Source organism: Cervus canadensis, chromosome 27, assembly GCF_019320065.1.
Source record: "Cervus canadensis isolate Bull #8, Minnesota chromosome 27, ASM1932006v1, whole genome shotgun sequence".
Taxonomy (NCBI): Eukaryota; Metazoa; Chordata; class Mammalia; order Artiodactyla; family Cervidae; genus Cervus; species Cervus canadensis.
Window position 1 is genome coordinate 6,229,245 of NC_057412.1, and position 144,179 is coordinate 6,373,423.

The 144,179-nt window shown below is 41.3% G+C and overlaps 2 protein-coding genes across 7 annotated transcripts; one reads left to right on the forward strand and one right to left on the reverse strand.

The window, feature by feature from the left end:
• Nucleotides 1–2,173: 2,173 nt before the first annotated feature.
• On the reverse strand, nucleotides 2,174–25,866 carry N6AMT1 (N-6 adenine-specific DNA methyltransferase 1). 6 transcript variants are annotated; one of them, XM_043449000.1, is made up of 7 exons: nucleotides 25,711–25,866; nucleotides 23,072–23,158; nucleotides 22,014–22,104; nucleotides 18,297–18,380; nucleotides 14,509–14,650; nucleotides 13,313–13,425; nucleotides 2,174–2,801 (listed from the first exon to the last, which is right to left on the reverse strand). In XM_043449000.1, exons 1-6 carry the CDS (start codon nucleotides 25,842–25,844, stop codon nucleotides 13,319–13,321), a joined length of 645 nt encoding a protein of 214 aa, XP_043304935.1. In that variant the 5' UTR covers nucleotides 25,845–25,866; the 3' UTR covers nucleotides 2,174–2,801; nucleotides 13,313–13,318. The 6 variants fall into 6 exon arrangements, with proteins under 6 accessions (XP_043304935.1, XP_043304934.1, XP_043304933.1 ...); XM_043448999.1 differs by lacking the exon at nucleotides 2,174–2,801 and adding an exon at nucleotides 3,266–3,411; XM_043448998.1 differs by lacking the exon at nucleotides 2,174–2,801 and adding an exon at nucleotides 5,621–6,185.
• On the forward strand, nucleotides 25,537–51,889 carry LOC122428646. Its single transcript, XM_043448677.1, has 6 exons — nucleotides 25,537–25,889; nucleotides 27,425–27,469; nucleotides 32,678–32,761; nucleotides 35,589–35,795; nucleotides 47,993–48,043; nucleotides 51,506–51,889. The coding sequence occupies exons 1-6, from the start codon at nucleotides 25,537–25,539 to the stop codon at nucleotides 51,576–51,578; spliced, it is 813 nt and encodes a 270-aa protein (XP_043304612.1). The 3' UTR covers nucleotides 51,579–51,889.
• Nucleotides 51,890–144,179: the final 92,290 nt, after the last annotated feature.

Consider the following 144,179-nt stretch of genomic DNA (forward strand, 5'->3'; position numbering starts at 1 on the left):
TGCTGGTTTAGTTGCTAAGTCATGTCTGACTCTTGCGACCGCATGGATTGTAGCTTGCCAGCCTCCTTTGTCCTTGGGATTTCCCCAGCAAGAATGCTGGAGTGAGTTGCCCTTTTGTTCTCCAGGGGATCTTGCCAACCCAGGGGTTGAAGCTGGGTCTCCTGCATTGCAGGCGGATTTTGTATCTATAACTACATCTAATATTTGGCCAGGGCAGTTGGCCTGATAAAATGTTAGTCTACTATAGCCAAAGTCAGAAGTCCCCACAATCTGCTGCCTGACCAAAGCTCCCACCAGAGGAAAGCAGTTACCTAGATTATTCCTAGAATATCAGTTCTATTCATTTTCTCCTCTCTTCTTTTAGAAACTTTATAACCTTCAAAGCAATCCTGTATACACATGTAACATTTTGGTATCTCTGCTTGAGCACTTTTCAGGGCCCTTGATCACTCTGCCATGTCTCAGTCTTTGTAGAGCTTTTATATGCTTTCACCATCTCGCGCTTGGATGGAGAAAGGCTGTGTGGCAGAAGCACTGGTGAAGCCAGCCATAGATCATACTTTCCCTTTTTATTTGATCTCAAACTAGAATCTGATCTGTCTTGGTTCAGGAACTTTCACTGTGTGTTTTAGATTGAATTTAACCTAGTCTTTTCATCTGGATCGTTTGTAGACTGCGTCAATTATAGTTCACATAAGTGACTCACACTAAGAGACTATATAACATTCAGATTTTTTCTGGGTAAGAACATACACAGATATACCAAGTCAGTGCTTGAGTTCAACCTTGTTTGTTTCTTTTTTTCTCCTAAAGGCTCACCAGTGTGAAGGCTTTCTGAATGATCAGTGCCTTTCACTGTCCACACCCTCCAACTCTCTTTCAGATAAATTCATCAGTATAACTTTGGACAATATGCAGAAGTGGCTGCATTTTAATTCATAAGCAGAGACCCTCATTGATACTATATTTACTCCTAAATGTGAGACAGTAACTACCCTTATTTTACCTAAATCAGAGTTTAGCAAATAGAACACACAAGACTTTTCAGAGATGCTTGTTGTGCATGGAGAAATTTAAGTGAATCTGTTATTTTCTCAACTCCCATGTACTCTCCAAAGATCAATCTTTCTATTAATATACTTGTCTCAGGCTGGTTCTCTTTCCTACCGTCTCTTGCACATTTGTCCTTTTGTTTACAGAATTAAGGCATGATTCTGACTCTGGTAGCTCTAATTTTACAGTGGCCATGGTGGGGAAAACAAAACAGAAACCCTGGGAATCTAGAGAGGTAATTTGAAATATGTTGAGAAAGATGTTTGTAATGGCTAACAAATACTTGTTTGCAACTCAGTGGTTTTCAGTTGCTTAAAAGCTTAGCAGAGGGACTTCCCTAGTCATCCAGTGGTTAAGACTCCACACTTCCACTGCAGGGGGCATGGGTTCAATCCCTGGTCAGGGAACTAAGATCTCACGTGCCACATGGCCAAAAAAAGGAAAGTCCTAATAGAGCTCTCAGTCAATAAATCATTAGAAATTATTTCATGTTTAGCATATTACTCAGAAAAATTTAGTGAATGTACTGACATCAAGTAATAAAGATTGAGTTACTATAAAACTCCATTATCTACATATTTACGTGAAAAGTTTTTTCAGTGATTTCATCTATAAACAGGAAAAGTAGGAGTAGAATTTATGTCAACTGCTGTCTTAGTTATATATAAATATAGAAATAGTAATGTATATAGTTATAAGTAATATATATTTATGAAACTATGAACTAAAAAAACTACAAACTACTCTCAACTCTCTAACAGATGAATTTTCAGTATGATTTAAAATATTTTATTCTTAATTACCAATAATATTTTTAATGTTTCTATCTTTAACATTTTTGTTCTAATTTTTATTTAGTAACAATCTAGAAAAATATTTTTAATACAGCTTATTCACAGGAAATTAAAATTTTTTAAAATTTATATTCATATTTTTATTACACAGCAGTATTATAGGGCTTCCCTGGTGGTTCAGTGGTAAAGAATCTGCCTGCAGTGCAAGAGATGCAAGAGACACGGGTTCAATCATTGGTCAGGAAGATCTCCTGGATGAGGAAGATTCCAGAGACAGAGGAGCCTGGTAGGCTGTAGTCCATGGGATCACAAAGAGTTGGACACAACTGATTGACTTGGCGTGCACACACACACGCACACACATACATTGTAGGGGGAATAAAATAAGTTATTTTCAGCACCCCACATATACTGTAATTTTGTAAGGGAAATGGAGTAAAAATACAGATCCAGTGAATGATGTTAAATGTCTGACAGTTGAACTTTCTTGTATTTTATTGATAATGGTGGGAATCAAATTGCTATAGTATTTAGGTTCTATTAGATATGTTCAAAAGAATGATGTAGCAATTTCTGTTTATAAAAATGTGTTTATAGTATGCCCCTGGAAATTATCTTATTTACATTTGTTTAAACTTGATTTTATTCAAATATGTGAAGTGGTACACACTTACCTAAAATTTGTTTGGGAAATTCTTTTCTGACAAATGATAAGTGAAAGGTTGGCAGCAAGTTACCAAAGAAGTTTGTCAGACCCACATGGAGAACTTTTTGTTGAAAGTTTTAGAGAGTTAAAAATGTTTCTTAACTTTAGATTTGGTGTTAGAGCATCTGTTACAAATAGCAGGTCACTTTATCTTCCAGGTGAGCCAGTCAAGTCATGGTGCTAGGAATGTTGGAAGAAACTGCTGTATTGCTTGGGCCTGGTCTTCCAGAGGCCCTGTTGCTCGGATCCTAGTGATGGCCAGAAAAGAGAGAATTTAAGCAGAACCATTTGTAGTCAAAGCCTGTGTATGCTGTGCTAAGTCACTCAGTTGTGTCCTTTGCGACCCCATGGACTGTAGCCCGCCAGGCTCCTCTGTCCATGGGATTCTCCAGGCAAGAGTTACTAGAGTGGGTTGCCATGCCCTCCTCCAGGGAATCTTCCCAACCCAGGGATCGAATCCCATCTCCTGTGGTTCCTGCATTGCAGCCGAATTCTTTAGGGCTGAGCCACCAGGGAAGCCCGAATTCTTCCTTAATAAGAACTGACAGCTCTGACAAAGTGAAAAGATTATATTTTCTTTAAAACATTAATTTACTTTAAATGACAGTAAGAAATCTATCACCTGTTCGTACAGAACTGGCTTATTTTTTATGACAAACATTTATATTTTCCAAAATAAAATGTTTCCGGGGGGAAAGCAACATTGTTTATAATTTTGTAGATTTCTTTAATGTCTGACTTGATGGAAGACAGCTGGATTCTCATGTCTTGTTTCTGCTTTCAATTACCTGCCATCTGTTGATTGAAGTATGTTTTTTAAAAAACTTGGCCCACACAGGTATGTAGAGGTTACATTTTCTGTCAACAAAAGAATATACATTTTGACATGTGTTACTAGAAATGAGTTTTCAGTTGTCACAAGATTACAATTAAGTAGTTAGATTTTTTTTTTGGATAGCACTTCTCTTAGTTTAAAACCCTTACATGGCTACATAACTCAAGTTTTATCATAATCTGCTTGACAATAGTTCTGAGAAAAGTTCTACAGAATCTCCCATCTTGTTTTCTTAAGGCCTGAATGGATGGTGAGTTTAAGCAAATGCTTTTTCTACATCTAATTAAATGGCAAGGTTTTCTTTTTCCCTTCCCATTATTCTTGTGGTGATTACCTAAATAGATTTTCTAATGTTGAACTATCCTGGCATGCTTGGTATAAACCCTACTTGGTCATGATCAATACTATTATTAATAACATGTTTGTGGACTTCAAAGATATTTTTTCGAAGTTTGAATCTTTGTTCACAAACCACCCTATGATGATCTTCCTTGTAGTGTATATTCACAAGTGAGATTAACCTAAAATTTTCTTATATTGTTTCCGTTTGGTTTTGGTATCACTGATAGACTAGTATATCAATGATTTTAAGTTAGGATTCTTGAACGTTTGGTAAAACTCACTTGTAGAATCACCTGTGTGTTTGTCAGTTCAGTTGTGTCTGACTCTTTGTGACCCTATGGACTGTATAGCCCACCAGGCTCCTCTGCCCATGGGAATTCTCCAGGCAAGAATACTGGAGAAGGTAGCCATTCTCTTCTCCAGGGAATTTTCTTGACCCAGGGATCAGACTCAGGAATCCTGCATTGCAGGCAGCTTCTTTACCATCTGAGCCATGAGGAAAGCCTGATTTTATTTTGTAAAATAGAATGGACAGATACTACACTCACTCAATTTCTTTAACAGTCATAGACTCTTTAAGATGTTCTTTTTTTTGTTCGCAAGTTAGTTTTATTTTCTTAAGAACTTATTCATTTTATCTGTTTTCAAATGGACTGGTATAAAGTTGTGATACTTATGAATTTTAGTATCTATACACTATTTGTAAGTATGATCTTTTCATCCCTAATATTTATTTGCACCTTATTTCTCATTCTTCTTGCTCAACCTAACTAAAGATTTATCTAATTCATCTTTTCAGGTTTTATTTTGTTTAACGATTCAGATTTCTTTTGTTTCATTACTTTTTTCTATTATTTCTTTATACTTGTAATGGTTAATTTATTTTTATAACGTAAGTTTTTCTTTGACTTTCTATATTTTTTTATTTTCTAGTAGATATGTTTGAGAGAGGTGGTTCTCTCTATTAGTTGAACCATTTCCCACAAGTACTGATAGGTGGTACTTTTTCATTTCATAGTTTTAAATATGACTGATAATTTGACTTTGTTTAAAAAATATAGGAAGCATTTTGGCCTTCACTTTTATTTTATAGTGAAAATAAAATAAATTTTTTCATAGACTTCATTGTGGTTATTATTTCTACTTTGTTGAGGTTACTGTTTTTCTCTTTGCATACTCTGATCCTCAGAAGTGAATCACTAAGTCCAGATTACACCCAAGAGGTTGAAAAGTAGGCTCCATGTTTTGAAGGGAGGAGTGTCGAAGGATTTGTGGACGTATTTTAAAATCTGCACAGTGGAGATAGTGCACAGACAGATTTGGGTGGAGCACAGTTTTGTGCTAGAAAAAATGTTCTTTCTAACTTAAGAAAGCTATGAAGCAGAAGTGAATTTGAATTTAATTATTTCAAGGTGATTGCTCAAAGACAATGACTTTACTATAAGCTACTGCAAAAAGTGCATTTACATATCACTCTGTGAAGCGTGACTTCATTTTAAATCAAGTGATTTTCTCAAATAATTTCATTATTTTCTATTCCAATTTTAACTTCACACATGAAAAGCAAAACTATCATAATTGATGTGTTTCTTTAGCAGAGTGTTTGTTAAGCTGCTTCAGTTGTGTCTGACTCTTTGTGACCCTATGGACTATAGCTCGCCAGGTTCCTCTGTCCATGGGATTTTCTAGACGAGAATACTGGAGTGGGTTGCCATTTCCTTCTCCAGGGGATCTTCCCAACCCAGGGATCGAACCCACGGCTTTCACTTTGGCAGGCGGGTTCTTTACCACTAGTGCCACGTGGGAAGCCCATTAGCAGAACTTTGTAGTTAAATGTCAGTTTTTATATCCATGTCATTAGACACATCAAAAGAAATCAGTTAAATCAGTGCCAAAATTTATTAAAAATTCTTAAAATTCAATTCATGACGGTGAATGAACCTCTTGAATATTTATTCCATGGAAGATACAACCAACATCTGATGACAATGTGCATGTTACAAATTAAGACGCTCATCATTGAGTAGAACTGTTTCATGGTTTTATTGATTGTTACTATGTGGCAAATCATCCCAAGCCTTCCATTTTAAAAAACGTTTATTTCCTGACACACTTTCTTTATGGGTCAGGAATTTGAGGCTGGTCTAACTGGGTGGTTCTATTTTGGGTCTGTCATGAAATTGAGGTTGTGTTGTTGGTTGTGGCTGTAGTTATCATCTGAAGGCTTGATTGAAGGAGAATGTTCTTCCAAACGATTCACTCACATGGCCATGGGCCAGAGACTGTGGCCCCTCACCACCTGGGTGTCTTCAAGGGGTTGAGTTCTCCAGCAAACATAGCATCTGCCTTCCTCCAGAGTGAGTGATCCGAGACAGTAAGGTCCTCCAGAGGATCTTCCCGACCCAGGGATTGAACCTAGGTCTCCCGCATTGCAGGCAGATTCTATCTGAGCCACCTGGGAAGCCCAAGGGTCAGATAGTAAGTATTTTATGTTTTATGGGCAGCTATTCAACTCTGCCAGTGTATCACAGAATCAAATGAATGAAGAGCTGTGGTCCAATAATACTTTATTTACCAAAACACGTAGTGGGCCAGATGTGGCCTGTGGGCTGTGCTTTGCCAGCCCTTGAACGAGATCAACACAACATGAATAGCACTCCAGAGCTGTAACAGAAGCCTCTGGTGGTACCACCAAACTTCAGGTGTCTCACTAATATATTCGGAATTCTGGCAATGATAAACGGTTACATTTTCCTAGTTGTCACCGATTTGAAACCAGCTGGTTAGCATAGCCCAAGTTGTGGTGACTTGAATAGGATTGGGCCTGGAGGACCAAACCTTTCACCAGAATCTGCACCATCATCCTGATGGGGCGGTCAGGCAGGGAAACCACCTCTCAGAAGACCCAGGCTCTGAGACTCTTATCACACGAGCTGTTAGTCACTGCGGTGTCCCCGCAGAAGGCCCTGTGGACACATAGTCACTGCTCCTCGTCCCTTATCTCCCCTACTTGATTGAAGACTTGTGTTGGAAGACAATTCTTCGTGGGTCTCTTGGGTTTCTTCATATCTTAAAATCAAGGCACTAACTTCCCTCTGTTCTGGATTACCTCTTAAAGAATACTTGTATAGTGACCATCCTGTGGTCACTATACAAAGAGGGAGAGTGTCTCTCAAAGCAGAGAGAAGGCATTTTTCAACTAAAGAATAGGTACTCTTATCCTCCAGTCTGATAAACATAGCATGTCTCCATAGCAACGGGAAGGCATGCTGGATGCCCGTGGTGAAGAATTGAGGTTTCCCGGGTCCAGGCTTTCTCTCCTATAATGCAACCCACTGTGTATGTAGGTACCCGTCTGGGCCTCCATGGTGCTCAGGGGCCCGGGGAAGCCGATGCAAATATGTTGATGATGCCATGCTGAGTAATGAAGTTCTTTGTCTCTGATCCAGAAAGCCTGCCTTCCTCTGCCAACAGTGAAACTGTGTCAGATTAACCTGTTAGCTTTCAAGTAGGGTAAACGTTCCAATCCCACGCTTCTGGGCAGTGCTGGGTCCTGCAGTATCCCTGCGGAACCTCCATTAGTCTGGCTTACTGGAGCCAGTGGGTCTTCATGCGATAGTCCACACCCCAAACGTCGTAAGGGCCCATCTGCAGGAGTGTTTCTGTAGGACCCACCACCAACGACTATTGGATGGAAACCAGTCTCTCTGGTGACCTGTACTTCACACTCCTTTCCCACTCTTCACTTAAATCGTGAGGTCCTTCTTGCCAGTTCTGTTGCCTATGCCGATGAGTTAAGCCAATGTACTTGGAGTTTAAAGAATCTGTGAGAATGACAGTGAGACTCAGCCTCAATTGTTTTCACTTTGCTGCCTTAAGCAAAAATCAAATTCAGGGCCTAAAGATGAAGTTAAAGGTATTACTAAGAGCTCAAAAGACCAAAAGGTGGTGTCTTAGAGCATTAATTGAGGCTTTTTGTTTTATAATTTGCTGTTTCCTCTCCTGTTTCTACTATTTTGGTACTTACCCTTGAACTTTGACCATAACGTATCAGTCTCCCACGGCTGCTGGAACAAATCACCACAGTCTTAGTGGCTTAGAACAGCAGGAACTTATTCGCTTGCAGTTCTGTTGGCCACAAGTCTCAAATGGGGTTTTCTGGACCAAAATCAAGGTGACAGCAGGGCTTCAAGCTCTTCAAAGGCTCTAGGGGAGAATCATTTCCTTTCCTTTTCTAGATTCCAGGGCTCGTCCCTGGCACTCCTTGGCTGACAGTCCCTTGCTCCATCTTCAAAGACAGCAGCGTCGTCATAATACCTTCCCCTTTTTTGTAGTAAAATCTCCCTCTGCCTCTTATAATACACTTGTGATTACACTCAGAGTTAACCTGGAAAATCCAGGATCATCTTCCCATCTCAGAATTCTTAGTTGCTTCTGCCAAGTCCCTTTTGCCATATAAAGTAATATTTACAGAGTTCTAGGGATTAGAACATGGATATCTTTGAGGGCTATTATTCAACTTACCACACAGACATATTAAGTACAATAACCTCAGATATGCAGATGACATCACACTTATGGCAGAAAGCGAAGAAGAACTAAAGAGCCTCTTGATGAAAGTGAAAGTGGAAAAGTTGGCTTAAAACTCAACATTCAGAAAACTAAGATCATGGCATCTGGTCCCATCACTTCATGGCAAATAGATGGGGAAACAATGGAAACAGTGACAGACTTTATTTTTTTGGGCTCCAAAATCACTGCAGATGGTGACTGCAGCCATGAAATTAAAAGATGCTTGCTCCTTGAAAGAAAAGTTATGACCTAACTAGACAGCATATTAAAAAGCAGAGATATTACTTTGCCAACAAAGGTCCATCTAGTCAAAGCTATGGTTTTTCCAGTAGTCATGTATGGATGTGAGAGTTGGACTATAAAGAAAGCTGAGTGCACAAAAATTGATGCTTTTGAACTGTGGTGTTGGAGAAGACTCTTGAGAGTCCCTTGGACAGCAAGGAGATCCAACAAGTCCATCCTAAAGGAAATCAGTCTTGAATATTCATTGGAAGGACTGAAGCTGAAACTCCAATACTTTGGCCACCTGATGTGAAGAACTGACTCAGTAGAAAAGACCCTGCTGCTGGGAAAGATTGAAGGCGGGAGGAGAAGGGGACGACAGAGGACGAGATGGCAGGATGGCATCACCGACTCAATGGACATGAGTTTGAGTAAACTCTGGGAGTTGGTGATGGACAGGGAGGCCTGGCCTGCTGCAGTCCATGGGATCGCAAAGAGTCGGACACGACTGAGCAACTGAACTGAACTTACCTTCTGAACGTTGCAAAGAATTCAGAACACTTTCATTCTAATCAAAGTGCTCTAATTTACAAGCAACTGTTCAGTATTTATTTCAACTTTCAAGCCACTTAAACCACACTATAGTAACTAGTAGTTTTTTCCTTTTTCCTGAAATACATGTTTAGGAGTTCCTTTACTGTAGATCGCATTTTAGTAAACTCCTTCATTTTTACCTGTAAACATTACTTTTTAAAACCTCACTTGTCAAGAGTTTTGCTGGGAACACAGTAGGTGGACCATTACTCTCCACATTTTGAAGATCTTACTCCATTGGCTTCTGGCTTACATGTTCATGTTCGAGAACTCTGTTGTTGTTCTAATTAGAGTTCCTTTATGGCAGCGGTTTTGGCAAACATATTAAAGAAACATAATAAATATTTTGTGGTCTGTGGGCCATATGGCTTCTACAATCTCTGTTGCAGTTACTCAACACTGCACTGAAGGCCAAAGCAATCACAGGCAATGCAGAAATGAACGGGTGAGGATGTACCCTATAATTTCATTTACAGTTTGCCAACCTCTGCTGATTGCCTCTTAAGATCTCTTTGCCTTTGATATTTTGCATATCATTATTATATATCTATTAATAGGTGTGGATTTCCTTTTATCTGCTTTTTTCATCTTCTAAAATATCAGTTCTGGAAAAACATTAGCCATTACCTTTCCAGATAGTCGTGTCTCTTACATTCTTTTTGGAATTGTTTTGTTAGACCTTTTCATTTTATCCTCCAAAATTATTCTTTTTTCCTTCATACTTTCTCTTTTGTCCCTCTGAGCTGCATTTTGTGAATTTCATTAATTCTCTTGTTCAGCTACTTTTTTACACTCTCCATAGTGGTTCTGATTTCAGGAATTCTATTCCTCATTTTTAAAAGCTGCCATAAATTTGTTCATTCCAAACAGATCTGTTTGTGTGGTTTTCTTTTTGATTATGTTAATTCTTTAAACATTTCAAACATTCTATATTACAATTCCAGTATCTGTGTTCCTTGGGTGACCAATTCTATTTTTTGTTTTTCCACTTTAACTGTTTGCAGAATGTGGGCAATTCTGTCTTTAGCTATTAGCTTGCTAGGGTTGACATGACAAAACAACACAGGCTGAAGTGCTTTGAGAGCATTTATTTATTTCCTCACTGTTCTGGAAATCCAAGATCAAGGCATCAGCGGGTTGGTTTCTGCTCAGGCCTTTTTTCCTTGGCTTGTAGGTGGCCACCTTCTCATTGAGTCCTTACATGGCCTTTCCTCTGTGTGCAAGCATCCTGGGTATCTTTTCTCCTTTTCTTGGGAGGACACAAGTCAGATTGGATCAGGGCCTATCCTAATGGCCTCATTTTATTTAACTACCTCTCTAAAGGTTACCTCTCTATATAACTACCTCCCTATATATTTCTGAATATAATCACATTGAGGTATAAGGAATAGGGCTTCAACATATAAATTTGGTGGTGGTGGAGCTGGGTGAGTGTTGGGGTGGATGGAAGTAACAGTCAGTAACAGCCATACATGTGAAATCTTTGGTGTCTTTTACATAGTATTTCTATGTTTAGTCACCTATGTTGATAAAAGTCTTCCATATTACTTTAAAAGTGTTTCAAGAGGAAGGGGACATATGTATACCTATGGCTGATTCATGTTGATGTTTTGACAGAAAACAACGAAATTCTGTAAAGCAATTATCCTTCAATTAAAAAATAAATAAATTTTTAAAAGTGTTTCAAACATTATTTGAAAAAAAAAAATTCAAGACTTTATTCCCTAAAACTATGATTGAAAGCCCACAATAAATTTCTAAGGTTACTTATCTTTTTTTTTCCCTCCTGGGATACAATAGGTCATTTATGATAAGATATTATTCAGATGACACTATTTCTGGGAATGGAAATTTACTTACGGTTATCAGATTTAAGTAAATACTAATTATATTTTTGCTGCTGAAAGTAGCATAAGCAGAGGAAATGCCAGCTTTTGGAGTCAGACCTGTGTCTGAAATGTTGCCATACTGTTTTCACCCATTATGGCTGTGTCTCTTTGAGCAAGCTATTTAACCTTTTTGAACATCAGAGGAGGATGATTCTTCTTCTGTGGATTGTCCTAAGGACTAAGGTGTTTCCCAGGTGGCTCAGTGGTAAAGGATCCACCTGCCAACACAGGAGACGTAGGAGACATGGGTTTGACCCCTGGGTCAGGAAGCACATGTGGAGCAGGAAATGGAAACCCACTCCAGTATTCTTCTCTGGAAAATCCCATGGACAGAGGAGCCTGGCTGGCTAGTCACTGGGGTCACAAAGAGTCGGACACGACTGAGCATGCACGCTAAGGATTCAGTGAGAATGCTATTTAAAGTAACAGTTGTAAAGATAGGCTGCCTCAAAGAATGTTGAGAAGTACTGTTTTTTTTTTCTGCTGCACCATGTAGCACATCTGATCTCAGTTCCCTGACTGGACTGAACCCGGACCCCATGCAATGGCAGCACGGAGTCTTAGCCCCTGGAATGCCAGGGAAGTCGCAAGTAGTACAGTTTTAAAAAAAAAAGTTTTACGGTCTGGTAAGCAGAGTATTCCATGGGTTGATGGTGGGGTTTAAGATTATATAATCTTAAACTTCCTCAGGTGATTCTGAATGTAACCAAATTAAAAATAAATTCTGGATTCCTCTCACTTTGGTCTATAGTCTTGCTAATTGACTTTCATAAATACCGTTGACCCTTGAACAACCCAGGGGTTAGGGCACTGATACCCTCTGCACATCAAAGATCCACGTGTAACTTTACAGCCAGCCCCTCCATGGCCTCCACAGATTCAACCAACCACGGAGTGTGAAGCACTGCGGTGTCTTTACTGAAACAGATCGTGCAAGAGTACATGGACCTGAACAGTTCAAACCCATGCTGTTCAAGGGGCAACTGCATATTTTAAATGGGGGTGGGGGGGACGTTACAGAAGAGGTTCCTAAACTTAGTTAAGGTAATTTGACATTTCTTGAAAGATACATGAGGACTCTTTAAAAAAAAAAAAAAAACCTCTTTATCTATTATTTACATGTTGGCTGCACTGGGTCTCTGGCGCAGCTCGTGGGCAGGCACGCCGGCTGCGGCGCGCGGGCTTCTTTTGCTGCAGTGCGCGGGCTTAGCTGCCCCATGACATGTGGGACCTTTAATTTCCTGACCAGAGATCCAACCTGCGTCCCCTGCGCTGGAAGGCAGATTCTGAACCATTGGTCCACCAAGGACCCCTAGGTTCTTGCTGCTGCTGCTGCTAAGTCGCTTCAGTCGTGTCCGACTCTGTGAGACCCCTTAGACGGCAGCCCGCCAGGCTCCGCCGTCCCTGGGATTCTCCAGGCAAGAACACTGGAGTGGGTTGCCCTAGGCTCTTAAATACTTGATTAATCTGAGTGTTGAGTTTATTTACATACAACTCTCCCTGATCTAAGAAAAAAAAATAAGAGCAGTTCGCAATATCTAAGAAGAAAATAGAAATATATGATAGAGGATAAACAGGAGAAATGTGAGCAGGGAGAAGGACGGAGGCAGAAGCCACTCTAAACGACAGAAGAGAATGGAGACAGTAAGCATGGGAAGGTGGACTTGAGAAACTTTTATATAAAAAGCTGCTTCATTACAGAACAGACTATCACTGTACAAACGGCAGCACAGAAGAAGGAAGGTTCCTCTATTCCCACCTGCACCTTCGGAGAATTTCTCATATGCACATAAAACACAAACCTTCCTGGTTATTAGTTTTTTAAAAATATACACATAGGTTAACACTATTTTACAACTTGCTTTTTTTCACTGATCAGTAGCCTATGACGAACCCTTCTGGTTGAGTATATACAGACGTGAGTCATGTTTAATGGCTGGAGATGTTTAGTAACATGAAAATACTGTACTCTATTTTACCAATCCCTTTGCTGATGGACATTTAACTTCATTGTTCTGCCACTACGAGTAACGCTGCAGTGAACATCCTCTTCACATATAATTAAGTATAATTCTTCGTTATATATTCTCTACATATAATACATATGTGAAATTCAATATATATATATATATATTTACTTGCATTTGTGCAAATATTCCTGTAGGCCTGACTGCTGGGTAAAAGGAAATGCCCTACTTGCCTGCCTTTTTCTAGATAACAAATTTCTGACAATTTTACTTGTTAACAAAGAAACAACTTTCAGTTTCAAATATGCCAGAAGCATTCTGCTCTAAGTAGCACACACCGTAGATCAGGGCCTGGTGAACTTCAAGACCGACAGGATTTCCTGGCCTGCTCGCCTGGAAAGGGCAGTGGTCCCTTGTAGACCTTTGGTCTTCATTATTTTCAAAATTTCTTCTAAAATGAAAATTAAAACAAAAGAAAAAATCCAATTAAATCATTTGGTGAAGTGTGCATGATCACTAAACAGTTTAATAAGATGATAAACAGACTACAAATTCTACTCATCTGAGAAAACAGTGTACACCACGTAATTTCTATTAAAGTGAATTTGGACTTCAGACAGATGAGCACACTCTATATTTTCAGGGTGTTGCTGAGAATTCTAGTCAAGAGTGAAGGACTGCATTGCAGTGGTAACCTGCTCTGGACTCAACAGAAACATGAGTTCTACTTGGCATTACAGAAAATGATTCATTTTTTAGTCGCCTGGCTCTAATCTCTGCCCCATATTCCTCCTTCTGGATGAAAAATGCCAACAAGGGTATGGGCAAATCATACGGTGACGCTGAAAAGTGGCAGTAAACGAAGTAGCTTATTTGTTTCATGAGTATTGAAAAAAGTAAAACCTTCCCTTTGTTAATATTTAATACCTCAAAGACAAAACCAGGAAACTGCAGTTGCCAAAAAAAAAAAACCTAACAAAACCACACACACACAACACCCTCCCCAACCAAACCAACAACACTAGAAATTATGATGTGATCTGAGGGTCTGAGAACATACGTATCACATAAAAATCAAACCTGAGATGTACAGAAAAGAAGAAAGATTACAGTCAATTTAGTTACCAACTAATCTTAAAGCCAGGATATAAAAATCAATATCAGGGGATAGCTTTCATGATAAAACTTCAGGTGAACTAAAGAATATACAGCAGAACTGCCAACGACATAAAGACTAGAAAACAAAATTCACAGTGCTGAAGGTGAGGTGTTAGAAGAAATTACAGACTCTGTATTTGAGTATTAATTTAAAAAAATCAGGGGAAACCCCCTCAAAAAGACAATATTCTTTAAAATCGGAAAAATCTACCTCTTAAAAACCTCTCTTCTCTTTCAACATGAATGCTATGTCTGTATTAGCAGTTGTCAACGACTACATTCATTAACATTCTGGCTCCCTTAATTACAGTCTTTGACACAATTAACCTTGATTTCAGCTAAGGTAATGGTTAAAGGATAAAATGGTCTGTATTACCTGGATTGTTTTCTTTAATGGTGACTAAATAGAACAATCCTCTCGGTGAAAGGAGATCTGGAGCCAGTGGTAAGAATCTGTCGATGACTTCACGACCGCTTCTCCCACCAGCCCAAGCCGCCTGTATCCCGCGACTCCCAACCTGCACCCAATGAGAAAGACTGCTCTAAGTTACACACACACAAAAGACAACAGAATCTTTTTGAAAGGCTACGCTGACCAAACAGGTATGTATTTCGTATTTTACGGCTGATGAGGAGGTGGTGGTAAAGTTGAATCTGAGCCCCACCGTTTCCTAGCATGTGTGACCTCGTCTCTAATCTTGATGAATTAGTTTCCTTTCTTATCTGTAATATTAGGAAAGTAACACTTTTATCTGTACAGTTAGGAAAATGATTTAAAAAAAGTCTTTTTGTCCACTAGGAATAAATGAGGAAGTATATTTAAAGTTTGAGAACAGTGCCCTGCATGTAATAATGTGGCTTAATAACAGCTGTTACCATCAACACATTTAAATTATTCTATTTGATACAGAACAATCAGGAAGAAACTAGATGGGAGAACTTGTATTATAAAAGATCTACTTCACAGAAACAAAGTTTCACAATGTCCCACTGCAGCCGGCTCTCTTCTAGATTACTGAGTATCACAGTCCTTTCTTGGGAAGCCATTTATTATATAAAGGTATAAGGAAGCACTTTTTCCTATAACAATCTTATTATAGAAACAAAACCTTGAGAGTTTATATAGCATTAAAAATCTTTAGAGCCTTACCACTGTATATCGTTTCTAAAACTAAAGAATATATTGAAGAAATCACTCAAAAACTACTTAAACTCTAATATAATTATTTTCTTCCTAATCCCTTTAATGGTCTTTGTCCATATTTCAGTTTAAATTATCTATGTACAGTTGCATACTCTAGTTTTATTCATTCGTCAAGGCATAAATAATTTCTTTATAACCATGTTCATGTATAATTAAGAGAAGTATGTTCATACACCTTTAAAAAACTGTACTTTTCCCCTTTTACAGTTTTATTCGTCTGCTCCCCTCCCATCTTCTACAAACACACACACATTTCTCTTTTTTGCCCATGTTCTACAAAGATAGGATTGTATCTACATTCTTACTTATATCTTGCTTTTCTCACTCAACAATACTGTACAGAAATCTCTTCATGTGATCGGGTATAGTTCAATCTCCTTTTTAATGGCTACATAATATTTTACAGTGTAAAAGTATCATTTCTTATTTAGCTATTGCTGGGCATTCAGTATGTCCATTTGCTTAATTTTTTTTGTATTTAATTAAAATTATCCTTATACATATCATAAGCTTCTCCGTGTAATTTCCCACAAAGTTAAGGCCATTGATCAGCTCCTCTGTTTTAATCGGACGTCCCCCTGGAGACTCCTTTCCTGGCACTCCCAGCACCCCCCTTTCTGTGGGGCTCACGTCTCCCTCCTCCTTGCTCCCTCCCTTGCCTCGTGGCGCCCTCTCTCTGAATGTCTCACAGGGTGCAGTGCTCCGTGGAAAGCGTGCATGGCGATGGCCTTGTTTAGCGTGGCCTGGGAGCCCTCGGCGCTGGACCCTGTCTACCTGCCTCCCGGGGATGCTCAGCCAGCTCTGCCTGCTTGCGCTGGAGACGGCCCTTCAGGAGGACGGCCTGGCACCAACCACAGTCTCACAGGCCACAGAAAGGAGTTCCCATCTTCGGGAGGAGGGTCACCTTTGGTGGCCTGCTGACTGCCTGCTCCTGATCCTTGACAGGTCACCGGTTCAAACCACAATATCTAACCTCACGTTTAGGGATGGAATAGAAAGTACAGACACACTTTTTATATGTGCAAACTCCTGGTATTTGTATGTTACATCTCCTGGATCTAATCTCTAAGTTTCCTAACTTTTACCTTCATGATTTTATTCATCTTCATAAACTATTTTCATTTGGTTTCCAGACCACTGATTCAGGTCATGACAGAGACTACAGTCTCTCACTTCGTCTCCTAATGTTTTACACTGTGAAACATGTTTTTAAGCTCCATGAAATCTTTGTTACGCTGCCTTTTAACCCTGCTAACTGCTCTGCTAATGGATGACACTAGCTCTCTCTGTTGGAACGGTGACAAAGCCCAAGACACTGCCCACACTCAGCATCGTGTAATTACACACATAGCTTAGTAGGAGGAGTGTGGCAGGAAGGAAGCCCAATGTGTCAGCCAGTTCCCAGACTCTTCTCTTCATTCACTAGGCCTCCCAGTAGTTTGTGGGCCTGATAAACCATGATTTACTTGTTTCTTTTCTGTTACATATTTAGGCTCATATTATTTGCCATCATGTATAAAGGTGCAATAAACATATTTTTGTAAATTACAACTTTTATTCTGTTGTTAATGATTTTCCTAAATTACATCTCAAAGACTGAGATTACTGGACTAAACCGTTTTTGTTACTCTTGATATTTATTTCCATAGTGCTTTCTGGAGCTGCACGTATTTTATTTAGCTGCATTTCCCTCAACTGCTGCTCACCTTACGACAATGACTTTCCTTCTCAAATGGTTTCATGTCAGGGGAGCAACAGCGTCCCAGTAGGAGCGGCAGCACCAATGCAGACCTCTCCCATCTTGGTGGAGAGGAATGTAGTATTTATCAGCCTTGCTGATAACCAAAGAATAGGTATAATTATTCAAAGGAAAGCAGGCCTTAGTCCAGTATTAAACTTTTGTCTGGTTTAGACATTCTTTCTTTAAATTGGGAAGTGGTTAATATGGTTGGCTTCCTTGGTGGCACAGAGGGTAAAGAATCTACTTGCAGTGCAAGATGCACAGGAGACAGGGGTTTGATCCCTGGATCAGGAAGATCCCCTGGAGAAAATAGCAACCCACTCCAGTATTCTTGCCTGGGAAATTCCATGGAGAGAGGAGTCTGGCGGGGCTACAGTCCGCGGGGTCACAAAGAGTCAGACATGACTGCCTAACACTTCTAATATGGTTTAACTCTTCATTACTGAAAACTTTATAATCATGTATTACAAAGTTGTATCTTTTCCTACCTGAAGTGACAATTGGTTCTCCTCCTCCCCTACTTCCAAATACTTGTGAAAGGAGCAAACCTGAGACTTTCAGAGATAATTCCTATGTGAATTTAAGGCTGATTAAAATATTGTTTTGCAAACTTGTTATTCATGATAAAGGTATACATACAAATACTATTTAAATACCATGGCCTGATGTGGATGGGATTTTAAAGACTAGATACAGATCACAGTTTGAATTTCCATTAATTTCAGACTCCTTTCCTATGTCTACCAACAGTATTCAATAATTGACAATTATGAGTAAAATCAGGATTTCCTGGTAGCTCAGTTGGTAAAGAATCCACTTGCAATGCAGGAGATCCTGGTTCGATTCCTGGGTCGGGAAGATCCACTGGAAAAGGGATAGGCTATCCACTCCAGTATTCTTGGGCTTCCCTTGTGGCTCAGCTGGTAAAGAATCCGCCTGCAATGTGGGAGACCTGGGTTCAATCCCTGGGTTGGGAAGATCCCCTGGAAAAGGGAATGGCAACGCACTCCAGTATTCTGGCCTGGAGAATTCCATGGACTGTATAGTCCATGGGCTCACAAACAGTCAGACAGGACTGAGCGACTTTCACTTTCACACATGAGTAAAATCAGAGCAGTCTGTTATTAGCAGCTGACTGATGTCATATAATGAAGTACATTTGATCTGAGATAGAAAACAGATGAAAATATAAGTAATTCAATTTTGTTGTATGTCTTACCTCTTCAGGTGGAGTCACTACATAAGGAGGATTAAATACAAGAAGATCGACCTTTTCCTTCAATCTTGGTAGCAAGCCTTTGACCTAAAAATGTTCCAGAGAGTCAGAATTTTAAGCTGGACCCAGAAATAAATAAATAAGTAGATGGTTGGATAGATGGATCAATCAGTCAATCTTTAAATATATTCTCCCACATTTTTAGACAAAAGTGTGTTAGAGGCCAAACTTAAGACAGAAATGGAGATAAATATTTTTATATTTTGATTCAGATTAAAAAAATATGCTTCCACCTAAAAATAAGGAAAATAAGCTATTTATCAAAATGAACACTCTGCTCTTCAATAGCTTCAATAGCTACACTCTGCGCTCACTTTTAGAAGATAAAATAAGGAGACAAGCTCTCATATATTCTACATAGATTTGTACACAACTTTAAATTTATAGCTGCTAACTTAAATACTTATTTTCTACAACTAAAGGAAATGTTTTGTAAGATGACAGAAAACATATATTAATGACAAAAATACCAGATGATGGGGCTGTACTTTTCTACTTCTTTAGTAACTTGTAAATGTACTGGCTGAAACAATTATATATCAAAGAAAAAAGAACTAAAAATAGTGGGAAGAGACATTAAAAACATAAGTTGTTTGGCGTCTTTTAAGTCTTTGAACTGATACAACTTTCTATAGAACAAAACGAAAAATGTCTTTTATTCAGGACTGTTAAACTCTTAGTTTAAATACAAATCTAACTAAATTAATTGCCTGATATTCTAGCACAAGGGCTTCCCTGGTGGCTCAGCAGTAAAAGAATCTGCCTGCAATGTAGGAGACATGGGTTCGATCCCAGGGTTGGGAAGATCTGGAGGAGGGCATGGCCACCCATTCCAGTATTCTTGTCTGGAGAATCCCATGGACAGAGGAGCCCAGCAGGCTACAGTCCGCAGGGTCGCAGGGTTGGACATGACTGAATTGACTTAGCACACATCCACACATTTCTAGCACAAAGCATGTGAAAAGAGAGAGGAAGTGCAATCTATGGGTAGCAGTGAAATATGACACATAAATCAAGTGAAAAGACAAAGAGGAGAGAAAATAAAAACTCAGAATCACTGCAGAAAATAAAAACTTAGAATCTAATAAGCCTTGTCATCATCACATACAGTACAGAATGATGACTGATATTCATATTAATGACCTTGAATCACTAAAAGGTAAAATTATGTTCAGTTTAAGAATGTAAGGAAGTGCATAAGACACATTTGAAAAAGACTTCCTTCTAAAACTAAAAAGGAAATACAAATTTTGTAAACTTTGTAAACAAACTCAATTATCCAAAACAATAGTTTTTGATAGTTTTGATAATCTATGTCTAGTGTTCTGAATACAAGCAAATGTAGTTTTGAAAGTGGGCTTCCCTTGTGGCTCAGCTGGTAAAGAATCCGCCTACAAAGCGGGAGACCTGGGTTCGATCCCTGGGTTGGGAAGATCCCCTGGAGAAGAGAAGGGCAACCCACTCCAGTACTCTGGCCTAGAGAATTCCATGGACTAAAGAGTCAGACATGACTGAGCAACTTTCACTTCACTTTATACCTACCTCTTCCTATTTTCTTTGCCACAAGTCAGCACTGAGTATCATGGCCAACTTTCACTATTGACAGAATGGATTCTGACAGCTTTAGAACTGACTTCCACCTCCAAAAAGCTGTGAGACCTCTAGGTTTTGATTCAGACAATCTGGGCATAAACTCTGGATTTATCACTGTATTAGTTTAGCGACTTTCAAAAATGTCCCTTACCTGTTAACAAAAATAGACATTCTGAATTTCTTCTATTTCTAAAGTTTTATTGTTATACCAAAAAAACATATATTTAATACTAATTATGGACATATTAAAAAATTTCAAGAGCAAAATCACCATACCGATTTCATGTAAATCAACTGAGTATCTTTCTTGATAGTCTAATTTTTAATAATGGCACTGATGACTTCTAGTGATACAAAATTTCTTAGATCTTTGGCTTGATTCCTTAAATCATTTGTGAGTTTAAAAAAAAGAAAAACCTCAAAACCTTATCAGTGTAAGAGTAATACAGGCCAAACAGCACAAAAGCATTTTATACGTCTTAGGCCCACCTTGTACATACTATTATGATTTTTGCTTTAAAAAAGTCATTAACATTTATAAGTAAAAAAAGGGTTCAAAATTATCCAAATCTTACTTATATAATCAAAAATATTCTAAAAACTGGAATTGAAAAATGTATGATGCGTAACTTAAAGTAATGGTTCTGGAGTTGTCACCTGTTGTTTTTACCTGCCTTGGACCCATTCTGCCTTTCTTCTGATGACGTCTCCTTGACTTTCGTTGAGGAAACTCTACCTCCGCTCCTCCTCAATCAGAGTGGTACGGGTAGGGTTTATTTCAACCCAGCTGCGGGAGTGGGACTACCACTCAGGCTCAAGTCAATCTCATGCATATCCAATCCCCGTGGATCACAGTAACAGACCAAGAGATGGTTATATGACCAAAGTTGATACAAATGGTACTCAGTCTGGGGTTTCTGCTAAAGAAACTGAAGAAACAAAAGTGTTTCTTTCCCTGCAGCATTGCTGAGAAATAAGATATGGACATGCAAGCATCTTGCTACCATGCAGCCAAAGACTGCAGAGGAACAGAGCTACTAGAAAGAAGTTTAGAGCTAAGAAAAAGATGCCTGTAACATCATTTGAGTTCCTGAAACCAGCTGTGCCTGAAGCCATCCACTCTTTTTTATTAAAGCCAGTTTGATGGATTCTCTTCACTTCTGACTGAAAGATACCTGATCTGCACAAGCCAACAGAAGTTTCCTTTGGATTGTGGATTGTATCAGTTAAGAGCCCCAAATCACTTTTGGGCTCCAAAATTACTGCAGATGGTGATTGCAATCATGAAATTAAAAGACGCTTACTCCTTGGAAGGAAAGTTATGACCAACCTAGACAGCATATTGAAAAGCAAAGACATTACTTTGTCAACAAAAGTCCATCTAGTCAAGGTTATGGTTTTTCCAGTGGTCATGTATGGATGTGAGAGTTGGACTATAAAGAAAGCTGAGAGCTGAAGAATTGATGCTTTTGGACTGTGATGTTGGAGAAGACTCCTGAGAGTCTCTTGGACTGCAAGGAGATCCAACCAGTCCATCCTAAAGGAGGTCAGTCCTGAATATTCATTGGAAGGACTGATGTTGAAGCTGAAACTCCAATACTTTGGCCACCTGATGGGAAGAACTGACTCATCTGAAAAAGACCTGATGCTGGGAAAGACTGAAGGGGGGAGGAGAAGGGGACGACAGTGGATAAGATGGTTGGATGGCATCACCGACTCAATGGACATGGGTTTGAGTAAACTCCAGGAGTTGGTGATGGACAGGGAGGCCTGGCGTGCTGCAGTCCATGGGGTCACAAAGGTCAGACACGACTGAGCAACTGAACTGAGCTGAATTGATCAGTTAAGAATTTACTTTCTGTAGTGGGTTAAAAAAGAGTCGGCACCACTGAATGACTGAACTGCACTGTACTGTACTGGGTTAAAAGTTAAAAGTTAATGAACTAATCACTTTTATTTCATTAAAAGTTAATGAAATAATCACATCTTGACATAAATCATCTTGACCTTAACCTAATTGAAAAGAAAATTAATTATTACACTTCTGGACAAGGAGTAACAGCTTACCAAATCTGTAATTATTGGCTGAATGTGGACTTGGTTACAGCGTGCCGTCTCCAGGGTACATGCTGCTGCCTCAGGGTTGACATCGGTGCACCTATAAACCGAAAAGAAAAAACTATACCCTATGTCTATTGATAAAAATTCAAAGAATGTTTCACTCCTTTTATATAAAGTAGATTTAGAAAAAAGTTGAAATACTTTATAATGGTGAATAAAAAAACAATTCAGATTTGTCATGCTGATGAAAAAATTTGTTATATTGATGTAAAATCCAAGAGTAGAATATAGCTACATGCAAACATATCTGAAGGAATTTATTAAATTATGAATCCAATCTCAAGGGTGAAACAGATCACCAGCCCAGGTTGGATGCATGAGACAAGTGCTCGGGGCTGGTGCACTGGGAAGACCCAGAGGGATGGGATGGGGAGGGAGGCTGGAGGGGGGATCAGGATGGGGAACACATGTAAATCATGGCTGATTCATGTCAATGTATGGCAAAAACCACTACAATATTGTAAAGTAATTAGCCTCCAACTAATAAAAATAAATGGTAAAAAAAAAAAAAATTTGAATCCAATGGAGAAATACTATGCAGCTACCAAAAATGAAATTTAAAGGGAAAATGCTCATCATACAGTATTAAATGAAAAATACAGGAAGTGAAGAAAGAAAAAGAGGAAACAGTTGGGCCACATGTGGTAAAATTTATGGGTGATTTTTATTTTCTTGTTTACATTTTCTATATCCTCAAATCTTCTATAAAGACATTATGTTCCAATTTTCTTCTGATAAATTATTTATCTAAAAATGATTCAAATTTAGAGATGACTTAAAATTATTATGTGGCTTCTACAATTATGCAGTATAATAGGACAATTCTGAACATGCATTTGTCACTTTTAGGGAGGCATAATTTGTAATCAGAGTCCTGAGTACACTTAAAATAGACACTATCAGATACATATTATCCACTTATAAAAATGGTTTCATTCAAGCAGTCATAGTCACAGTGACTCTCTCAGACCAAGGTGTGGATGAATGTGTCTGCTTACACTTACATATACAAAGCCTGAGGCCCGATCACAGAGGCTAGGAATGCAGACACCACTCCAGACCCTGAGCCAACCTCGAGGCATATTTCCACTCTAAAAAAACAAAATAAAATAAATACTAGCACAGCGGTATTAAAATATACATCATGGAAAATAACTCATGCTACTTTTAATGTCTATTTCCCAGAATCATCCCTCACCTGCAAATACATGGAAATATAAAAGAAATTTATAAATAAGCTAATTTCCAATAATCACTTAGTGCTCACTTATTGTTCAAAACTGTTGAAATTCTGGGTGTGTGATTGAAGTTTGCAAAATAATACATAGTTTTTGATTTTCACAAAACATTACATAAACAATGGAATGTTAATTTAGGATTGGAAATATTAATATGGAAGACATCAGCTTTTCCCAGAAGGAGCTCCTAGTTTGGTGTTTCCTAAAAACAAAAAGGTATTATTACAATATTTATTTATAAAAGATGTTTTCTCTCATTTTGAAGTAACTCATGAATCCATCAGCATATCCCAGGGGAAGACAAGAAGCTCCCCCCGCCACCCTCTTCTACTAATAATAGACTGAGAGCAGCGGAGAAATTCCGTATTTGTACATCACTACACTGAATTGGGAAAACACCCAAGTAATCTGACCTTAGAATATTAATAACACTCTTAAGAATGCAATTAAATACATAAATTCTTGATTCTACCATACTTATCCTTCCCTATCATCTTGTATATGGGCGTCCCTGGTGACCCAGTGGTAAAGAATCCACCTGCCAATGCAGGAGATGAGGGTTTGATCCCTGGGTTGGGAAGATCCCCTAGAGAAGAAAATGGCAATCCACTCCAGGATTCTTGCCTGGAAAATCCCATGGACAGAGGAGTCTGGCGGGCTACAGACCAGGGGGTTGCAAAGAGTTGGATATGACTTAGTGACTAAACAACAACAACATAATCTTGTATTTACAGTAAAAGTACAAATTATCCCCATTCCAGAAATAGGTTTGATGGTATTTAAGGGGCACTCTTAGCACCTAACTTCCCAAATGAACTATTAAAAACCAACAGACTCTAGGGGTTTCTAACTTCTGGAACTGCTCTGTACATCTGACAAGACTTTACTGTGCTGTAGGAATGTCTGTTGAATCTTACCAGGAGGCTTCTATTTGAAACTTTAACTATCATGGCCTCATAAATAATTAGAATTCCATGACCAGAAATACCCAAGACTTTAAAATAAAAACAGTTCCTTTTACAGCAAGGCAATTTGTGCTTTAAAATCTTTCTGGGATATCTTGATAATAAAAGACATGTTATAAAACAGTACTGTTAAAAAAAAAACAACACAGTACTGTTCCATTCTGTATTCCAGTAGATCCAAAAGTTTCAATGCTTACAATGAAAAACTAGTTTAATAAGAGTTGGGACAATTTATATACGGAAAAATCTGACCAAGAGAGAGAAACACAATTTGGACCTTCTAAGCCTGACAGCTGTTTGTTTCATCCTGAAAAAAACCCCATTTCAACTTTTGATCTCTAACTAAATCTGTGTGTGCTGTATGCTTAGTTGTGTGGACTCTTTGGGACCCCACGGACTGTAGCCCACCAGGCTGTTCTGTCCATGGCAATTCTCCAGGCAAGAATACTGGAGTGGGTTACCATGCCCTTCTCTAGGGAATCTTCTCAACCCAGGGATGGAATACAGGTCTCCCGCTTTACAGGGGGATTCTTTACCATTTGAACCACCAGGGAAGCCCAAGAATACTGCAGTGGGTAACCAATCCCTTCTCCATGGGGGCTTCCCAACCCAGGAAGCAGGGGGTATCTTGCACTGCAGGTGGATTCTTTACCAGCTGAGCTACCCGGGAAGCCCAAATTAATTAAATCTAACTACCCAAATTGCTTTCATCTAAAAAATGACAAAGTATTCACTTTTTATATTAAATTAAAACCTATATGAGCGCTTCAACAAATCAATTTTAATACTTATTATGAGCTAGGGTATATTCTATAGGCAGCTAGCTGCATGTAACTTTAAATTTTTTATGATTTAATTAAAAACTCAGTGCTATTCACATTTCAAGTGCTCAGTAGCCACACGTGGCCAGGCTTTTGCTGGGTAGCTGAGTATGCTATCCAGGGGGTTTAAACACACTCCCCTACTCCGATATTTTACAACCTCATTTCTTTTTTGTGCCCTTCCATTGCTGGAGGATGCTTTTATGTACTGCGTAGATTCAATAATGCCATGGGGCACTGATATTTACTAAAAACGGTAATATTGAGACGCAGCGTTCTCAGGATGTTTCGTTTTTGAACATGTTATAACACCGCCACTCTTTAGGCTCTTCAGATTAACAGCTGATAGGAAATGTTACATCCTGAAAAGGTGAGGAAACACAGAGCCCCCGAAACCAAAACACCACCTTGGGAAGAAAGCGGATAGCTCCCTGCCGCACTGATTATGTGTATCCACGGGAAAATCCTCAGTTACAGTATTTTGGTGTCAGCTGTCCCCAAGTGGGCCGACACCGCCTCCTCGCGGGGAGGGCGGCGACAGTCCTTGCCTTGGTCCTGCGCCGCCGCCTCTCCAGGACTCCCGAGCCCTCTCCCGCGGGGACCCTCGCCCTCCTCGCACCCCGTGAGCTCGCCCGCCGCCGCTTCGAGTGCGTCCAGCAGCAGAAAAGTGTCCTCCGCGGGCTCGTACACGTCGCTGAAGGCGCCGCGGCCCACATGCCCGTACAGCGGCGTGGGGAAGCTGGGCGCCGCCATCTTTTCCTCTTCCGGCCGGCGCGCGTGCGCCAAAGTTGCGCATGCGTAAGTGCAAGGCCTGGCCGCGGGGGCGGGGCACCAGGGGCGGCGAGGAGCCTCCCATAGGGCTGGTCGGCGGGTGTCTTTCCATTGCTAATTAGACAGTTGTATAATCTGCAACTACTCACGTTTGTTTGCTTCTTTCGAATGTTAAATTGTATTTTATTTTATGGCCTAGCGCTGGGTAGAGGCAGCCTCTGTTGTTTTTGACTAATCTTTCTTTATATTTAGAAGTTCTCTTCTATTCCTAGTTTGCAAGGATTCGAAAAAATCCATAATAGAATGGTTACCAAATTTAACGATATTTTTTCTTTTCCATCAGTTGAACGTTCAGCCTTGAGCCTTTAGATTAAGATTTTTTTTTCCTTATTTCACTTTTTAGTAATATTACAAAAATTGCCTTCTTGATGGTGTATCATGAATGTTCTCTTTTTATAAACCTCACTCGTGCAAAAGGATGCGTTTTTCTGTCGTTTAATACACTGCTGGGACTTCCTTGGATTGGATCCCTGCTCTGGGACAATTCCACATGTGTGACGACTACAACCCACCCTCCCCCCAAGCACCACCACTACTGAGCCCGAGCTCTAGAGCTGTTGATCTGCAATAAGAGAGGCCAGGGGCATGAGAAGCCCCTTGCACCACAGCTAGAAAGTAGCCACTGCTTGCAACTACACAGAAAGCCAAGGCACTGCGATGAAGACCTAGTGCAGTTAGAAGTAAATAAATAAAAGTATTTTAAAAATGCACTGCTGAATTTGGAGTGCTAATGAACTAGTTCTGTTTTGTATCAGGGTTAGGGTTCCGTAGGACATTATTTCTGAAATATATAAAACTTACCCATAGAACCAGTTGGGCTTGGTGCCTTTTTCAGTGGATATTCTCTGGTGTTTGGGGGGATCTTCTATAGATTTTAAACTATTCAGGTATTTGCAGTCTTTTTGAGTCAACTTTTGAAATTTCTTTCTCAATAAAACATTGACATCTAGTGTTTTAAATTTGACAAATAAAAATACGAAGTACTTGGATAATGTTTTTAAAAACCTTGAATATCCGCCACCCAGATTTGACAAATAATAGTATTTTCTTATGTTTCCTTAAAATAGTTTTAAAATATGAGAATTAAAATATTACAAGTGAATTGGGTGTTCTTTCTGTACTCACCTTCGGTTCCATTTTGTAATCCTCAATCCAAAGTAACTTCTTTTCATGAATTCGGTATTCATCTAACCTATGTTTTTAAGCTTTTATTCATGCATTCATAGACAACATCTCGTGTATGTGTTTTCATATTTGTATAACTGGTAACAGGTTGAACATATTTTTCTTCAAATTTCCTTCTCATTCAACATTAAGATTTTAATTTTGATATATAAAGCTAGTTTATTCCTCTTAATTGCCATATAGTTTTCTTATTCTTTGAAAATATAAAACAATTTCTATCCGGAATGGATAAATATCAATTGGTAAACATTTAGGGTTAGTTATGAACATCACTGTAATTAATTTTCTTAAACATAGCTTTTTCTGATCTTTTACAGAAATTTCCTGGGATTCAACCGAGAATGGATCAGCAGGGTTGTAAGGTATACACATACATTTGGTTTTTGTTCAGTAGCTCGGTCGTGTCTGACTCTTTGGGACCTCACCAACAGCAGCCCGCCAGGTTTCCCTGTCCTTCACCATCTCCCAGAGCTTGCTCAAACTCATGTCCGTTGAGTTGGTGATGCCATACAACTATCTCATCCTCTGTTGTCCCCTTCTCCTCCTGCCTTTGATCTTTCCCAGCCTCAGGGTCTTTTCCACCGAGTCAGTTCTTGGCGTAGGTGGCCAAAGTATTGGAGCTTCAGCTTCAGTTTCATACATTAAATATATTTAAACTGTGTACTTTCGATTCAATTTTCAGTGAATCTAAAACTGCTTTAAAAAAAAGCAAACTGTGAAACATTATATATACATATATATATATATATATATATAAAGGGTGTGTGTATGTATTTGGTTAGAAGTGTAATTTTAAATATCTTAATGAAAATGACAGTTAAATGTACAGTTGAAAGATAAGCATGTTAATGAAATTCCTTCTGTTATATTACTATTATCATAATTATTATTGATTTAATAATCCTCAGTATACCTTATAAATTTAGGAATTGGCAACCCACTCCAGTATTCTTGCCTGGAAAATCCCATGGACAAAAGAGCCTGATGGGCTACAGTCCATAGGGTCACAAAGAGTCAGACACGATGAGCACGTGTATGCTTGACAAAGCTGGTTTTTGCCCTGCTGACATTGCTGTTGTTAATATTCTCATGGGATAACAATCTTGGTTAAAAATGTTAAAAAGAATTCAGTACTGCCCAGCCAGTGCAGTAAGCAGTGGGTTACCTGCCAATACAGTTCTGTTTGCGTTAGCCAGTTGAATTGTCAACATGGTTACTCATCTACTGGATGATTTCACAACTCTCTTCTTAAATTTGGTTGCTTTGGACACATTCTATCCTGGAAACAAAATCTAGGCTCCATAATAAATTCAGAAATAGTAGATTCATGTCTTTTTTTCCAGCTGGTTCGGGTAGAGTTTACACATTTACTTCTGCACCATAGGAACGGCTGCTAGCAAAGTTGAAGCATGCATTCAATTCCATTACTTTGGCACAATACAGAGGCACATAAAAGAGGGCGACCATCAGCCTGTCTATGGTTGGAAAATTAATTCTTTTCAGTGCTTTTAAAAAGAATCTCTACAGGTGCTCAGATCTTATGAACTTAGGACCAGCAATGACCTCATCACCTTCAGCTGGTCTAAAAGTTATCTTTGGCAGCTGCGTACTTTATGAAATCGTGTTAATTATGATTGTTTTTCCTAGTTGTAAGTCCTTCTGGATAAGTTTCTATAAAACATTTATTTTTATCACTTACATAACTACATAAAATATTTTCGTTGGTGTCAAACTGTCATGTTAGTGCCAAACAGATTCCATTTCAATTTCTAGAAATTATTGGAAAGTTAATATTCACATTTTAATGGCACCCTTGCTGTAGTCTTAAATCATGTTTTACTGAAATTCACAACAGAAAGCATAATCACACTGTGTTTATACAGAATAAAGCACAGAAATAAACCTTTCCTGTTAATCTCTGCAGTTAATAACTACCCTTTCCTTTTTTTAAAAAAAGACTAATCATGAATAAAATTCAGTATCTTCTTGAACTAAGTTTTCATAAAAATGATCATCGTGGATATTCATCATTTACTTCTCTTTTCTGCACAGTGATATTTTAGTTTAGGAATCATAAACTGCATCTTTTCCCTGGCTTATGAAACTTTATCCTATCCATTTCTATCTCAAGAAAAATAAGAATATTTTAAAAAGTGAGGTTTGGTAAGAAAGTCATATTCCTACCTAGCTTTTGGTTTCTCTGTAGAGATATCAGTTCAAGAAAGCTCAGTCTCTACAGACATTTTCACCAAGTCCCAAGCTTGCGCGGGGCTTCCCAGGTGTCTCTAGTGGTAAAGAACCTACCGGTGAGTGCAGGAGACCTAATGGGCACGGGTTCCATCCCTGGGTCGGGAAGATCCCCTGGAGGAGGGCATGGTTACCCGCTCCAGTATTGTTGCCTGGAGAATCCCACGAACAGCTTAGCACGCAGCAAGCTTGTATCAGTTCAGTTCAGTCGCTCGCTCAGTTGTGTCCGACTCTTTGAGACCCCATGAATCGCAGCACGCCAGGCCTCCCTGTCCATCACCAACTCCTGGAGTCCACCCAAACCCATGTCCATTGAGTCAGTGATGCCATCCAGCCATCTCATCCTCTGTCGTCCCCTTCTCCTCCTGCCCTCAATCTTTCCCAGCATCAAGGTCTTTTCCAATGAGTCAGCTCTTCACATCAGGTGGCCAAGTATTGGAGTTTCAGCTTCAACATCAGTTCTTCCAATGAACACCCAGAACTGATCTGCTTTAGGATGGACTGGTTGGATCTCCTTGCAGTCCAAGGGACTCTCAAGAGTCTTCTCCAACACCACTGTTCAAAAGCATCAATTCTTTGGCGCTCAGCTTTCTTTATAGTCCAACTCTCACATCCATACATGATCACTGGGAAAACCATAGCCTTGATTAGATGGACCTTTGTTGGCAAAGTAATGTCTCTGCTTTTTAATATGCTGTCTAGGTTGGTCATAGCTTTCCTTCCAAGGAGTAAGCATCTTTTAATTTCATGTCTGCAGTCACAATCTGCAGTGATTTTAGAGCCCCCCAAATAAAATCAGCCACTGTTTCCACTGTTTCCCCATCTATTTGCCATGAAGTGATGGGACTAGATGCCATGATCTTAGTTTTCTGAATGTTGAGCTTTAAGCCAACTTTTTCACTCTCCTCTTTCTTCATCAAGAGGCTCTTTAGTTCTTCTTCACTTTCTGCCATAAGGGTGGTGTCATCTGAGTATCTGAGGTTACTGATATTTCTCCCCATAATCTTGATCCCAGCTTGTGCTTCTTCCAGCCCAGCGTTTCTCATGATGTACTCTGCATATAAGTTAAATAAGCAGGGTGACAATATACAGCCTTGACATACTCCTTTTCCTATTTGGAACCAGTCTGTTGTTCCATGTCCAGTTCTAACCGTTGCTTCCTGACCTGCATACAGATTTCTCAAGAAGCAGGTCAGGTGGTCTGGTAATCCCGTCTCCTTTGCTTCCAAAACAAGCCAAAAAAAATCTAGAGACAAGTTCAAGGAATAGCAACTTTCCTCAGAAAGCCATCCATCTGAGAAGATGGTGGACTAGAACCCCAAAACCATCTTACCTGAGTTAGAATTCAGGCTTCTTTTATAAAGTTGCAAACTCCTTGATGATAGAATTCTTTGCTTTTGCCACTGTCCACAGGTAGGTCTGGTCACAATGTTCCTATAAACAAGACAAATGTTATTCTTTGTTCTGCAACATTTTATATGAACGGAAAAGTGTTACACCTTTAAGGTCAGAGCCTTGAGAATGGACTGTTCTGTATAATACAGGATATGGGAGCGTGTGTGCCAAGTTGCTTCATTTGTGACTGACTCCTTGCAACTCTATGGACTGTACCCCACGAGACTCCTCTGTCCACGGACTTCTCCACGCAATACTGGAGTGGGTTGCCTTTCCCTCCTGCAGGGGATTTTCCTGACCCAGGGATCAAACTTGCATATCTGTCTCCTGGATTGGCAGGCAGGTTCTTAACCACTAGCGCCGCCTGGGCGGCACATTTCAGGCTATAACCAACATTTTTTTTTTTTAAAGAAAAGGTGCAGAACCAGCATGACCAAGCACAGGCAACAGAGCACAAAGATTGGAGCTAAAGGAATAGATGTAATATGGAGTCAGGTTTGTTCTTCTCTGTTACATTATTTCAAGATGTAATTGTTTAACTACAAAGCTACACTTTTGGGTAGAAGACATCCTTTGGAGGTAGCGCATTGAAACCATGTTTAGAGATCTAGACATATGAGCTTTCAGACAGTAATCACATTTACTTCATCCCAGTCTGGAAGAAGTCACCGTGTGAGCTGGAGGATGACTAAAAAGCTGACTTTGGTCAGTGTTGCCAGAACATACACTGTTACTCCAAGACTCTTCTTTGCCTGGATCTTGCATATGCCCAACTGTGGACCAAAGTGTGGTGCCCTCACCTCCCCACAGTTCTTATGTAGAAACCATACACCTCGATGTATTTGGAGGTGAGGCCTTTGGGAGGTATTAGGTTCAGAGGAAGTCATGAGAGGGCAGGCCTTCATGATGGGATTAATGTCGTTATAAGAAGACACTGCCTTGCCAGGTGGTTCAGTGGTAAAGAACCCACCTGCCAATGCAGGTGATGTAGGAGACGTGGGTTTGATCCCTGGGTCAGGAAGATTCCCTGGAGAAGATAATGGCAACCCTCTCCAGTATTCTTGCCTGGAAAATCCCACGGACAGAGGAGCCTGATGGGCTATAGTCCATGGGGTCATTAAAGAGTCAGACATGACTTAACAACTAAACACAGCAAGAAGAGACATCAGAGAGTTTGCAGTCTTCCACTCTCTCCCTGTCATGTGAGTACACCCTGAGATGTGTGTGCTTGCCAAGTAGCTTCTATCATGTCCAACTCTTATTGACCCTATGGACCATAGCCCACCACGCTCCTCTGTCCATGGGATTCTCCATCCAAGAACACTGGAGTGGGTCGCCATGCCCTCCTCCAGAAAGGGGAGCATAAGCAAACTGTAAAATCATAGTTTAGAAATAGCCCTATTTTGATTTGTTTTTAGTTATGCATGCTAAGTCACTTCAGTCGTGTCCGACTGTCTGCAACCCTATGGACTGTAGCCCTGCCAGTCTCCTCTGTCCGTGGGATTCTCCAGGCAAGAACACTGGAGTGGGTTGCCATGCCCTCCTCCAGGGATCTTCCCGACCCAGGGACTGAACCACATCTCTTGCCATCTCCTGCATTGGCAGGCGGGTTGTTTATCACTAGTGCCACTTGGAAGCCTCCTGAGAAGCCAGCCATCTGTAAGTCAGGAAGTAAGCTCTCACGGGAATTTAACCATGCTGACACCCTAATCTCAAGCTTTCATTCTCTGGAACTATGAGAAATAAGTGTTGTTTAAGCCGTTCAGTCACTGGTATTTTGTTATGGTAGTCCTAGCTTACCAATATATCCCCTAAGGACTAGATGCGTGGCATCAGAGCACACGCAAAGGGTCTGGTAGGGAATTCAGATGGTGTTCCAGGCAGTTCCGGAGCACATGTTTTACAATTTCAGTCACTGCCTCTTTTAGTGTATTAACAGAATCTCAGAAGATGGTTAAGCTGAAAAGACAGCCTTCAAAAGACTGCATTCCAGCAAGATCAATTAACAGTTTGTAAGTAAAGTCATTTTGCTTGTATAATTGCTAATGAAATTCTTCAAGTAGCTGTTATTCTTAAGAAAGTTGAATTGCTAGCTTAAGTTATGGAGTATAGTCAGCTGGACTCTATGCCTTCCTCATGTTATTCTCATGAGCTATTTGTTGATTTGATTTTGAATGTTTTCTCCGTTGTGGCATAAATTTATGAAAGAACAGGATGCCAGTCAGAAACTTTATTACATTCTTGTGAGAAAATATACTTTTATGGCTCTCTTATGCTAGAAGTGGCACTAATTAATTGAGAGTGTGAGTGAAGGTTTGCCCTGGCAAATTTGGAAAAGCAGCTTAAAAATAGGTAATACAGATGTGGAGAATTTTTCTGTCTAGCCTTGATCCAGGTACCTATTACCTTGACTTTCCTTATGTTACCAGAGCATAAATATAAATTATTTCTTTTTTCCCAGTTTTATTGAGACATAATTGCCACATAACATTGTATAAGTTTAAGACGAATGGCTTAATGATTTGACGTATGTGTGTATTGGGAAATGATCACCACCATCAGTCTAGTTAACATTGATCACTTCACGGTCACACACTTTTTCCTTGTATTGAGAACTTTTAAGATCTACTCTCCTAGCAACTTTCAAATATTCACTATAGTGTGATTGTCTATAGTCATTGTGTTGTACACTACATCCAGAACCTAAATGCCTGGCATTTGTTTTTAATTATTTTATCCCCCCCCCCCACGTTTTTTGGAGCATTTATTAGGTGCCAGGCACTGTTCTAAGCACTTTACCTGTGTGAACTTGTTTTTTTCTAACAGTCTTCTAAGGCAGGTACCACTCTCCCCACTTTACACAGAAGGAAACTGAGGCAGCAAGAGGTTAAGTGTCTTGTCCACAGCCACACACTTAGTAAAGGGCAAATTCAGGATTTGGATTCAGGCCCTTCAGACTCCAAAGCACAAGTGCTCTTTTCCATACGCAGCAGCTGGCAGGCCTGTTCCCCCTGGGGCGTGGGGTAGAACTCTGAACTCCCCATGGGCTGACTGGAATCTCTTCCCAGTTACCCACAGAGGGGCAGAGTCAGCATGGAGCACTGGTGGTCCTGAAGTCTGGCATGGAGATCCCATACCTCTGAATCCACTGGGGTTTCCGGGACAGGGGAGAGAGCTGGCGGGGCAGGAGTTTCCTGTTGGCGCCATCACAAATTGCTGCGAGCTCAGTGGCTTTAAATGACGCAAATTATTATGCTACAGTTCTGCAGATCGGCAGTCTGACATGGGTCTCTAAAATCAAGGTGTCATCAAGGCTTTGTTCCTCCTAGGCATGCTGGGGAAGAATTCACTTCCTCACCTTTCCTGGTTCCTAGAGGCCTCCTGTATTCCTTGGCTGGTGGCCTCTTCATCTGCAAAGACGGCCACAGTGGACCCTGACTTGGTGTTGCTCCGACTCTGCTTCCTTCATCGTTTCTCTTCCTCTGACCCCCTGTGACTTCCTGGGTTGCTTCAGATGCCTGCAGCAGGAAGGGGTCAGAGAGGTGCCTCCTTGTCCTTCTTTGGTGTATAAGATTCCAGCCCCACCACTACCTGGGGGGCAAAGGTGGTCTTGGGTGGCACTCCATGCCAGGCACCGTGCCTGGCGTTGCAGTTTCTGGAGGACAAAGCAGAAATGGCCTTGGCCCCCCACATTACTTCACATTCTTTGTCTGCTGTACAGTGGACATCCCACCTGGTTTTTCTTGGTCTCCCTGAAGGCATCCTGCCCCCAGAGGACCTGTTTAGATCCTCAGAATATGTACATTCTGAAGGCTCTGATGTATTTTACCAGATTGTCCTCCAGAAGTGAAAGTCGCTCAGTAGTGTCCGACTCTTTGCAACCCCATGGACCATACAGTCCATGGAATTCTCCAGGCCAGAATACTGGAGTGGGTAGCCTTTTCCTTCTCCAGAGGATCTTCCCAACCCAGGGATGGAACCCAGGTTTCCCACGTTGCAGGCAGATTCTTTACCAGCTGAGCCACAAGGGAAGCCCTTGTCCCCCAGAAGGAACATATAGTTCATATTCCCATCAGCATGAAGATTGGTACGTCTGACAGACAGAAGGAGGTGACTAGGGCAAAATGCTTGTTGAAAACAAAATCCTCATTTGTCTCCTGAATATTTATTGAGTGTCTGTTATGTGCACAACCCCGTGATAGGTCTGGGGATATACTGGTGACCGAAGACTGCCAAACTTGTTCTCTGTATTCTTCCTTCTCCCGTGATGGCAGGTTTGGGAGAATGTCTAGCTTTGTGGATGAATTAACCAACATCGCACATCATGGTGCTACATAAACATCAGAGAATACTCAGGAGAGGGGGTGTTGCGTCTCGGCCCAGAGAGGGACATCATGGCGTGGGATCTTGTTCACCCACACCTCCTTCTCTATGCTTCCCCCTGCACAGAAGAGGCTAGAAGCCTGGGGACTTGATTTCCCTCGCCAGCGGGGTTCTGCTAGGGGGCCACCCATGGGAGGCACTTGTGGGAGGCAAGGCAGTAGGAGGGAGGCCGAAGCCGTTGTGTTCTAAGCAGACATACGTGCACAGGCTCCTGCAGGGGCAGACGACGCAGAGTCTGCAAAGTCAGCACCAGGGCGTGTGCATCTGAGCCGCTCTGGAAGGCTGTAACTGCTTCCCCTCAGTTCCCTATGGCTGGGCAGTTCAGCTTCTCTCATGTGCCCCTTCATCCTATGAATAGTTTCATAACCCAAATCCCTATTTTAAATCCTCTGAAATATCTAGAGCAGTTTGCTTTCCTGATTGATGGACTAGCCCAATGTTAAAATTACCTTTCAGATTCCATCAGCCATGGGGTGTGACCGAGACCCAGACATCATCTGTCAGTAAGTCTAACAGAGGCAGTTTTTCCAGAAGCAGTGGAAGAGACTGCGGGTTGATTTGTTTTCTTCCAGTGAAACACCAGATGGATTCTGTGACTGGCTTTGGAAGGGCCACTTGTATGGACAACACCTGTCTTCAGACACTGAAATCACACGCAGGAAGGTGAGATACCCACACCATGACGGGCACATGGGAACCGAAACCAAGCTTCAGAAATGCAAACCTCCCTGGACCACTTACCTGATACACACAGAACAGACGTCTGAACACCCGAAACACAGGAAGCAAAATGGCATGTCCTAGTAAAATTGTTAACGTTCTTTTCTTGCTGAGTGTGCATATAGTTGAATCCACACCATGAAATGTTCCGTGATGGTCCAGTGGTTGGGATTCCGTGCTTTCATTGCCTAGGGCCTGGGTCCGGTACCTGGTCAGGAAACTAGACTCCAAAAGCCGTACAGTGCAGCCATAAAAAGAAAGAAAGAGAGAAAATGTTCTTCGGACGTGACTACCTTGTTGTCATTAGAGGAATCTGGGACCCTGCTGTTTTGTGAAAGCCATTCAAAAGTCAAAGTGCTAGTCACTCGGTTGTGTCTGACACTCTGCGATCCCATAGACTGTGGCCCACCAGGCTCCTCTGTCCACAGGATTTCCTAGGCAAGAATACTGGAGTGGGTGGCTGTTAATTTATTTTTTAATTGAAGGGTAATTGCTTTACAGAATTTTGTTGTTTTCCGTCAAACATCAGCATGAATCAGCCATAGGTATACATCTGTCCCCTCCCTCTTGAACTCCCTCCCATCTCCCATCCATCCCACCCCTCTAGGTGGATACAGAGCCCCTGTTTCAGTTCCCCGAGTCATGCAGCAAATTCCTGTTGGCTCTCTATTTCACACATGGTAATGTAAGTTTCCATGTTACTCTCTCCACACATCTCACTCTCTCTTCCCCTCTCCCCCGAGTCCAAAAGTCTGTTCTCTGTGTCTCTTTCTCCACTGCTGCCCTGTAGATAAACTCATTGGTACCATCTTTCTAGATTCCATGTATATGTGTTAATATACGATACATATCTTTCTCTTTCTGACTTACTTCACTCTGTATAATATGTTTTTAATAAGTAGGATTTGGCAGTTTTTAGAGGTAATTTAAAGTGGAAGTTTGCACCTTTCGACCTTTTGTACCTTTTAAATTGGGTGAAGGTGCTCAAAAAGTACAAGCTTCCAGCTTAAATTACTTCTAGACTGCCAAATCCTTATTAAAAACAAATGCTGAGCACATTTCTAACATTTATTGTACTATGTATTTATGCTTTTGAAATATTGCTTGACACAGTCAGGATTCATCTAGGACCTAGCTCGTTTTTCTCACATGTAGATCTATGAGTCGCTTCTGTCATGTCCAACTCTTTGAAATTCTGCAGACTATAACCCACAAGGCTCCTAGGTCTATGGGATTCTCCAGGCAAGAATACTAGGGTGGATTGCTATTTCCTCCTCCAGGGGATCTTCCTGACCCAGGGACTGAACCCGCGTCTCCTGCATCTCTTGCATTCCATGAAGATCCTTTACTGCTGAGCCACCTGGGAAGCCCATGTACACGGATGTCTTAACTAAGTGTGTTGTGACAGAGTTTTACCTGTAGACCTAAGTTGCACATCTTTAATCGTGGTGGACAGCATAATGGTCCCCCAAAGATGTTCACATTCTGTGGTTGGTGGTTCAGTCTCTAAGTCATGTCTGACTCTTGCGACCTCATGGACTGTAGCCCACCAGGCTCCTCTGTCCATGGGATTTTCCAGGCAAGAACACTGGAGTGGGTTGCCATTCCCTTCTCCAGGGGATTGTTCAGACCCACGAATCAAATCCAGGTCTCCTGCATTGAAGGCGGATTCCTGCATTGCGGGCAGAGTCTTTACCAGCTGAGCTACAAGGGAAGCCCATTCTCTTTCTACTTCCCAGATCTGTGAAAATTTACCTTACCTGGCAAAACAGGAGTTTCAGTTCAGTTCACTCATGTCTGACTCCCTGTGACCCGATGGACTGCAGCACGCCAGGCTTCCCTGTCCCTCACCAACTCCTGGAGCCTACTCAAACTCATGTCCATCGCGTCTGTAATGCCATCCAACCATCTCATTCTCTGTCGTCCCCTTCTCCCGCCTTCAATCTTTCCCAGCATCAGGGTCTTTTCCAATGAGTCAATTCTTTGCATCAGATGGACAAAGTATTGGAGATTCAGCTTCAGCATCAGTCCTTCCAATGAATATTCAGGACTGATTTTCTTTAGGATGGACTGGTTGGATCTCCTTGCAGTCCAAGGGACTCTCAAGAGTCTTCTCCAACGCCACAGTTCAAAAGTATAAATTCTTTATATAGGTGATTAAATTAGTGTTCTTCCTACTAGGAGATTATCTTACATTATCCAAGTGCATTCAAAATAATAAAAAAGTTCCTTCTAAGAGGGAGGGGTTAGAGTCAGAGTAGGCATAGGAAGTGTGGTGATTGATGCAGCAGATTGAGAGAAAGATTTGAAGATGCTGGTTTTGAAAATGGAGGACAGGAACTTCCCTGGTGGCCCAGTGGTTAAGACTCCATGCTTCCAATGCAGAAGGGGCAGGTTCAATCCTTGGTTGGGGAACTAAGATTCTACATGCCCAGTGGTGGGGCCAAAAAAAAAAAAAGGAAAACTAAAATGGAGAATGTCAACAAGTCAAGGAACACAGGTGAGCCCTAGAAGCTGGAAATGGAAATGGATTCTCCCGTGGAGACCCCAGAAGGAATGCAGCCCTGCCAACCCATTTTAGACTTCTGATCTCCTGGATTGTAAGAGAGTAGATTTATGTTGTTTTAAGCCACTAAGTTTGTGGTAATTTGTTAAAGTGGCAATAGGGGAATAATACATCAGTCATCACTGAGTTTATTTTCTTAACATGGTACAACTAATACCAATGAAAAGCAATTTAAATTTTGGATACTAGTTTCAAATCTCTAAAGACGCAAGCATGGTGGATGTAAAAGGCGGGCTAATTTGAAGTGCTAACGTGTACTGGCCCCCAGTGGAGAGCTGAGGGGCTGGTAGTGGGCATACAGGGCTTGTGCAGCTCTTTTAACATCCAACATCCTTTAGACCTGCGCCATCCACAAACCTGGGGCTCCTGAGGCCTGAAAATTCAGTATCTGAAATGAGATATGCTGCAAGTGTAAAATATACTGTGAATTGTAAAGGAGACCATAAAATATCTCATTAATAATTTTAAAATATTGATCACATGTTGAAACATTACTGTTCTGGACATACTGGGTAAAACAAAATAGTATTAAATTTCAATTTCTTTTCACTTTTTGAATGTGAAATGAAAACATTTAAATCACACATGTCAGTGGGTCATATTATGTTTGTGTTGGATAGAGCTGCTCTAAACAGATAATGCTATTAATGATGCAATTAACAAAATATAGATTATTTACATGCCAATTAATATATTAGTGAGTAATGAATATGCAAATGCAGTCAAGAAAGTTAATAGTTTTACCTATATACATTTAATGCTTTTTAAAATTAATGTCTCCATTTTTTATAGTCACATCCTCCTAGAGCCTGATCTCCATAATGTCAAGTTCAACTGTGGTTAGTTAGTTCAGTCGCTCAGTCGTGTCCGATTCTTTGCGACCCCATGAATCGCAGCATACCAGGCCTCCCTGTCCATCACCAACTCCCAGAGCTTACTCAAACTTATGCCCATCGAGTCGGTGATGACATCCAGCCATCTCATCCTCTGTCGTCCTCTTCTCCTGCCCCCAGTCCCTCCCAGCATCAGGGTCTTTTCCAATGAGTCAACTCTTCGCATCAGGTAGCCAAAGTATTGGAGTTTCAGCTTCAAGATCAGTTCTTCCAATGAACACCCAGGACTGATCTCCTTTAGGATGGACTGGTTGGATCTGCTTGCAGTCCAGGGGATTCTCAAGAGTCTTCTCCAACACCATAGTTCAAAAGCATCAATTTTTCGGCGCTCAGCTTTCTTCACAGTCCTACTCTCACATCTATACATGACCACTGGAAAAATCATAGACTTGACCAGATGGACCTTTGTTGGCAAAGTAATGTCTCTGCTTTTTAATATGTTATCTAGGTTGGTTATAACTTTCCTTCCAAGGAGTAAGCATCTTTTAATTTCATGGCTGCAGTCACCATCTGCAGTGATTTTGGATCCCCCCCCAAAAAAGTCTGACACTGTTTCCACTGTCTCCCCATCTATTTCCCATGAGGTGATGGGACCAGATGCCATGATCTGAGTGTTAAGCTTGAAGCCAAGTTTTTTACTCTCCTCTTTCACTTTCATCAAGAGGCTTTTTAGCTCTTCTTCACTTTCTGCTATAAGGGTGGTGTCATCTGCATATCTGAGGTTACTAATATTTCTCCTGGCAATCTTGATTTCAGCTTGTGCTTCTTCCAGCCCAGCATTTCTCATGATGTACTCTGCAGATAAGTTAAATAAGCAGGGTGACAATATACAGCCTTGACGTACTCCTTTTCCTATTTGGAACCAGTCTGTTGTTCCATGTCCAGTTCTAACTGTTGTTTCCTGAGTTGCATACAGGTTTCTCAAGAGGCAGGTCAGGTGGTCTGGTATTCCCATCTCTTTCAGAATTTTCCGCAGTTTATTGTGATCCACACAAATGGGAAAGACCAGTGATCTCTTCAAGAAAATTAGAGATACCAAGGGAACATTTCATGCAAAAATGGGCTCAATAAAGGGCAGAAATGGTATGGACCTAACAGAAGCAGAAGATATTAAGAAGAGGTGGCAAGAATATACAGAAGAACTGTACAAAAAAGATCTTCATGACCCAGATAATCACAATGGTGTGATCACTCACTTAGAGCCAGACATCCTGGAATGTGAAGTCAAATGGGCCTTAGAAAGCATCACAATGAACAAAGCTACTGGATGTGATGGAATTTCAGTTGAGCTATTTCAAATCCTGAAAGATGATGCTGTGAAAGTGCTGCAATCAAAATGCCAGCAAATTTGGAAAACTCAGCAGTGGCCACAGGACTGGAAAAGGTCAGTTTTCATTGCAGTCCCAAAGAAAGGCAATGCCAAAGAATGCTCAAACTACCGCACTATTGCACTCGTCTCACATGCTAGTAAAGTAATGCTCAAAATTCTCCAAGTCAGGCTTCAATAGTATGTGAACTGAGAACTTCCAGATGTTCCAGCTGGTTTTAGAAAAGGTAGGGGAACCAGAGATCAACTGTGGTAAAAGTTTGAAAAAAGATCTGGAGGAAAAGCCTAAGGAATTGTGGGGAATACTGGTGGCAGCTTAATGGTGGCATTTTTGCAGGGAGAAAAGTGGTGTTTGCTGCAGTGGGTGAACATGATCTTCACACGTGTTTTATTGCTTTATGTCCAAGAAAGGAAAGGTGGTCTATAACTACTAAGACACTGTTACTATGAAAATCTTAACTTTAAGTAATTTTTAGGGTATGATAAAAAGAGCATATTTTTTTCCTTTGGTATCGGAATACTCACAGTGAAGGCTTAGAATTAAAAAGAAGAGGCAGTGTGCCTGGATGAAATCATTCAATCAAAGCCACTAGGAAAAATCTAAAACTTCTGGACTCACTAACACAAATGTGTCTGAATGAGAACAGAACATGTAATCAGATGAATGACTGAGCTCCCTAGACCTCAGTGAATTTCTATATGGTTTAGGAGTATGGAAATGACAGCTTCAATATTTTGGAGAGATATGCCTTTTTACCTGCAGGCAGTAAGGATAGTTCTGAATCACTTGGATCTTTTTACCTTCTCACAAAGACCTCATGGACATCACATCCTTCTTTTTCTGAGGAAACAGAATTTCTTTTGAAATTCTGTCAATGTTTCATGAAGGCATCTAAGGAGTGTAATTTCCTGGACCAGATTAATGTTTGTAGGATCAAGAAATCTTAGGAAACTAAACAGAATCTGTGAGCAATTATATTTTGGATGGTGATTACCTCAGAGTTCAGTGAAGAAAAAACTGTATTAGGAGAAAATACATATGTGTATATATATAGTATATCAGTAATAAATATTATGTGTATGTGTACATAATTATGCATGTATAACAAATGTCATATATGCACATATTATGTATATATCAAAACATAAATAATATATTATGTAATATACACATATACTATGTGTATATATACATTATATATGCACACACAAATATATTCCCAATACATGCATATATAGTTATACAAATGCAAAAGCAAAGTGATGAATGTTTGATAAAACACAAAGATTTTCCATTCTGGGCATTTCATGACATCTTAGGGATGCCAAATACCATCTAGGACAAGATGTTCATGGTTTGACCCTCATCCTGAGCAAATCTGCATATTAAGGAAATTTATACAAGCATTAAAATTTCAGTAAAAGTGAGTTAATGGTGAAGTCGCTCAGTCGTGTCTGACTCTTTGCGACCCCATAGACTGAGGCCACCAGGCTCCTCTGTCCATGGGATTTTCTAGGCAAGAATACTGGAGTGGGTTACCATTTCCTTCTCCAGGAGATCTTCCCGACCTGGGTTTGAACCAGGGTCTCCCTCATTGTGAGCAGACACTTTACCGTCTGAGCCACCAGGGAAGTCTAAATTATCCTTAGTGGATGAATTTCTCCTTCTATTACCTGGATCATGTTTCCCCACCTCCAGTTCTCCACTTTATTTTGGAGGGGTTACCACAGCCAGCATCTCCTGCTCAGTGTAAGTACTGACCATCTAAAGGGGTATATAATGAAATGGTTCGAAAAGATTTCCCCACTTTCTGATAATGGTCCTGTGTACACTGATCATATGTTCAGGGAGTAGAGAAAGCTTTTAAATTAATTGTTTATCTGTGGCTGTGCTGGGTCTTCGTTGCTGGGCAGGCTTTTCTCTGGTTGTGGTGAGTGGGGGCTACTCACGGGTGTGAGGGCTTCTCTTCTTGCAGAGCATGCTCTCTAGGGTGCAAGGGCTTTAGTAGTTGTGGCACATGGGCTCTGTACTTGCCGCTGTAGACACAGGCTCAGTAGTTGTGGCCATGGGCTTAGTTGCTCTGCGACATGTGGGATCTTCCTGGCCCAGGGATCGAACCCATGTCTTCTGCATTGACAGGCAGATTCTTTACCACTGAGCCACCAGAGAAGCCCATAGGGAAAGTTTCTTAAGGAACACTTGGATTGGATGGAAGACAACTACCAGAAGCTAATATCCAGTTGAAAATCTATAAGCAAAAAGTCCTGTTTCTTTCCCAGTGGGAAGTGGGATGTATATTTCTGGGTTTGCCAAGGGTATAGAAACCATCCCGTTCATTAAAATAGCTTAGCTTCCGTATTTCAAATACAGAATTCTCCTGCTTTCTTAGATAAGATACCAATTAGATATAAATGCACTTATGTAGGGCCTGGCGCAAGCGGTTATATGAAATAGCACTTGTGCCTAAGTCTAAGTGCCCTTGATTAACATTGTCAAGCCATGAGGCTGAGTGAGGACACACCAGGTTTACCTGCCTGGGGGCATTACTGAGATCAGCTGGCTCATGCAGAGTTGTAAAACTTTTTATTACTTTTCTGCATATATTATGCCATGGAACCATGGGGACTTCTGGGACTTCTGCTGCTTGTAAAAAGGTCCAACATTTTTGTTGGCTGAAGTGCAGGGTGAGAATTGCTCATCATCCTTGCAAAGCAACTGGAGACCTCTTACAGGGTTGATTGGTTAACCTGCATGGATGGCAGTTAATGAGCCAATGAAGGACATGTTAACATTAAATTAAAACATGTGAAGAAGGTTCCGATGAGCGTCGGATGAGCTAGATGCAGTAGGGGCATGGAGAGTCAGAATACAAGGAGAGAACCAAGTGTTTTGTTCATTAAGGTGTGCAGAACTCATTGTTCTTGATGGAAATGAAATTTACGAGGCTGAATGCCTTGCAGAGGTTGGAAACCCTTAGACTCAACTTTATTGGCCAAAAAATTTCTCTAAAGAGAAGCTTGCTGAACCTACTATGAGAATATTTATTACTTCCATAAACAATCAGTAGACATACATTTATATATAGTTTCTCTGTAATTGAAAAAAATCCAGCTTCTTATTAGTATAGAAGGTATAGACAGATTGAAACCAAATGCCCAAAATTTTCTCTGAGAGAATATGGAATTGGCTTTAGGAAAAAGTGATCTTTAGGCTGATAGATAAAGCATGGTACTAGATGTTTCTTCCTGGTATGTCCCACTGAATTCTTAAGATTCTCAATGATTATCATGGTGCCCATCTGACTAGCCAAAAGAATGACAGGCAGTATAATGCAGCAATTATAAATTAGGCCTTGAGAGCAGCAGACCAGGTGCCAAATCCGTATTAATTTCAGTCTTATTTGACATAGCAGAATTTAGTAGCATATAATATAACAGAATAGCTTACTCATCTACCCAATAGGCTTTATTTATTTATTCTACTAAATAGAATTTAGTAGTATGTAATAAAATAACTGTGCAGTTTTATTCAGCTCTTTTGGTTGTAAAGACTAGAGCATCATCTATTCCAATAATTTTAAAAGTTTTACTGTAAAGTTTCAAACAATACATATATTGTTTGGAAAATCAGTGTCTCAGAAACTCAAGTAGTGGGGTCATAGTAGAAGAAGTACTTTAGAAAATGGAACAGGAACTGGGAAATGACTTGGAGTCTAGCACAAGTCTGGGATCCTCAAAAACAGGGATCTGTTAATTTTGCTTTGGGTGCCCAACTTTAATATGAAGTGAGTGTGTGTGTGTGTGTGTGTGTGTGTGTGCATGCTCAGTTGCTACATCACGTCCGACTCTTTGCAACCCCATGGACTGTAGCCTGCCCGTCTCGTCTGTCCACTGGGTTCTCCAGGCGAGACGACTGGAGTAGGCTGCCACTTCCTCCTCCAGGGGATCTTCCCATACCAGGGATCCAACTCACGCCTCCTGTGTGTCTCCTGCATTGGCAGGTGATTTCTTTACCACTGAGTCACCTGGGAAACTTCTTTAATATGAAGACACCATATGAAGTCCATATGAAGACACTGTATACATCCAGTATCTTCTCTGGCTGCCAAATGACCTGCTTTTTCTGTATTTCATTATCCAGATTCCTAGAACAGGCATTCTGGTCTGTTTGGGTAAGCATTTATCATGGACAGGCCATATGGTAGTCCAATGACAAGGACGGGCCATAAGACAGATCTTCGTCCTTAAACCAAACTTTAGTGGTAATTAAGGGACTATTCCTTTCGCAGGTTAAATGGATGGATATCTTGCTTTTGCTGGGGCTGTAGGTAAAACTGGCACAATGACTGATATGTCTAATGGTTCCTGGGAGATTGTTATGGTTGGATTTGATCTACATGCTCTCTTATTTTCTGATTACATGTCTCTACCATCACTTGGGAACAAGTAGAAAGAAGGCAAAGACTATTTCAGAGCACACCTTCTGAATATCCAGTTAGTGAAAACCAGAGATTGTTTCTAGGTCAGACTCAACTTTTTAAACTATTCACTTCACAAATGTAAAACCTAGAGTATTTCCTACAGGGAAGTGACAGAGTAGAACTAATATTGGGCAAAAGGGTCAAGTAGACAAAGAGGTTGTGTTGTCAGGGCCTTTCTTCCTCCCTCCCTCCCCTCCCTTTCCTCCTCCATCTGTCTCTCTCTCTCTTTCTTTCTTGGCAGGGAAAGTGCAGAGTCCTAACCACTGGACTGCCAGGAAATTTCCAGGGCCATTCTTTCTTCTCTAACCCAGAGCCATTTTACACGCTAGTAAATTAAAGACAGGTGTAGTTTGGTAAGAAGAGGGTATGACTTAGAAGATACCCATAAATCACATCTTTGACCTGAATCCTTTGCCTTGGGTAAATAAACAAGCTTCTCTAAGCCTTAAATTCCTTATCATAAAGCACAACTATCACAGAAGGTTGTCTTTACTACTGCGTGAAAGAATTAGGTACATGATGTTTATTTAATAAATAATTTAAGAAATCAGAGGTAGAAGGGGCACGTAAGAGCTCTTACTTTATAGACATGGGAACTGCAGTCCAGTTTTCCATGTTAAGTTTAACCAGATACTTAATGTGCAATCAAAGTTAGAACCCAGGGCACCTGATTTCCCAGGCCCTCTAAGCTTCTCCAAAATTCTCAAAACTTGCTGTTTACCACTGGGTTTCTTTCTTTTTTTCCCCCTGCTGTGCCATCCAGCATGTGGGATCTTAGTTCCCCAATCAGGGATTGAACCCACGCCCCTGCATTGGAAGTATGGAGCCTTAACCACTGACCGACCAGGGAGAAGGAAATGGCAACCCACTCCAGTGTTCTTGCCTGGAGAATCCCAGGGACGGGGGAGCCTGGTGGGCTGCCGTCTATGGAGTCACACAGAGTCGGACACGACTGAAGTGCCTTAGCAGCAGCAGGGAAGTCCCAAAACTTGCTCTTTTCTCTGTGTAGGTGTGCAACATCATAGTTTTCAATTTCTTTCATTGAACAAAGCATATTCTTGTAATTAGAGTAGAAATTCCCAAAGTTCTTTTTTTTAAAGAAAAGAAAATATCTGATTCTTATTTACTATGTAGAGTGAAGGAATCAAGATTGCCAGGAGAAATATTAATAACCTCAGATATGCAGATGACACCACCCTTTTGGCAGAAAGGGAAGAGGAACTATAGAGCCTCTTGAAAGTGAAAGAGGAGAGTGAAAAAGCTGGCTTAAAACTCAACATTCAAAAAACTAAGATCATGGCATCCAGTCCCATCACTTCATAGCTAATAGATGGGGAGACAATGGAAACAGTGACAGACCTAATTTTCTTGGGCTCCAAAATCACTGCAGATGGTGACTACAGCCATGAAATTAAAAGATGCTTGCTCTTGGAAAAAAAACTATGACAAACTTAGACAGCATATTAAAAACAGAGACCTTACTTTGCCGACAAAGGCCTGTCTAGTCAAAGATATGATTTTTCCAGTAGTCATGTATGGATGTGAGAGTTGGACCATAAAGAGAGTTGAGCTCCAGAGAACTGATACTTTTGAACTGTGGTATTGGAGAAGACTCTCGAGAGTCCCTTGGAGTGCAAGGAGATCCAACCAGTCCATCCTAAAGGAAATCAGTCCTGAATATTCATTGGAAGGACTAATGCTGAAGCTGAAGCTCCAATAGTTTGGTCACCTGATATGAAGACTCATTAGAACAGACCCTGATGCTGGGAAAGATTGAAGGCAGGAGGAGATGAGGATGACAGAGGATGAGATGATTGGATGGCATCATCGACTCAGTGAACATGGGTTTGAGCAAGCTCCGGGAGTTGGTGATGGACAGGGGGGCTTGGTGTGCTGCAGGCCATGGGCGCTGCAGTCCATGGGGTTGCAAAGAGTTGGGCACAACTGAGTGACTGAACTGAGCTGAACTTATGTAGAGTGAATCAAAATTAAATAAATTACTGTCTTGGATGGACATGTGTTTTATTAGTAACACCAGTCTTAGAGAAGGAAAACTCCTTGGCTAAGCATGCCTGGTGTTCAGTGGCCTCTGCAGTCACTCTGGCCATGTGATTTCCTCCTGTGGCTCTGAGGGTGAGAGCTGAGCCAAGCCTGCTAATTGAAGGTGATCCAGAGTGAACAACCACAAAACCCAAGGTGATTTGGACTCACCTGGCTGAAGTGTGCCCCATGCCATGCTTCCCTCTGTCTCATGAGCAAAACGTGGCATGATGCAGTGGAAACGTCATATAATCCTTTATATTTTCAATTACCAAGGAGTCCTTTTAAGAAATGTTAAGTGACTAGATTTCAGATTTTCTTAGAATAGAATTGATGTGTCTACATAGTTGATATTTTATTTGCCCAAGAGTGCAAGATTTTTGAGGTATGTCTGTTTCTCTTCCACTTACAATTTCCTCCCAAACACCTATCGGCTGTCTTGTGCAAAGCACCATGGGAGATACAAAATGGCGTTAGATACTCTCCTTCCTAAAGGAGCCCATTTCCCTGTTGAGGTGAGAGTAGAAACTCCATGGGACCTTGTCTGTCTTATTCGCTGTTCAGGTTCAGTGCCTAGACCAGCATCTGGCGCAGTGTAGACAATCCGGAAGTGTTTGTGGAATGCATAAATGAATATAGCTATATCAAAAGTTAATCAGAGTGAACACTTATGTAGCTAATGTTTACTTCCACTAGCTTTCTAAGTATTTCTTACAATTGCTGCTTCATATGATTTTCACAACTCTATGAGGTAGGAACTATTAATATACTCATTTTGTTTTATCTTTTTTTTGGCTGCGCTGTCTTCGTTGTTACGCGGCGGCTTTCTCCAGTTGCGTGAGTGGGGGCTCCTCTCTGGCGGCGATGGAGCGCTTCTCCTTCCGGTGACTTCTCTTGCTGTGGAGCGTGGGCTCTGGGGGCGCGGGCTGAGTATTCGTGGTGTGTGGATTTAGTTGCCTCCCGGCAAGTGGAATCTTCCTGGACCAGGGATCAAACCCATGAACCCTCCATTGACAGGTGGATTCTTAACCACTAAGCCAGGAAGGAAGTCCAATATACCCGTTTTTAAGATGGGGAAACTGAATCTTGGAGAGATTAACTAACTGTCCCAAAGTTGCCCACTAGTGACCCTGAGATTTATACCAAAATCATCCACCTCCGAAGTCTGTGTTCTTAGCCATCATGCTCTGTTGTCCCTGCATGTTATGCTTCCTTGGGGCTAAAGACTCTTCTGTGATCTTTTTTAGAACCAATATCAAGGAGTGTTGTGAGGAGGGGAGAGGGATAAATCAGGAGCTAGGGATTAACACACACACACTACGATATATAAGATAGAATACCAACAAGGATCTACTGTATGGCCCAGGGAATTCTACTCAGTATTCTGTGATAACCTATATGAGAATAGAATCGGAAAAAGAATGAATATATATATATATATATAACTGAATCATTTGCTGTACATTTGAAATTAACACAACATTGTAAATCAACTATACTCCAATAAAATTTAAAAAAAAACAAAGGGTATTTATAATGGAATCCTGTATGCGGTATTAACAGCAAGCAAGTTGAAAAGTTTTGTAGAATATGAAACAGACATGGGACCAAAGCTTAAGGGATAAGAAGGATTAAACAGACCGGAAGTAGTGCTCATCTCTTTTGATTTGTGGGAGATGACCTTGAAAATTATTATTGTGATATGATTATGTCATAGTCATAAAATATTATAATATTATTTTAAAATTTTAACCAATTTCATCATCTTAACTACTTTGCATGGGTGAGAGTCCAGTCTTGTTCATCTTCCTATGCAACCTTAGTGCTCGGATGGGCACCTTCACACTGATTTGAAAGGAACTGAATTATCACTAGATGGTAAGTTTGGTGGACTGGGAAAGTCTAACTACACTAAAATAGCCTTGCCAAATCTGATTTCTGATAAGCTTATATCTTTCAAACTTTTATCCAACCCTTTCTTCTTCTTTTTTAAAAAATGAATCTTCAGGGAAGAAAAAGACAAAACACTATATTCATATGAAATCAGTTTTGACATCTTCAGAGATTTCTCTAGGTTCTGGACCAAGCCTGACTGTTGTTCTCTTCTACCTACATTCCTCCTACACTTGAGGGATTTCAAAAAATGTGCTTAATAATTGGAACTTGTTTTAATTTTCTCTAACTTATTTATTTTCTCTTGAGGTTAAGAACATTTTTATAAATTTGCAAATACCAAAAGTATTTTGCATGCACGAAATAGGTTTAAGAAAACCATCAGATCAGATTCAGAATATCTCCCCAAGGAAAGGAAGTGCACGAAATAGTCAAATAATTAACTGAAAAACAAAGCAAGGCAACTAAAATATCTCCCTGAACTAGTTCCTAAGGTATGCTTTTTTTTTTTTTTTTTCCATTATGAAACACAGCCTAGTCTGCACTGCTTGTTTTTTGAAGTGAAATTTTGATGGGAAAATTAATTACTGACTCCACTGTGTATTTCACACTGACATTGGCATTCTTTTTCTTGCCAAACATTTTGCTACGAGCTTAGGCATTTATCCTCAATATGTTTTCCAGCCTCTTCAGGTGTTCATTTTTCTTGTCCCCAGTAAGTGCTAAGTCACTCAGTTGTGTTTGACTCTTGCGACCCCATGGACTGTAGCCTGCCAGGATCCTCCATCCATGGGATTTTCCAGGCAAGAATACTGGAGTGGGTTGCCATTAAATTTTCAAGTCACATTTCCTGAGAGGTAGAACAGGTCACTATAGCTATGCAGAGGTTGATAATAAAAGCAAATTTTCTTTTGTTCATCCATCATGAATAAAATAAACTCCTGGTTTGAATTTTACTCCATTAAGCAGGGTCTCCTTAATCTGAAGATCTGATGTAAATAAGCAAATCAGTTTCGGAAATGCTTGGAATCTAAAGAGTGGCAAACTATGTATGATCTAGTTGACGGGCTGATAAAAAGATTGAAATTGCTAAACTGACAAAATGACCAAAGTTGATAAATTGACAGACGTGTCTTGAGCACTGACTATCTGCAAAGCCAACTTCAAATTGAGATTTGCTATTCATTAACCAGGGCTTCCCTGGTGGCTCAGTGGTAAAAAATCCTCCTGTCAATGTAGGAGACTCAGGTTCGATCCCTGGTTGGGGAAGATGCCCTGAAGGAGGAAATAGCAACCCAATCCAGTATTATTGCCTGGGAAAGCCCATGGACAGAGGAGCTTGGAGGGCGACAGTCCATGGAGTCAAAAGAGTCGGACATGACCTAGCAACTAAAGCAGCAGCAACAGCAACATTCATTAAGCAGAGGTGAGGATGTAGGGGTTTGATGTACAGACCTACGTGATGATGTGCTTCCTGACTCCCTGCCAGCAAGTCTCGAGCAAGAATGAGCGCTTCCCAGCTTATTTTTCTAACTTACTCCAACTGGGCAAGAATTGGACTTCCACACCCAAACAAGTCAGTCTTTATAACTCACACTTTCTGGTGCACCCTACTCCATAGTGGTGCCACCCTATAATGTTACGTCTGGCTTACTTTGGAGTTCACACAAGCTTTTCTTTGTCTGGATCTCATCTTACAAAGAAATACTCCTCATGTCTGCAAGAGCTAATTATTTGCATTAGTCAAACAGAAAAATTATTGATAGGTTTATCATGAGTTTGTTCATTCTGTCAGGGTTCAGGAAACTAGGACTTCCCTTGTGGCTCAGCTGGTAAAGAATCTGTTGAAATGCAGGAGACCAAGGTTCGATCCCTGGATCAGGAAGATCCCCCGGAAAAGGGAATTGCTACCCACTCCAGTATTCTTGCCTGGAGACTTCCACAGACAGAGGAGCCTGGTGGGCTACAGTCCATGGGGTCACAAAGAGTCAGACATGACTGAAGGACTAACACTTTCAGGAGACTATAAAGAGATATGAGTAATGGGAGCAGAAACAGGAGTAAAAATAGCAATACACTAGTATGAATGGTAAAAGCCTTAGTTAATGTTTACTCTTAGCCTTTGTGCTAAGTTCTTTATGTACAATAATAACTTCCTTTTACAGAAGAAGAAATCAAAACTCGGAGAGACAATATAACCTCCCCCAAAGCACAGAGTCCCAGTGGTGGAGCTGGAAAATGCGTTTTCTTTCTTTCTTTTTTTTTTTTACTGTATGATATCACTTACACGTGCAATCTAAAAATACAACAAACTAGTGACTATGATGAAAAAGAAGCCAACTCAAAGATACAGAGAACATACTAGTGTTAACCAATGGGAAGACAGTGGGGAGGGGCAGTGTAGGGGATTAAGAAGTACAAAATATTTGATATTGTTATGGTCTTCTTGACAGACTGGAACCTGGGGACAGGAGTCGACGAAAAGAAGGTGAAGAAAAGAAGGACGCGGGGGACCCAAGTCTCTAGTGGAACAAGGGTGCTTTATTCATGGCGGCGTGTGCTTATATATTGTTATACAAGGAAGCTTTAGGCAGAAAAATAAAGTTGAGCAAAAACACCGAAACCAAATGCATAACAACAGTAACTAAGGGAATAACAATCGTCATGGGGCCAGAAGACAATCCATGTATTGGAAATAGGAACATGACTAAGTAGTTTTACAGAAAAGTAAAAGGTTACTGAAAGGAATCCACGTATGCGTTCTGTCTCATGACCTCAGTCCTGCTCGTTCCTGTTTTCCAGGAACTGATAAGGAGCAGAGGGCCCTTGAGAAACAGAAAACAACATATAGGATTCCTTAAAATTAAACGTTCCCTGACAGATATCACCTAAATTACAAGGTATATTGTACAACACAGTGAATATAGCCAATATTTTAAGACTATAAATTTTAAGACCTTTAAAACTATGAATCACTATATTGTGCATGCTTGCTTAGCCACGTCAGTCATGTCTGACTATCTGTGACCCCATGGACCATGGCCTGCCAGGCTCCTCTGTCCATGGGATTCTCCAGGCAAGAATACTGGAGTGGGTTGCCATTTCCTTCGACTACACCTATAACATATAACGTTGTACATCAACTATATGTGAATAAAACAAAAAATAAAATTAAAAAAATAAAATTGCCACAAATATCACAAAATCCAGACTATATATATATATCTTTTTACTGGGAAATGCATTTTTATTTAAATTTTATTAGAACCCACCATCTGGGTGTGTTTATAAGAGTGGAAATTTGTGACTATAATTTCAATTTCCCACTTTCCATTGGATAGATTGAGTTTTCTCCTCTGTGCTTAAAGCTATACATTCTCTTTTTGTTCTTTTACTGGTTGGTCCTTGCTTAAGCTTATTGTTATATTTATTTATTTTTCCTTTTATGAACACACCACGTGACTTGCAGGATATTCCTCACCAGAGGTTGAACCCAGTTCATGGCAGTCCATGGCAGTTAAAGTCTGGAATCCTAACCACTGGGCAACCAGGGAACTCCCTGTCATATTTATTTATTTTCTATTGAGTCCTAAAACTTTTCAATGTCCGTATTTCCCCTGAATCAGTAATGCCCTCAGGTCACTTTGCTCTCTTTCCCCCATCAATACCCAAATCTTATGCTGATATTTTCTAGAATAATTCTGGGTTACTAAGGGCACATATTATCTTCTTCTTTGCTTTAATCCTAGCCTTTTTTTTTTTTTTTTTATGACTACACTGCACCACTTGTGGGATCTAGCTCCTTGCATGCATGCATCATCTGTCACTTAAGTCGTGTCTGGCTCTTTGTGACTCCTTGGACAGTAGCCTACCAGGCTCCTCTGTCCATGAGATTTTCCTGACAAGAAATATGGAGTGGGTTGTCATATGCCATCCTGCAGGGGATCTTCCTGACACACACATTGAACCTGTGTCTTCTATGTCTCCCGCATTGCAGGCAGATTCTTTATTGCTGATCCACCAGAGAAGCCCTGCTTAATTCCTTGCCCTGGGATCAAACTTGGGCCCTGGCAAGGAAGAGTCCTAACCACTGGACCACCAGGGAATTCCTGGTCATAAACTTTTTAATGTGAAGTCAAGTGGGCCTAGGAAACATCACTACAAAAAAAGCTAGTGGAGGTGATAGAATCCCAGTTGAGCTATTTCAAATCCTAAAAGATGATGCTGTGAAAGTGCTGCACTCAATATGCCAGCAAACGTGGAAAACTCAGCAGTGCACACAGGACTGGAAAAGGTCAGTTTTCGTTCCAATCCCAAAGAAAGGCAATGCTAAAGAATGTTCAAGCTATTGCACAACTGCACGCATCTCACACGCTATCAAAGTAATGCTCAAAATTCTCCAAGCCAGGCTTCAACTTATATGTGAACTGTGAACTTCCAGATGTTCAAGCTGGATTTAGAAAATGCAGAGAACCAGAGATCAAATTGCCAACATCCATTGGATCACTGAAAAAGCAAAAGAATTCCAGAAAAACATCTACTTCTGCTTTACTGACTACACCAAAGCCTTTGACTGTGTGGATCACAACAAACTGGAAAATTCTTCAAGAGATGGGGATACCAGACTACTTGACCTGCCTCCTGAGAAATCTGTATGCAGGTCAAGAAGCAACAGTTAGAACTGGACATAGAAAAACAGACTGGTTCCAAATAGGGAAAGGAGTACGTCAAGGCTGTATATTGTCACCCAGCTTATTTAACTTACATGCAGAGTACATCATGAGAAATAATTGACTGGAGGAAACACAAGCTGGAATCAAGATTGCCTGGAGAACTATCAGTAACCTCAGACATGCAGATGATACCACCCTTATGGCAGAAAGTGAAGAAGAGCTAAGGAGCCTCTTGATGAAAGAAAAAGAGGAGAGTGAAAAAGTTGGCTTAAAGCTCAACATTCAGAAAACTAAGATCATGGCATCTGGTCTCATCACTTCATGGCAAATAGATGGGGAAACAGTGGAAACAGTGACACATTTTACTTTTCTGGGCTCCAAAATAACTACAGATGGTGACTGCAGCCATGAAATTAAGACTCTTGCTCCTTGGAAGAAAACCTATGACCAGCCTGGACAGCATATTAAAAAGCAGAGACATTACTTTGCCAACAAAGGTTCATCTAGTCAAGGCTATGTTTTTTCCAGTGGTCATGTATGGATGTGAGAGTTGGACTATAAAGAAAGCTGAGGGTCAAAGAATTGATGCTTTTGAACTGTGGTGTTGGAGAAGATTCTTGAGAGTCCCTTGGACTGCAAGGAGATCCAACCAGTCCATCCTGAAGGAAATCAGTCCTGAATATTTATTGGAAGAACTGATATTGAAGCTGAAACTCCAATACTTTGGCTGCCTGATGTGAAGAACTGACTCACTTGAAAAGACCCTGATGCTGGGATAGATTGAAGGCAGGAGGAGAAGGGGACAACAGAGAATGAGATGGTTGGATGGCATTACCGACTCGATGGACATGGGTTTGAGCAAGCTCTGGGAGATGGTGATGGACAGGGAAGCCTGGCATGCCGCAGTCTGTGGGGTTGCAAAGAGTTGGACACGACTGAGCGACTGAACTGAACTGAACTGAAAAGAAAGGAATAATGAATAAAAGAGATAAAAGAAAGGGAAATAAAGAAGGCAGTGTGGTGAGGTGAAGAGGCTGAAAAGTAGTATTTTGTGGAAAGTAGCATCTGCAAGCTGCTGCTTGGTTGTGTCCATGTGACCTTATGGGCTGCAGCCTGCCAGGCTCCTCTCTCCATGGGATTCTCTACACAAGAGTATTAGAGTGGGTTGCCTTGCCCTCCTCCAGGGGACTTTCCTGACCCAGGGATCAAACCCAGGTCTCTTGCCTTGCAGGCAATTTCCTTACCTCTGAGCCACCAGGGAAGCCCAGAAAGGAGAATGTGAAGACCCTATATCAGGGATGCAGATTACTTCATTAAAAACAGCATTGTCATATTAAGTTCTTTTATGGCACATTCCAGGTTGTTGGATTATGAGAGGCACAAATGGTTTTAACTCTTAAGGGCATAGGTTGGATGAGAATCCATCTCTTCCTGGCTCTGTGACCTTAACTTCCATCAATGAAAAATTAAGCGATCAATCTAAAAAGAATCAGAATATTTTATTTGAATGAAGTTTGAAGATGATAACATGGAAGATCATCTCAGAATGCTCTGAGACCTGTTCCACCTGTTAGAAGTCAAGACACAGTTTATATAGGTTGTTTTTGATACAGAGGGCTGTACATTAAGTGACCTATTATTGACAGTTTCCATAATCCAGATTTAAGTGCCATCATGGTGGGTCATATGACCCTTTACAAGATCAAGAGGAATGTTAGCATTTAAAAAATTTTCTTGTTGGTGCTGGGCTTCCCAGTTGGTGCTACTGGTAAAGCACCTGCCTGCCAGTGCAGGAGATGTAAGAGGCACAGGTTCGATCCCTGGATCAGGAAGATGCCCCAGAGGAGGGCAACGCAACCCACTCCAGTATTCATGCCTAGAGAATTTCACGGACAGAGGAGCCTAGTGGGCTATAGCCTACAGCGTTGCAAAGAGTTGGACGAGACTGAAGCGACTTAGCATGCACGCAGGCATTTGTTGATGCTAGGAGAACATTGCTGTTTATGGTTGAGCTGCCATTCCTGCTGCTGAGAGAGGCTTGATCCATGCATAATGCAAGCACACAGGCACAGTGGAGGGGGAAGGGAGGCCAAGGGGCAGAGAAGAATTTTTATCTTTAAGTTTTTCTTGTCTTGCCATAGATAGGAATTTTATTTCACACTTCTTTGCCATTTCCTCAGCTGTGAAATGAGTGTCATGATAGTGCATGTGTGAAGTTGCCTCAATCGTGTCCAACTCTTTGTGACCCTGTGGACTGTAGCCCAGTGGGCTCCTCTGTCCATGGGATTCTCCAGACAGAACACTGGAGTGGGTTGCCATGCCCTCCTCTGGGGTATCTTCCCAACCCAGGGATCGAACCCACACCTCCTGCATTGGCAGGTGGGTTCTTTACCACTAGTGCCACCTGGGAAGTCCTAATTGTAGCCACCTAATATGGGGTTTCTGGGGATTAATAAAGCATTCATCCTAAAATTCTGGAAAATCTTAAGTACTCAGTAAGTGTTACCTACTTTCAATATTATTATTATCATTATAAAGATTATTATCGGCATCTTTTAAGTTGGTAATAGAGAATTCTAAGCCTCATATTTTTATTTAGTCCAAAATAGAAATTATAACTCAAACTAGCAGCTTTGTGTCAATTAGTTTAATGAAGAACTAGTTGTGTAATATTTAAATTATATCTATCTGTATCTAGTTTCTTTTTATAATAAAATTGAATTTTCTTTTTCAAGTCTGTTTGCTAAGATTAAGGAAAATGTAATAGAAAGAAGTTTCCTTTAACTGTTTTAATGACCAATGATTTCTAACTTTGAGAACTTCTGACTTTAAATATGGCTGTAAAATGTAACCTTATCATCATAGTTTGTTATGTGAAATTGTATTGGTTTATTATATGTTTTGCTAAAGTAAGTCTTATTTATTAGAATATATTTGTTATAGGGATTACATTAATACCAAACCTTGTACATGCCAGCATGATAACCTTTAGCATGGGTGGTGGTGGTGGTTTCGTCACTAAGTTGTGTCCAGCTCTTGTGATCCTATGGACTGCAGCCTGCCAGGCTCCTCTGTCCATGGGATTCTCCAGGCAAGAATACTGGACCAGGTTGCTGTTTCCTTCTCCAACCCTTAGCTTGCTATCCATTTTTCACTTGAGTCTGTGACTTCACTAGAATATCAGTGACCTTTGTCTCTACAGGCATAGCTGTGATAAACTTAATTATTTTAACAGACTTAATTGACAAAGTACATACAAGATGTTGTCTGTCCCTAGAAACACAGCTTTCTAGAAATAACATTATATCTTTAGGAAATGTTTTCTAGGGAAGAAAAATCTGTAAAAATTCTTCATGCTGTCGGAGTTTATACTATTATTCTGGAGTGGGAAGTTGTTATCCCTATTTTGCCAAAGAGGAGAAAGGGTTACAAGAGTACAAGTAGCTCCATGAAGGTCAGCACCTACTCTCTGGTTTGGCCAAAAGCACAATCTGAATCATCTATTACAAACTCTCTTTCCATTCTGTGCCATTACTATACCAATTGAAATACATGACATGAAAAAGACTAATAAGTCCTAAGTTAAATATAAACATTTTAAATGGTCTCTGGATATGAGAGCTGCTTAGAAACTATGAAAAATTATTTTGCCCTATTGGATGGAATGCTAATAAGTTATTTTGGCTGGATTGTGAAAATTCATTAAAGTCTCTCTGTGAACAGCCATAAAAGTGTTGAAAACCTGTTGAAAGTTGCCTATCTGCTTATGTTACGTACTAGTTTCAGATACGGGCTTTGACATTGCAACAGAATTAAACACCAACTCATTTTAAGACATCAATTCCTTGAAGCTGAACTATTACTCCCCAAGGACTTCCCTGGGCATTTAAAGTAGTTCTTTAACAAAATTAATAGTTGTGAGTAGGTATGTGTGTGTGCAGTGCTAAATCACTTCAGTTGTGTCCAACTCTGTGCAACCCTATCGACTGTAGCCCTCCAGGCTCCTCTGTCCATGGGATTCTCAAGGCAAGAACACTGGAGTGGTTGCCATGCCCTTGTTCAGGGGATCTTCCTGACCCAGGGATAGAACCTGTGTCTCTTATGACTCCTGCATTAGCAGGCAGGTTCTTTACCACTGTCTCTACCTGGGAAGTCCATGAATAGGTATAATAACTCCAATAAGTTATATGAAATAGATGGAGCTGCCAATGTTCAACAGATAAACATGATAAGTGAATGGTTTATACATAAAAAAAATAAATGAATAGCAAATAGTATATTCAGACTTTCATCTGTTGGAAACAATCACTTTGGTGTTTTAGGATCATGCCAATTATCGAAATAATTAAGAGAATATGGAAATATCTAGAGATTAAAATATTGAATCACCAGTAAGTGTCTTAATGTCTATTCTTTATGTGACATTTTCATATATTCTGTGGCAGATAAAAACAAGTGTAAGACAAAGCTACTATTTCTAAATTGGGAAGGAGTACGTCAAGGCGGTATATTGTCACCTTGCTTATTTAACTTATATGAAGAGTATGTCATGTGAAATGCCAGACTGGATGAAGCACAAGCTGGAATCAAGATTGCCAGGAGAAATATCAATAACCTCAGATATGCAGATGACACTACCCTTATGGAAGAAAGTGTAGAGGAACTAAAGTGCCTCTTGATGAAAGTGAAAGAGGAAAGTGAAAAAGCTGGCTTTAAACTTTCTTTTTTTTTTTTTAAGGTGTTTTCTCTTCCCTTTTTTTAAAATTTATTTGTATTAGTTGGAGGCTAATTACTTTACAATATTGTAGTGGGTTTTGTCATACATTGACATGAATCAGCCATGGAGTTACATGTATTCCCCATCCCGATCCCCCTCCCACCTCCCCCTCTACCCGATTCCTCTGCGTCTTCCCAGTGCACCAGGCCCGAGCACTTGTCTCATGCATCCCACCTGGGCTGGTGATCTGTTTCGCTATAGATAATATACATGTTTCGATGCTGTTCTCTCGAAACATCCCACCCTCGCCTTCTCCCACAGAGTCCAAAAGTCTGTTCTGTACATCTGTGTCTCTTTTTCTGTTTTGCATATAGGGTTATCATTACCATCTTTCTAAATTCCATATATATGTGTTAGTATGCTGTAATGTTCTTTATCTTTCTGGCTTACTTCACTCTGTATAATGGGCTCCAGTTTCATCCATCTCATTAGAACTGATTCAAATGAATTCTTTTTACTGGCTGAGTAATATTCCATGGTGTATATGTACCACTTTAAACTTTCAAAAAACTAAAATAAAAACATCCAGTCCCATCACTTCTTAGCAAATAATGGGGAAACAATGGAAGAAGTAGGAGACTTTATTTTTTTGGGCTCCAAATCAGGGCAGATGGTGACTGCAGCCATGAAATTAAGAAATGCTTGCTCCTTGGAAGAAAAGCTGTGACCAACCTAGATAGCATATTAAAAAGCAGGAACATCACTTTGCTAACAAAGGACTGTCTAGTCAAAGCTATGGTTTTTCTAGTAGTCATGTATGGATGTGAGAGCTGGACCATAAAGAAAGCTGAGCACCAGAGAATTGATGCTTTTGAGCTGTGGTGTTGGACAATACTCTTGAGAGTCCCTTGGACTGGAAGGAGATCCAACAAGTTCATCCTAAAAGAAATCAGTCCTGAATATTCATTGGAAGGACTAATGCTGAAGCTGAAGCTCCAATAGTTTGGCCACCTGTTGTGAAGAGCTGACTCATTAGAAAAGACCCTGATGTTGGGAAAGATTGATGGTGGGAGGAGAAGGGGATGACAGGGGATGTGATGGATCGATGGCAGCACCAACTTGACAGACATGAGTTTGAGCAAGCTCCAGGAGTTGGTAATGGACAGGGAAGCCTGGCATGCTGCAGTCCATGGGGTCACAAAGAGTCAGACATGATTGAGCAACTGAACTGAACTGAACTGTTTCTAAAGATGTCACAATTTGATTTGAAAGAAATATTTGACACAGAAATAACAGAACTTTAGAGCTTGAATCAAATACAGCAAGTTCTATAACGAAAGACATCTCAGAGATCACCTACCTCGTCTTCATGGTTAAGAGACTAATGTAGTGAGACCTTATAACGACTTGGCTCCTTCTAATTGTAACTGACATGACTGGCTCACCCATTTTATATTTTTTATTTTCTCCCTTCATGCTGAATGCTGTGGTGTCAGTTGACCATATGAATTGAATTACAAGTTCAGTTAATAACTCACTGACTTATGATTGTGTGGTAGTTTGAGCATTCTTTGGCATTGCCTTTCTTTGGGATTGGAATGAAAACTGACCTTTTCCAGTCCTGTGGCCACTGCTGAGTTTTCCAAATTTGCTGGCATATTGAATGCAGCACTTTCACAGCATCATCTTTCAGGATTTGAAATAGTTCAACTGGAATTCCATCACCTCCACTAGCTTTGTTCATAGTGATGCTTCCCAAGGCCCACTTGACTTCACATTCCAAGATGTCTGGTCTCGGTGAGTGATCACTCCATCGTGATTATCTGGGTTGTGAAGATCTTTTTTGTACAGTTCTTCTGTGTATTCTTGCCACCTCTTCTTAATATCTTCTGCTTCTGTCAGGTCCTTACCATTTCTGTCCTTTATTGAGTCCATCTCTGCATGAAATTTTCCCTTGGTATCTCTAATTTTCTTGAAGAGATCTCTAGTCTTTCCCATTCTATGGTTTTCCTCTATTTCTTTGCCTTGATCACTGAGGAAGGCTTTCTTATCTCTCCTGGCTATTCTTTGGAACTCTGCATTCAAATGGGTATATCCTTCCTTTTCTCCTTTGCTTTTCAGTTCCCTTCTTTTCACAGCTATTTGTAAGGTGTCCTCAGACAACCATTTTGCTTTTTTGCATTTCTTTTTCATGGGGATGGTCTTGATTCCTGTCTCCTGTACAATGTCACGAACCTCCATCCATAGTTCATCAGGCAGTCTGTCTATCAGATCTAGTCCCTTAAATCTATTTCTCACTTCCACTGTATAGTAATAAGGGATTTCATTTAGGTCATACCTGAATGGTCTAGTCGTTTTCTTCACTTTCTTCAATTTCAGTATGAATTTGACAATAAGAAGTTTATGATCTGAGCCACAGTCAGCTCCCGGTCTTGTTTTTGCTGACAGTATAGAGCTTCTCTACTTTTGGCTGCAAAGAATATAATCAATCTGATTTTGGCATCGACCATCTGGTGATGTCCATGTGTAGAGTCTTCTGTTGTGTTATTGGAAGAGGGTGTTTGCTATGACCAGTGCCTTCTCTTGGCAGAACTCTATTAGTCGTTGCCTTGCTTCATTCTGTACTCCAAGGCCAAATTTGCCTGTTATTCCAGGTATCTCTTGACTTCCTACTTTTGCATTCCAGTCCCCTATGATGAAAAGGACATCTTTTTTGGGTGTTAGTTCTAGAAGGTCTTGTAGGTCTTCATAGAACTGTTCAACTTCAGCTCTTCAGCATTACTGGTCAGAGCATAGACTTGGATTACCATGATATTGAATGGTTTGCCTTGGAAATAAACAGAGATCATATTGTTGTTGTTTTTTTTTTTTACCTTGTTGTTTTTGAGATTGCACCCAAGTACTGCATTTTGGACTCTTTTGTTGACTATGATGGCTACTCCATTTCTTCTAAGGGATTCCTGCCCAAGTAGTAGATATAATGGTCATCTATTAAATTCAAGATTGCTTGGAGAAATATCAATAACCTCAGATAAGCAGATGACGCCACCCTTATGGCAGAAAGTGAAGAAGAACTAAAGAGCCTCTTGATGAAACTGAAAGAGGAGAGTGAAAAAGTTGGTTTAAAGCTCAACATTCAGAAAACTAGGATCATGGCATCTGGTCCCATCACTTCATGGCAAATAGATGGGGAAACAGTGGAAACAGTGACTGACTTTATTTTTCTGGGCTCCAAAATCACTGCAGATGGTGATTGCAGCCATAGAATTAAAAGATGCTTAGTCCTTGGAAGGAAAGTTATGACCAACCTAAACAGTATATTAAAAAGCAGAGACATTACTTTGTCAACAAAGGTCCATCTAGTCAAGGCTATGGTTTTCCCAGTGGTCATGTATGGATTTGAGTTGGACTATAGAGAAAGCTGAGCACCGAAGAATTGATGGTTTTGAACTGTGGTGTTGGAGAAGACTCTTGAGAGTCCCTTGAACTGTAAGGAGATCCAACCAGTCCATCCTAAAGGAGATCAATCCTGGGTGTTCATTGGAAGGACTGATGTTGAAGCTGAAACTCCAATCCTTTGGCCACCTGATGCAAAGAGCTGACTCATTTGAAAAGACCCTGATGCTGGGATAGATTGAAGGGAGGAGGATAAGGGGACTGTCAGGAAGCATTTAACAAGAGGCTTCCTGTGTGCTGTTTTGGATCTGTCAGGAACCCTATGGCCCTTATTGATTCCTGAATATTCAGGAATTAAGAGGAGAGGCACGCCTTTCTAGGGGCTGAGGAATCCAGGCATTTCTCATTACAGTGGTAAGTACCCTCTTCTTTTTTAAGAGCCAAATGGTAAAAGGTGATTGTTTGCATCTCTCTTTTTGATAGGGATCATCTTTTGTAAGTCTGGAATTTTAATCTTTATCTTTGCTGAGAATAACCACTTTGTAAGACAAAATATATGCCCACGCCATGTTGATTAAAACACCTTTGCTCCATCAGAGCTTTGGTCTCCATGTCTTTCTTTCTTTCTTTTTTTTCTTTCTTTCTATTCTTTCTGTCTCTCTATTTCTGGCTAATTCCTTGGAGCGCAGAGGCCCCCCTAAGCTCACTTTCTTGCCCGGGCTTCTAAGACCCTCTTGAGAAGGCTCACTGCGCCTTCACCCACTCGAGAGGGTGCCTGGTGCCTACATGCAGCAGCGCAAGCCCTAAGAACAGGACTCTATTGGCTTTCCGCATAAACCAGGGGATATCAGCCTCTTTCTCTCTCTACTCTCTGGACCACCAGGTTCCCGTCCATTAAAGGACCAACAAGCACTATCAGCCTCTTTCTCTCTCTTACTTTCTTATCGTTGACTCCGGACCACCAGGTTCTGGTCCATTAAAGGACCAACAGGGACGATAGAGGATGAGATGGTTGGATGGCATCACCGACTCAATGGACATGGGTTTGGGTGAACTCTGGGAGTTGGTGATGGATAGGGAGGCCTGGTGTGCTGCAGTTCATGGGGTTGCAAAGAGTCGGACACAACTGAGCGACTGAACTGAACTGAATTATGGTTAAGAATTGAGTTTTTAATCCATATACTGAGATTCAGACTCACGAGGTGAAAGTATCAGGAGGTAGGGCCTTTGGAAGGTAATTAACTCATTAAGGTAGGGTCCTCATGAGGAGATGAGGTCCCTTATAAAAGGTCATTTGACCTGAGGGTCATGGGTTTCTTGAGATACAGTGGCCATCTGAATGTGCCAGAGGCATATTCTTCTACAGAAAGAGTGTTCAGCTTTGTTCAATTTCTCACCAATGTCTGTTATCCTCCAGAAGTTAAGAACCAATTATTTCCCTAAAACCTGGTAACAGAATAAAGTGGAATGTCAGTAGGCCTTGTTTCAAAAGATAAAGCTCAAACAGTTCATTTATTAATACATTAAAAACAAACATTGAACAAAAGATTAGATAGCAATAGAGCTTTGGGGGACATGGTGACATGAATCTGGTTCCTTTTCTTTCTACAGGGGGACCCTATGGAGGGTGACAGCCTGAGGTTTCTCCACTCAGGTCTAGGGGACCTGAGGATGCTTCTTATTCCAATACTGATGAGAGTCCAACTGTTCAGAATTCTCCATATGGTGACTGGGGTCCCAGTGAGCTGCTAAAAATAAAGAACAACAAATCCAAGGGCCTCAAGAGTGAGAGGGAAAAAAAAATATCAGACAGAAAACCTAGAGCACAAATTCAGTGGTAAAGAATTGTTAGAAGAGCAGAAGAATGATTGAGTTAAAAAAAAAAAAAACAACTGTGCTTAAGAGCAGTGGATAAAATGCTTCTTTGACAATATTATTTCTGAAATAAACAGCTTAGTAGATGAACTGAAGATAAGGATGATTGTTGTAGATGTTTGAATTGGTCTGCTGATGATCAGCTGAAAGGACTATCTCAAAATGTGAAATGTGAAACCCAAACGACTCCATTTTAACATAGCACCACCATTTTGAGTAAAACCCCTTCCCCAGAAGAGAAAACAAAACTTTATGACAAAAAAACTCAACGAGCCAATCAGGGGAGGACAGGAAGTCCCTCACCCCCTTACTCTAACCCACCAATCAGTAGCTAACAAGACATCCTTAGTTAAAGAATTAACCAATCCCCTTAAGCTTCCCGTTTCCCCCACTATAGGTATAAAAATAGATCGCCGCCATCACTCGGGGCTCTCTCCGCATGGCCATTAGGTTGTGTGGAGGGAGTTCCTGCTCGAGCTTGTAATGAAGTTCCTCACTGCTTTTGCATCGATCCGCGGCTCCTGTGGTGTTTGGTGGGATTCCGCGATCTGGGTACAACAAAAACACAGCTGGAAACCCTGATTGAAAATGCAGACAATTTGAATATATAATTTGAGGATCACTATTGTGGGAACAATCAGCATTTCTAAAGAAAAAAAAAAACCAGAAGAGAAACATAACTGCACGAATACTAGTAAAACATTTATCTGAAGTAATTAAAGTCCTAAGATTGTAAGTTTTAAGGGCTGCCCAGATTATAGGCTTTCCTGATAAGAAAAGGCCCAAATACTGACAGAGACACATATATTGATCAAGTCCTCAAACTATAATAATGAAGAGAACGTTATAAAGCTCTAGGCAAGAGGAACAAACAACCAAAGCAAATACCCAAGAAACATTGGACAAGGACATGTGTTTATTTTTCAAAGTGATTCACTGAAAGCTGATAGTGGAGTAGCAACAATCAAAAAAGAGCTGCAACCCAAAGTATTCTCAAGTAAGAGATCAAGGGCCTGTTAGTGTGAAAGATGCTGAGCATGAGGTATCAACTATGTACCTCTTTATAAAAAGTTGTGGTTGTTGTTCAGTTGCTCAGTCACAGACTGCAGCACACCAGGCTTGCCTGTCCTTCACCATCAGTACTTGCAAAAATCATCAGTACTCTAACGGAACAACAAATGAACCACAACAGAAATCTGAAGATGGAGAAAATAAATCCGCAAGGTAAGAGTGGTGAGCAGAAGTAAATGTCTTTCTCCTCCTTCCCTCCCTTTCTTCCTTCTTGTTTACCCCTAAAGTTCAGTTCATTGACTCTGAACTGAAGTTATATATAAACTTCAGTCCTTTTTGTGAAAAGGACATTTAGCCTCTGAGTAAAGTTTCAAGTAGAGAATTTAGTATTGTTAACTATGGACACAATGATGTACAGAAGATTTCTAGGATTTATTAATCTTGCATAACTTTGTATTCTTTGACCAATACCTTTTTGTCCCCCTGCCCCCTCACCGAGCACCCGGTAACTACCCTCTGCACTCAGCTTTTGTGAGTTAGACTGTTTGAAATTCCACATATTAGCAGGATCATGTGATATTTGTTCTTCCCTGTCTGGCTTATTTCACCTCGCATAACATCCTCCAGGTTCATCACAGTGTTGCATATAACAGGATTTCCTTCGTTTTTTAGGTGAAAAAACATTCCATTGGATGTATATACCTGTCTTTATCTATTCCTCTATTGACGGACATGCAAGTTTTTTCCATGTCTTGGCATTTGTGAATAATGCTGCAGTAAACATGTAACTACAGATATATCTGGTTTTGGTTCCTTTGGATATATGCCCAGACATGAAATTACTGGAGTAAATCTATTCTAGTTTTAACTTTTCGAGGAACTGCCATAATATTTTTCCACAGTGGCTACATTGATTTAAATTCCCACAAACAGCATATAAAAATTTCCTTTTCTCTATATCCTCACCAATAATTGTTATCATTTGCTTTATTGATAATAGCCATCCTAACAGGTGTGAGGTGGTATCTCACAGTGGCTTGATTTTTATTTTTTTGATGATCAGTGACGTCGAGAACATTTTCATATACCCAGTGGCCATTTGTATGTCTTCTTTGGGGAAATGTCTATTCAGGTCCTTTGCTTATATTTAAATTGGATTTTTTGGGAAGGTTTTGCTTTTTGCTATTTTGTGCTTTGAGTTCCTTATGTTATACATTTTGGATATTAACCTTTATCTATATGGTTTGCAAATATTTCCTTCTATCTATAGGTTGCCTTTTCCCTTTGTGGATTATTTCTTAAGGGCTTCCCAGGTGGCACCGGTGATAAAGATATTGTCTGCCAATAGAGGAGATGTAAGAGAAGTGAGATCAGTCCATGGTTTGAGAAGATCCCCTGGAGGAGGTCATGGCAACCCACTCCATTATCCTCGCCTGGAGAATACCATGGACAGAGGAGCGTGGCGGGCTACTGTCCACGGGCTGGCAAAGAGTCCGACATGACTGAAGCAAGTTAGCATAGACTGCCTTTTCACTTTGTGGATTATTTCCTTTACTGTGTAGAAGGTTTTTCGTTTGACATTTCTAATATGTACTACACTAACTCAGAAGACCTAAGAACTGATGATTGTGGAGAGTAGTGGGAAGTAGAAGCACTCCAAGGTTCTCACTGGAGGCAGAGGGTGAGAAGGCAAGGAGTAATGGTGATGAAGATATTCTATGGGCCTCATCTTTCATCTTATCCACGTTGAGAAAGAAGTAGGATAAGATAGAACATCTTGGTGGAAGAAAAGAATAGTAAGGAACATAGTTGACAGAGAGTGTAGACTGGGATCGAAACAACACGTAGCTACAAGCTATTTACAAGAAAATAGGCAGTGTTAATGGCTGAAATTAAAGACTGAACAAAGAGATATGAGACAAATTCAAATAAAAAGGAGTGTCTGGTGGAACTTTGCAGCTGTTTTGTGGTCTAGTCACAGCAAGATAAGAGCAAGGATAGAAGGTCTTAATAGTGTGATTACAGGCTGAGTTGGGTCAGGGTGACCCACAAAACAAGAGTCTATTACTGTCTAAAAGTCAAAACAAACCACAATACCGGAGGCAACCTGGACTCTTTTTAATGAGCCTCTGACCACTCAAGACCACTATTCTAGAATTTTTATAGCTTTGCTATATGAATGAAAGGGAAAGTTACTCAGTTGTGTCCGACTCTTTGTGACCCCATGGACTATACAGTCCATGGAATTCTCCAGGCCAGAATACTGGAGCGGGTAGCCTTTCTCTTCTCCAGGGGATCTTCTCAAACCTGGGATTGAACCGGGGTCTCCTACGTTGCAGGCGGATTCTTTACCAACTGAGCTATCAGGGAAGCCTTTGTGACATGAATGCTGGCTAGTTAAACAGTATAAAGACTTATGTGGATGGCAGTTCACAGAATCCTTTTGACAAAAGGACTACATTCTTTGGCCATTTTTTACAAGACTCAGAACATCTATGTTTCTGACACAAGTACAATTTATTTTATGCAACAAATGGCATTATTAATGAGAGATAAGGTCAAATTTAAAGTTAAATGCACTGAAGAAGTACATTATGTAATAATAAAAGGACAGTCTATGAAGAGTATATTACATTTATAAATCTGTTTGCACCAAATAACAGCTAACTATACAAAGCAAAATATTTTTTGAATAAAGGAAAAATGTGAAAAAATAGCATTTTTGTGGGAGACAAAATATTTATCATCCACAATTGGACAACTCTAGTTAAAGACAAAAGAAAAGTGAAGTCGCTCAGTCGTGTCCGACTCTTTGCGACCCCATGGGCTATAGCCTGCCAGGATCTTCAGTCCATGGGATTTTCCAGGCAAGAATACTGGAGTGGGTTGCCATTTCCTTCTCCAGGGGATCTTCCCGACCCAGGGATCAAACCTGGGTCTCCAGCATTGTAGGCAGACGCTTTACCATCTGAGCTACCAGGGAAGCCCTCCCAAAACAAAAGAAGGACATACAAAAAAGAACAGTGCCATCAATAAGCTTTATTTAATAGATGTGTATTAAACCATACATCCTTCTAAGGGAGAATAAATATTTTTCACATATTTACAGAACATTTACAAAATAGATCTTATTCCTATATTGGATTTGGTCTCTGAAAACTTCAATCATTTTATTATTATTATTATTATTTTAACTCAAAGTTTTTTAGTTAAAAATATTTTTTGGGTTGTGAAACAAGTGAAGTGTTTATTAAGAGAAAAAAAGAGTACACGTGAATAAACACATGCTGGTGAACTCCGAGTCATACACCCAGAGAGAGTCGCGCACTCGTGGGGCATTTCTTCCAGGTTTCCTCTGCCCAGTCACCTTGCTTTACCTGGTTCTGAGTCCATCTTTGGTTTATCTCAGGGTTGCCTAGAGCTGGACACGACTGAGCCGCTAACACACATGATTCTCTCACATATGTGCATCTCCTAGTCAAGATGGAGTCTAGCGAAGAGGATTATGGGTAGGTTGGCATCACTTACTGCGGGGTGGTGCTCCCTCCCTTTTGACCTCAGAGGAGCCTTTCTGTGCGTGTGCAGTCTGGATGGTCTCTTTGACCTCAAGAGTGAGGACTGTGGGGTCTTATTATCTCTAATCTGCTCAGGGCTCAGGGTCTTCTCCTTCCTGCTACTGTCTTTGTCTCAGAGTATCTGTCCACAGGGGACAGACTCCAGCTGCTCAGCCTGGGGTCCCTCCATCTCCTGCCTCAAATCCCCCTGGAGAGATGGAGACCCCAAGAAATCTTCATTGGGAAGATGAAGGGTGAAGGTCTGTCTTTTATAGCTGTTTCAGGCTGTCATGGAGCTTATAGACCCTACCTAGCTGGGGTCATGGAGATTTTAATGTGTCCCATTAAGGGGTCTCAGGGTGACTTCTCTTGTTATTTCAGTAGGATCTGCTGTGGGGAGTGCTCAGAATTTTTTAAACTTCAACAGTTTTATTTATTTATTTTTTGGCTACACCTCGAAGCATTTGGGATCTTAGTTCCCTGAACAGGAATTGAACCTGCACCTCCTGCAGTGGCAGCATGGAGTCTTACCCACGGGGTCACCAGGAAAGTCCCTAAACTTCAACAATTTTAAAGTAGAAATGTTGTAGTTCAAAATTCCTGATCAAATTCAACAAAATTGAGAAACATAAGAAAAAAATTGGCCTGAAATGTCAGCTTCTTTGGAAATTGAAAAGCATACTAGATAATCTTTGGCTCAAGTATAATATTAAAAATGAAATTACCAACTATGTTGAAAAAGTGTTAAGGAGAACACTTCATATCTAAACCTTTGGAAGCTATCAAAATCTGTACTAGGCAAGATTTTTAGCTTTTAATGCCATCGTTATTAAAGGAGAAGCCCAAATAGATGAAATAATAAACCATTTAAGTAATTAGAAAGAGAAAACCAAAATAAAGCAAGAGATGTATTATAAGAAATGAAATCTGAAATTAATGAACAAATAAAAATCAGAAAAAAGAATAAACAAATCCAAAAGAAAAAAATTTAAAATACCCATAGAATAAATGAGCCCCTTATAACCCTGCTCTAAGGGTTAGAAAAGGAGTAAATATTAAGGACAAGAAAAAAAAATAAATACAGATAGAAAATAAAATAACTATGATATAAAAATGTAAGTAACACTAGTAGAGTAATAAATTGGAAATACCTGGAAAAAAATAGAGGATTTCCTAACAATATAGAAGTTAACAAAGCTGACCTAAGATTAGATTAAATTTTAGAGGTAATAAGAAAGACGCCATGGTCAGGTGTTTTCAGATTCATCATGCTCATGCGTGGGTGCTCAGCGGTGTCTCACTCTGCGACCCCTTGGACTGTAGCCCACCAGGTTCCTCTGTCGATTGGCCTGTCCATGCTAGCATACTAGACTGGGTTGCTATTTCCTCCTCCAGGGGATTTTCCTGACCCGGGGATCGAACCTGCATCTCTAACATCTCCTGCATTGAAGGTGGATTCTTTACCACTTGAGCCATCAAGGTTCTTTACATCTTGAGCCCAAGAGTTATTAAATCTTTAAAAAGTAGATTACTGCAGTATTATTTGAACTGTTGAAGGAAAGCTTTCAAATCCATTCTATCAAGCTGAAATAACTTTCAAACAAACCCACTAAAGATGGCCAATAAATAAAACCATAGATTGCTAAGGAATGTAGAAGGTAGTTTTTAAAAAAGTGTTTATTTATTTGGCCTCATGAAGTCTTAGCTGTGGCATGTCAACTCTTATTTGCAGCATGTGGGATCTAGTTCCCTGACCAGGGATGGAACCTGGCCCCCTGTGCTGGGAGCAAGGAGCCTTAGCCACTGGACCACCAGGGAAGTCTCAGGAGAGGGTAATTCTTAATAAATTTTATGAAACAGTATCTGCAATGCATTTTACAGAGCAGTCACCCCATTCAAGATTTTTAAGAGTTTTTGAGTAGCAGGAAATCTATCATCATAATCTATTCTATGAATATGCTGAAGGAAAAAAGTAATTCTACCACTAGATGCTTAAAAGGCATTTGATAGAAATCATTAGCTATAGCTTGTAAAATTATCAAGGAAGATAGATTATGAAATAAGAAAATATAAAGCCACTCAGCAAATGTTTTAAATTTTAAAACACAAAAACTGTTTTAATTAAATCAGCTAGATAGGGATAGCACTACCACCATTATGCTTAACATTATCTTGGAGGTGCTGATGGATATAGAAGGTAAGAAAATAAAATAAATGATATATTGTGAGTTCCCTGGTAGTTCAGTGGTGAGGACCTGGTGTTTTCACTGCACGGGGCCCAGGTTCAATCCCTGGTCAGGGAACTAAGATCCTCCAAGTTGCCCAGTGCAGCCAAGTGAAAAAAAAAAAAAAAAGAAAAGGATATGAACTTATTTTGAAAAAAATTGATAAAATGATCTCTTTTTGATGATGATTTTGTATACCTAGAAAATTTAAGATGCTGTACTAAATATCACTAGATTTGAAAAGGACAAGTTGGTGATGGCATGGATACAAGGTAAATTTTTTTAAAAGGCAATGGTTTTTATATACTTTAACAAAATACTTAGAGAAATGGGAAAATTTTCCTATTTATAATCATTGAAAAATATTAAATGCTTAAGAATTAATTGGGTAAGATAGACACATTTTCTCTATAAGGGAAATGATAAAATCTTACTGAAAGAAATTAAGGAAGATTTGAACAAATGGAAAGCATACCTGTTGGACAAGAGTAGTTAATAACACAAACTTTAAGTACATACACCTAATAATGTGTAAGCATAATGCACTAAAATTAGAATTGGTACTTTCTGGGAAGATGATTGGTCAGAGAAGGTTAAAGTCCATGTTGAAGAACAGATGCCCCAGAATAGCTAAGAAAATATGCAAAGGGAGAATAGTGAGAGATCCTGGGCGTTTAATTAAGCTACTGCATCTTAGTCATATTGTATTGATAAAGGAATAGAATAAACAGTGAAGAAACAGTCCAATGTGGATGATAGTTATATGTATTTCTAAAGTGGTAGATCATTTTAGTGAGAAATCAAATCAATCATTTAATAAATAGTGTTTGGAAAATAGCCTACCTATTTGGAAGAAAGTAGGTCTCTAGCTTATTCTACATTTAAATATACATTCCAGATGGCTAAAAAGCTTGGTGGTCATTTAGTCGCTAAGTCATGTCTGACTCTTTGTGGCCCCAGGGATTATAGCCCACCAGTTTCCTCTATCCATGGGATTTCCCAGGCAAGTATACTGGAGTGGGTTGCCATTCCCTTCTCCAGCAGATCTTCCTGACCCCGGGATCGAACCTGCATCCCTGCATTGCATGCAGATTCTTTACCAACTGAGCCACCAGGGAAACCCCTAAAGGTCTTGGGAAGTCCTTCCAGCGGGAACTGAACCAGCAACTTAAGGATTGCCACAGCTCACTCACTATAGTCTTCTGCTCTACCAAGTGAGCTGTCTAAGGCCCTGCTTCTTATTCTACATTTAAATATAAATTCCAGATGGCTAAAAAGCTTACATGGTCAAAATATTAATAAAATCACCGAAGTTGTATAAGATGATCTAAAAACTAAGTATATAAAATCCATGCACTGAGGACCATTTTTTTCCCCAGAAGCTATAGAAATCCAGAAGCTATAAAAGATGGCATGTTTAAAGTTATAGAAGCTAAGAACCTTGATAAGACAAAAGATACTATAAAAACAATAGACAAGCATTCAATTTAGAATAAAATATAATTGATTAGTCAAAACAGCTATACATTTAACAAAAAGAGAAATGACTGAAAAATGGGCAATCCAAACTGGTCAATAAATTAATAGAAAGATTCTCAAATTCATTATTAGCAAGCAAAATTCAAATAAAAGTAAAAATAAAATGTCATTTTAAACCAGACTGACAAAATTGGAAAAGAACTATGGTACTATTACTGGTGGTGACTTAGGGAATGGATTACTCTCATGGCTGGTAGAAAAATGAAGTGTTACAGGTTTTAGGAAATCCATCTGCCAACATATATTAAATTTTAAAAATATGTATACTTTTTGGCTCAGCAATTTCAGTTCATGGACTCTGTTCCATAGAAAAGAGGGCATCAATATATAAGGCTTTGTGTTTATGGAGGCAAGAAAGTTATTAGAAATAATGAATTAGTGCTAATCTCTTGAACTGTAGTGACTTCCACAAGGTATTTTTGAGGTAGGAGAGCCAGATATACAAATTGTAGGGTTCCCTCCCTTTTTAAAATTGATTTTATATTGAAGTATAATTGAATTACAAAGTTGTGTTAATTACTGTTGTAGAGTGAAGTGACTCAATTATATAGACATATACATATATATGTATACATTCTTTTTCATTCTGATTTACCACAGGATATTGAATGTAGTTCCCTGTGCTATACAGTAGGACCTTGCTGTTTATTCATTCTTTAAATGCCAGTTTGCATCTATTAATCCCAAACTACCAGTCCAATCTTCTCCCCACACTCCCCTTGGCAACCTCCAGTCTACTCTTCATGTCTCTGATTCTGTTTCATAGGTAGGTTCATTTGTATCATATCTACTTCTGTGAAATAACTAACAATACTCATATATGTAGATATATTTATATGTAAATTTCTGTATAGAATTACATGGCCAGGGCTTATATGGAAAGTTCGGTTAATGTGAGAAGTGAAGAGAAAGTAGCTAAAGAAAACTCTCTTTTCCATTTACAAAGGATGAATACCAGCCACGGTTGAGGTTATTCTGAGTTGCATATTACTGACCATGAATTAAATTCCCACTGAGAAACTTAGACAATTGAAGCATGCCAAATTAATCATTTTGGAAGGTATAGGTTTTGTGGTATTTGTGAATGAATATGTATCATGCATATGTATGTTTATATTTTTTCCGTGTTTGAATGTATGAATCAATGAATGAATGATTATCATTAACACAGTTATCTGTTTATAATATGACACCCCTATGTTGAATCTTCTAATGATGGAAAAGTGAACCAGACCAAAGATCCAGAGTGTAAATATTTGTCACCTGGGTGTGACTCTTGAAGAGTTAATAGTTCTTAGGTGGAACAGAATGTTTTGAGAGCGTTTTAACTCATATATAGTTCAGAACAATCTTTTCAATTAATATCATAACACAGGTTCTCAGGTGTAATAGAATCCACCCTCGATTCAGTGATTAGTTTGTGAGTTCACTACTATTATCACATTGTGTTCCAAAGAGCTCAAGTGTCCCAAAGTTTTTGCTTCTGGCTCTTATGACTAATTACTCCCATCAGCAGTAACTGAGATTCTTAGAGAGTGAGAGGGAAAGAACAGGAAGACTCCAGGTATAGGGAACACACTCAAGACAACTCCTGATTGTCTTTTCCTCTCTCAACCTAGTCTTGTGATCCTATCACCTTTGGCTGAAACCACATCCTGAAACAGGACTGCACCTCTTTGTACTGGCTCCAGAGCGCTTGTCTTACAATGCGAGGTTTTGTGCCCCTTCCAGGGAAGGATATTTAAGTCCAGCCTGATAATGAGGCACAGTGACTCCAGGGAGAAATGTCCAGTGTCTGCGCCTTGCTCTGCTGGGTTTATGCTGCAGAACTGAAAATCCGGAGCCTTAAGTACCATCCTTTTTGCTTTTAAGGTCTGGAAGTGCCACATGAAATATTTGTTGTTGCTTAGTCATTAAGTCATGTCTGACCCTTTTGTGACCCCATGGACGGTAGCCCGTCAGGTTCCTCTGTCCATTGAATTTCCCAAACGAGAATACTGGAGTGGGTTGTCATTTCCTTCTTGAGGAGATCTTCCTGACCCAGGGATTGAACACGAGCCTTCTGCAGAGACAGGCAGGTTCTTTACCCTTGAGCCCCCCAGGGAAGCCCGTTTTCAAGAGTCATGGCCATGAACTTCAGAAAACAGAAAATATTAATAATTATTTTGAATAAATAGATTGCATACTAAAAAAGTCAGTAAATTAGTTGCCCCTAAAGAATACCTGGGACTTTCCTGGTGGCTGAGACGGTGGGAGACCTGGGCTCGATCCCTGGATTGGGAAGATCCCCTGGAGAAGGGAATGGCAACCCACTCCAGTATTCTTGCCTGGAGAATACCATGGACAGAGGAGCCTGGTGGGCCATAGTCCATGGGGTCACAAAGAGTTGGACACGACTGAGTGACTTTCACTTTTCACTTTCAAAGAATACCCGACTAAAAGAATAATCCCCAAACAGGGAAAGGTTATTGGCACCTCTTCCACATTTCCACAACAGAGTCAGGATTCTGTTACCTAGGAATTAGAGTGGCTCCTGTTCCCAAAGGAAGCCCTTTCTTCCCCCTGCTGACAGAAATGGCTTCTAGACAATCATGCCAGGGAGAAGGGGTGAGGAGGAGGGAAGGGGTTCTCTTCTAATATATGAACCCTCTTAAAAAGAAATTGTGTGGTTAATAAAAATTCCCCCTAGCAATTTGCTCATAAATTAAGCCCTGTTCCCTCTGCAAAGAAAAAAAAATTAGTAAACAATTATACAACGCAGATTAGATTTAAAAAAAAATCTGAACAGTGTTTTGTTTTGTTTTGTTTTCCACTAACTTGTGCACAGATAGTGAAAATGACATAGAATACTGACAGCCATGGACATGAGTCTGACAATACTTGGCCTGTAGATGTCAGGGACCAATTACTGTTTGGAAGGGTACTGATCTTTTTTGGGGGGGTAACTTTCAATTATCAACCTGCTGCTATTTGTGTAGGCATGACATCATGTTTATTCCTTCTGGCCCCACAAATTGATTTCTACTAATATACTGACTACCAGTGGTCATTGGCTCATGGATCCATAAGTTGAGTCCCAAAGAAATCAGAAGACAGTACACATTTTAAAAACTTTTTTCCTGCTGATGGATGGAACATTCATTTTCCCTTCCCTTTCTGTCTTCTTCTCTTACCCCTTTCTATCTTCTACCCAGTCACTAACAAAATATTTCAAAGGTATTTTCTCTTATAATTGTGTGGATGTATCATGCCCAGGATTCTTGGTTTCAAATACAGGATTTGACTCTGGCTAACTTAGTTTTTTTTTTTTTAATTAATAGACATACAAGGAGGACCAGGCTCTGACGAGAATGCAGAGAGGCAAAGCCTGGCTTAGACCTGGGCGGAGGAAAGACCCGTGTTCTGACTTAGAGCAGGCAGGTCTTCTGCCTCTTGGGTTTTTCCATATTGGGAGGTGGGACCTCCGCCAGCCACCTCTCTAGGGATTTATTCCAAATGAGCAGAACATTTCACTACAGTGTGCAGTAGCTTCTCAGTTTGGAAAACAAAACAAAACCTTAAAAACCCATTACGTCTCAGTGACACATTAAGTGGGAAAGCAGTAGATTCAGTGTCTGGTGAGGGTCCGCTTTCTGGTTTATCGATGGTCACCTTCTCACAGTATTCTTACATGGCAGAGAGAGGAAGAGCAAGTTTGCGTGTGTTTCTTCTTATAAAGGCACCAAACCTATCATGTGGGCTTCACCTTCATGACCTAACCACCTCCTAAAGATTTCATCTCCCAATACCATCATGTTAGGGTATTAAGATTCCACTTAGGAATTTGGGGGATACACAAACACGAATGTCCCTAGCACCTTGAATCTGGCGTCATGCAGATGTCACTCAAAAACTATTTGTTAGGAGTGATTGCATGAGTGAGTCCTCTCGTGTTTCTTTGGCACTCTCTCCAAGATTATCCAGGAGATTTTCAGTCTTTTTCAGTGTACTCTGAACTGTCTGCTGCTGCTGCTGCTAAGTCGCTTCAGTCATGTCCGACTCTGTGGGACCCCATAGACGTCAGCCCACCAGGCTCCTCCGTCCCTGGGATTCTCCAGGCAAGAACACTGGAGTGGGTTGCCATTTCCTCCTCCAAGGCGTGCATGCATGCTAAGGCGCTTCAGTAGTGTCCAACTCTGTGCGACCTTATGGACAGCCGCCCACCAGGCTCCTCTGTCCACGGGATTCTCTAGGCAGGAACACTGGAGTCGGTTGCCACTTCCTTTTCTGAACTCTCACTCAGGCTCTATGAGGGGGGTCCTCCTTGGGTCCTTCTGTTTCATTTTATTGGACAATTGGCTCATTCAAGAGAAATATACTTGCATTTAAAATACTTATGTATGTGTTAGCTGCTCAGTCCTGTCCGACTCTTTTGTGACCCCATGGATTATAGCCCACCAGGCTCTTCTGTCCATGGAATTCTCCAGGCAATGGGTCTCCTGCATTGCAGGCAGATTCTTTACAATCTGAGCCATCAGGGAAGCCCCAATATATATATGTGTATATTTCTCTCCTTCTTTCTTTGGCTGTGTTGGGTCTTAGCTGTAGCACTTGGGGTCTTCATTAAGGTGCATGGACTCTTTAGCTGTGTTGCAAAGACTCAGCAGCTGTGGAATGCAGATTTAGTTGCCCCTCAGCATACAGGATCTCAGTTCCCCAATCAGGGGTCGAATGCATGTCCTGCATTGTAAGGTGGATTCTTAACCTCTGGACCACCAGGGACGTCCCTATACTTGCATTTTGAAGACGCTGGTTGCATCTATTTCTTCTCAACCCATGAAGACTCAACAAGCTGGGACATTCTTTTTCCTTATCCACTTAGACTGAAGTTCATCACCATAGAGACTATTTAAGTGTGACCCAGGAGATTATTTCCATGTAATCAGCATTGAGCAAGGTATGCTTGGTCCCTGGGGAGTTGGGTTAGTTCAGCATTAGCTGGTGGATTCTTTATGCTGGTTTAGGTACTGTCCTTAAAGATGACCCTTGTTATGGTAGGAAAATGTTTTGTTTCCAATTCTTAAATATAGTTTTTAAAAAGATTTTTTGATATGGACCATTTTTAAAGTCTTTGTTACAACATTGCTTCTGTTTTATGTTTTGGCTTTTTGGCCAGGAGGCATGTGGGATCTTAACTCCCTGACCATGGATCAGATCTGCACCCTCTGCAATAGAAAGTGAAGTTTTAACCAGTGGACCAACAGAGAAGCCCTGCAATACGTTTTTATATAGTATGTGGATGACCTTCATGAAGAACAACTTAAAAATCTATTATTACTCATAGTATGTGCTATTGTCCACAGTGGCCTCACGCTTCCCATTCTGGTGGAATGTTAATTACTAGTGGAATGTTGATAACTATGCTAGCTAATGGCATTAAGGATCTTAGGTGAAATTATGTTTCAACCAGAGAGAATGTTTTCCTAGATTTAAATATTCTTTCTCATTTCTATCATCTTGAACTGTGTTTACTCTACTTGGCTGATTTTTTCTTTTTTGTGGGAGGGGGGATCCAAAATAACACAGCATACTCTGCCAGTGTTTACAAAATTTTTTTCCCTATTGGGATGTGTGTGTACATATCAGGGCTCTTTAAGGTTATACTTACAATGGGATCTTAAGTGTGTGTGATGATTGTCAAAAGGCAGTGAGGATGACTTCCATCTACGGGGTGTCTGGATTACTCTGTTTGTGCTGAACTTTTCCACTTTCATGAGTTTAGAAAAACTGCAGGCCTGTGGAGTCATTGAACGTTTTTTGACCATTTAAAGCAAGTGCACTTCAACATTTATGGACTACTTTTTCTGACTGCCCTTTTTCCCCCTCTTGAAGACCATAGGCGGATATGACCATCCTGATTCGCTGCCCACATCTCCAGCTGGCCCATCTTTGTCTTTCCTTTGCCTTTATCTTTTATGGTTGCAGCCACCTGACCAGGAGATGCAGGTGGGTCTGGGTTCCAATCTCCTGAGACCACTTTTAGAGTGACCAACTGTCCTAGGACCGAGGAATTACCCAGGCCTTGGCATTTCAGTGCTAAAATCAGGAAAAGTCCTAGGAAAACAAGGATGGTGGGTCCTCACACTTTTATTCTTGTCAGGAGATCTTTAAGAATTCCTAATTCAGGGGCTCCAGTGACTAGACATTAAGTCTGGGACCTTGCATTGTTGTGGGCTTCTCTGGTAGCTCAGATGGAGAAGAATCCACCTGCAATGTGGGAGACCTGGATTCGATCCCTGGGTTGGGAAGATCTCCTGGAGGAGGGCATGGCAACCCACTCCAGTATTCTTTCCTGGAGAATTCCATGGACAGAGGAGCCTGGCAGGTTACAGTCCATGGGGTCGCAAAGAGTCAGACACGACTGAGCTACTAAGCCTTGCATTGTTGCCCTAGAACTGAATTTTGCCTTCATCTGAGGTTGAGAACCCACCTTGCACCTACATTTAGTAGAAAGGTCTTGGCCATATTTCTTTTTTAAAAAATATTTTTTCTGTTTGGAATTTTCTCATTTTTTCTTTTTTGTTAATTTACATTTTATTTATTAATTAATTTTTGGCCACATCTCAAGGCATGTGAATCTTTTTTCCCTGACAAGGGATCGAACCTGCACCCCCTGCATTTGAAGGGCAGGACTTCCAGGGAAGTGTTGGTCATGCTTCTTTATGATGGAGATTCTCTTGTGATCATCTGACTAGTACTCCAGTTCCTCATAGCCTGAGTCCTGCCACATTAGTCTTCGTCCCCAGGATATATGTCTACCTAACATGGTCTGCTTCTAGCTCCTTGGTGCCAAGACACCAGCTGTACCATCTGTTACCTTTGCTCAACTTGAAGTCTACCTGGTACCTCCAGTGTATGTTAGTCGCCTCAGTCTTGGCTGACTCTTTGTGAGCCTATGGACTGTAGCCCTCCAGGCTCCTCACTCCATGGGATTCTCTAGGCAAGAACCCTGGAGTGGGTTGCCATGCCCTCCTCCAGGGGATATTCCCAACCCAGGGATCGAACCCAGTTCTCCCACTTTGCTGGCGGATTCTTTACCAGCTGAGCCACAAGGGAAGCCCAAGAAAACTGGAGTGGGTAGCCTATCCCTTCTCCAGGGAATCTTCCTGACCAAGGAACTGGACCGGGGTCTCCTGCATTGCAGGTGGATTCTTTACCTACTGAGCTCTCAGGGAAGCCCTGTACATCCAGTACTGATTCTCAGAGTGTGATTCTGCATCTAAGGGCATCCGTATCACATGGAGACTTGTTAGGAATGCAGGTTCTCAGGCTCCAAGGATGGTCACTTCTACTTTCAATAGAGACTGTCCAGGTTTGCCCAGGACTCAGATGTTTACTGGGCACTGGACTTCTAGTACTAAAAGTGGGAAAGTTCTGGGCAAATTGGACAGGTGACAACCTTAACTGAGTAAACCCATTAATGTATTCAATGTTGTTGACTTATGGGAACAGTAAAAGAGGAAAATAGGAAGATTATTGAAACTTCAGGATATCACCTCATTTCTCAAACTCATGTCCATTGAGTCAGTGACGCCATCCAACCATCTCATCCTCTGTCACCCACTTCTCATCCTGCCCTCAATCTTTCCCAGTATCAAGGTCTTTTCCAATGAGTCAGTTCTTCACATCAGGTGGACAAAGTATTGGACTGTCAACTTCAGCATCAGTCCTTCCAATGAATAGTCAGTCCTTCCAATGAATATCCAATGAATATTATGGGGTATTCGTGTGCTAATTGCATATTTGGATAAATTTCAGAATTGAACAGGGTCATTTTAGCCAGGACTGTTTAAAGATTTTTCTTTTTTAAACTTTTCTGGGAAGCAAATTCAGTGGAGTCAGATTTTCAGAATAAACTTTCTGTGTAAATTCAGGCAACGTACCGATCTGCTTTATCTGTATTTGTAATAAATTTTTCTTCTAATTACATTACATGGGTTGGATTGAGGATAAACGAGATTAAGTGGTGTCTATAAAAATGCTCTATTTCTTGGATGGATGCTGTATAAATATGTCATTTTGTTAACAATAATAAACCCATACAGAGTCACTTTCTAAAGAGAACATAATGTCTCTTCCACAATATGAGGAGAAACGAAAGGTAGCATTTGTCCTCCCCAGATGGGAGTCATCTCTCTTTCTTGTGAATTCCTGTGGAACTTACTGTCTAGCTGGGTTCTTAGCCTTGACTGCCTATGGGAATCACCCAGGGATCTCTCTCTCTCTCTCTTTTTTCCCCCTTTTTATTGGAGTATGGTTGACTTACAATGTTGTGTTGGTTTCAGGTGTAGAGAAAAGTGAATCAACGATACATGTACATATATCCATTTTTTTAGCACACAGGTTATTACTGAGTACTGAGTTGAGTCCCCTGTGCTATAAGTAGGTCGTTTTTAGTTATCTATTTTATATATAGCGGTGTGTACATGTCAGTCCTGTCTCCCAGTTTATGTCCCCCCCATTGCCTGGTAACCATTAGTTTGCTTTCTATATCTGTCTGCTTTGTAAATAAGTGCATTTGTACCCTTTCCCCCCCTTAGTTCCACATATAAGAGATATATTTAACTTTCTGCATCTGACTTGCTTCATGCAGTATGGCAGTTTCTAGGCATATCCGTGTTGCTGCAAATTACATTTTCATTCCTTTTTTATGGCTGAGTAATATTTCATTGCATATCCATACCACATCTTCTTTATCCATTCCTCTGTTGATGGACGTTAAGGTTGCTTCCATGTTCTGGCTATTGTAAATAGTGCTGCAGTGAATATTGGGGTGCATGTATCTTTTAGAATTATAGTTTTCTCCCACCCAGGGATCTCTTAAAAGATGAAAACAGAAACAAGCCAATGCCAGGGACAGCCCTCCCTCCAGAGGGCCTGACAGGCAGCCTGCTGTGGGACTAGGTCCTTGCACTGCATTGCGCTTTGTTGCTCAGTCAGGTCCGACTCTTTGTGACCCCATGGACTGTAGCCCATCAGACTCCTCTGTTCATAGTCTTTGGTGGTTTTAAATTCACCAGGTGATTCAAATATGAGATGAGTCATGGGCCTAGGATAGGTTCAAACATTAGTCATAAGAATCACTGGGGAACATGTTAGAAATATGAAATTAGCTTCGCCTTCAGTCTGGTTAAGTAGACCTAGGATAGGATCCAGGAATCTGCTTAGGATATAAGCTTGCCTGAGGGTTCTGATGGAGCTGGTTGGAGATTTGGTCACTTTTAGAAAACTTCAATTGGATGTTTATTTTTCTGCAAGGTAAGTAGCAAATGGTTAGTAGGCTGTCTAATATATTGCAGGTATTTCATAAACATGTGCTGAATGAGGTTTGCCAATTTGTGTCCATCAAATGGCAGTGAATTGAGTTCTTAGATTATAGGGCACCAGGCCTCAGGACTCGGGGCTATTTTTTAAATGATCTGTGCTTCAGTTAAGCTAGACACAGATAAGGTAATGTAAGCACTCAGCACACATCTCCACAGTGTTGAGAAGCTTGCCGAGTTGAAGAATGTCCTGACACTGGAAAGATAACTCCACACTGCTCATCAGTTTGTAACTCAAGCTTGTGTTCTGGCTTTTGAAATGGTTCAGTGGGAGCAGATCTGATGCAGACTTTAAAAAGTACCAGCCAACAGAAATTAGCAAAGCCCACTGTTAAATCCACGCTTCCCTGGCAGCTCAGATGGTAAAGATTCTGCCTGCAATGCGGGAGACCCAGGTTCAATTCCTGGGCCGGGAAGATCCCCTGGAGAAGGGTAACCTGTCCAGTATTCTTCCCTGGAGAATTCTATGCATAGACCAGGAGATCATAAAGATAAGGGCACAACTGAGCGACTCACACTTCACTTCACTGTCACATCCAAATCAAGGATTTTATTCCATTACCTTTTCCTCTTAGAACCCAGTTTCTAAGCCTGCATTGACTGAGCAACCAACCAATGAGTTTGCTAAGTGTGATCACGTCCTCCGAAATGAAAGGCCCCAGAGCCCTTTGAACTTCGCTGTTGAAAAATCACAACAGAGAAGCAGAGCCTTCAGATATAAAATGGTCAGAAGCCTTTGGATATAAAATTGTCGACTTGGCAGTTTAACAAGGCCCACCCTGTACACAGCGAAAGGCTGAAAGTCCAAGAGAAGCCAAGACCTGTGGCGATCACTTAAGAGAATTAGGCCCGCCACCCCGTTCACGTTACACTGCGTTTGTCAAGCTCGATAGCCATCTCTCTCTTCCTGGAGGGACTAAGTTCTTTTTTTTTTTTTAAGCTGACTTTTGTTTTCTGAGCCAGGCCAACATTCCAGTCACATGAGAAAGCCCGAAGAGATTTAACCCCGCGTTCAAAGTACTGCTTGTACTTCAAACACGTTACACTTGTCACTGAGCAGTAGGCAAACAGGAGGAGGGAATGGAAACTGAAAGGACATCATTTTCTGGGGTTAGCTGCCCAGGTGGAATGCTGTATTTCAGAGGTCGCATCCGAATGCTAACCATCTCGCCTAAAGTCTGGGTCAAGACATTACAGAACAAAGCTCTGCTGATGGTAATTACAGCAGCCCAGCCGGATAATTCAATCAAACCTTCAGTAATGACCGAGGAATGACTCCAGCTGGAGTTCTTCAGTTCTTTCATAGCAAAATGAGTCTAACAATCCAACAATTAAGAGGGCTCAGGAACAGTTAAATATATATAAAAGTGTGTGCTAACCTCTTTTCTGATGTGGCTTATTTGAAGGAAATAAACTAGAGAAATTCTTCACATATTTTACTCCACAAATGTTTTCTAAAATTCCTGTCACAAACGATCCCTTATAATAGCTTTTTTATAAGGCAAGAAATCCATCATTTAAAAGAAAATGATGTGATTTGTGATTTAAATTGCGAGTATCTTAATCTGGTCAGTCGGATTTGAAACACAAATTGCCAAAAGTTTAAAATAACTTTATCTTACTTTCTGCTTTCTTTGGACTGATACTATTAGGTAAATGTGTATTAATAACTGCCAAGGAAGAGAAAAAAGATCCTATTTTCTTTATCCTAAAGGATATCTAAGATATTTCCCCAAGTTCTTCTCCACTCATTGGCTCCTCTGCAATGTCAAGCAGGAAATAATAACTTCTTAGAGTGACTGGAGTAAAATGCCCATAAAAAGGGAACAGAGAATGTGGTATTTAAAAAAAAAAAATTTTAACTGGAGGATATTGCTTTACAGTGTGTTAGCTTCCACTGTACAACAACATGGATAAGCTATGAGTCTACATATATCCCCTCCCGCTTGACCTTCCTCCCACCCCCGCCCCCGACCCGATCTCTCTTGGTCATCACAGAGCACTGAGCTGGGCTCCCTGTGTTATATAGCAGATTCCCACGAGCTAGCTACTTACACATGGTAGTGTATATATGTCAATGCTCCTCTCTCAATTCTTCTCACCCTCTCTGAGAATGTGATATTCTACAAGGTAGAGTAACCCTCCTCTTTGCAGTTGTTTGTCCAAATTCCCTTATGCAGTCACCCAGTGTTTGTGTTTATGTCCCTTTAGAGGCAACTCCCAAAATTTACCTCCAAAGAGATAGTGAAAATAATCAGAATAAATTGCTAATGGAAGTTCCCATTTGCAAAAGGAGACAGGACAAGGTCTTAAAATACCTTCTGACTTGTAAACAAAACACTAAATTATGTTCTAATTTATACCCTTGATTACACTCAATTTTTATTGATGATTGAGCTATATACTATATTCTAACAGCAAATAAATGTCAGGTCGGTTCTTATCATCAATTGGAAGAGGGGCAGTGGTAAGCGTTTTCTGGGTCTTCTAAGGCTGGAAAGTTGGCAGAAGATGTTAGTGATTTTTCTCTGACAAACATTTTAGCCTCTTTTCTTTTGTACTCTGCCTTTGAATTTTCATTTAGATTGTTAAGATAAAGGCCTGTGGTGGTCCACAAACATTGTTTTTCCTTCCAAATTCCTTCAACCAAAGAAGAGAAACTAATACCAAGCGTCTAGTATAGACCAGTTTCTTTCATATAAGTCAACTCATTGAATCATTTCAAGATTACTCACTTTGTGCTATTATCTTCACTTCCACAGATGAGAAAACGGAGGCTCAGAGAATGTAAGACTCTTGCATAATATCACAGTATTACTTAGTGGGGCAGGGAGATCCCAGCTGAGGTTGCTGATTCTAGAACCCTTCCTTCCTTCCTCTGTAGTGTCCTGAGTTGTTAGAATAGGTTTTGGGTGGTGTCAGTGAACCAAATAGGAGAAGGCAATGGCACCCAACTCCAGTACTCTTGCCTAGAAAATCCCATGGATGGAGGAGCCTGGTAGGCTGTGGTCCATGGGGTCGCTAAGAGTCAGACTCAACTGAGTGACTTCACTTTCACTTTTCACTTTCATGCATTGGAGAAAGAAATGGCAACCCACTCCAGTATTCTTGCCTGGAGAATCCCAGGGACGGGGGAGCCTGGTGGGCTGCCGTCTATGGAGTCACACAGAGTTGGACACGACTGAAGCGACTTAGCAGCAGCAGCAGCAGTGGAACAAATGGATGGAGATGATGTGGGGAACCTCAAGGAAAAGGGAACAATGGAACAAGTCCCAAGTCATATCAAAGTTACTTCTCAGGCATTTCATTGTCTATACTTTACCCTGCCCATATTTTCTTTAAGAATTATAGCCTTTTAAATATAAGGAATAACTTTTAGTTTTTTAAGGAATCTCCATATTGTTCTCTATAGTGGCTGTGTCAATTCACATTCCCACCAACAGTGCTAGAGGGTTCCCTTTTCTCCACACCCTCTCTAGCGTTTATTGTTTGTATGTTTTTTTTGCATGATGACCATTCTGACTGGTGTGAGGTGATATCTCACTGTGATTTTGATTTGCATTCCTTGGTGGCTCAGACGGTCAAGAATCTGCCTGCAATGCAGGAGACCCCAGTTCAATCCCTGGGTAAGGAAGATCTCCTGGAAAAGGAAATGGCAACCCACTCCAGTATTCCTGTGGGGAGATCCCATGGAGAGAGGAATCTGGTAAGCTACAGTTCATGGGGTCACAAAGGGTCAGACATGACTGAGCAACCAACATTTTCTTTTCTCCGATTAGTAATATTGAGCCTCTTTTCATGTGCCTCCTGGCCATCTGTATGTCTTCTTTGGAGAAATGTCTATTTAGGTCATTTGCCCATTTTTTTTTACTGAGTTTTTTGTTGTTTTGATATTGAGCTGCATGAACTGTTTGTATATTTTGGAGATTAATCCTTTGTCAGCTGCTTCGTTTGCAAATACTTTCTCCTATCCTGAGGGTTGTCTTTTCATCTTGTTTATGGTTTTCTTTGCTGTGCAGGAGCTTTTAATTAGGTCCCATTTGTTTATTTTTGTTTTCATTTTCATTCCTCTAGAAGTTGGGCCAAAGAAGATCTTTTGCTCTGAAAGGAATGAAATTGGGTCATTGGCAGAGATGTAGAGGAACCTGGAGTCTGTCACACAGAGTGAAGTCAGAAAGAGAAAAACACCTATCATTTATTAATGCATATATGTGAAATCTAGAAACATGGTACCCATGAACCTATTTCCAGGGCAGAAATAGACACAGATGTAGAGAATGGACGTGTGGGCACAGGTGGGGGAGGGAGGGTGGATCGAATTGGGAAATAACACTGACATGTCTGCACTACATGTGTGAAGCAGATAGTTGGTGGAAAGCTGCTGTGTAACACAGGGGTCCAGCCTGGCGATCTGTGATGACCTGCAGGGGTGGTATGGGGTTTCTGGGTGAGAGGGAGGCTCAAAAGGGAGGAGATACAGTTCAGTTCAGTTCAGTCACTCAGTCGTGTCTGACTCTTTGTGACCCCATGGATTGCAGCATGCCAGGCTTCCCTGTCCCTCACCAACTCCCGGAGCCTACTCAAACTCATGTCCATCATGTTGGTGATGCCATCCAACCATCTCATCCTCTGTCGTCCCCTTCTCCTCCCACCTTCAATCTTTCCCAGCATCAGGGTCTTTTCCAATGAGTTAGTTCTTCACATGAGGTGGCCAAAGTATTGGAGTTTCAGCTTCAGCATCAGTCCTTCCAATGAATATTCAGGACTGACTTCCTTTAGGGATGACTAGTTGGATCTCCTTGCAGCCCCAGGGATATGTGTATACAGAGAGCTGATTCACTTTGTTGTACAGAGGAAACCAACACAACATTATAAAACAATTATACTCTAATTAAAAAAATACATGTAAGGAATGAAAGCATTTGACTTGTGGAAACCTGCAAAGAGGGAGCAAACTTGTTGGGAGTTGGGAGTGTTAACACAACTGGGCTACACGTGAAATTTAGCCTCTAATATAGGTGTCCGGCTTCCTAGGTGACATTAGTGGTAAAGAACTTGCCTGCCAACACAGGAGATGTAAGAGACGTAAAAGACGCGGGTTCAATCCCTGGGTCCGAAAGATACCCTGGAGGAGGGCATGGCAATGCACTCCAGTATTCTTGCTGGAGAATGCCATGGACAGAGGAGCCTGGAGGGCTACAGTCCATAGGTTGCACAGAGTCGGATGCAGCTGAAGCGACCTAGCACATAGGTGTCTGAAGAGAAGCCACTTTATTTGGGTAATTTGTGTAGAGGGCAAACAAAAGTATACAGGACTGCTTTTGGATTCCTTGCATTTTAGGTGCCCCACTATTGTAAACAATGAAAAAGTTAGTACCAGAGACGGTAAATGAAGCTAAATGCTTTATAGAATTTAGACATTATGATGAAATCTGTAAATTTTGTACACAACTTGTTATGAAAAGGTTCTAAGTTGCTAACACAAATTTTTTGTGAATTTTGACAAGTATCAATATGCCCTCTCCTGTGTGTGGTAAGCCTACTCTTAGCCTAACTTTGCATATTCTATCCCTGAATTCATATCACTTAGAAAAAATGGAAAACCATATTGACATTTCTGAGGCATTATAAAAAATTAAAAATTTTTTATTTAAAAAATTTATTTATTTTTGGCTTCATTGGGTCTTATTATTTTGTTTTTACATAATAAAACACCACTCTTATGGCAGAAAGTGAAGAAGAACTAAAGAGCCTCTTGATGAAACTGAAAGAGGAGAGTGAAGAAGTTAGTTTAAAACTCAACATTCAGAAAACTAAGATCATGGCATCCAGTCCCATCACTGCATGGCAAATAGATGGGGAAACAGTGGAAACAGTGTCAGACTTTATTTTTTTGGGCTCCAAAATCACTGCAGATGGTGATTGCAGCCATGAAATTAAAAGACGCTTACTCCTTGGAAGTAAAGTTATGACCAACCTAGATAGCATATTCGCACAGAGTCGGACACGACTGAAAGTGACTTAGCAGTAGCAGCAGATAGCATATTAAAAAGCAGAGACATTACTTTGTCAACAAAGGTCCATCTAGTCAAGGCTATGGTTTTTCCAGTGGTCATGTATGGATGTGAGAGTTGGACTATAAAGAAGGCTGAGCACCGAAGAATTGATGCCTTTGAACTGTGGTGTTGGAGAAGACTCTTGAGAGTCCCTTGGACTGCAAGGAGATCCAACCAGTCCATCCTAAAGGAGATGAGTCCTGGGTGTTCATTGGAAGGACTGATGTTGAAGCTGAAACTCCAATACTTCGGTCACCTGATGCGGAGAGCTGACTCATTGGAAAAGACCCTGATGCTGGGAATGATTGAGAGCAGGAGGAGAAGGGGACGACAGAGGATGAGGTGGTTGGATGGCATGACCGACTCGATGGACATGCATTTGGATAGGCTCCGGGAGTTGGTGATGGACAGGGAGTCCTGGCATGCTGCGGTCCATGGGGTTGCAAAGAGTTGGACATGACTGAGCGACTGAACTGAACTGAACTGAACTGAATTGGATACAAAATCAACATAAAAAAATTGGTTGTATTTTTATACACTAACAATGAACAATCCCAAAAGGAAATTAGCAAAACAATACCACTTATAACAGCATTGCAATAATAAAATATGAAGAAATAAATTTAACTAAAGAGGTAACAACTTGTACACTGAAAACTACAAAATGTTGCTGAAAGAAATTTAAAAAGCTACAAATAATGAAAAGACATTCTGTGTTCATTGATTGGAAGATCTAATGTTGTTAAGATGTCCATACTTTCCAAAGCAGTCTACTTTCAATGCAATCCCTATCAAATTCCCAATGGCACTCTTTTTTAAAAAAAAATATTTTTATTCTTTTATTCTAAGTTTATGTCTTAAAGAAACTCTCTTGGGGTGCTGATCTGGACCTTATTCTACAGGTAGAACTTAGACGACTTCCAGATAGATTTTGTATGGTGGTAGGGAAGAAAAAAGAAGACTCTTGGTTGGTTTGAGCTTGAAGATGCTCTACTAAGCTCTAACTTAGTAGATGGTGATGTCATTCACTTAGACTAGGGGAAGTTCGGGTAGGCATTGAATTCAATGTCCTGCTTTGGTCATGCTAGTTTTGAGATGCCATTAGACATCTCTCCAGAGAGCAACTGGAGATTTGATTCTGGAGCTCAGGGAGAGGTCATAGATATAGCTATTACCTTTGGAAGTCTTCTGATACAAATGACCTCTGGGACCCTGAGCTGGATAAGTTTACTTAAGCAGGGTCTTTGGTTTGGTTCTGGCTTCCTCTCACATTTTCTAGCAGTGACAACTGCAAATACCAATAAGGGCTTTGTATTAGTTTCCTAGGGCTTCCGTAATGGAGTACCACAACCTTGGTGGTTTAGAACAACAGAAGTTTATTGTGTCACAATTCTGGAGGTTAGAAACCCCAAATCCAGGTGATGACAGGGCTGTGTCCCTTCTGTAGTATCTGGGGAAAGATCCCTCCTTGTCCCTTCCTACCTCCCATGCCCTCAGGCTTCTTTGAGGTGGCAGCATAATTCTTTGGCTGGTGGCAGTGTAATTTGAATTTTCGCTTCCACTTTCACATGGCTGTCTTCTCCCCATGTGTCTGTTCATATAATCTCTGTGTATGTCTGCATCTATGTGCAGTTTCTCCTTTTCGTAAGGACACCATTCATATTGGAGAAGAGTTTCACCATTCTCCGGTGTGATCTTAACTAATTACTTCTTCAGTTCTTCAGTGACTGTGTGTGTATATATATATATATATATATTTTGGCTGTGTCACACGGCATGCAGGATCTTAGTTCCCTGACCAGTCATCACACCCGTGCCTCCTGCAGTGGAAGAGCAGAATCCTAACCACTGGGCCACCAGGGAATTCCCTGACTCTATTTCTAAATAAAGTCATGTTTATTCTGAATTTCTGGGAGTTAGGACATCAACCTGTTTTTCTTGAGAGTACTCAATTCAACTCATAACAGGCTTCTACAAGGACATCTACCGACGTTGCAGAATTAAAAGGATATACTTAAGTTGAGACTATATTATATCTGATGATATGTGACCTTTTACATTAACCAGAATATTAAATGTATTAAACCATTGTGTTATACACCTTCTGACTAATAATCTATCCCAACAACATTGCCCTTAGAAAGTAAATGCAGAACACTTCAGAACATCACACACTGATCAGCGTGGAGGCACAGAGATGCAATTCCTGGAAAATACTCTCAAATTCCATGAATACAGTACTTGACCAAATTTGTAGATAATAGTCAAACAGCTGACTCATGTTTCTGGATTTTTGGAAAACAAACACTATGCCACAGTACATACTGATGTGTGTACTCAAAAAAAAAAAAAAAAAAAAAGAAAAAGAAAAAGAGCTTGCAGAACTGAGGAAGATTTAGAGTAGCCAGAAACACTATGTACTGGCTGAATTCTTAGATAACCTCAAGTTCAAGTTTCTGTCAAAAGTTTGGCTTCCTTCAGGCTCATGTCATTTTCCACAGCTGTACACTTTTAAAGCATGTCACACCTCTGAATACACTGTTTAGAGGTAAGGACGCAGAACTTTTAAATAAAACAATGTCAAGTCACGTAGACGTGTCCATGGAAGCATTACCCAGCAGAAAGATTCCAGGCTTTATCTGAGAAACAACTCAGCCGATGGAAACCTCCAGATTCCTGAGAAGTTTTGTTGATTAGAAATGGCTAGTTGCAATTCCCCAACTTTCTTTTTTTTTTCCTTTATAGAAGTATGGGCGGATATAATTAGGAAATATGATGTGGAACATACTCCTTTGGTTTTTTTTGCTCAAGCTACTGAACAAGATTTTATCATATAACGAATATTATAACTCAAGAGGCTCTGTGATGCTGGGTCCTAGAGACAGGAGATGGAAAGGAAGAAGGGCATTGGGGAGCTGGTGCTGCTATGGATGTGCCAATGAAACTGCCGCTGCAGGCACAGAGCGCAAGTGGAGCTTCAGTGGCCCCTGGCATCGCCCAGTGATGAAATTGGCATAGAAGCTAAATTCCTGGAGACTGAACACATAGCTCTACCTTGAGTCTGCTGGGTGTCCTGCCAAATTGCTTAATTTCTTGGTGCTTAAATGTCCTTGTTTTTGCAAGATGAGAACAATGACAAACATTTTACAGCACTGGAACCAAGGATAAATTTAACTAAAAACAGATTCCTGGGCCCCAACCATGGTTGTCATTAAACACAAAGAGTACTTTGAGAAATATGAATTACATACAGTATGTAAAGTACTTAGAACAGGGCATGTGACTAACAGGCATTCAGTGAACGTTGGTTATTTTTTCACCTCTTCCCTTATTGAGTATGTAGAGATGAAGGAAATGGGCTTCCCAGGTGGTGCAGTGCAGTAAAAAATCCACCTGCCAATGCAGGAGCCGCAGGAGACACGGGTTCGATCCCTGGTTCGGGAAGAAGCCCTGGAGAAAGAAATGTGGTCACGGTTGAGCAAGATTAATGGAATCATTCTTTCAGCATCTCTCTAACTCTTGATTATCAAGTGCTCTGGGTGATAACATCTTTGGATGGGATTATTGATTTATCACCTATCAGTCAGTCAAGTGCTATGACCTCTTCAGCACAGAGTGCATGTGTCCTCAGTTGCTAAGCTGTGTCTGACTCTTTACCACCTGATGGACTGTAGCCTGTGAGGCTCCTCTGTCTATGGGATTTCCCAGGCAAGGACACTGGAGTGGATTGCCATTTCCTTCTCTAGGGGATTTTCCTGACCCAGAGAACCGAACTCTCGTCTCCTACATTGGCAGGCAGGTTCTTTACCACTGAGCCACCAGGGAAGCCCTCAGCACAGACTAAAATTAAAATATTTTTGGAGGTTAACTGAAGTTTATTTTTCTCATCTCTTAAATCGGGGGTCTCCTTGTTCTCATACCTGGAGTAATAGGCAAATTTGGCCTTGGAGTACAAAATGAAGCAGGGCAAAGGCTAATAGAGTTCTGCCAAGAGAATGCACTGGTCATAGCAAACACCCTCTTCCAACAACACAAGAGAAGACTCTACACGTGGACATCACCAGATGATCAACACTGAAATCAGATTGATTATATTCTTTGCAGCGAAAGATGGAGAAGCTCTATACAGTCAGCAAAAACAAGACTGGGAGCTGACTGTGGCTCAGATCATGGACTTATTGCCAAATTCAGACTTAAATTGAAGAAAGTGCGGAAAACCACTAGACCATTCAGGTATGACCTAAATGAAATCCCTTATGACTATACAGTGAAAGTGAGAAATAGATTTAAGGGACTAGATCTGATAGGCAGAGAGCCTGAAGAACTATGGATGGATGTTCGTGACATTGTGCAGGAGACAGGGATCAAGACCATCCCCAAGAAAAAGAAATGCAAAAAAGCAAAATGGCTGTCTGAGGAGGCCTTACAAATAGCTGTGAAAAGAAGAGAAGTGAAAAGCAAAGGAGAAAAGGAAAGATATTCCCATTTGAATGCAGAGTTCCAAAGAATAGCCAGGAGAGATAAGGAAGGCTTCCTCAGCGATCAATGCAAAGAAATAGAGGAAAACAACAGAATGGGAAAGACTAGAGATCTCTTCAAGAAAATTAGAGATATCAAGGGAACATTTCATGCAAAGATGGGCACAATAAAGGACAGAAATGGTATGGACCTAACAGAAGCAGAAGATATTAAGAAGAGGTGGCAAGAATACACAGAAGAACTGTACAAAAAAGAACTTCACAACCCAGATAATCACAATGGAGTGATCACTCACCTAGAGCCAGACATCCTGGAATGTGAAGTCAAGTGGGCCTTAGGAAGCATCACTATGAACAAAGCTAGTGGAGGTGATGGAATTCCAGTTGAACTATTTCAAATCCTGAAAGATGATACTGTGAAAGTGCTGCACTCAATATGCCAGCAAATTTGGAAAATTCAGCAGTGGCCACAGGACTGGAAAAGGTCAGTTTTCATTCCAATCCCAAAGAAAGGCAATCCCAAAGAATGCTCGAACTACCACACAATTGCACTCATCTCACATGCTAGGAAAGTAATGCTCAAAATTCTCCAAGCCAGGCTTCAGCAATAGGTGAACCATGAACTTCCAAATGTTCAAGCTGGTTTTAGAAAAGGCAGAGGAACCAGAGATCAAATTGCCAACATCTGCTGGATCATCTAAAAAGCAAGAGAGTTCCAGAGAAACATCTATTTACACTTTATTGAGTATGCCAAAGCCTTTGACTGTGTGGATCACAATAAACTGTGGAAAATTCTGGAAGAGATGAGAATACCAGACAGCCTGACCTGCTTCTTGAGAAACCTCTATGCAGGTCAGGAAGCAACAGTTAGAACTGGACATGGAACAACAGACTGGTTCCAATAGAAAAAGGAGTATGTCAAAGCTATATATTGTCACCCTGCTTGTTTAACTTATATGCAGAGTACATCGTGAGAAACACTGGGTTGAACGAAGCACAAGCTGGAATCAAGATTGCCAGGAGAAATATCAGTAACCTCAGATATGCAGATGACACCACCCTTATGGCAGAAAGTGAAGAAGAACTAAAGAGCCTCTTGATGAACGTGAAAGCGGAGAGTGAAAAAGTTGGCTTAAAGCTCAACATTCAGAAAACTAAGATCATGGCATCAGGTCCCATCACTTCATGGGAAATAGATGGGGAAACTGTGGAAACAGTGGCTGACTTTATTTTTCTGGGCTCCAAAATCACTGCAGGTGGTGATTGCAGCCATGAAATTAAAAGACGCTTACTCCTTGGAAAGAAATTTATGACCAACCTAGACAGCATATTAAAAAGCAGAGACATTACTTTGCCAACAAAGGTCCATCTAGTCAAGGCTATGGTGTTTTCAGTGGTCATGTATGGATGTGAGAGTTGGACTATAAAGAAAGCTGAGTGCCGAAGAATTGACACTTTTGGACTGGGGTGTTGGAGAAGACTCTTGAGAGTCCCTTGGACTTCAAGGAGATCCAACCAGTCCATCCTAAAGGAGATGAGTCCTGGGTGTTCATTGGAAGGACTGATGTTGAAGCTGAATCTCAAATCCTTTGGCCACCTGATGGGAAGAGCTGACTCATTGGAAAAGACCCTGCTGCTGGGAAGGATTGAGGGCAGGAGGAGAAGGGGACGACAGAGGATGAGGTGGTTGGATGGCATCACCGACACAGTGGACATGGGTTTGGGTGGACTCCAGGAGTTGGTGATGGACAGGGAGGCCTGGCGTGCTGCGGTTCATGGGGTCGCAAAGAGTCGGACATGACTGAGTGACTGAACTGATCTGAACTGAATTCTCATACCTTACTACTTCAATTATTAAGATCAGCCCCATGACCCAGAGCTACAGCTAGCAAGAAAGAAAAATCCATACCAATAAGGACAAGTTTTTCTGGTCAGTGTTCTCATAGCTTCTGTTAAGGACATAAAAAGTACTGTGTGAGCAGTTTTGTGTAAAAAACTTTTTTCTACTAGAAGCTGACTCATAGCAGTAGCAAGTAGAACAGAGAAAAATGAGTGTGACTGTTAATCCTATGTGTCAACTTGGCTGGGCTCTGGTCCCCAGTTGTCTGGTCAAACACCAGTCTAGACATTGCTGTGAAAGTAGTTTTGAGATATGATTAACATATATAGTCAGTAGACTTTGAGTAAAGAGATTACTCTGCATAATGTGGATGGATCTTCAATCAGTTGAAGGCCTTAAGAACAAAGACTGAAGTTTGCTGGAGAAGAAGGACTTTTATTTTATTTATTTTGGCCTCACCATGTGGCATGCAGGATATTAGTTCCCCAACCAGGGATCAAACCCATGTCTCCTGCAGTGAAAGTATGGAGTCCTAAACACTGGACCGCCAGGCAGTTCCTGAGAAGAAGAAATTTTAACCCAAGATTGCAACATAGAAATTCTATCTACGTTTCCAGACTGTCTGGCCTGCCCTATTTTGGACCCAAGACTACAATATCAGCTCTTACCTGAATTTCCAGGCTGCTGGCTTGCCTTATATATTTCAGACTTTCCAACTCCCATAATTGCATGAGTCAATTTCTGAAAATAAATCTGTCTCTTGCTATATCTTATTTATTTGGCTTCTCTGGAAGTTTCTGACTGCTACATGGAGGGTAAGTGAAAACTGTGATCAGATTTCTTTGAAGAAACCTAATATTTTCTACTAGTACCATGTCCCATCTGTATAGTTGGTTAATGTATGTTTAGAAGGTAACCTGTGTACTCAGAACACTGTGGTCAGTCTTACTATGTGATTACTGTTTTCCTATGAAAGGTACAGCCAATTGAAGAGACACATAAGGTGAGGTCTGTCTGGGTCCCGAACCCAGAGCTTCCATATCTTCTCCCAGCCTCTACCAAAATTCAAAGAAAAGGATTCTATTATGGTTTTGTTATTTTTAATTTTTCTAATTTATTTTTGGGCTTCCCAGGTGGTGGTAAAGAACCTGCTGCTACTGCAGGAGACTTAATAGACTTGGATTCAATCCTTGGGTCGGAAAGATCCCCTGGAGGAGAGCAAGGCAACCCCCTCCAGTATTCTTGCCTGGAGAATCCCATGGGCAGAGGAGCCTGAGGGCTACAGTCCATGGGGTGGCCAAGAGTTGGACACGGCTGAAGTGACAGCACACACATTTGTTTTTAAGTGGAGGATAACGGCTTTACGACGTTGTGTTGGTTTCTGCTGTGTAGCAGTGTGAATCAGCCATAAGTAAACACATGTCCCCTCCCTCTCGAGTCTCCCCCAACCCCCCTCACCCCACCCCTCCATCGTCACGGAACCCTGAGCTGAGATCCCTGGGCTGTGCGGCAGCTCCCCACTAGTCATCGATTCTGCACATGGGAGTGTGTGCACGTCAATGCTGCTGTCTCAGCTCATCCCGCTACGGCTTTGTTTCACCTGGACCTCCTAGTAGTTGGATTGCTTTGTCTGTCACAACACTGAGCGATCCGAGATAGTGGTTTGAGAATTTAACATGTACGGAAACTTCATGAGTAAGTTTGGTGTATATGTAAGTGCCACTGCTTTAAAACAAAGGGGCCTGCTTGAAAGCAAGAGGCAGATAACTCATACACAGTGACAGTGTTTTGATTTCCCAGACATTCTAGGTCTAGACCAGTGAATATAACAATGAAGGGCTTCCCTGTCCTGGATGATAATACTAGTGTAGATAACCACAGCTGCTGCTGCTGCTGCTAAGTCGCTTCAGTCGTGTCCGGATCTGTGCGACCCCATAGACGGCAGCCCACCAGGCTCCTCTGTCCCTGGGATTCTCAAGGCAAGAACACTGGAGTGGGTTGCCATTTCCTTCTCCAAAGCATGCATGCATGCTAAGTCGCTTCAGTTGTGTCCGACTCTGTGTGACCCTATGGACAGCAGCCCACCAGGCTCCTCTATCCAGGGAAGAATACTCGAGTGGGTTGCCATTTCCTTCTACATAACCACAGCATCTTATACATTAAACCATATGGACAAAGCTATGGTGTGACTATGATGTATACTGCTAAAACTCAAGTGTTCTTGGAAAATACTAAAACTTGGAGAAATGAGAAATGAGTGCCTGGTTATTTGATTGAAACTGTGTCTTCTCATCATTGAACCAAAAAAAAAAAAAAAAAAAACAAAGGAGACTCAAAATAGAATATTTGAAAAGAATATTTCAGGTTCAACTTTATATCTGATTAAAATAAAGCTGTATAAATAAAGTTACTCACCTAGAAATGAGAAGATAAATTTAAAAAGTGATGCCTTCCACTCATATTAAAAACATCTTTGGAAACCTCATAAGGCTCTTCAAATTTTCAAGAATTTAACAGTGCGTTGGTTATCAAAATCCTGTGAAGAGTTTAGAAATGTTGTTTTACATAAGGAGACCAAATTTAGTGCCATGGCTTTCACAGTTTTTCTGAGAACTGTGAGCCTTTTGTCTAAGTTTTATGAAAGAGGTCAGCGGTGGGGGAGGTCAATGTAGAAATCAGATCAAAACAGACTTACTCTGAATGAAGGGATCTGGGTCTTGGAACCCAGGTTCTTGACCATGCCGCCTGCTCTTCCATTTCTCGGGAGGTGCCATGGAATTTGGAACCCTGAGGGCTGTGCATAATGTAGTCTGCAAAGCACCAGTTCAGTGTTTGTTTACAGTCTTTAGGGCAGCACTCAAGCCAGGGATCCAGCAGTTAGGAAGAGCATCTTACAAGATGCTCTGGAGAAAAGGACAGGCATCTCAACTCATTGGGTGAGAGACAAGGTAGTTTTTTTGCTGGAAAGGATGATAGATTCAGGACCAGTTGCACCTCTAGCTACAAGAGTAGGGGCAATGAGAGATGAAATGGAGATTTTTGTCCTTAGCACAGTCCCTGGCAAAAAGCCACTCACAGTTATTACTATGACGACAGCTCCTGCTGCTCTGGGCATGGTCCCCGCTATAACCGCCACTACCACTGCTACTAGTCTCTGCTGCTCCGCCACTGTCCAGGTGGCGCTAGTGGTAAGGAACCTGCCTGCCAACGCCAATCAAGGAGACATCAGAGACGAGGGCTTGATCCCTGGGTTGGGAAGATCCCCTGGAACAGGAAATGGTAATCCACTCCAGTATCCTTGCCTGGAGAATCCCATGGACAGAGGAGCCTGGTGGGCTACAGTCCACTGGGTGGGAAAGAGTCGGACACGACTGAAATGACTTAGCATGTGAGCATGGCCACTGCCATTGTTTTCCTGCCCAGACCCCCCAAAAGCAAAGTGTGGTGATCGAAAGGAAAAATGAGCACAGACCCCTTGTTTCAGCTTCCATTTACACTCCAAATTTCCAACATTTATTGCTGATGGAGTAATAAAAATCAATGAATAGGGATGGTTGTATCTATCCAGTTATTGGCATCATGTCTATTTATAAAGTAACTGAGCATGTCACTTTATTCTCACAGCATCTCTCGGAGGCAAGTGCTTTCATTATCCCCATTTTAAGAATGAAGAAACAGAGTCCCAGAGGGGTCAATCAGATTGCCCATGGTAACAGAGATACCAAGTTAAAAAAGTAGGTCTAAGTATTCTGTTTAGACTATTAATATGACTCTTCTGGGACTCCATTCAGAAAGGGTCAAGAAGCATTGAGACTGTGTTTGTTTTTTGTTTGTTTTTGTTTTCGGCTGTGTTGGGTCTGACTAATAGTTGCAGCACTGGGGATCTTGTTTCGTCATGCAGACCTTCTGTTTCAGTTCAGGGATTCTCTTTTTTGCCTTATACTGTTCATGAGGTTCTCAGGGCAAGAATACTGGGCCGTTCCCTCCTCCAGTGGGCCATGTTTTGTCAGAACTCTCTACTATGACCCGTCCATCTTCAGTGGCCCTGCACGGCATGGTTCTTAGCTTCATTGATTTACGCAAGCCCTTTTGCCAAGACAAGGTCATGATCCATGAAGGAGATGAGATGGGTAGACAGCATCACCAACTCAATAGACATGAATCCGAACAAACTCTGGGAAATAGTGAAGGCGTGCTGGCATGCTGCAGTCTATGCAGTCACAAAGAGTCAGACACAACTTAGTGAACAACAAGGGATTCTCTAGGTGTGGAGCATGGGCTTAGTTGCCCTGCAGCACGTGGGATCTTAGTTCCCTGACCAGAAATGGAACCTGCAACTCCTTCTCTGCAAGGCAGATTCTTAACCACTGGATCCACAGGGAAGCCCCCCTCTTTTTCTTTTTAAAACTTATCATGAAAGCCTCTTCTTACATGACTCCCTTGCCTAACACCATCGCTCACCTCCTGTCCTTCCTGTGTCCCTTCAGGATGGCGGCACCACGTGCATGCAACAATGGGGATGGCCTTGGCCTTGGTGGAAAGTTAGCGCCGACAGATTGTTGGTGATTTTTGCAAGGAGTGCATAAAAACAAGACTATCTTGACTTCGAAAGCAGTTCACAAATCCTCAGTTCTAATAGGAAAAAGATACTTTTTATCATCCTAGAAATTTCAGAGGGACCAACCAATGGCCTAGGGAGTTCTTACAGGCCACCCACAAAACTCATGGTAAGCCAAAAAATATAAATAAATAAATAGTGACCCAGGAATAAACTTGTTAGGTTCATACCATTTCTGTCTTTTATTGAGCCCATCTTTCCATGAAATGTTCCCTTGGTATCTCTAATTTTCTTGAAGAGATCTCTAGTCTTTCCCATTCTATTGTTTTCCTCTATTTCTTTGCATTGATCACTGAGGAAGGCTTTCTTATCTCTCCTTGCTATTCTTCGGAACTCTGCATTCAAATGGGTATATCTTTCCTTTTCTCCTTTGCCTTTAGCTTCTCTTCTTTTCTCAGCCATTTGTTAGGCCTCCTCAAACAACCATTCTGCCTTTTTGCATTTCTTTTTCCTGGGGATGGTCTTTTTCACTGCCTCCTGTACAGTGTTATGAACCTACATCCATAGTTCTTCAGGCACTGTGTCTATCAGATCTAATCCCTTAAATCTACTTGTCACTTCTACTGTATAGTCATAAGGGATTAGATTTAGGTCATACCTGAATGGTCTAGTGGTTTTCCCTACTTTCTTCAATTTAAGTCTGAATCTGGCAATAAAGAGTTCATGATCTGAGCCACAGTTAGCTCCCAGTCTTGCTTTTGCTGACTGTATAGAGCTTCTCCATCTTTGGCTGCAAAGAATGTAATCAATCTGATTTCGGTGTTGACCATTAGGTGATGTCCATGTGTAGAGCCTTCTCTTGTGTTGTTGGAAGAGGGTGTTTGCTATGACCAGTGCATTCTCTTGGCAAAACTCTATTAGCCTTTGCCCTGCTTCATTCTGTACTCCAAGGCCAAATTTGCCTGATACTCCAAGTGTTTCTTGACTTCCTACTTTTGCATACCAGTCCTCTATAATGAAAAAGACATCTTTTTTGGGTGTTAGTTCTAGAAGGTCTTGTAGGTCTTCATAGAACCATTCAACTTCAGCTTCTTCAGCATTACTGGTTGGGGCAGAGACTTGGATTACTGTGATATTGAATGGTTTGCTTTGGAAATGAACAAAGGTCATTTGGTCATTTTTGAGATTGCATCCAAGTACTGCATTTCATACTCTTTTGTTGACTATGGTGGCTACTCCATTTCTTCTAAGGGATTTTGGCCCACAGTAGTAGATATAATGGTCATTTGAGTTACATTCACCCATTCTGGTCCACTTTAGTTCACTGATTCCTAAAATGTCGATGTTCACTCTTGCCATGTCCTGTTTGGCCACTTCCAATTTGCCTTGATTCATGGATATAACATTCCAGGTTCCTATGCAATACTGCTCCTTACAGCATCGGACTTTAATCCCATCACCAGTCACATCCACAACTGGGCATTGTTTTTGCTTTGGCTACATCTCTTCATTCTTTCTGGAGTTATTGCTCCACTGATCTCCAGGAACATTTTTGGCACACACCGACCTGGGGAGTTCATCTTTCAGTGTCCTATCTTTTTGTCTTTGCATACTGTTCATGGGGTTTTCAAGGCAAGAATACTGAAGTGGTTTGCCGCTGTTTTCCAGTGGACCACGTTTTGTCAGAAATCTTGTCTTGGCAAAGGGGCTTGTGTAAATCAATGAAGCTAAGAACCATGCCATGCAGGGCCACTGAAGATGGACAGGTCATAGTGGAGAGTTCTGACAAAACATGGCCCACTGGAGGAGGGAACAGCCCAGTACTCTTGCTGTGGTGGCCCTACACAGCATGGCTCATAGTTCCTTTGAGTTAGACAAGGCTGTGGTCCATGTGATCAGTTTGACTAGTTTTCTGTGATTGTGGTTTTCTTTCTGTCTGCCCTTTGATGGATAAGGATAAGAGGCTTATGGAAGCTTCCTGAGGGGAGAGACTGACTGAGGGGGAAACTGGGTCTTGTTCTGATGGGCGGGGCCATGCTCAGTAAACCTTTAATCCAATTTTCTGTTGATGGGCAGGGCTGTGTTCCCTCCCTGTTGTTTGACCTGAAACCAAACTATGGTGAAGGTAGTGAAGATAATGGCGACCTCCTTCAAAATGTCCCATGTACGCCCTGCTGCATTCAGTGCCCCCGACCCTGCAGCAGGCCACCAACGACCCATGCCTGTGCCAAAGATTCCTGGACTCTCACGGGCAAGTCTGGGTCAGTCTTTTGTAGGGTTATTGCTCCTTTCTCCTGGGTCCTGGTGTGCACAAGAATTGACGCTTTTGAACTGTGGTGTTGGAGAAGACTTTTTAGAGTCCCTTGGACTGCAAAGAGATCCAACCAGTCAATCCTAAAGGAAATCAGTCTTGAATATTCATTGGAAGGATGGATGCTGAAGCTGAAGTGCCAATACTTTGGCCACCTGATGTGAAGAATTTACTTGTTTGAAAAGACCCTGATGCTGGGAAAGATTAAAGGAGGGAGGAGAAGGGGATGTCAGAGAATGAGTTGCTTGGATGGCATTACCGATTTGATGGACATGAGTTTGAGTAAGCTCCAGTAGTTGGTGATGGACAGGGAAGCCTGGTATGCTGCAGTCTATGGGGTCACAAAGAGTCGGACATGACTTAGTGACTGAACTGTACTGAACTAGTTTGGTCATAGTTTTTCTTTAATTTCATGGCTGCAGTCACCATCTGCTGTGATTTTGGATCTCCTGCTGCCCCCCAAAATTCTCTCATTGTTTCCATTGTTTCCCCACCTATTTTCCATGAAGTGATGGGACCAGATGCCATGATCTTAGTTTTCTGAGTGTTGAGTTTTAGCCAGCTTTTTCACTCTCCTCTTTCACTTCCATCAAGAGGCTGTTTAGTTCCTCTTTGCTTTCTGCCATAAGGGTGGTGTCATCTGTGTATCGGAGGTTATTGATATTTCTCCTGGCAGTGTTGATTCCAGTTTGTGCTTCATCCAGCCCAGCATTTCACATCATGTACTCTGGTGGCTCAGAGGTTAAAGCGTTTGCCCGCAATGTGGGAGACCCGGGTTCGATCCCTGGGTCAGGAAGATCCCCTGGAGAAGGAAATGGCAATCCACTCTAGTATTCTTGCCTGGAGAATCCCATGGAGGGTGGAACCTGGTAGGCTACAGTCCATGGGGTCGCAAAAAGTCAAACACGACTGAGTGACTTCACTTCACTCACACTCTGCATATAAGTTAAATAAGCAGGGTGACACTATATAGCCTTGACGTACTCCTTTTCCTATTTGGAACCAGTCTGTTGTTCCATGCCCAGTTCTAACTGTTGCTTCTTAACTAGCATGCAGATTTCTCAGGAGGCAGGTAAGGTGGTCTGCTATTCCCATTTCTTGAAGAATTTTCCACAGTTTGTTCGGATCCACACAGTCAAAGGCTTTGGCATAGTCAATAAAGCAGAAGTAGATGTTTTTCTGGAACTCTCTTGCTTTCCTGATGATCCAGTGGATGTTGACAATTTGATCCCTGGCTCTCTGCCTTTTCGAAATTCAGCTTGAACATCTGGAAGTTCACGGTTCATGTTCTGTTGAAGCCTGGCTTGGAGAATTTTGAGCATTACTTTCCTAGCATGTGAGATGAATGCAATATTTGTGGTAGTTTGAGCATTCTTTGGCATTGCCTTTATTTGGGATTGGAATGAAAACTGACCTTTTCCCAGTCCTGTGGCCACTGCTGAGTTTTCCAAGTTTCTTGACATATTGAGTGCAGCACTTTCACAGCATCATCTTTTAGGATTTGAAATACCTCAGCTGGAATTCCATCACCTCCATGAGCTTTGTTCATAGTGGTGCTTCCTAAGGCCCACTTGACTTCACATTCCAGGATGTCTGGCTCTAGGTGAATGATCACACCATCATGGTTATCTGGGTCGTGAAGATCTTTTTTGTATAGTTCTTCTGTATAGTTGTTCCGTGTATTCTTGCCACCTCTTTGTAATATCTTCTGCTTCTGTTAGGTCCCTACCATTTCTGTCCTTTATTGAGCCCATCTTTGCATGAAATGTTCCCTTGGTATATCTAATTTTCTTGAAGAGATCTCTAGTCTTTCTCATTCTATTGTTTTACTTTATTTCTTTGCACTTATCATTGAGGAAGGCTTTCTTATTTCTCTTTGCTGTTCCTTGGAACTCTGCATTCAAATGGGAATATCTTTCCTTTTCTCCTTTGCTTTTTGCTTCTCTTCTTTTCACAGCTATTTGTCAGGCAGCCATTTTGCTTTTTTGCATTTCTTTTTCAGGGTCTTGATCCTTGTCTCCTGTACAGTGTCACTAACCTCTGTCCATAATTCATCAGGCATTCTGTCTATCAGATCTAGTCCCTTAAATCTATTTCTCACTTCTACTGTATAGTCATAAAGGATTTGATTTGGGTCATATCTGAATGGTCTAGTGGTTTCCCCTACTTTCTTCAATTTAAGTCTGAATCAGGCAATAAAGAGTTCATGATCTGAGCCACAGTCAGCTCCCGGTCTTGTTTTTGCTGTCTGTATAGAGCTTCTCCATCTTTGGCTGCAAAGAATGTAATCAATCTGATTTCGGTGTTGACCATTAGGTGAAGTCCATGTGTAGAGTCTTCTGTTGTGTTGTTGGAAGAGGGTGTTTGCTATGACCAGTGCAAGATGGTATGAGGGGCAAAGTCGCATTTATGATCAAACCCCATACCTGCCAGAGATACTCGGGGCGCTCAAACAAAACCTTGTGTGCACCAGGAGACCCCACAGACTGAGCCAGACTTGCCTTTGAGTGTTTGAGCGTCACCTATGGAGGTACAGGTCAGGAGTGGCCTGCCTTAAGGGCAGGGGATCTGGGTGCAGCAGGCCTGGGTGTGGCATAAGCCCTCTTGGAGGAGGTCGCTATTAACCTCACCATAGAGACACCAGAACTTACACAGGACTGGGGAAACAGGCACTTGCGGGGCACAGACAAAACCTTGTGTGAAACAGGACCCAGGAGAAAGGAGCAGTGACCTCACAAGACACTGACCCAGACTCGCCCATGAGAGTCCAGGAGTCTCTGGTGGAGGCATGGGTCGTTGGTGGCCTGCTGCAGGGTCGGGGGCACTGAATGCAGCAGGGCGTACATGGGACATTTTGAAGGAGGTCGCCATTATCTTCACTACCTTCACCATAGTTTGGTTTCAGGTCAAACAACAGGGAGGGAACACAGCCCTGCCCATCAACAGAAAATTGGATTAAAGGTTTACTGAGCATGGCCCCGCCCATCAGAACAAGACCCAGTTTCCCCCTCAGTCAGTCTCTCCCCTCAGGAAGCTTCCATAAGCCTCTTATCCTTATCCATCAAAGGGCAGACAGAAAGAAAACCACAATCACAGAAAACTAGTCAAACTGATCACATGGACCACAGCCTTGTCTAACTCAAAGGAACTATGAGCCATGCTGTGTAGGGCCACCACAGCAAGAGTACTGGGCCGTTCCCTCCTCCAGTGGGCCATGTTTTGTCAGAACTCTCCACTATGACCTGTCCATCTTCAGTGGCCCTGCATGGCATTGTTCTTAGCTTCATTGATTTACACAAGCCCCTTTGCCAAGACAAGATTTCTGAGAAAACGTGGTCCACTGGAAAACAGCGGCAAACCACTTCAGTATTCTTGCCTTGAAAACCCCATGAACAGTATGCAAAGACAAAAAGATAGGACACTGAAAGATGAACTCCCCAGGTCGGTGTGTGCCAAATATGTTCCTGGAGATCAGTGGAGCAATAACTCCAGAAAGAATGAAGAGATGTAGCCAAAGCAAAAACAATGCCCAGTTGTGGATGTGACTGGTGATGGGATTAAAGTCCGATGCTGTAAGGAGCAGTATTGCATAGGAACCTGGAATGTTATATCCATGAATCAAGGCAAATTGGAAGTGGCCAAACAGGACATAGCAAGAGTGAACATCGACATTTTAGGAATCAGTGAACTAAAGTGGACCGGAATGGGTGAATGTAACTCAAATGACCATTATATCTACTACTGTGGGCCAAAATCCCTTAGAAGAAATGGAGTAGCCACCATAGTCAACAAAAGAGTATGAAATGCAGTACTTGGATGCAATCTCAAAAATGACCAAATGACCTTTGTTCATTTCCAAAGCAAACCATTCAATATCACAGTAATCCAAGTCTCTGCCCCAACCAGTAATGCTGAAGAAGCTGAAGTTGAATGGTTCTATGAAGACCTACAAGACCTTCTAGAATTAACATCCAAAAAAAGATGTCCTTTTCATTATAGGGGACTGGAATGTAAAAGTAGGAAGACCAATCTAGAGAGCATACTAAAACGCAGAGACATTACTTTGCCAACCAAGGTCTGTCTAGTCAAAATCATGGTTTTTCCAGTAGTCATTTATGGATGTGAGAGTTGGACTATAAAGAAAGCTGAGTGCCAAATAATTGATGCTTTTGAACTGTGGTGTTGGAGAAGACTCTTGAGAGTCCTTTGGACTGCAAGGAGATCCAACCAGTCCATCCTAAGGTAAATCAGTCCTGAATATTCATTGGAAGGACTGATGCTGAAGCTGAAACTCTAATACTTTGGCCACCTGATGCAAAGAACTGACTCATTTGAAAAGATCCTGATATTGGGAAAGATTGAAGGCAGGAGGAGAAGGGGATGACAGAGGATGAGATGGTTTGATGGCGTCACCAACTTGATGGGCATGAATTTCAGTAAGCTCTGGGAGTTGGTGATGGACAGGGAAGCCTGGCGTGTTGCAGTCCAAGGGGTTGCAAAGAGTCGGACACGACTGAGCGACTGAACTGAACTGAGGAATAAACTTAAATCATTTAAAACAAAGGTTTGCCTGCTGTGCTGTGTTTACTTGCTCAGTCACGTCTAACTCTTTGCTATCCCATGGATAGTAGCCCACCAGGCTCCTCTTTCCATGGGTCTTCTCCAGGCAAGAATACTGGAGTGGATTGCCGTGCCCTCCTCCAGGGGATCTTCCCAACCCAGGGATCAAACCCAGGTCTCCCTTATTGCAGATGGATTCTTTATCATCTGAGCGATCAGGTAATCCAAAGAATTCTGGTGTGGGTAGCCTACCTTTTCTCCAGGGGTTCTTCCTGACCCAGGAATCAAACCAGGGTCTCCTTCCTTGCAGGTAGATTCTTTACCAGCTGAGCTACTAGGGAAGCCTAAGCTTTGTCTAATAATCCATAATGGAAAAGAATTTGAAAAAGATTTGTGATGTGTGTGTGTGTGTGTGTGTATGTGTGTGTGTGTATGTGCAGCTGAATCACTTTGCTGCACACCTGAGACTGACACCACATTGTAAATTAACTAGACGTTAATAAAAGAAAAATTGGTTAAAAAACCCCAAAGCTTTGTCAACAGTTGTGGAAGAGCCCTTAATATTAGCTTTCACATAAAGGGAACCACTGACAAACCTTTAAACAAACCACTGATCATTTCCTCATTCAAGTTTGTTATATTTTTAAAAATGACATTTCAATCAAACTTTCAGCATCACTAGAGGGTAATTTATTTTGGTCACATACCCGAACATTAAAAAATCCTGAATCAAATTTCCTTCTTGATCAGACTCTAAGTTCCCAAAAGTAAGTTCTAAATTCAATTTGTATTTACTGAACATTGGGCTATTTTTAATATATTTTACGAATCAAAGGATATTTATAAGTGATTGTTAGTTCCATAAGAAAATGGCAAATACACCTGAAATGCTCTGTATTGTTTTCCCCCAAATCCTTCTCTTTTTTCTGTACCTTTTGCCTGTTTATTCAGTGAACAAGTCAGTTCAGTTCCGTTCAGTTGCTCAGTCATGTCCGACTCTTCGCGACCCCATGAATCGCAGCACACCAGGCCTCCCTGTCCATCACCAACTCCCAGAGTTTACTCAAACTCATGTCCATCGAGTCGGTGATGCCATCCAACCATCTCATCCTCTATCATCCCCTTCTCTTCCCACCTTCAATCTTTCCCAGCATCAGGGTCTTTTCAAATGGCCCTGTTCTTTGCATCAGGTGGCCAAAGTATTGAAGTTTCAGCTTCAAATCAGTCCTTCCATTGAATATTCAGGACTGATCTCCTTTAGGATTGACTGGTTGGATCTTCTTGCAGTCCAAAGGACTCTCAAGAGTCTTCTCCAACACCACAGTTCAAAAGCATCAGTTCTTTGGCGCTCAGCCTTCTTTATAGTCCAACTCTCACATCCATACATGACTACTGGACACTTACTGAGTGCTTTATCAGGGCATGATCCTTGTGCTAGGTGCTGCAGATGTAAAGATGAAGAGACGTGTTCCCTTTCTTTTACAAACATCTAGAAGACTCACTGGGAACTGGCTGAAGGCCAAAGGTCAGTTGACAAGAAAAACTTTTATTTGAGGCTTATATTAGGCAGTGTTTCGCCATGAACCAGGCTCTGGGAGAGAAAGACCTTACTTACTATTACTTATTATATGGCACGGGGCAGGGGTGCCCCTCAGCTGCTCTGAGTTTTAGATTTCTCATCGATTGCATTAATAATTATCATGGATTTATAAATGAGAGCCATAGTTATCTCAATAACCCTCTTGCTCTCTTCAGTCTATCTTTTTAAAAATTTTTTAATTTTTTTCATTTATTTTTATTAGTTGGAGGCTAATTACTTTACAATATTGTAGTGGTTTTTGTCATACATTGACATGAATCAGCCATGGATTTACATGTATTCCCCATCCTCTTCAGTCTATCTTAAGTAAGTAAGTAAGTGTTAGTCACTCAATCATGCCCTACTCTTTGCGACCCCATAGACTGCAGCCCTCCAGGCTCCTCTGTCCATGAGATTTTCCAGGCAAGGATACTGGAGTGGGTTGCCATTCCCTTCTCCAGGGGATCTTCCCATCCTAGGGATCAAACCCGGGTCTCCTGCACTGCAGGCAGATTCTTTACTGACTAAGCTACAAGGGATGTCCATCAGTCTATCTTAGTGTGTCTAAAATTTTTAAAAACAAAATAGTTGAAGAATAATGGAATGAATTAAACAAAGAACTGTTGTCTCCTTGGGGCAGTGTTTGTTCTTTGCCAAAATGCTCAAAGGACCCCATAGGATGATTCCGTATTTTATGTAGTGTGAGGTTTGGATATGCTTATTAAGAAAAATGGCAGAACTGTAACACATCAAAGTGCTCCAGAAGCAGGTGTCGTGCGCTGTGGCAGTTATCGTGACTCTTGGGCTCCAGAGTTCTATCAGTACATTTTCACAGACCCATCCTGTGAGCCGATCACAGACTGCGCTTCTTATTTGAGTCTTATATTACATAGAACCTCTCATTGCCCAAGAGTAAAAACAGCCTTCATGGAGTCAGGCATCAAACAGAGGCTCTTAGTGACTAATCCTACGGTTCTTCAATGGTTACTTGTCAACTCTGTAGTCAGCGCCTAATTTAAAACAGACATCTTCATGCATTATTCAGTAAAACCAAACCTGGAATACAATGTGTGGATACCACATTTCCTGAGGGGAATTCGCTGCCTTTGATTACTTGTACATTTCCTTCCCCCAGATTCTCAAATATCCAGTTACAAGATTATCCGCTGATCTAAATGACAGTTTTATTAATGTCCCCATCCAATTGTGTTGACATTGTTGTCTTCTGTGTTCACTTATCTTCCAAATACCTCACAGGATGGGCAGCTCAAGAACATTCTTGTTGGATTTACAACATTGTCCCAACTGGATCTGACACGTGAGTTATTCTGATTACACATCTCCATATTTAGGCAAAAGTCTTGTTGCTTCACTTTCTGTCTTAGAAAAGAGAATTTTAGTTGACGAATCTTTCAGCTTCAGTATTTTTAGTGGAAAACTTCTGAAATGGAAATTTCGATATCCAAAATAGTTTTGGAAATAATAACTAGGCAGTGAAGTATTTCTGCTATTGATTGGATAGAATCCTATAATATGGTAGGCTAATGAATTTACATGTATTGTATTAAAAAAAAAAAGCTTCAGAATGCCCTTTCTGGCTGCCAGTCTCAGGTTTAGGTGAGCGCTCCCCAATCCAATTGGGCAAATGTTCACAAAAAGGTTATTCTCTGTTTTACCCTTTCTGCCTTCTGCTGCCTTTTGACTTCTACTGGGGCATATCATTAAGACCCTCCTAATTCTATTTGTCGTTGGCCAGAAGGTAAGTGAGATTTAGTTCCCTGACCAGCAATTTCAGGTGGCTCAGTGGTAAAGAATCTGCCTGTCAATGCAGGAGACATGAGTTTGATCCCTGGGTCAAGAAGATCCCCTGGAGGAGGAAATGGCAACCCACTCCAGTGTTCTTGCCAGGAGAATCCCTTGGACAGAGGAGCCTGGCAAGTTATGGTCCATGGATGGAGTCACAGAGAGTTGGACATGACTTAGCAGCTAAACAACAAGAACAAGAACAAAAAGTAAGTGCTTTACTTGGAGTGGCATCTCCAGGTCACACCCACACTGTCCCTTTGTAAACAGCAAGCAAACAAATAACAAAAAGAGCTTTAGGTACCTAGGCCATTTACAGACAGTTCTTTTTGCTAGTTTTGTTTCCTGAAAAAGTATACTGAAGTGGGGGGAAAAGGAGCTGCATTAGTTTCCAGTTGCTGGAACAAATGACTGCAAACTGGGTGTCTTAACAGAGCAGAAAATTGTTCTCTCTCGCAGTTCTGGAGGCTAGACGTCTGGTCACAGCGTCAGCCATACCCCCTCTAAAGGCTTTAGTGGGGACGTCGCTGGCAGTGCAGAGGCTCCATGCTTTTACTCCAAGGGGCACAGGTTCGATCCCTGGTCAGAGGACTAAGATCTTGCATACTGTTTGGTGGTGAAAAAACCAAACCAAATCATACCAAAACAGATGCAACCAAAAACAAAAAGGCTCTGGTGGAGACTCCGTCCTTGTCTCTTCCAGCTTCTGGTGGCTTCAAGTGTTCCCAGGGTTGTTGTTGTGTTAACTCCGGTCTCTGCCTCTGTTGTCACATGACTGTCGCTGCCTCCTTCTTCCTGTATTGTCTCTTTTCCTTATGCATCTTATAAGGTCACTGTATTGTGGACCCATCTGGATAATTCAGATCTCATCTGAGGGTCCTGACTTAACTATATCTACAGGGACCTGTTTTCAAAATAAGATCACATCCACAGGTTCTGGAGGCTAGGAGGTAAGCATTGTCTTTCCAGGGCCCACCGTTTAACCCACACTCTAAGCCAAGGTATGGCTTGTCATCTCACTTTGGATGTATACAACCCATTTCGTTCGTCCTGGTGGTGTTGGTCGCCCAGCTCTGTCTGACTCTTGGCAACCCCCACGGACTGCAGCCCACCAGGCTCCTCTGTTTGTGGAATTCTCCAGGCAAGAATATTGGAGCAGGTAGCCATTCCCTTCTCCAGGGGATCTTCCTGGCCCAGGGATCAAAGCTGAGTCTCCTGCATTGCAGGTGGATTCTTTACCATTTGAGCCACCAGGGTATCTATCCTATCAGTCACATAACCTCTCAATTCACTTAAGAAAGCTCTTACTCAACAGAATCAAGAAGCTGGTTCAGTTCAATAACAATAATTGCACACACATCTAGAAAATGGCAAAGCTACTTTTTTCCAATAGGTGCGTTTTTTTTTTTTTTCCAGGCAGATGAGTTGCTGGAATAGACAAGTCCCTTTCCCAAGAGCTTTGTTAAAAGTTGAGAAACCTTTTATCTGCAATTCAGCGGAAGTCACCACTAGATGGCAGGCTTGGCTCATTAGAGAGCATCAATCTTGTCTAATGTAGTTTCTCCAGGAAGTGATTACACTGAGACTCCACTTCCTTTTGCTTCCCTTTAGATACAGCACGGTTAAAATACTAACATACATGTGAATAAATTGATACTCCATAGGAAGAGAAGTGAGACACTGAATTAAAACAAAAATGCAAGGCATTTTTGAGAAAAACTTTTTGAGAGACTCAGGCATTTTGAGAAATCTTCAAGTTTTCTTTATTTTGGGCTCAAGCTATAATAAAAAAGAAATCTATTTTGCCTTATCTATATCCTCTTTTCTTTGGTGCCTTGATTCTCCACCTTGGCCGCACACTGGAATCCTCTGGGGAGTTTGAAAAGGTACGCAAGCCTGGGTGCTACATGAGAGATGCTGATTTCTCAGGGCTTGGGGAGCAAAGACTGAAGGTCTAGAGAGAGATGAAAAGTAGCAAGGTGCTTAGGAAGGCATAGGAAACTGCTTTGGAATAAACAGACATAGTGAGGTACAGAAAAGAGGCAGCGATGAGGGGAAGAGGGCTGAGAAGGTAGAAGCCGACACAGGAGGAGTGACCATGTCACCCTAGTGACCGAGGTCCAGCTGTTGTTGAGTGGGACCATTTCCTGACTTGGAAGTCACATTTCTCGTATTGTCCCAGGTGTCCGTCTAGTGAGTCTTCATGACTTGAGACAGCCTGTGAGCCTTTGTTTCTTGTGACCACAAAAGCAGCACAGAGCACCTTCCACTGGATACGATGTGGACACCTTGAGCTTCTCCCAGTTTTATCCCTTCCCTTGGGCCTGTGAGGGCTCAGGGGACTTCAGCACAGTGGATTCAACTCATCTTCCTCCTGTTGCTTAAAGCTGCAAGGTGACCAATTCATGGTGAACTCAGGCATCAGGAGACCCAGAACCGCTAGACCAGTGGTTCGCAACTCTGACCCTGCCCGATCCCAAACTGAGGTTTCCTGAAAGTACCTGTTTGTTTCTTTTAAACATTAAGGTTTATAAACTTATGTCAAATGGTGCGTCATAAGAGGAATCTCATGGGAAGACGAAACATGGATCACTCAGCTTCCCTTACTGCCCCCACCCTTTTTGAGGAATTATTTTTGGGACCACCAGTTGGGAACACTGTGCAGAAGGAGATGAATGGTTTTCAGCCAAGAAGGGACGAGTCTGGGATTTTAGCAATTCTTCATCTAGAACAAGTTAATATATGAGAAGAAAAGAATCAGAGTTATGCCAGTCATTCTCAGCCTTAAGTACCTAATGAGATCCCATTTTAAATGTACTGACGCCTGACTCTAGTGACACAAATTTTGACTTAATGGGTGTGGGGTGTGGCCTGGGAATTTTTTTAAAAAGCACCTGAGGTTATGCTAATGTGCAGCTAGGACGGAGAACGTTTGGCATACACATTCCTTGTAATCCACACAATTGTAGCTATCAGTTTCTTTAAAAAAATTTTAAATTGAAGTATAGTTGAATTATAATGCTGTGTTGGTTTATGGTATACAGCCAAGTGATTCAGTTACACATATATATTAATATATATATTCTTTCTCATATTCTTCTCCATTATGGTTACTAGATATTGAATATAGTAACCAATGCAATGGACATGAACTTGGGCAAACTTCTGGAAATGGTGAGGGACAGGGAGGCCTGGTGTGCTGCAGTCCATGGGGTCACAAAGAGTAGGACATGACTGGACGGCTGAACAACAAAAATACTGAATATGGTTCCCTGCACTGTACAGTAGGACCTTGTAGTTTATCTATTTTATATTCAATAGTTTGCATCTGCTAATCCCAAATTCCTAATTTATTCCTCCCTGCCGCCTTTCTCCTTTGATAACTGTAAGTTTATTTTTAATGTCTGTGAGACTGTTACTACTTTGTGAATACATTCATTTGTATCATATTTTAGATCCCACATATAAATGATATTATATAATATTTGTCTTTCTCTGTCGGATTTACTTCACTTAGTGTGATTATCTCCAGGTCCCTCCAGTTCAGTTTGGGCTCTCAGTCGTGTCCGACTCTTTGTGATCCCATGGACTGCAGCACACCATGCCTCCCTGTCCATCACCAACCCCCGGAGTTTACTCAAACTCACGTCCATTGAGTCAATGAGGCCATCCAACCATCTCATCCTCTGTCGTCCCCTTCTCCTCCCACCTTCAATCTTTCCCAGCATCAGGGTCTTTCCCAATGAGTCAGTTCTTCCGATCAGGTGGCCAAAGTATTGGAGCTTCAGCTTCAGCATCTGTCCTTCCAATAATATTCAGGACTCATTTCCTTTTGGATTGACTGGTTGGATCTCCTTGCAGTCCAAGGGACTCTCAAGAGTCTTCTCCAACACCACAGTTCAAAAGCATCAACTCTTTGGTGCTCAGCGTTCTTTTTCCAGGTCCATCCGTGTTGCTGTAAATGACGTTATTCCATTCTTTTTTATGGCTGAGTAATATTCCATTGTATACGTGTATCTCATCTTTGTGCATTCCTCTCTCTTTGGACACTGAAGTTGCCTCCACGACTTGGCTGTTGTAACAGTACAGCTATCATTTTCTGTGTCCAACTAATGTTCACAGATAGGAATGCTATTTAGATAGAAATATTTCTTTTACCTTGTTTCCAAAATATCCTTTAGAAAAGACGAAGATGCATTTAGAATGTACACATACATAGTATCCCTTAGATTATTTCTAAAATATACTTAGAGTTTATTTTTTCCTCCATTAATATTTCTTCCTAAAGTTAGAGGGAAGATGGAGAAATATTGATTGATTTAATGAGTATTTGTCTATCACCCACTTTGTGCCCAGCACTGTTGTATCAGCTGCGCATGCTGCATGTTTTCATACCACCCATGGCGTAATCTCATGTTTTCCATGGTTAATGACAGATGGAAGCTGCTGGACTCAGAACTATTACACAAAGTCCAAAACAAAGAATCAGTAAAACACCTGTGGTGGTCCTCAGGCTGCTTGACAAGTGTGGATTCACTGAGTTAAGTTCTCTCTGAAAAATAAAACACATTTTAAACAACAATGAACACCCCCAAACCTAACCAAATAGCACTTTGCTGTTCCATGGCACTGGGAGTGTGGTTAGGAAAAATGTCCTAAGTTTATTGCAGGTGTTTATCATCAAAACAGAATCGCATTTCCAAGTTTTTGTTTTGAAAGCTGGTATTCAGCAAGATTTCAGAGATGTTTTCTGGTGTTGTTCATTGCTTCATGTTACCAAAATTCATTTCATTTCTGTAAACATATTATGTGATAAAGTGATAAGCCACAAAGTGTTTGTAAAATGTCCAAGCTCATTAAGCCATTGAAAAAGGAAACACCAAGTTAAAACCTTGGTTAGCTAAGTCAAACTGAACTCACAAGGCGTTGCACTAGCTGGGTTGGTGCTTATCCTTTCCAGCATCATGACATCTGGACCCATCACTTCATGGCAAATAGATGGGGAAACAATGGAAACAGTGACACACTTTATTTTCTTGGGCTCCAAAATCACGCAGATGGTGACTGCAGCCATGAAATTAAAACACGCTTGCTCCTTGGAAGAAAAGTTACGACCAACGTAGACAGCATATGAAAAAATGGAGACATTACTTTGCTGACTAATGTCCGTAGAGTCCTTTGGTTTTTCCAGTAGTCATGGATGGATGTGAGAGTTGAACCATGAAGAAGACTGAGCGCCAAAGAATTTATGTCTTCAAATTGCAAAGAAGACTCTTCAGAGTCCCTTGGACTGCAAGGAGATCAAACCGGTCAATTCTAAAGGAAATGAACTCTGAATACTTATTGGAAGGACTGAACTGAAGATGAAGCTCCAATACTTTGGCCGCACGATGCGAAGAGCAATCTCATTAGAAAGGACTTTATGCTGAGAAGGATTGAGGGCAGGAGGAGAAGGGGGCGACTGAGGATGAGATGGTTGGATGGCATTGTTGACTTGGACGTGAGTTTTAGCAAACTCCAGGAGATAGGCAAGGACAGGGAGGCCTGGCGTGCTGAAGTCCACAGAGTTGCAAAGAGTCAGACACGACTCAGTGACCGAACAACAGCAGCAGTTACCAGACTTGCCAGGCTTAGCAAATAAAAAATACTGTCAATGCTGCATGGGACATACACCAAAAAACCTACTTGATACTTGTCTGAAGTTCAGGTTCAACTGGATGTTTTGTTTTACCTGACCTGCCCATCACCTTCAGAAGCCTTTCTGATCTGCCACCACTGAATATTCTTCTGGAGTTGAAAGCTGATGAAATTGGAAGATTGGGATTAACATACACACTACTGAATATAAGATAGATAACCAGCAAAGACCTCCTATATAGCACAGAGAACTCTGTTCAGTATTCTGTAAAATATATGGGAAAAACCTGAAAAATAATGAATGTGTGTATATGTATCACAGAATCAGTATGCTGTACATCTGAAACTAATGGAACATTGTAAATAAACTCTACTAGAATAAAATTAAAAAAAAAAACAATGATTGTCATAAAAATTTGCCCAGAACTACAGTTTTTCTCTTTTGATAATTTCAAGTTTAGTATAAAGGAGTTGAAACTTTATATGTTTTTTGCCCCCTGTCAAACTCTGGTGAAAATCGTCAGTGTCCATCCTGACCTGGTTCATCCTCTGCTGCTGCTTCTTCTTTTTTAAAATTTCATTATTTATTTAGCTTCCCTGGTGGCTTAGACTGTAAAGAGTCTGACCACAATGTGGGAGGCCTAGGTTTGATCCCTGGGTTGGGAAGGTCCCCTCAAGTAGGAAATGGCAGCCCATTCCAGTAGGCTTGCCTGGAGACTTCTGTGGACAGAGGAGCCTGGTGGACTACAGTCCATGGAGTCACAAAAAATTGGACACGACTGAGCAACTAATCCTTTCACTTTTCATTTATTTGGCTGCATTGGGTCTTAGTTGCCCATGCAGGATCTTCATTGCATCATGGGGGAGTTTCCATGGCAGGGCACACACTCTCTAGCTGTGGCGTGTGGGCTCCGCAGTTGCAGTGTGTGGGCTTAGGTGTCCCACGGCCTGTGGGATCTTAGTTCCTCAACCAGGAAGGGGTTGAACCCATGTTCCCCGCATTTCAAGGCAGATTCTTAACCACTGGACTACCAGGAAAGTCCCTGACCTGGTTCTTTTTAAAAATGAGAACTTGCAGCAAAGAATATTCCCCTGTATTCATACTGCAGCCATGAAATTAAAAGACACTTAATCCTTGGAAGAAAAGTTATGACCAACCTAGACAGCATGTTAAAAAGCAAAGACACTACTTTGCCAACAAAGGGCTGTCTAGTCAAGGCTATGGTTTTTCCAGTGGTCATGTAGGGATGCGAGAATTAGACTATAAAGAAAGCTGAGCACTGAAGAATTGATGCTTTTGAACTGTGGTGTTGGAGAAGACTGTTGAAAGCCCCTTGGACTGCGAGGAGATCCAACCTGTCCATCCTGAAGGAAATCAGTCCTGAATATTCATTGGAAGGACTGATGTTGAAGCTGAAACTCCAATACTTTGGCTACCTGATGGGAAAAACTGACTCATTTGAAAAGACCCTGATGTTGGGAAAGATTGAAGGCAGGAGAAGCAGAGGATGACAGAGGATGAGATGGCTGGATGGCATCACCGACTCAATGGACATGAGTTTGAGTAAACTCCAGGAGTTGGTGATGGACGGGGAGGCCTGGCATGCTGCAATCCATGGGGTTGCAAAGAGTTGGACATGACTGAGCGACTGAACTGAACTGAGCTGATGCATACTGAGGCCTGTCTCTGCTAAGCCGCTCTTGTCATTTGGACCCAACTTCCTGCTCTGCTTGACCACATCTTTCTTATTTTCTGCATGTGTTTGAACACACCCAAGGACTTCCCTGGTGGCTCATATGGTAAAGAATCTGCTTGCAGTGCACGAGATTTAGGTTTGATCCCTGGGTTGGGAGGATCCCCTGGGGAAGGAAATGACAACCCTCTCTAGTATTCTTGTTGGAGAATTCCATGGACAGAGGAGCCTAGTGGGCTACTGTCCATGGAGTCGCAAAGAGTCAGACATGACTGAGTGACTAACACTTTCACATACTTTCAATGCTAACAAACTGTAAATTGTTGAATTTAGTTAGATAACTCTGAATGTTTCATCACTAGACATCCAGGAGCTGGATATTACGTATCAATTTTGAACTCATTTTTTTTTTTTTTGGTGTTTAGAATTGGGTATTTGGTTGAATGTAGAAAAAATTTTTTAATGTGATGTGAGTGGCATCTTCTTCCAGAATTGTCTGTGGAACTGGAAATTGTAATCATTGGGCATGACAACTTGTTTTTCAGACTTTTGTTCAGACATTTGGCAGGGCAGCAGGGAAATGAGTGTAAGTTTTCATAAAACTGTCTTGTAAAAGAGAGCTTTTGGTTCAGATCTCATTAACTGATGCTCTGTAAAATTCTTACAAGGGTTTGACAGAAACTTATATAGAATTACTAAGTTAAATTATGTTATCAATTATTATTATCTGAGTCCCCTGCATTAAAAGGTGGATTATTAATCACTGACCCCCTAGGGAAGTTCTTCAGTTATTATTTTTAAGATATGGATATAAGAGGCACAGAAATTGCAATCTATGCATGCTCTGAATTTCTGCAAGGATCTTCCTGATTGGGTTTTGGAAGCAAAAATTTTAAGCTGATCAATTAGAAAGTGAATTTTAATTAAAGGTGGTGGATATTTGGCTGAGCAGCCAGCAGATATTTTAGGGCTTCCCATGTGGTGCTAGTGGTAAGGAAGCCACCTGCCAATGCAGGAGACATGAGTTTGATCCCTGGGGTGGGAGGTGGCGGGGGGAAGAGGCCCTGGAGAAGGAAATGGCAATGCACACCAGTGTTCTTGCCTGGGAAATTTCATGGGCAGAGGAGCCAGGTGAGCTACAGTCCATGGGGCCCCAGAGAGTTGGACACAACTGAGTGACTGAGCGCATGCACGCAAGCTGCGATTAATCACAAAAGAAAATCAAAACATGCTGTCACAGCCACGTGGCAGAAACTTCACTTGGTCTCTGGGTAAAAGGCTGGTGGGCTGTTTCGCAAAAGGCTGTGGGATGGCATTATTGCCTTGGTGGGTGTCACGTTTGGTCTGGCCTTCTGTCTTAGAGGCTCTTAAACTGGATTTTGGCAGAACGGAGGGAGCAGATCCATCTCTCATGAGCAGGCTTGTTATTAATAAATAAGCTCACAAGTTAGAGGGATAAAGTCAGGATGTCTCTGCCTACCTCTCCAGCTGCATCTCCAGTCCTCTCCCACATTCTTCCTCCTGCTCCAGGGATAGGAGTTTTCTTTTGCTTCCCGAATGTTCTATGCTCTTTATTTCCTAGCAGTTTCTTTGTGCGTGGTTTCCTTTTCCAAGGATGTTGATCTTTGCTTTAAACACCCCCATCTCTCTCTATGTGTCTCTCTTACACACACACACCCTCCTGGTCCTCAAGCTCCATGACTGTCTCATATGTGGCGTTTCTCCTCCTTATAATTGTTTATTCAGTGTCTACCTCCCCTGCTGGGTTGTGACGTCCTCGTGGGCAGACGGGATCTAACAGCGATGAAGGCACGGTGACTATGGAATTCCTTGCGGTGCCGTCCACGCCCCTCGGTGGGTTTGGGAGCTCAGATCTCACTTCTGTAAAATGATTGTGCTGGTCATCAGCGGGCATCTCTCTCAGTGATTCTCAAGAGAGGTCAACATTTTGTTTCTTGTCCTTCATATGTGCTCAATCAGACATTTTTGCCAGTGTCCAGAGAGGAAGTAGCACTGTGACTTAGGTTTGTGATTATCACCCCCAGTTACAGAATCTGGGGGCAAATGCCTGTCCTGGGCTGGCTCTGGTCTGAGTACATGATACATGAAGCCAGCTAGTGTGACTGGGCATTGTTACACCGTGAACCAATTGGCCATGTAATTTTTAAAAAAGTTTTTATTTAAAACATTTAAAATTTTATTTTTTAATGCAATGTAAAGGTTACACTCTATTTTCATTTACTACAAAATATTGGCTGTATTCCTAGTCTTGTACAATATGTCCCTGTAGCTTATTTTATATCTAATAGTTTGCAAGTAAAGTAATCCCTTACTTCCCTACCTCCTCCGTCTCCTCTCCCCACTGGCAACCAGTAGTTTATTCTCTGTATCTGTGAATCTGCTTCTTCTTTTTCTGCTATATTCAGTTGCTTTGTTTTATTTTTAATATTCCACATATAAGTGATGTCATACAGTATTTGTCTTTCTCTATCTGACTTCTTTCACTAGGCAGAACGCCTTCTGAGTCCATCCACGTTGCTGGCAAATGGCAAAAATTCCATTCTTTTTTATGGCTGAGTAATATTCCATTGTACATACTACATCTTCTTAATTTATTCATCTGCTGATGGACACCTGGTTTGCTTCCATATCTTGACAATTATAAATACTGCTGCTCTGAACATTGGGGTGCAAAAATCTTTTCAAATTAGCATTTTGGTTTATTTGTTTTTTTAGATATATACCCAGGAGTGAAGTTGCTGGATAATGTGGTAGTTCTATTTTTAGCTTTTTGAGGAACCTCCATACAGTTTCTCACAGTGGCTGTACCTATTTATATTCCCACCAGCAGTGTGCAAGGGCTCTCTTTGCTCCATATCCTTGACAACAATTTGTTATTTTTAGACATTTTTGATGATGGACATTATGACAGATGTGGAGTGATATCTCATTGTGGTTTTGATTTTCATTTTCCTCATGATTGGGAGTTCATTTGGTGGCTCAGATGGTAAAGAATCTGCCTGCAGTGCAGAAGACCTGGATTCGATCCCTGGGTCAGGAAGATTCCTGGAGAAGGAAATGGCAACCCACTCCAGTATTCTTGCTTGGGGAATCCCATGGACAGAGGAGCCTGGTGGTTACAGTCCATGGCATTGTGGCGGGCTACAGTCCATGATGATTAGTGATGCTGGCCGTGTAATTAGGAAAAATAATTCTTAGGGTATGCTTTCAAAGACTTCCCTTTAATGCCTTCATTTTAAAATAATTTTCTTATAGTGACTCTTCTTTCTAGGATGAGAGTTTTGTTTTTTTTTTAAATCAGGTTAATGTCAGAAGGTTTGAGGATGGAATATGACAAAGCTGATCTCACAGACTTCATTCTAGCCTCATTGGGAGCTGGAAGTAGCTCTGGACTGGGATTTGAAACCAGGCGGGTTCTGTTCCTGATGGCCTTGTTTTGTCTGGGTCAGTTTCCTCTTTGACCTGCTTTCCACAGTTCATTCTCATTTAAAATTTTTCATTTAGTATAGAGGGAAGAGCATGCACTGTGAAGGAGTCCAGGATTCTTGAAATGCCAGCTCCCCTGTTAGTGCTCCACAGACAAATGACCTCAACATCTGAGCCTCAGTTTCCACTTCTGTAAAATGGGATAATGCCAACACTCAGCAGCAGTTGTGAGACTTAGATGAGGTAAATAATCTATGCAGAATCTTTAGCACAGCTCCTTCACATAGGAAGCACTCATTAAATGTTGCCCATATTTGTAAAATGGGATCAGTGGTGCCTTCTACGGGGGTTGTTGTGGGGATCAGATAAGAAAGAACGTGTAGATGCTAAGCTTCACGTCTGCCCACGTACCTTCCAATAAAAGTAAGTTTTCTTTCCTTCTCAGACCACTTCCACCTCAGACAATGATACATTTTCCTGGAAACAAGAATGGGCCTCCTTCTTGATTAGACAGTTCCAAGAACACAACACATTTTGTTCTTTTTAAAATTACTTCTTTTCCTTCCATCAAAACTGGTAAGTGATCATTATTGCACTGATGTTTTAAGGACCAGCCTGTAACCCATACCCTATGATTTTACCCCATTTCTTCATCCTTTCCATTCTGGGGTATTCCCTGCAGTGGCTTTGGTCTTGAGTGATTCTGAGTTGTTTTATTTGTGAGTCTCATCTATGAGACTTGCCTGTCTCTTCTATCATCTAGTTAGGTGGGTATGCCTCAGTTTTTCAACATGTTACATTTGGAAATTTCTTTGATTGTTTTAATAAAAAAATGACACTGGCAATTCATTTGGTTGTTAATCTGACCCCATTTGAAATAGAATAAATTTGAATTCTGGGCCCTGTAAAGAAATTCCAGGTCAACCACCTCATTAGGTTTCATTAATTGAAAAATGAAGAACTTTTATACTATAAACCTTCTTTTACTTTCATGGGTCTTTTTATATAGGACTAGCACTGATATTATCTATATCTATGTGACAGCAAAGATGTTACTTGCAAGTTTTTTTTTTTTTAATGTATTCAGGTATATTCATTTTGATTGAACGTTCTTTCTCCTGATCAGTTTCCATCAGTAGGTTTCATTACCAAAAGCCATTGCCAATTTATACCGTATTTTCCAAGAGAGAATTTGTTTTCACTTTTTATAGGATTTGAGTTTTTATTTTCTAAAAGAAAGCTATAAGGAATACTCTGGTGCTCTCAAGGTTAGGACTCTGTGCGGGGGGCATGGCTCTGTCCCTGGTCTGGGAACTAAGATCTGAGATCCCATATGCTGCGCAATGCGGCCAAGCAAAAAATTTGAAAAACCAAGTAGAGAAAGTTATAGTCATTCCTTCCCTTCTCCCACATTTGTTGTTGTGTTCATTCCTCTCTCTAAAGACGTTTAGGGTCATGACTCTGGCCTCCAGGAATTCCACTAAGATTGACTGTGGTCCCATATGGATTCATTCTGTGATTCTGACACTGTGCTCCCTTCACTCAGCAGCTTCCTGCTGCAAAGAGAAAGAAATCTTGTCTTCTTGCAGGAAGATTGCAGTTGACAGCTCTCTGAGTGGTTTTTCTCTTCTTCTTTGCTTTTGTAAATCTGTAGACATCCCTGCTCTCTTGTCAAGTTCTGTTCTTCTCAACTGCCTCATGACAATAATTTTTAAAAGATTAGGTCACTGTTTTTTTCAAATTCCATCTGGGAAAGATTTTCTTTCTAAAATGATATCGTTCCCCATCTTAAAATCAATGGATGCAGCATCAAAAGAAGTCTAAACAAAACAAATATCTGCATTTTCACTTTATATGTTTTTCTTTATGTAATTCAAGCCTCTATCAACAATTGGAAGTCTTAGGAGATGTCCTTTTTTCAGTTTTTTGAGTTATAATTGACAAATATTATTGCAAGACAGCTAAAGTGTACAATGTGATAATTTAACATGTATATAGTGTGAAGAGATTTCCTCCATTGAGTTAATTAACATATTTATTACCTTAAAAATTTCTTTTTTGGAGGGGGGTGATAACATTTCAGTTCTATTCTCTTAGCAAATTTCAAACATACAACACAGTGCTATCAACCAGGTCATCATGTTATATAATAGATCTTCAGGACTTATCATCTTACAGTTGAAAGTTTGTGCCCTTTTACCAATGTATTTCCTTAACCCCTCAGCCCCTTTTCTGCTTTTTTGTTTTGCTTTAGCAATCACTTTTCTTCTCTTTGTTTCTATGAGTTTTCCCCCCTCCTTTTTTTTTTTTTTTTAAAGATTCTATGTATATGTGATACCATGAAATATTTTTCTTTCTCTATCTAGCATATTTCACTTAGCATAAAGCCCTCAAGTTCTAATAATGCTGTCATAAATGACAAGATTTCTTTCTTTTTTAAGGCTGATAATGTTTCATTATATATACATATAAATGTATGATGTACTTATACCAGATTTTCTTTATTTATTCATTCACTGACAGACTTAGGTTGTTTCTATACCATAGCTTTTGTGAATAATGCTGCTTTTTTTTTTTTGGAAACTAACTATTATCTTCATAAAAACATTTTGCAAATTGATTTTAATATCATCAGTTTTTCTTACATTGAAGCAAAATGTAACTGGCAACAAAGAACATCAGTATTTCTGGAAAATTGTAGTTATATAATAGAGTATTGGGTTTCTCTGGTGGCTCAGACAGTCAAGAATCCACTTACAATGTGGGAGACCTGGGTTTGCTCCCTGGCTTGGGAAGATCCTCTGGACGAGGGCATGGCAACCCACTCCAGTATTCTTGCCTGGAGAATCCCCATGGACAGAGGAATCTGGTGGGCTACAGTCCATGGGGTGGCAAAGAGTCTGACATGACTGAGTGACTATGTACAGCACAATGGGGTATTAGATCGATTTTATCTTTTTTGTTTTATTAATTATTTCTTTATTGATGTATAATTATTTATAATATTTTATTAGTTTCAGGAATACAGCCTCGTGATTCAATGTGAATGTTAATGCAGAAATGTGAAATCTAGAAGAGTATGTGCTGTGGTTAGTCTCTCAGTCACGTCTGGCTCTGCGATCCTGTGGACTGTAGCCTGCCAGGCTCCTCTGTCCCTCCTCCAGGGAATCTTCCCGACCCAGGGGTTGAACCTGCATCTCCTATGTCTCCTGCATTGGAAGGTGGATTATTTACGATAGCGCCACCTGGGAAGCATGGCTGGGAGCTGACAGCAGGGTGGCGGCAGATTTGGCTCTGCCTACAGGGACGGTGACTCCTGAGAGAGCGCTGGTCTCCCGTAACAGCAGGGGCAGGCTCTCCCTGCAGGGAGCGGGCTAAGTTTTGAGTGGACTCTGCGCCTCCTGTGGGATCCACTTCAGGCTGTCCTCGCAGGGGTGATGCCCATCCACATTGAGCAAGGAGGGTAGCTTGCTTTGCTCAATTTGCTAACTTGAATGTAATCTCTTCTGGTTAACACCTTCATAGACACATCTAGAAAAAGTGTTTAATGAATTATCTATGTATTTCTTGCTCTAGTCAAGTTGATACACAAAATTAGCCATCACAAGGTTCATTTCTTTGGCCTAAAATGCCTGTAAATGTTGAGCATCAAGCACAAATATTTTGGAAACAGATATTTTCCTAATGTTTATATGATAAATTATGATACACATACTCCTTGATTATTAGATGCAGCTCGGTTCTCTATGTGTCAGATAAAGAATTGAAATAAAGAAGAAAAATCACCAAAGGAATAAAGTCACTCTCAGTTGAGAATACATTGCAAAGATTAGGACTATTCAACTTTGAAAAATGAGAAAGAAGAATGATTAGGATGAAGGGGCGGCAGAGGACAAGATGGTTGGATGGTATCATCGATTCAATGGACAGGAATTTGAGTAAACTCTGGGAGATGGTGAAGGATAGAGGAGCCTGGTGTGCTGCAGTCCATGGGGTCATAAAGAGTTGGACACGACTTAGCGACTAAACAATAACAACAACCAACACTGATATAGATGTCTGAGCACTCTTTGCATGTTGAGTGAAGTAGTTTTTGTACCAAAAGTCTTCGGTGGCCCTCATGGAAATGTACAGTAAAGGATCAACTTTAACTTAGGAGGCTGTCCACACTCTGAACATTCCAAAGAAAGGTTGACCTTTTTGCTTCTCGGAGGTAATCTCTAAGCCCTTGGAGTATCTTACTTCTTAAGAGCATCCTTGCTCCCCAGGATGCAGTATCAGCTCAGCCTCTAGAGGGACTAGAGACTGAAGTTCAGCCCAGTGGGCAGACTGGACGCCAAGGGTCAGGTGAGCTCCTCTGGTTGGTAACACTCTGTGCTTGCTGTTATACTTTGCTTCTGGGAGAATTAAACTGTCCACATGAACCTACTAGAGGACCACAGGATGCTACACCTAGAGTCTCCTGGAGTTCCCTTTCTTTATTCCTGACTTTAATCTGAATTTTCTTGCTATATAATAAACCATAATTGTGAGAATAACAGTTTTTCTGAGTTGAGTCATTCTAGTGAGGAATGACTGAGGACATTGTTGAGGACCTCTGAACAGAAGAACAAACCTTGAAAACTCTAGGTTGGCTTCACAAGTGGCTACATGTCCCATTTAAATGATGCCATTAATCTTAGAGATGGATAAATAGGTTGCAAGTTAAAGTTAAAAAAATTAGAACAAGAGGCATACAGAACTGCATTCTGATCTTCAAGAAGTTTCCAGAATTGATAGGGAATTCACCTCTAGAAAGAGGTCAGGCGGTGCAAGGTGGCTTTAAATTAGACATCATGACACGCTTCTTTAATATCCGCTGGACTGGCCCTAAGTGAATATAGGCCATGTTCCTTGAGGTAAGATCTTGGGGAAAAACCCTAAAGAGTGAGAATAATAAATCTGTATTAGTAGAAGGGGGCTTCCCAGATGGTGCTAGCAGTAAAGAACCTGTCTGCCAATCCAGGAGACATAAGAGATATGGGTTCGATCCCTGGGTTGGGAAGATCCCCTGGAAGGGGGCATGGCAACCCACTCCAGTGTTCTTGCCCGGAGAATCCCATGGACAGAGGTGCCTAGAGGAGTACAGTCCATAGGGTCGCAAAGAGCTGGACATGACTGAAGTGAACTAGCACACGCAACACATTAGTAGAAGTTATTTAGGGGCCAGGGCATGCAAGGACCGCACTTTAGGGAAACTCTGAAGATCCATAAATATGATGAGAAAGTTCCTGCAGTCTCAGCGAAAAGCATGGACTGCAGATAAGTGTAGCTTATGGATGGATGAGTGACATCATCAAGCAGTGATGTTACAGTCACAGCTCAGGACAGTATCCAGGGTGAATTAAGAGCCAGAGCAACAGGGACAGATAAAGACCACCAAGAGGGGAGAGTGCTATCAAACACAGACAGAAGAACAGTAATGGCAACTTAGAGGAAGTCCCTGGGACTTCTAGGAATCTGAGCAACTAACTTCTTTGTTGCATAGACATAGAGAACTTGACTCAGTACTTGCTACTTTAGTGAGTGAAATCTTAGTTCAGTAAGTATTACTGTTATTTCTTTGAGCCTCAAGGTTGGAAAGGAACTTTACAAGTTGCCTGGTCAATTTATACTCACCAACAGTATAGAAGTGTTCCCTTTTCTCCACACCTTCTCCAGCATTTCTTGTTTGTAGATTTTTTGAAAGAAATGCAAAAGGGAGGGGGATTATGTATACGTACAGCTGATTCATTTTGCTGTAGTGTAGAAATGGACACAGCATTGTAAGGCAAGTGAAAATGAAAGTCATTCAGTGGTGTCTGAGTCTTTGCGACCTCGTGGACTATATACGGTCCATGGAATTCTCCAGGCCAGAATACTGGAGGGGGTAGCCTTTCCTTCTCCAGTGGATCTTCCCAACCAAGGGATGGAACCCAGGTCTCTCATATTGCAGGTGGATTATTTACCAGCTGAGCCGCCAGGGAAGTCCAAGAACGCTGGAGTGGGTAGCCTATCCCTTCTCCAGAGGGTCTTCCTGACCCAGGAATCCCAACAGGGATCTCCTGCATTGCAGGCAGATTCTTTACCAACTGAGCTATGGGGGAAGCCCATAAGGCATCTAAATGCCAATAAAAATTAATTAGAAAAATATTATCTAGTCAGTCTTCCAAAGTTAGCCAAGCAGAACCCAGTGAGGGCCCCGAGCTTGTCAACTAAAGTTTAGCCACATATTACTTTGTCAAGTTTCAGTCAAGCCCGCCTGAAGAGGATGGAAAGAGGATATCCACGAGGAGAAAACATTTTAAAACCATATATCCAATGAAGGATTGTACCTAGGGTATATTAAAAGTTCTCAAAGTGAAAGTCGCTTTCCCAACCCAGGGATTGAACTCAGGTGTTCTGCATTTGCAGGCAGATTCTTTACCAGCTGAGACACAAGGGAAGCCCAAGAAAACTGGAGTGGGTAGCCTATCCCTCCTCCAGCAGATCTTCCCAAGAATTGAACCAGGGTCTCCTACATTGCAGGCGGATTTTCTTTTTTTTAACAACTGAGCAATCAGGGAAGCTGCTTTTACCAAATGAGCTATCAGGAAGCCCGCTTTCTTGGGCTTCCCTTGTGGCTCAACTGGTAAAGAATCTGCCTGCAATGCAGGAGACCTAGGAGATACCTGAGTTGGGAAGATCCCCTGGAGAAGGGAAAGGCTACCCATTCCAGTATTCGGGCCTGGAGAATTCCATGGACTGTAGTCCATGGAGTTGCAAAGAGTCTGACACAACTGAGCAACTTTCACTTTCTTCCAGCCCAAGAAGAAGTGAGTTGATGGGTATGTTAACTGCTTAATTTTCAAGGGCACTGTAGGCAGATTCTTTACCAACTGAGCTATCAGGGAAGTCTCAAAGTTTAGATGATTATTAGCAATTTTTTCTTTAGTAATATAGCATTCCCTGGTGGCTCAGTGGTAAGGAATCCATCTGTCAATGCAATCACCTAAACTCCAACATATTTATTTTTGAAAAAAGTTCTCAAAACTCAATTAAATTCAAGTAAAAAAAGATCCAGTTAGAAAATGGCAAAAGACATGAACAAACATGAGTGAAGAAGACATACGATGGCAAGTAAGCACATTAAAAGATTTGACATCATTTGCCAGCCGTAGTGCAAAGTAAAACCACAATGAAACACCAGTACATACTCAGCAGAACAACAATCCTGGTGAGGATGCAGAGAAACTGAACCATTCATATGTTGCTGGTGGGAATGTCAAACTGTACAACCACTTCGGAGAAGTTTGGTAGTTTCTTATAAAAGAAAACCTGTAATTACCACATGACTTAGCAGATACACTTTTGGGCATTTTCTGCAGAGAAATGAAACCTTATATTCACATGAAAGCCTATACACAAGTGTTTATAGAAATTTAGTTTGTAATAAGCTAAAACTGGAATAGGCCTATTTATTCAGTAAATCTTAACAGGCAAATGATTAAACAAACTGTGGTCCATTCATACCGAAGGATACTATTCAGTAACAAAAAGGAACAGACTATCAATACACATAACAATTTGGACAAATCCTCAGGGAATTGCACTGAGTTAAATAAATAAAGCCAGTCCCCAAAAGTTACATACTGAATGATTCCACTTACTCAGGCAGATCTCAGAGATATTGTGGCTTTGGTTCTGAACCACAGCAGCAAAGTGAATATCTCAATAAAATGAGTCACATGAAGTTTCAAAAAGCTATGTTTGTTGCTGTTGTTCTTCAGCCCCCAAGTCCTGTCTGACTCTTTGAGATGCCACCGGCTGTAGCCTGCCAGGCTCCTCCGTCCATGGAATTTCCCAGGCAAGAATACCGGGGTGGGTTGCCATTTCCTTCTCCAGGAGATCTTCCCAATTCAATTGAATTGGAGTCTCCTGCATTGGCAGGCAGATTCTTTACCACTGAGCCAGCAGGGAATGCTTTATTACTAAAAAATGTTAATAATCATCTAAACTCTCAGTTCATGGTAATAACATCAAAGATAATAAATATGAGAATTGATGCTTTTGAACTGTGGTGTTGGAGGACTCTTGAGAGTCCCTTGGACTGCAAGGAGATCAAACCAGTCAATCCTAAAGGAAATCAACCCTGAATATACTTTGGAAGGACTGATGCTGAAGCTGAAGCTCCAATATTTTGTCCACCTGATGCAAAAAACTGACTCATTGGAAAAGACCCTGAGGCTGGAAAAGATTGAATTTGGGAGGAGAAGGGGACGGCAGAGGACCAGATGGCTGGATGGCATCACCAACTCAATGGACACGAGTCTGAGCAAGCTCTGGGAGACAGTGAGGGACAGGGAGGCCTGGGGTGCTGCAGTCCATGGGGTCGCAAAGAGTCGGACACGACTGAGCGGCTGAACAACAACAATAATGAGAAGGTTTGACATGCTGTGAGAATTACTAAAATGTGACACAGAGACATGAAGTGAGAAATGTTGGAAAAATGGTTCTGATAGATTTACTTGACACAGAGTTGCCACAAACTTTAATTTTGTAAAAAATGCAGTATCAAGGAAGTGAAACAAAGGGAGGTGTGTAAAACGAGGTACGCTTGCTCGGTCAATACCTGGTTGTGATATTTTATTGTAATTTTGCAAAATGTTATCATTGAGGAAAAATGGGCAAAGTGTACAAAGGATCTCTCTATTATTTTTTATAACCATGTACATTTACAATTATCTCAATAAAATTTTCAATTAAAAAAGTTCTTTATTCCCACTAATTTGAGATTCCAATTTTTTAATGCATTGGTTTTCCTATGCATGTGTGCCTGTTCCTAGGTATTCTATTTTATTCTACTAATTGATTTTATGTCTAGACAACATGATGATTTTGAACGTGCTGTTTCTGAAAGATGGCTTATCTATACATAGAAAATTTGAAGATTCACTTATCACATCATTGTCTGAAGGAGATTATTTCATAAAATATCTCCCACAATCTGTCTCATCCTATGGGACCCTTTTCTGCTTCTCTTGTCCACAAGTAAAGATGCTATTTAGAATTTGAAAATTTGCTTTGGAATTTTTAATAGGTGTTTTTTAAAATGAAAAATCCTCTTTATCTTTGGTGAGTAAATAAATGAACTGACTAGCAAGGCTTTGGAAAACCTCTTTGAAATCGAAGACTGTTTGGTGACCTTAGCTTTTATCACTGGGAGGTCAAGACTGGTTTATACTGTAAAAGCAAAAGTCCTTCGTTTGTGTCCAGCCTCCCTCCCCCGGCAAATATGTTCTTTAATCCAGTGGTGACAGTTGTTTGCCTACCATAAGCATCCTGTTCCCTTTCCCTGGAGGCCTGATTTTGTCCTGGTGCCCTCTTCCCATGAGTGCAGGATAGGTGTCCTCTCTACGGACCCCAAGGACCAAAGTGTGACTGGTTTAAAACAATCATAATTAATTCATTCCTTTTACAGGTGTTGATTTAGGGATGGGTGTGTGGCTAAATCTAGCCAATAGAGACTGATGAGAAGTCAATTGGGGAGCTTCTGGAAATTTCCTTGTTAAAATAATTAACTGAAAGTGAAAGTCGCTCAATCGTGTCTGACTCTTTGTGACCCCATGGACTGTCCATGGAATACTCCAGGCCATAATGCTGGAATGGGTAGCCTTCCCCTTCTCCAGGAGATCTTCCCAACCCAGGGATGGAACCCAGGTCTCCCGAATTGCAGGCGGATTCTTTACCAGCTGAGCCACAAGGGAAGGCAGGGGGAAGTCCCTGTCCTCTCAATAAATATTGCCTGTTTAGAATTACCATCTGAGGCTGCTGCAGCCATATTTTGACTATAAAAGCAGTCATGTGACATCCTGAAGATGACAAAACTGAAATATAGAAGGCACCAGGTGTTGTGATATTGTTTATCCACTGAGTTAAAGAACCTGCCTTGCCCTATCCTAAGGTTTCCTATTGTTTGAGCTGTTTCACATTGAATAGTCTATAACTTGCCTCAGAAACATTCTCACAGACACACCTAACGCTTACAGAAAACCAAAAAAGTACATTTTAGTGAAACACATGTTCAATAATGAGTAGAATAACCACAGTCCAGAGTCCTTCACCTACACTTCTCACACTTTTTTTTTTACTGTCTTTTAAAATTTTTTTTTAGAGTGGTAAAAGTCTCTTAATAAAAGACATACTATTTTAACTATATTTAACTGTACATTTCAGTGGCATAAGTACATTCACATTGCCTTGTAACTCTCACCATCATCCATATCCTGAATTTTTCACTTTCCTAAGTTGAGACTCTGTCCTCATTAAACACCAGATCCCGCCTTCCCAGCTCCTACCGCAGGCTCCTAGCCTCTGCCAGTGTACTTTCCTACTCTATGAATTTGACTATTCTAGGTATCTCATATTCTTCCCACACTTCTGTGAGTTTCTCCTGGAAGAGGATTTACAGAGCAGCCTTGTGTATAACAGGGCAATGATTCTTTGAATAATTCTTTCTGTCCCTGCTGTGAAGAGGGCTGATACAGCTGAACATTGTCTTGGCAGATAAGCCCCTGGCTCTGGCCAGAGGTGCAGGGTTGAGAATGCAAATGTATAAAGAAGATGTGGTATATATGTACAAGGGAATACTCTGAGGCCATAAGAAGCATGAAATTTTGCCATTTGCAGCAACGTTTGGACTTGGAGGGCGTTATGCTAATATTGTACATAACTATGTGCTCAGTCGCTTCAGTCACGTCTGACTGTTGGCGTCAGACAACAGTCAGACAACAACCTTATGGACTGTAGCCCGCCAGGGTCCTCTGTCCATAGATACTCCAGGCAGAATTACTGGAGTCGGTGGCCATGCCCTGCTCCTGGGGATCTTCCCAACCCAGGGGTGGAACCTAGGTCTCCTGTGTCTCCTGCTTTGCAGGCGGATTCTTTACCCACTGATCCACGTGAGAAGCCCACATCAACTATACTTCAATAAGAAACATATAAATACAATGTAGCAAAATTAAAAATGAAAATGCTGGAGAAGACTCATTTTCTGGACAGCAAGGAATCAAACCAGTCCATCCTAAAGGAAATCAACCCTGAATATTGATTGGAAGGACTGATGCTGAAGTTGAAGTACCAATACTTGGCCACCTGATGTGAAAAGTCAACTTGTTGGAAAAGACCCTGATGATGGGAAAGACTGAGGGCAAGAGAAGGGGTGACAGAGGATGAGAAGGTTGGATGGCATCACTGACTCAATGGACATGAGTTTGAGCAAGCTCTGGGAGATGGTGAAGGACAGGGAAGCCTGGTGAGCTGTAGTTCATGGGGTGGCAGAGAGTTGGACACGACTTGGTGACTAAACAACAAGGAACATTTGTAAATTTACTCTGATTTCTTTTTCTATCAAAATAATCTCATTGCATCTGAAAGATTTGTGGCACTCTTGATACTTGTGAGCAGAATCTCAGCCACAAATTGCAGCCTGGGAGTTGTGTTCTTTCTCTAGAACATCAGGTTTCAGGTCACGGCAAAACAACATCTAACCAGATTGGTGAGGCCTTGGCTCTTGTGGAATCAGTGCAGAAGCTGGTGTGGGACACAGTATAGCATCACAGCTGGGATTCCCCAGAGATGGTCCCTGCCTCTGCAATTACTCTTGTCTTTCGTGGCTGGACACCTTAGTCTGAATTGTTCACAGGATCTCAAAGGCATGTTGTGTACATCTGAAATGCAAGTACTAAAATAGTCTCCATCTTTGCTGAAAAACAAACTCTTCTTGCTCACCCAGGGCTTGTTCTGGGTGAATATTTTCTGTTAAAACAATCTTTTAGATTTTTGAATATTAAAAGTTAGACTCTTCTGTTGATATGCTCCTACATTTCTTGACAGGAGTTCCGTTCTAGGTCCTTATTGAGCTCTGTATTTCAAGTTGCTAGAGATGCCCAGTATGTACTATGGGTTCAAGCGTCATTTGTTGATAATAAAGAGGGAGTTACTGAGTGAGGGAACAAGTGGGGGAGTTGGGAACAAAGCGTTTATAGAACCGTCTTCCTTAATTAATTATTAGCCAGCTTGTCTGGAAGCACCTCAAGTCAGGCCAAATATGCAGGGCATTATTCACCCACTTGGACTCTTGTATCGGGTGTGAGCCCAATCTGAGACAGTGTGCATCAGAAAATGCTTTGCTTATCTCCTGGCATTTACCGGAACTTGAAATTAAGACTATGGAAGAGAAGGCTCTAGAACTATTTGTCCTAACTGATTGAGGTTTGCATTTCATAATTACTGAAATGAGCAAACCACTGCAAACAAACCCAGAGAACAAGCTGAAAAGCAATGCCTATCAGATCAAACCTGTACAGTTTCATGTAACTTAATTCTGTTGGATGCTTACTGATTCCACGTACCTGATCAGTTCCCTGGGATGCAAAATGTATAAGATCCTGTCTGTTCCACTGAAGGCATTTTAACTCAGGAAGACAGATGCAGGCAAGTGACTGTAACATACAAAGCAAAGTGACCATTACAAATGCTAAATAAAAACACTGCAGTGTCTTGGAAGCAAAGAAGAACGTTTGGTTAAGGCTGATGAAGAATTAGGAACAGTTTCATGGAGGAGAATGTATCTGAATTAGGTCTTGAATGATAAGGAGAATTTTGGGAAAAGAATAAAAGGATATCCTAGAGGCTTAAAGAATTCTGTGAGCAAAACTTCCCAAGACATTATAATTTAAAATGATATTGAATGAGGTCATAATTATAACTCATTCCAGACTTTTTCCTTTGACATGAAGCTGTTAAGAACATTCTAAGGTATAAATAACCTCTACTCAGAATTGGATAAAATCTGGAAGGATTTTTAAAAAACTGACATTATGATCAATAGTTCTTATGGCGTTAAGACAGAGTAACGAGCTTTCATAAGCAGAGACCAGTCAGGAAACATTTTAATCAAGTTGAATTTACCTCATAAGAATATTTTAAAGACCAATTAAAATATTTTGTACAGTCAACAGAATCCTTTCAAAGTTTGCCTGTAAATCCTGTATCATAAACAAAGACTAAAGCAGCCTCATGTTGTTATTGTTCAGTGGCTCAGTCGTATCTGACTCTTTGTGACCCTGTAGACTGTAGCACCCCAGGCTCCTCTGTCCATGGGATTCTCAAGGCAAGAATAGTAGAGTGGATTGCCATTTCCTCTTCCAGGGGATCTTCCTGACCCAGGGTTTGAACTCATGTCTCCCACTTGGCAGGCAGATTCTTTACCACTGAGCCAGCAGGGAAGCTCAAAGTAGCCTTATGATCTATCCATTTTTGATGTTGGGGTGCTCAGTTGCTCAGTCGTGTCCAACTTTGTGATCCCATAGACTGTAGCTGCCAGGCTCCCCTGCTGGTGGAATTTTCCACACAAGAATACTGGAACTGGTTGCCATTTCCTTCTCCAGGGGATTTTCCTGACCCACTGATCAAACCTGCATCTCCTGTATTGGCAAGTGGATTCTTTACCTCGGAGCCGCCAGGGAACTTTTTTTGATGTTTGAGGCTTGCTTAAAACAGTCATGGTTGAGACAAATATTTTATTACTGAACTTTCTTGAATTTGCCTGACTAATTGGGCTTTGACTTCAGAACCACCCAGAGCAATGCATTTTCTCCATATTGTCTTTTCTGTTCTTGCAAATCCCAGAGAACATGTCTGACTGTGATGGAAATTCTTTTCCTCTTGATTTTCGGTTAGCGGAGACTATTTATGACTGGCATCAGGTTACAGGTTTTTCCCTCTTTCAACATTTCTCATTGCAACAGCATGTTCTAGGGCAACCTCTCTCCCCGCCCTCAAACACTTTCCTGGGATTACATGCCCGGAAGTACCAGTTCTGGAAGTGACGGGAGATAGAGAGCTGGGCCACTGGATCACCTTTCCCAAAATAGTGCCCTCAGAGGGTTTTGTTCCAAGTAAGGTGCTATGCCCTTGCTTGGAGATTTCTTTGAAAGTCAGTTTGTCTGTCTTTATTCACACTCTTCCTGCTTCCTAAAGGACTTTGGGGTGCCTCACAGAAAAAGATTAATAGAACATTATTAAAATGGACATAGAGAATAAACATCCAGGGCCAAGAATGGAGTGGGGCGTGGGACAGAAGACAATTAGACCAAACCCCTGGTGGTCAGGGGTAAAGAATCTGCCTGTAATGCAGGAGACGTGGGTTTGATCCCTGAGTCAGGAAGACCCTTCGGTGTAGGAAATGGCAGCTCACTCCAGGATTCTTGCTTGGGCAATTCCATGGACAAAAGACCCTGGCAGGCTACAGTCCAAGGGGTCACAAAAAGTCAGACATAGCTCAGTGATAACCAACAGCAGCAACAGCGCTGGCCTCTACCCACTAGAAGCCAGCAGTAGCAGCCAGCTGTGAAAACCAAAAGTGACTCCAGACATTGCCAAATCAGGGTGCAGATCGGCTCTGATTGAGAACATCCAGCCAAGGCTAGCAGGACAACATCTGACTTTATGCTTGCGATTCACCTACCTCCGAATTATAGCTCCAGTCAACACACGTCCAGTGTTGTAAGATGGCATTTGGCTGTTAGGATACTTGTTCATGGGGCAGAGTGGTGACCACAGGCCGAGGTCTGAAACTTGGCTCACTAGTCATATGCTCACTGTGTCTCAGAACCCTACCTATGAAGGGGGAAACACAGGGAAAGCCGTAAGGATGAATTGAACTATTTCTAAAGTGCTTACCGCAGGGTCTGGCACGTGGTATGTGCTCTATAACTTCTAGCGAGTAGAGTGTGGGTCTCTTTAAAGTGAAGCATCATTGGTTTACAATGTTGTGTTAGACTCAGGTTTAGCAAAGTGATTCAGTTTTATACACATGTACAAATCTGAAAAGAATTTCTCAGATTCTTTTCCATGATAGGTTATTACAAGATACTGAATTCAGTTCCCTGTGCTGTTCAGTAGGACCTTGGTTGGCTATTTTGTGTAAAGTAGTGTGTATCTGTTAATCTCAAACTTCTAATTTATCCCTCCTCACCTTCCCCTTTGGTAACCATTAACTTGTTCTCTAAGAGTCTGTTTCTACTTTGTAAATACATTCTTTTGTATCCTTTTTTAGATTAGGGTTGGGTCTTTTTTTTTTTTTTAACCATCATTCTCCTTGTATCATGGCTAGGGTTATAAAAGAGACACAGCGTTTGGCACTGACTCAGAGTGCATAATGATACTCAGGAGATATTCCAAGAAAAGGGTTTGGGAAGGTCTCAGTGTCCTGCACACCTCAGGGTCTCATTCTTGGGACTCTTCATCCCCTATCCTCTTCCCATCACCTAGGAACAGGAAAACAGAGCAGGTAAGGAAAACTGAAGAAGAGCTGAAGTGACTGCATACAGCACTTAAGGAGCCTGAGTGACCGTAGGATGGAGGGAAAGGGGAAGTCTCAAAGGCTTTGCTTCCTATCAGCTGTGAGCCCAGGGGCCCGCTGAGGAGTAGGACATGGAGGAGATTTGTGGAACGCACAAGAGTGGAGGAACCATCCCCAGACTCTGCTTCTCGTAGAATCTTTTGTGAGATGCACAAGCCTTCTTTTTCTTTTTAAAAATATTTATTTATTTTTTTGGCTGCACCTTGCCTTAGTTGCGGGCTTCCCTGGTGGCCCAGATGGTAAAGAATCCACCTACAATGTGGGAGACCTGGGTTCGATCCCTGGGTTGAGAAGATCCCCTGGAGAAGGGCATGGCAACCCACTCTAGTATTCCTGCCTGGAGAATCCCATGGACAGAGGAGCTTGGTGGGCTACAGTCCATGGGGTTGCAAAGAGTCGGGCACGACCGAGCAACTAAGCACCGCACAGCACAGTCTCAGTTACAGCACATGGGATCTTCAGTCTTCGTTACAGCATGTGGGATCTTTAGTTGCAGCGTGCAGACTCTTGGTTGGACATGTGGTTTCTAGTTTCCGGACCAGGGATTGAACCCAGGCCCCCTGCATTGGGAGCTTGGAGTCTTAACCACTGGATCACCAGGGAAATCTCTGGACAAATCGTCTTCAATAATAGAAAGCCTTGTTGCAGGCCTGGCCAAAAAAAAAAAAAAAAATCAATCATTTAGAGTATACTCTAAAGACAAATTCAGTGCTCAGACAGTAATGACTCTTGCCTTAGAAGTACTGCTCCATGGAGCCCAGCAGGCTGGCTGATGACTTCACTTCATCCCAATTTAATTATGATTCAACCCATTAGCTCAAAGGCAGAGGATGTTTAGTCCAAATGTGACCCTTGTTTGCAATTCATTCAGTGACAACCATTGCTCACACAGGAAGTCTATTTAGAAATGATTCACAATCGGAAACCTTTACAGCCATAAAGCTCCGAATTTTTGCCCTTGGTACTGGGCAGCTAAAACTTGAGCAGGATAATTTTAGAACTTACAGAATTTTTCCATGTAGGACAAGGGGCCTTTACTTCATGGGTTTTGTGGAGAAAGCTTCAGTTCACTTGATCGCTTGTTTGAATCATTAGAAACAAATAGGAGAGAATGAAAATTTGTTCCAATGGGAAATATTTCAATTAGGAAGGGATTAAAAATATCTACACTTATTTTGTATCATCTCCAAGTGAATTCACAACCTCACTTTAATGATATGCTAGGAAATTTCCATCTGCAAAAGAAAACACAATGGAGACCAAATATGGATGTCCTAGTGGCCACATATGGTGCTATTTGGAGCCAAATCTCTCTTCGTTCTGCTTTGTTAAACATTCTAGTAGATCCTACGTTCATTTTGTAGAAGACAACCAGGAGAACTTTGATTTGTTACTGAGGTAAAATATAAATCCAAATATCATATTAGCTAACTCACAGCCCAGAATAAAACATTTGCAACTCTTCAATTTTTCCTAAATACTTTCCCATCACCCAGGGGGCAATGCCAGAAGATTCACTTCAGGGATTGGATCTTGTTTTGGAACTTGGGAACCCCAGATGGGCTTTAGATAATTGACCTCTGGAGGCATCTCTTATCTGCTAGTGAACCGGTCAGGATCATTGCCAGTGAATAAAATGCAACTGGATCCTACAGCAATGGTGCTCAATCCATCAAGAAATTAGGAGGGGAAGGAAACTGGTCCACCAGCCTCCGTACCCGTGAGATGCACCGATGTACATCAGTTGTGCTCTAGATGAGACTAAAGAGGGCCTGCATCTTCCCTTTCCCCCAACCCCCATCTAGGAGTGGATGGTGGACTGAACATGAGAAGGGTACTTTTTTATATATAAAATTTAAAATTTTATATTGGGATATGGTCAGTTAGCCCTGGGTTGGGAAGCTCTCCTGGAGGAGGGCATGGCAATCCACTCCAGGATTCTTGTCTGGAGAATCCCATGGACAGAGGAGCCTAGCCGGCTACAAACCTAGGATTGCACAGAGTTAGTCACAACTGACTTGACTTAGCACACATGCACGCATAGTCAATTAGGCAAAAGGAGAAGAGGGTGGCAGAGGATGAGATGGTTGGATAGCTTCACCAGTTCAATGAACCTGAACTTGAGCAAATTCCAGGAGGTGGTGAGGGGCAAGGAAACCCGGTGTGCTGCAGTCCACAGGGTTGCAAAGAGTTGGATATGACTTGGCGACTGAACAATGAACAAGGACATAGTCACTTAACAAGCAATGTTGTAATAGTTTCAGATGAACAGCAAAGGGACTCAGCCATATGTATACATGTTCCATTCTCCAGCAAACTCCCCTCCCATCCAGGCTGCCACATAACCCTGAGCAGAGTTCCATGTGCTGTACAGTAGACCTTGTTGGTTATTCATTTAGGTATAGTAGTGTGCACATGTCCATCCCAAACTCCCTAACTATCCCTTCTCCCCATCCTTCCCTCTGGAAACCATAAGTTTGTTCTCTAATTCTGTGACTCTCCTTCTGTTTTGTAACTAAGTTGATTTGTATCATTTCTTTTTAGATTCCACTTATGTGTTATGCTCCATTGCTAAGTCTTGTCAAACTCTTTGTGACCTCATGGACTATAGCATGCCAGGCTTCCCTGTCCTTCACTATATCCCAGAGTTTGCTCAAATTCATGTCCACTGAGTCTGTAATGTCACATATAAGGGATGTCATATGAGAAGGGTACTTCTTGAATGGAACAAGGGAGAGAAAACCCAAGTCCTTTGAGCTAGGAAGTGGGTGAGGTTGGATGGCCTTTGGCTTCCATCAGTCTCCAAAGCTCCCCACACACCCATCAAAGCTCGGTGCATGGGTAACAGAAATAAACCCAGGGTAAGAAAAGTGCCTGCTATCTCAGCAGGGGAAAGCCACATGGGAAATGTCATCTAAGGGGAGGTCACCTCTAGCTGTGAAAGGACTCTGTCGCTTGGAGATACGATGAAAGACAGAGTCTCTTCTTCCCTCTTTCCATGCCTTGCGGACGCCCTGATTGCTTACTCCTTATGCACAGAGGAAGCTTACAGAACAGATACCAGACAAGCGTTTTGGAGGCTGGGGTGGATCAGAGGGAGGATCAGAGGGAGGATCAGGGGGAGGATCAGGGGGAGGACTCTGGGCAGGACACAGAGGAGCAGAAGGGACAGGAATCCTGAGCGAGAGCATCTCCACCAGCTCTGAGACGGGTGACCATGAGGGGAAGTCTCGTGAACTAATAATAAGACCCACATGTGTCAAGGAGCTGGGAAGGATAAATTCAAGAAAGAGGAGGAGCCCCCAAACTATTGCCCATCCACAAATATACTGGCATTTGTGCAACTGAAGATAAAACCTGAATACACAGCAATGCCTGTTGTATTTGCTTTTCTAGGCTCTCTCTGTGTTAATCACACATTACAGTAAAGTCCCTTTATGATGAGTTTTACAGCTCTTTCATTATTGAAAGCATGACAACAATTAGCCCTATATATTGTCACCTTTGTCAATAATACTGGAGTGGGTTGCCATTGTCTTCTCAGGGGATCTTCCCAATTCAAGGATCTAACCCAAGTCTCGCATATTGCAGGCAGATTCTTTACCATCTGAACCACCAGGAAAGCCCCTATTCTTTGACAACTGCCCTTGATCAGATAGATTTACCTGTGGGCTGAAGTCCTGCATCCTCCTGAGTTATGCTTACTGCATGCTAATCTTACCAACTTTTCAAGGACATAATGTTTTTAATTTTTTTTGATGAGGAAAATTTTTAATGTCTTTATTGAATTTGTTATAATATTGCTTCTGCTTTATGTTTTGTCTTTTTGCCCAAAAGGCATGTGGGATTTTAGCTTCCTCACCAGGGATTGAACCCTGACTTCCTTCATTGCAATGTGGTCTTAACCACTGGACCATCAGGGAAGTCCCACATGGTTCTTTTTTAATCTAATGCCTTTGTTTCAGGGCTTCCCAAGTAGCACTAGTGGTGAAGAATCCACCTGCCTATGCAGGAGATTCAAGAGACACAGGTTCGATCCCTGGGTTGGGAAGATCCCTAGAGGAGGAGACGGCAATTCACTCCTATATTCTTGCCTAGAAAATCCCATGGCAGTCTCCAGAGCAAGGGGTCACAAAGAGTCAGACCTGACTGAGCACATACACACAGCCTTTGTTTCAAATCATGGCTCTTTAGCTAGTCATCATTCACATTTCTGACTTTCTCCAATTTTTCCTGAAAAAAAATTCCTGAAAAAATTCCTCAAGTGTGAGAAAAATAAAACCCAAAGCACTGATATTTCTTCTGTTTGGAGTTTGTTTCAGACCCTCATTGGGCACAGGGAGACTTTTCTAGTTCTTCAGATCTGACCAGTGTCAGGATTCTTTTTATCGCTCACCCAAGCAATTATGGTGGAAATCTTTTTGCCCAATTTGGTAACCCCCTTATTCACTGTAACAGGTTTCTGAATGGCAATGACAAATTCAACAATTTTCAATGCTCAAGGTTTATTGATTAGAACTTATTAAAGATAAACAGCACAGTTCTTAAGACTAAGAACCAATAATAAGTCAACACAAGATTATAGTTAGCACATTATCTATTACTGGCTCATAATATTACCATGAACTTAAGAACTTAAAACAGCATAGACTTATTGTTTTACAGTTTCCATGGATCGGGGGATGGCATGGCTTAGCTGGGTCCTCCAGTCCTTCGTAGGCTTACCAAGTGGTAAAGAGCCTGCCTGCCAACGCAGGAGACACAGAGACCCGGGTTCAATCCCTGAGTCGTCAAGACCCCCTGGAGGAGGGTATGGCCACCCACTCCAGTATTCTTGCCTGGAGAATCCCATGGACAGAGGAACCTGGCGGGTCCGGTCCATAGGGTCGCACAGAGTTGGACATGCCTGAGCGACTTAGCACGAACGCACACACTAGTCCTCTGCTTCAAGGCTGCCATAAAAATGTCAACTGGGGCTGCAGTCTCATCTGAGGCTTGTTTGGGCAAGGATGCACTTCCAAACTCACGTGGTTGTTGATAGAGCTCAGTTCTGTGTGACATGTTGTATTGAGGCTCTCAGTTTCTTGCTGGCTGTTGGCTGGAGGCTCCCTCCAGTTCTTTGCTACATGGATCTCCCCAACATAAACACTTACTTCCCCAAAAGCAGCCTGGGGAAAGAGTTTCCCTGAAAGACAGGTGTTATAATCTTCTGTAATGTGATCAGATACATCCCACCATCTTTATCATGTTAGACAGACAAGGTTCGGGTCCCACCCACACTCAAAGGGAGGTGACTGCACTATGCATTGAATCCCACGAGGATGCTGTGATTGTCAACTGGCCCATGGAGACCAACTTAGAGGCTCTCTGCCGGTGAACATGACGAGTACTCGTGGCCAGAAGGAAAAGCAAGTGTAGTGCTTGTTGCACACTCCCACTTGGCTGAAGCACATGGTGGAGACAAGGGGAATGATCATGTCACCTGAACCCCAGCTACTCAGGAATGGCCCACTTGGAATGGTGGGCCTGTCTCCTCCATTCTCTGATGGCCACAGCCTACAAGAGGCGGCTTCTATCTATTTTCATCTGCAAGTCCTTCTAGGAAGGGCAATATGGAGCAGGGGAGCTATTATTTCCCAGCAGGTAAATGTGTTGTGTGTGTGCGTGCATGCTCAGTTGCTCAGACCTGTCTGACTCTTTGCAACCCCGGGGACTGTAGCCCACCAGGCTCCTCTGTCCACGGAATTTTCCAGGCAAGAATCCTGGAATGTGTTGCCATTCCCTCCTCCAGGGAAGCTTGCTGACCCAGAGAGTGAGCCCACATCTCTTGAGTCTCCTGCGTTGGCAGGCAGGTTCTTCACCACTGCCCAACACAGGAAGTCAAGCAGATAAATACAGAGCGCAACTGGCAGACTGCCAATGGGACACATTTCTTTATCTTTTCAAGTTCTTGTGTGTTATTTGTGCATGTCCTCATAGACAAAAGGAGTGTTGAAGGTTAAAATAGGTTCCGTTGTAACTTTTCCTTCTGTCCCCTACATTCCTTATTTACTACAAGAGGCTTTCCATTACGATCTTCTTTTGCTGCCTATTAGGTCTCTGCAGAAATATTTCCTGTTCAGATTATCTTTTGCTCTTAGCAGCTTCAGCCTCATTTTAAAAGTTTTCTATTTAAAGTTCAGTCAGTTCAGTCACTCAGTCATGTCCAACTCTTTGCGACCCCATGGACTGCAGCATGCCAGGCCTCCCTGTCCATCACCAACTCCTGGAGTTTACTCAAACTCATGTCCATTGAGTCGGTGATGCCATCCAGCCATCTCATCCTCTGTCGTCCCCTTCTCCTCCTGCCTTCAAACTTTCCCAGCATCAGGATCTTTTCAAATAAGTCAGTTCTTTGCATCAGGTGGCCGAAGTATTGGAGTTTTAGCTTCAGCATCAGTCCTTCCAATGAATATTCAGGACTGATTTTCTTTAGGATTGACTGATTGGATCTCCTTGCAGTCCAAGGGACTCTCAAGAGTCTTCTCCAACACCACAGTTCAAAAGCATCAATTATTTGGCACTCAGCTTTCTTTATAGTCCAACTCTTACATGCATATATGACTACTGGAAAAACCATAGCTTTGACTAGACGGAACTTTGTTGGCAAAGTAATGTCTTTGCTTTTTAATAAGCTGTCTAGGTTGATCATAGCTTTTCTTCCAAGGAGCAAACATCTTTTATTTATTTATTTAATTTTATTTATTTTTATTTTATTTTATTTTCATTTATTTTTATTAGTTGGAGGCTAATTACTTTACAATATTGTAGTGGTTTTTGCCATACATTGACATGAATCAGCCATGGATTTACATGTGTTCCCCATCCTGATCCCCCCTCCCACCTCCCTCCCCATCCCATCCCTCTGGGTCTTCCCGGTGCACCAGCCCTGAGCACTTGTCTCATGCATCCAACCTGGGCTGGTGATCTGTTTTACCCTTGATAGTATACTTGTTTCAATGCTATTCTCTCAGAACATCCCACCCTTGCCTTCTCCCACAGAGTCCAAAAGTCTGTTCTGTACATCTGTCTCTCTTTTTCTGTTTTGCATATAAGGTTATCATTACCATCTTTTTAAATTCCATATATATGCATTAGTATATTGTATTGGTTTTTATATTTCTGGCTTACTTCACTCTGGGCTCCAGTTTCATCCATCTCATTAGAAATGATTCAAATGAATTCTTTTTAATGGCTGAGTAATATTCCATAGTGTATATGTACCATAGCTTCCTTATCCATTTGTCTGCTGATGGGCATCTAGGTTGCTTCCATGTGCAGCAAACATCTTTTAATTTCATGGCTATACTCACCATCTGCAGTGATTTTGGAGCCCCCCAAATTAAAGTCTGTCACTGTTTCCACTGTTTCCCCCATCTATTTGCCATGAAGTGATGGAACCATATGCCATGATTAGTTTTCTGAATGTTGAGTTTTAAGCCAACTCATTTAAAGTTAACTCACTATAAAATGTCCATCAACAGATGAATGGATAAAGATGATATAGAACATATTTACAATGGAATATTAATTCCAGCCATAGAAAGGAACAAAATTGAATTATTTGTAGAGACATGAATGGACCTGAAGATGGTTGTACAGAGTGCAGTAAGTCGGAAAGAGAAAAACAGATCTATTAGTGCATATATGTGAAATTTAGGAAAAGTGGTTTAGGTGGCCTTATTTGAAAAACAGAAATAGAGACATAGACATAGTAAACCAAATGTGTAAATACCAATGGGGAAGCAAGTGGAATTCGAGGAATTGGTAGATTGGGATGGACATCTGTGCACTACTGCTTCTGTGTATAAAATAGATCACTGAGGGGACACAGTGTGCAGTGCAGGGCACTCTGCTTAATGCACCACGCAGCAAGTGCATGACCTGATGGGAGAGAGATCCAAAAGGGAGGGGATGTATGTATATGTGTGGCTGATTCATTTTGGTGTACAGTAGAAGCTAGCCCAATATTGTAGAACAACTATACTGCAATAAAATTAACTAATAGACCACATTTGAGAGACAAAAAAATAAACTACAGCTCACTCTAAGCGCTCTTTCCACATGGTACGCATGCATACATGACAACTTGCAAATACAGCGTGTTCTTCTGACACATCTCCCAGGCTTGCATCTTGCACCACGTGCCGGGTGTATCTGAAAGGTTGTCTTGGGCACCTTTCGGTAGCAGATTCTAAGACAAGGATTTGAGTGTAAATAGTTTATTTGGGAGCCGGTTCAAGGCAACAGCAGCAGGGAGTGGGGGAGGTGAGACAGAAAAGGAGGGGAAGCTGTCAGTATCAAAGGGTGTGACATCAAGCAGGTTACTCTGTGTGTGGCAGCGCTTCAGTCCTGCTGGGAGATGCTCTAGAACTTGCTTCCAGAGTTGTTGCCCTTGCTCTCACTCCCAGGGCGAGAGAGCTGGGGCTCTTCATCATTGGTTGGGGGCTGCCTTTGAGGTGTGTTGACTCCCTCTCATTTTTGGCATGTTCCAAAATTCAGTGGTCTAAATAAAGGGGCTACAATGGTCAGTGATTATCTCAGGGAAAGGGAGGTTGGAGCTTGTGTTGAAAGTCATTGGTTTGGAAGCTTGTCTGTTTCTCAATTTGTCCCCTGAGAAGAACACGGTCATTCTCACCACCTCTTTTCTTTCTATGTCAACACAGTTCCCCCTCTTTGTTCAAAAGATATATATTTATATTTATTTCTTTGGCTGCACTGTGTCTTGGCTGTAGCACATGGGATCTTCCATCTTCGTTATGAAATGAGAACTCTTAAGTTGACGTATATGGAATCTAGTTCTCTGACCAGGGATTGAACTTGGGTCCCTTGCATTGGGAGTGCTGAGTCTTAACCCACTGGACTTCCAGGGAAATCCTAGCATAGCTCCCCCTCTGAATGCCTCTGTCTGTCAAGCATCACTATGCCTTGGTCACTGAGGCTTGAGTTGACGGGATTATCTTCACATTTCCTCGAGGGAGCTAAGGTTCAGAATGTTCAAGCGACTTGCCTAAGGTCACTGGTTGGTGACGGGCCCTTCCACTATTCTTCAAAGCAGGGGGTCTACAAAGGGGCTGAAACAGCTTTGCCTGCAGAAGCTCTGACTCTGAGAAAGTCAATGACCTAATCTAAGAGAACAGGGGTCACATCCTCTGTGGCATTTCTCTCTGGGCTTCCTGTTTCTGAACTTCCTATCTCCCCTAAGCTGGTACTGGTCCCCTAGATCTCTCTCTAATTGCCCAGATGGCTTAATCATTCTCCTGAATCTTTGCCATGCTATTCATTCTAATTAGTCCTGAAACCTTAGAACAAGTGCATATCTTTGTGAGAGCTTATTTTTCTCACTCAG

Excerpts from the sequence above, each read along its gene's own strand:
- LOC122428646 (XM_043448677.1), top strand. The coding sequence starts at position 25,537 with ATGTGTATCCACGGGAAAATCCTCAGTTACAGTATTTTGGTGTCAGCT. Across the intron at positions 27,470-32,677 it reads TGGATCAGCAGGGTTGTAAG|TGTATTAACAGAATCTCAGA; the intron begins GTATACACATAC and ends TGCCTCTTTTAG. Across the intron at positions 32,762-35,588 it reads GCAAGATCAATTAACAGTTT|ATTCCATCAGCCATGGGGTG; the intron begins GTAAGTAAAGTC and ends ATTACCTTTCAG.
- N6AMT1 (XM_043449000.1), bottom strand. The coding sequence starts at position 25,844 with ATGGCGGCGCCCAGCTTCCCCACGCCGCTGTACGGGCATGTGGGCCGC. Across the intron at positions 18,381-22,013 it reads AGCCAATAATTACAGATTTG|GTCAAAGGCTTGCTACCAAG; the intron begins GTAAGCTGTTAC and ends GAACATTTTTAG. Across the intron at positions 13,426-14,508 it reads CATTAAAGAAAACAATCCAG|AAGAAATTTTGAAAATAATG; the intron begins GTAATACAGACC and ends TTTTCATTTTAG.